Source organism: Melozone crissalis, unplaced genomic scaffold (assembly GCF_028551555.1).
Source record: "Melozone crissalis strain CALT ecotype California unplaced genomic scaffold, PUWL_Pcris_2 ptg000005l_1, whole genome shotgun sequence".
Taxonomy (NCBI): Eukaryota; Metazoa; Chordata; class Aves; order Passeriformes; family Passerellidae; genus Melozone; species Melozone crissalis.
This window is the reverse complement of record NW_026535783.1, coordinates 49,473,049-49,617,227: the sequence shown is the minus strand read 5'-3', so window position 1 is coordinate 49,617,227 and position 144,179 is coordinate 49,473,049. Positions and strand designations below refer to the sequence as shown.

Below are 144,179 nucleotides of genomic sequence, written 5' to 3'. Positions count from 1 at the left end.
TTCTGTTAGCTCCTGGATAAGGCCTTTATTTAAGCAGATATCAACATGGCTGTTAAATGACATTAGATTGGTGGTTTTCTGTTCTGAATTACAAACTGGACAAACAAGAACACTGTCTTCTTTGGCTTCAAAGAAACAGGATGAACTACTTCCTTCTGTATCTTCAGTCTTGTCAAAATGGTCTTCATTGTCTTGTGACATTTGTTTGGGGAAGACACACTGTTTCATACACACATTTCTAGCAATGTCACTGAGATTGCTAGGCTGTTGTTCTCTGGGAGATTTATCAGGTATTATCTGAGCAAATTTTTCTGTGCTATTGTCAGTAGAGCTGTCAGATACACTTGCAGACTGGTCTGTTCCTGATAATTGATATGTTTCATTTTTTTGACATTTATCAACCCACTCAGTTTTAAACTGTGGAAGAAAGTTAGATGTATTTTCTCTTGAACTGTCATTCTTGGATATTTTCACAGTATCTTTAACACACATCCCGTTGAGGCACTCATCAATGTGTCTATTAAGTTCTTCCAAATTATTGCTGCTTTGTTTCTCAAAGCACACAGGACAGGTGAAGATCTTACAAACATTAGAATTCTGTAAATCGGCGTCTTTCTTTGTTTCTTCCAAAATATTTGCTGATGATCTATCATCATGAAACAGCTGCTTACCTCTGCTTTCATTTGGAGAAATATTCTCACTGTTTAGTTGTCTTGCTGCTCGCTTTTGATCAAAAAAACTCCCTCTATGAGTTGCTTCTGAATTTTTTGTGAAATACTCTTGGTTGGACTTCTCTGGCTGAAGCCTAAGGTAACCAATTTCTTTTCCTGATTTTAAGAAACTTGTAATGCTTTTTTGTTGGTATTTCTTTTCTTCTTCAGTTAGAAATCCTGATACTCGTACACCTAATGATGAAAAAGAAACTTATAATAACAATACTATGAAAGCTTGATACTAACTCCTAATTAACATCTTTTGAGGCATACATTCACTCAATAAAGACAAAATTTATCTCTAAAAAGATGCTAGACTACCTCCAAACGCATCACAATGTCAATACAATTTTATCAGACCCAAGCACTAGTCCAACCATATTATTAATTTTAGTATTATTAATTATAATTAATTTTAGTACTCTGAAGTTTTAACTCATTTATAAATACAGTTACAAATAATTCAGTTTAAAGTTTTTTGCATGAACTTCACCCATCAAAACATATTTTTCTGCAGCACTTCCTAATATCTTAGACAAGTAAATTTTATATACCACTCAATGTTTCAAGCAGAATGCATAAGCACCTGAAACATATGTCTTAGGGTCAAAACACAGAGTTTACTGTTGTCAGAAATGTTTGCATCTCCTGCAGAACACTGCGCTGTAAGCACTTCTGCTGATGTAGTGCAAAGAAGACATAAAAGCTCTTTTAAAGCAGCAGAATTAATCCCTGCTATGACTCAAGTTTCTACTGTCAAGATGATCTGATTGTTGTTGCAATAAAAATATACAGCCTCAATTAGTAAAGCTTCCTAAGTCCCCGTTCAGCACTCAGTATTACAACTTCCTAAGTTACTTGCTCAGCACAGATCTGCTTCACTTTGCAAAAATTAGGGTAATAGAAAAAGGATAAATGCATTAATACCCGTTTTACTTTTAAAGCACGGTGTGTTATTTCAAAACACTATCAGATTTCCAAACTCTGAAAATGAAGAATGAATTTGAAATATCTTACCCATAAGTCTTATCCGTAGAGGGTGAGGAGCAACACTATCAATTTCTGTTCCTAACAAATCTTTAGCAACAGTAAATATTTCCTCCTCAGTAGAAACAGAAGACAGCACAGTTGAAGCTCTGGTTTTAACTTCGAAATTCACATTCTTAAGCTTCAATGTAACAGTTTTACCCTACGAAAAAATATGATTTTAAAAAAGGTTTAAAATGTATGTCATATATGGCACAGAAACAATTATTATGTAGCATCTATGTAAAGGTTCTTAAGCCAGAGTCAAGTATGCTTTTATGTCACTGTGTGCTTATCCGTGCACAGCAAGGGGTGCTCCCAAGTATCTGTCTGCAAAATTCTGTACTTGCCCCTAAATTCTGTACTTGCTCCTAAATTTCTGTCGAAGTTGAATTCTCTGAACTGGGTCATTTGACTGCAGTTCTCAGCAGACCACCTGCCACTAGTGCATGTTCAGTTGAGTTCATGTTTTGGCTACAGACGCAACATCTACCCCATCTAAAAAAAAATATTTCCTCATATGGAAATTTTCAGTGTCAGATATCCTAACAATGAAGAACACAAAAGTGATACCCCAGTACAGATTCACGGAAAACTTACTTCCTCCTGCACAGTGCTATCACAACCACACGCATCATTTGTGTTTGGCGCAGATATTTCCCTGGCAGCACCCCTCAAACAATTTGCGTGATTTATAATGTCTATCCAAACGTAAATAAGTAGCACTCTCTTTGGTGCTTTTGTAAGCTTATCCCTTCATCCTCCTTAGCTGATCATCTCCCTTTCAACCTGTCCTCTTTTGAGACAATCTTTTAAGGCTGAAGAAGATTAACAACAATTATTTTAGGTCTTAAATGTAATCCCGTGCTTTACCGTAAGACCTTCAAAGAAAATATTTACTTTTTCCAAGTAAAAAACAGGTATCTGGGGAGAAAGAATAAAGGGATTGTTTCTACTATTGATGCTATTGAATGGTGCGACTAACTTGTCAGCAAGTTCAGCACTAGTCAAGTTCTTAAACTAAAAAACTGGCTATTGATGGGATCCTGTATGTATACAGGAGAGAAACAGTGTTTTAAATACACAATTATTACACAATCAACCAAAGCATGGCTTATGGACAATCAGCTCTATTATTCACTTTGTCCCTTACAAACATTGCTTTTGGCATAAAATGTTTACATGCCAAACAACTTGATTAATTTTTCATATTTCAAAACTCGATTTAATTTTTATCCTACATGTATTGCTAGACAGCCACTTGCACAACAACAAAATGCTGCCTAAGTCATCCTAAACATCTGCAAATTAAAGAATGAAGACTTCTGAAGATAGACTGCATGGTATGATGCTGCTGAAAGCATTTATACTAAAGCTGCATAGAATTGTTGGAGTGCAAAGCATCTTTTTGCAAGTAACCTGAGTAAAATAAATACCTTAAGTCCCTCTTTTTGTAACTCTTGAGCAAGGTCTCTGCAGAGCTCTCGACACAAACTGTACTGGTCTTCTGCTGTGTTAATTTCACTGAATGTTCTAAGACAAAAAAATATGATCTTGTTCAGTATGAATCTTATAGTATGTTCAGTGTCTGCAATCTAGAAGTATTTTTTTCTACAGTTAAACAACACTAGAATCAGAAGAATGCTATATAGGTTAAAATTCTTACTTCAAGGCACAATGATTATTAATAGGAATATTTTGTTTGCAAAATGTTTGAAAGGCCCTTCAAATAATGAAACTATTTGGTTTCAATTTTTCATGCACTATTTGAAAATTATTCAAATTTAATGTCATTGATGCATTGATGTATTTGCAAGACAGAATATTAACAGCAAGTGAATTCATAGAGACAGCCAAGTTATTTGTATTTAATCTCATTTCTACACACAGTATAACATCAGAGGAAAGCCAGGAGCTGGAAGTCAACATCAGAGCCAAGTATCAGGAATAAATAATGCAGATGCTAAGAAAAAGATGTCAACTAGGATAATTATGTCTAGCCTCAAAGAAGGAAAAGCTATCTTTCTGCCAAAAATGTTGCCAGCTGTCTTTGCTAGATCTTCTTAGGACAGAAATTACAGTGTTATCTATTTGTTGTACATTTGCTTTTCAGTAATAACATCACTGGAAAAGGAACCTTCCATTGTTTCAAGAGAAATGGAAAGCAAAACTTATAGACAGTTCAGGCTTTGGAAAGGTCTCACAGATACGTTGTTCCATGTCAAACTTTATATTTACAAATGTAAGGTCAATAAAATTACAGTGGATTTTGCATCTCTAAGCTATAGTCAGTTTCACCTGACTGTACTGAAAAGATGTCCTCTATTATGATTCGCATTCCTCTAAGAAAGTTTGCACACTGTCAAACTCATAGGCCAAGTATTTCACTGTGGGTGCTATACCACTATCCAAGGAATAACTCATGCTATTCAGACAATACTGCAGTGATTGAGAAGTTGTAAAAGTCCAAGGCTTGAAAAGGACAGGATAGAGAGAATGCTGTTTCAGGGTTGTCTTTTCCCCCATATAAACTAGTTTCATGATCTCAGAAGCCTGTAGACATTTCTGGTCCAAAACCATTCCCTTTGAGGAAAAAAAGAAAGGAAAAAAGCAATACAGAAAGATACTGTGCAGATGTCCCAAGTATCTGTCTGATTGCAAGGCAGCACAACACTAAACCCATAAATTTTTCAGCTGTGGTGGTACCAAAATCATATTGGGCTTATTTAAGCTGCTCACAGCTATTAAGTCGCAAAATGACAGAACTAAGTATCTTTTCTTACCACCTTTTCTAAGAAAACACATGATGATAGGGATAATTATTACAGTGCTTTACAGATTCTCCTGGCAGAACTCATTTTTTAAAAATTAACTACCTTCTTAAGGAAATTTACTCTGGCAAAACTTTAGTTAGGAAATACATGTGACTGCAGACTACTACACTGATATTGACATTGAGCTTAAACAGATAAAAATTTTTCAAGCCCGTATATATTTCCACCTTATCTTATGGTTTAAAGATCACTTTGATGCATTAAAGGCACTAGCAGAATTGGATGATAAGAGAATACTCAAACTGACAAAAATACCTCCATGGAGTTCTGGAGCTAAGGACAAAAAATAATTCATGCTTGAATCTGATTTAGTGAGCTTGTTGTATATGTGCATTTTTAAATAAAAATAAAATTATATGACTAATAAAAGTATACATTACTTGGTATTTAGTGCTTCCAATGGTTAATGTTATTAAATTCAATATTAAAGAAGCGTACCTTTCAGTGCTCATACTTTTTCTTTCTCCGTCCCTTTAAAGAGAGAAAAGTTTATTATACTTTCTTGATATAGAAATCTTTTCAATAAACTCAGAGTCAACCAATAATGCTCAAATAACTAACAGCAGTCTTTTCTATAAAGTCTGGATGTTAAATTTTTCTACAAATCTTGTACATCAAGTTTAATCAAGTGCAAAAAGCAGAATTAAAAAAAATAATGTAGATTAAGTAAAAACATAGATCAAACATAGATGTCTTTTTAAAATAAAAAAGTCTAAAAACCAAACAAATAAAAAAGTCCCTCAGAACTCACCTATTATGTCAGAGAGAGTCTGATTCAAAAAGAAAACAAACTACAAATCCTATGCTGTCTTAGCTATAACTATGAAGCATGGCTATTAAAATCCCACACATACATGTATATTTGAATATTTCCTTTATCTGAGGATCTGAGGAAATATTCTGCCTTCAGTCTAAAAGACTGTTCAGCTTAAAACTGACGTATTAAAGCTTTTTCTGTTTGTTGCTTTCTTTCTTCTTAGTGCTAATTGAGTATCCTTTAACAACTTTCTGCACATAAGGAGATGCCTCAGAGCAATTTCAGGTCATTCTTCTGTTTTCAAGCATTGGAAATAACAAATTTGGTATTGCCATATTTTCTTAAAAGAAGGTAGTCAGACACAATAAGATGAACTATTTACTGAAGATCCAGGTTTTAATATTTTAAGTGGTTGTTTTCTCTACACTAAAATCACTGAAATCAAGTTGGTGCTGACAAAAAAAAAATCTTAGACATTAAAACCCTTAACCTTTGAAATGCTCCTTTTTTTCAAAATGCCCTGGGAGATATCCCAGGCTGTAAAACATCTAACTAGGGTGAATAAGAAGAAAGACTGCACCAATTATTAAAAGGCTATCCAAGGTCTGTTTATATATTAACAGAAAAAAATATTTTGAAAACTGTGTCTTATCTTTTATCAAGTCACCTTCACCAAGTCAGTCTTACCGCATATTTTCAAATTTTCAAAATATTTTCAGAGTTTTTATACTCTGAATAGAAAAAAAAACCAACACAAAAATTTGTGCTAGCACATTACTGGGCTTCAAACTGCTCACTACATATATTATTTTGTAGCCAAATGGAAAAAAGGGAAGATTATTGTCAGAGAATTTACAGATATAATAACGAATATGTGTTTCAGAAGTGCATAAGACACTTTGGAACTTTTATTAAAATCAAATCATTATCAAGCTACCTTAAAACAGAATTTCAGTACTGTGGAAAGGAATGTCTTTTAAAAAGAAATCAATACTTAATTAAGGGTCTTAGTTAAACAAAGAGTAAAATGCTATGCTTTGGGTCTTTTTAAAGAACATGCTTGTCTCCAAGACAGGCTTAGAAATGACAAATATTGTTGAAAAGATATACGCACTGCTAAGATTGATTTCTCCCATACTAAAAAGGAGGGTAAAAGCTATTTAAGTACAGACAACCTTAAAAGAACATATATTAAGAAGGATATAATAATCTTTGGTTCTATTCCACCAAATTCACATGTTGATATTACAAATAGATAATCCTAATAAAAGACATAGAAACTTCCCTGACAATTCACCACGAGAGAAGATCAAATACCTTTGTGATTTTCATTATAATCCAATAATTATAAACACCAATGAATGTGCATTGTTTTTGAAGAAAAGGGAATGTACAACTCTTCTTAGGACACCTCAGTTATGTTCAGCTATTTTGATAATTATAAGGTTATCCTACCTTGATTTCTCGACATACACTTACGTACAACTTCCCTGATGAGATTTTTTTAGATTTCATATTTAGATATGGCTGTACAAACCTTTGTTTTTTCATGTTTGGCTACTGCATCTTAGACATAAGTATAACAGTAACAGGCATCAGACATTTAAAAAATATATTAAACAAGCATATATCCATAATATTTGCCAGTTAAATAATATGTTTAGTATGTAACATACACAAGGAAACATTCAGAAAAATATTAACACAGAAGGAAGAAACCCCCATGGCTTACTTTTCCAAATGTGTTGAGCCCAAACCAAGTGAAATATCCAAGAAATTACGCCAAGACACTTCTGAAAAAAGAAGAGAAAGCAGCGCCCTGTGCTGGTAAAGTTCTGAGCAAGTCACAATTCCAAGTGCTTTTAACATCTTCTCTGTTACTTTTCCAATACCTGGCACCTAGAAAAGAGTATGTAACATTATGGTGAAAATGTTCCATTTGTAGATCCATTACTCAGAAAATCTGAATCAAATACAACATGGAAGATTACCTAGAAAATTCTATCATTTCAGTAAAAATCTTGCTTCTAGAACATAAAAACATTACATGACAGAACAGTAAATGTCATTGTGTCTCTTACCTTTCTAATGGGCAAATCTTTTAAGAAGTCTAACACTGCTTGTCTCTCAGGAGAAATTCTGTATTGGCCATTAGGCTTATTACGATCACTGCACATTTTTGCTAACATTGTATTTGGTGCTATTCCTTAAAAACAAACAAAAACAAATGGTAATTTAAAAAAACGTAAGATGAAGTTTAATTTCAACTATGCAATATTTATAAGCCAAAGAGTAGCCTTTATACTTGGCAAAAACTAAAATGAGGAAAAGAATTATGATTATTCATAAGTCAGGGTAACACAACAAGCACTAGTAAGTCAAGAGGGCTTAAATACCAAGTCCTTAAAAATAACATCAGTTACACGAGTCAACATTTTTATGATGGTGATTATGGTAAGAAAGAAAATGCTGGCTATGGTAGTTACAATGAACTCTTAAGTAAGGAGACCTTTCTTCCTTGTATTTCAGCAAAAAGACTTTTGTGAGAGAATTTAACCAATTATATCATTTTGTGGGCTACCACCGGAATGTAGTAATTTATAAATTTATATATATTTCACAGACATCAGAGGAATTAGGAGGGATGGCGCTTTTCTATCAAAGTAACTGTTTTTACGAATTAACTCTGGAATGTTTTTGACTAATTAACTCTGGAATCTTCAGCAAAAGAGAGAATAACTTTCTGCTACAGCCCTAGAAGTCTGCACACTGATATACTGTATTATTCAAGATGGCAAAAATAACTCTACTTATTATTGATTATCAGTATTTTTCCAGTTACCCTTCTATTTATTTTTAATTTTGGGGCTTAAGACCCCTATTTGCACTTGTAAAAGCTACACCTGTTTTCTACACACTAACTTATCCTTAAGAAGACAAAACTTCAGTAAAGAAAACTGTTATTCTGCTATTATTAATGAGATAACATACATGGGAGGGGGGTTTCATCCTGCTTCTTCTTACTAGCTGTTTCTCTGCCTCTGCTTACATTCCACACTTTCCTGACCCTCTGCAGCTGCTTCATAAAGCTCACCGTTGCCTGATGCCTCACCGACCTGGTTCATACAGCAATTTGGATGGCATCCAAATGTGGCTAGAGACATACACTGGTTTCAGTCAATCAAAATAGGTAAAATTTAAAAGTGAGTTGTCTGAAGTCAAGACACAGAACTTGATTGATAAATATTAAAAAGCTATTAAAGAGTTCATTAACTTCAGCATATATGTACTTTTCTAGAATTAACATTTTGATATTTTTTTATGAATTTTGATATTTTTTTAAGCAAGGAACAGTGTGAAGGTAGAAACACAAAACAGCACACATCTGCTATTCAAACTAAAAGCAGTATAGAAATCAGTGAGAGATTTAACTATAACACAGCGTCTGACAAAAACAATTTACATGATGCACTAGAAAAACCACCTGTGCTAAGATTAGCTCAAGTGTACTAGTCATTCTTCCTCACTGCTTATTCTTACTTCAAGTAGAAAGAAGAAAAAAGATGACATAACCATTTCAATGATTAAAAAGAGAGTAAAAAAGAAAACAAACAGTAATGGTTTGAATATTCATGACATCTCTTGAAATAACTTAAAGTCACATTCTTTGCAGACCTTCAAAGATCTTCATATATTTGTTGCAGGAGACTGTGGCAAGGGTAGATTCTTAATTAATGCCCTCTGAGATGAAAGTAGAAGACATTATGGAAATACAAAAATTAAGTTATTATTCCTATGTGTCTGAATACCTGCACTAGCAGTCAGTTGAGTTTTCTGCTCAATCCTAAAGCGAATTTCCTTCACAACTTCCTCTGCAGAAGTTCCAAAGACAACTGAGTTTTCCACTGATAGACCTCTTTGTTCATGTTCCTCATCCATCAGAGATGTGTTGTCTTCAAACAGCACTGGTGAAGAAGAGACTTCACCTTCGTTAAATTTGGCAGACATATTCACACAATTATCTAAGTTAGACAGAAATACAAACGATTAATACGTCCGTATAGACTGACTTCCTTCTTCACTGGCTTCAGTGTTCATAAGCAGTTTTACTTCTTTCTATCTTTATTTAGAGAAAGCAATTGCATTGGTTTTTGTTTAAAGATTGGAGAGATGTAACTGCTTCATTTTTGCTATGATTTGAGCTTGGCTGAGATTGAAGGAATTGGCTAGTAGACTGGAAATAAACTTCCAGAAAAGCAAAAGGTTTAATGGCCTGTTGCTGTAGCAAAACCACTGAGATTTTATAATTATTTTTGTTTTATATCAGGTTGGAGGCCATATGCTCTCTTCCACAGAATTTTTTTCAATATTCTCCAAATAAAATTAGGATTCTAGAATATCTAGTTCTAGAATGATCATCCTGGTGAGCCTCTCATTTTCAACTGCAATCATAGTAGAAAAGTAATGTCAACAGTCCTTGATCTGACTCTACAAACATTACAATTACAGTTTCACCCTCTGAGCACTTGTTTGCAAGGAACAAAGATATCAGGCAAGTGTGAAGAAGCACATACTACATATCAGTGACACTGATTTTGTAAAGACTATGACAGTTTGTTGCTTTCTATTTTATCAATGCTTTTCCGTAGTAGTGTACACTTGATTATCCTCTTAATGACTGTTAGAAATTTTGAATACAGGTAGTATAAATATTCCAGTTTGTGCATCATTCAACCATTCATATGACTACTTCTTTTCTATTATTCCCAAGCGGATATACATGGGAAATCCAGTAATACCTTGAACATTTCTAAAATCCTGCAGTGCTCCTGCTACTTATTTCCAAAATTATCAAGCTGAATTGTAATGCAGACCTAAATCGCACCATTTGGTTTAGAAAATCTAGCACCACTTTTCAAACATTTTATTCTCATTAAAAGAAAAAAAATTCTCCAAGTCCAAGTCATTAATAGCGTACATTTTATTCACAGGTGAGCAGTAGAGAAAGGTAATCTGTAAACTAACTAAATTGGATGTAGAGAATATATGGGAGGGCAAATTATGGAAGGACTGATGTATCTACATTTTCAGTGGGTGCAGCTCATCTGAAGTTTATGACTGGCAACTCCTGCTCCCAATCCCATGTGGACAGCATGTCTTATGCCATTGCACAAGGCAAACAGCCATCCTCTGCTGCCCTGTTCACACTGCTCCTTGCCCTCCTGCATATCCCAACACCCAGCCAGCCCAGTGCTGTTCATGACCCTGTTGCAGCACTGAGAAGCTGCAGCTCCCAGAGCAGTGTCTGCCTGCACCCCCCATAGCCCTGCCTGCAGCCCTGCCTGCCTGCAGCCCCCCAGCCCTGCCTGCAGCCCCCCCAGCCCTGCCTGCAGCCCAACAGCCCTGTCTGCCTGCAGCCCTCCCAACCCTGCCTGCAGCCCCCCAGCCCTGCCTGCAGCCCCCCCAGCCCTGCCTGCAGCCCCCCCAGCCCTGCCTGCAGCCCCCCCAGCCCTGCCTGCAGCCCCACAGCCCTTCCTGCCTGCAGCCCCAGCGCTGTCTCTCTGTCTCCTTTGGCAGGTCCTGAGGAAGAACAGGGACCAGAGCTGTCACTGGACAGTGAGACCTGGGACATCCCAATGGCCAGGGACACCTCTGCCTTCATCTGCTTCCTCTGAGGATTGAGGGAGTGACTCATGTTCTTTTATATGATTTTTGAGTCCAGATTATGATTGTTATATTGATACAGCAAACTGCGTGCTATTTACCTGGTTCAAGTCCTACTGTATTATAAATTTTTTATTTTGCTACTTATAGATTGCACTATACTGATTCTGCTTGTAGAAGTCCTGTGCCATTTGAATGATAAATTCTGTACTGTTGTAATAAAGTAATCCTACTAAGAAAAATAAAGCTTAAATTCTAACTACAATTTAATGCTTTCACAGTTCTGCCTAAGATCTCTAAAAGAAACACTCTGTCTCAGTGTCAGGTGACCTCATGAAAAGTAAGTAATTTGCTTACCTATTCCTGTAGTGCTTTCTGTATTAAAAAAGAACCTTCTTCTATCTTCAGGCCAGTTCAGCCTTTCCTCCAAGTGCTCTGTTATGTTCAGGTAGGCTTCATCTAGGCCCATAGGCATAAAATTGGGATCATATTCAGCCAGTATTTCTCTAACCTCGATAAACACATAGTAAAAGTTTAAAGCCGTGTTGCTCTAAGAGCAGATCTTGACACGAAATCAGGACATAAACAAATGTACTCTGAAACTTCCAGATGATCAATAAATACCAAAGATACTGACAATACAAATTATCTCTTGATATTGTAAAATTATGGCAATGCTTCTTCAAGTAGTGAGATATTAATAGTAAGTGAGAACAAAACAGATTTTGAGCAGTGTATTTAACAGCAAAGGGCACTAAGGTATAAGGACTGCACAGCCACTCGGTTCACTGACACTACAGTAACTGACACTGCAGTAACCATCTGAATAAAACTCTGAGGACATGGAAACTCAGCAACATGAATAAACTAATGCAGTTTTCTGTGCTCAGTGCGTCAGATATCACATATACAAAGGTTAAAGAAACCCATCAGTAACAGTAATTGAACTGAAGTTACAGAAAATATTTCAGAGCAGTGGTTAATGCCACAGGCAAAATGTGTTAAGAAAACCTTAGTTATAAGTCCATTTTTCTAGAAGGAAACGTAATAAACAGTCAAAATAAAAGCTCTACCTTCTCTCCTCCCTCTTTTTTTTTAAACCTGGGGAAAATCTGACTGTGTTATGGTTTTTTCTATGTTTTTCCTATCAGTTTGAGTCAAGTTCTTAGGTATTACAACATTCATCCACATGCACTTCATCCTTCAGAAACTGAATGAAGATAGGATTCTCTACGAACTTTGAAAGACAAAATGAAATAAATTTAAATATTTTCAATCCAAAACCCAAGGGAAAAACATAACTAAAAATCTGGACCAAGCCAAATCTCTAATACTTTAATACTTTACCCTGGCAAACAACAAATGAAATACGCATTGTGAAATAAACACCATGAAATCCAAGATCCTTAAGATCCAAAACTACTGTGAAATACGGCATATTTATATATGCCTTTTTTATTTCTCTTTTTTTTCAGAAGTGAAAAAAATAAACTAATATCTTACTTTATGTTTGTGTATTTTTTGCTTTATAAAAATAAAGAAGGCCTGACACAATTTTTTTAAAGTCAGGAGACTTGTGTCATGCACTAATTTGACTTAAAATGTATAAAAGACCTCTTATCCTTTTTTTAAACAGGCTTTTATCTATCACAACTATTTCCTCTGGCACTAAGTAAAACTACTTCCATTAAAGCAAAACATGATTTCTTTTCTCCATATTTCTTTTGCTCTATGTAGTCCCTTATTTAAAAAAAAAATTCTATCTGCATTTATAAGTCACTAATGCTCTTTGTTTTTCTCTCCAATAATTAGTATTCAAAAGTATGATTACACATTACATGAAATTATCATTTTCATGTCTCCTATGTACTTGTAACTTCCTAGTAACTAGATTACGTTCCATGATTTTAACTTTTAAGAATAATACAACAAGAGATTTTCAAAACTTCTATCAGCAATGCTACTAACTTCAGTAGAATTGACAGATTGGGTAAGTGCAATGCTTTTTCATCTCCTTGTCCAAAAGCCCCAATATTTTGTTAGACTTATGTTTAAAGCTGCATTACTGAAGAATTTAATATTTAAATTATCACTTTTCATGCTATCTAGAACTGATGTTATTGACACAGTCTAAAAACAAGTACACTCACTTTTGGTTAGAGACCACTTTCAGACTTACCTCTTTACTCACTTTGCCGTATTTTTCAAAGTTTAGTGGTACTATAGTTAGATGGGGACATAGCCTTTTAGCAATAAATCCAGGCATGGCTGCACGCACCCCAAATCTCCGAGCATGGTAATTTGAGGTGGACTTAAGAGAGATTAAGTAAGTTTAGTGTTCAGTAATCAAACTTTTCTTTAAGTTTAGAATTAAATAGTTCTAAATAAAAATAAAAGTTCTAATCACATATCTCCATACAGAAAAGACTGAAAAAGCCAAGAGTTTATACACATTTTCACTCCCCCTCCTCCTGCCTTTCAATCTGCTTACATACTTTAAATTTTAATAAGTACACATTTTACTGAAAAATCCAGCTTACATGGCCAAGTCTAAGAATTACTGTTTCCTATATTATTTTTAGGTTTTCCACACTTCATATAATACAGTGTAATTTTATTTCTGCTATTGTTTTATGGTTTATTAGGCTTAGGATTCATGCAATTGGTTTCTGTATTAGTTTAACATTCAGCCTTACCAACATACTCATTGATCCCACTGCTATAGGTTTTTCCTTCAGCTCTGGATTGTCTCTCATTTCCACAGCTGCATAGAAGGCGTCCATGTCAATATGTACAATTGTACTGCTAAGGTTACGGTTCTGTTCCAGTTCTATCACAAGTTTGTCCACCTGAACAGAATAAATCAGTAATTGAAATACTACTAACCTGGCAGAAGTGCAACAGTATAGATTATCTTAAAACTCAGATGAATCTTGCATATAGTTAGAGAAAAAAACCTCAACAAATCCAATCCCCACCAAACCAGTACCAACTAAAAACAAAAAAAACAATTAAGCTTTGCAGGAAACTTGCTCTCAGAGAGAATGCTGCTGCAGCAATTGGTCCAAAAAAAAGACCCTAAAACCCAGTGGAAAAAAACCCCAGCTGTTGTGGTTTAGCCCCAGCTGGCAACTGAGCTCCTGCAGCCACTCAATCCCCCATGGTGGAAAAGTCAGAAGAATAAAAATGAAAAAACCCAGGGGTTGAAATAAAGACAATTTATCACAGAAGGCAAAAGCTGTGCATGCAAGCAAACCAAAATAAGGAATTAATTCACTGCTTTCCATGGGCAGGCAGGTGTTCAGCCGTTTCCAGGAAAAACAGTTTAATCATATGTAGGAGTTACTTGGGCAGACAAATGCCACAGCTGCAAAGTCTTCAACTTTTGTCACAGGAACATATAACGCTCGATTGCTGAGAAAAGTGCAATCAGAATAGCCTATAAGCAAGTGTGTTTCATTCCAAATGTTAAAGATGTATGTCTATGTGAGCAGCATGGCTTCATCAGCTCCATGGTGTTATGACACAGATTTCTCTACAAAGTACTTTGATTGTGCTTAAATTGCTTATGTTTTTACCAAAAGTCATGCAAATCATTTGTTTGTTCCAGAAATACTGTTGACCTATGAATGAGGTATGAACCATGCTGTCATGAAAAATTGCTAAATATTTGACATGGGATTTTTATGATGATCATGGTGGCAGCAGAATCACACATCATTCTAGAAGTAAGAGAAAATACAGGAAAAAAGCCAAAAGAATGTGCTATCAAAATAAGATTACCTAACCATAGGTTAACTAGGCAACCTCAATCTACACAACAAAAGGCTGCTACTGCTAGTAAGAAGCCCCAATAGGCTTCACAACAAGGTAACACAGCAAGAAATGGAATTAGCAAAAAGGAACCAAAGTTTCACTTTGCTGGCAGGCACAAGGCCACACACACTCTCCTGACATCAGGGTACCAGTACAGAAATGTCTCTGGACTGACTAATTCATTTTTGGCCCTGGAGAGGAATGTTTACATGCAATTTGCATGGTTCTTCTCTCTTATACATCCCTCAACAGAACTGCTTAATAAAAAAACATAAAAACCTTATCCTCGAGAACCATCTTTGAGCTCAAAACACTTGAACCAAGGCAAGAGAGCTTGGAATGTTTTATTTAAATTGCTGATTAATGATTTACAAAGTCTTTTCTTTGTTTTTTTCCAAGTTGCTATGAGGGATGAAATGCTAGACCAGAGCCTTAAACTAGGCTACTCAATACAGAAGGGCACAGTATGTTCTCTGAGGCTGAGAAAACTAGTTCAGACAAATTAAAAGCATAAGGGGGAAGACATTCAAGGAAAAAAAAACCAAAAAAGAAACAAAAGTGGGGTATTTACATTATTTCCACTATATTACTAATTCAAAAGGATTAATGTCACAATTCATCAAAAGCATCCTTATTTTAAATTCTGCTTTACAGATAATTTTTAGGTTGCTCTCAAATTCAAATAGTTTAATTAGATAGTATCAAGTGCTGCTCTAGTAGCATAACTTCTGCATTTCAATTTATCACATTTATAACAAACCCCTGTTTTGCTTTTTCTGCCTAAATATATTGCTAACATCATACTTACTGGTTAGCTAACATATACATCTAAAGAATGAAGCAAAATCACATTAAACCAATAAGAAATACAAAAAGATTACTCTTCAGTGAAAGAAACGGATACAAGTAATATGCCAAAACCAAACACAACCAGATCTACTCAGAGAATTCTTGGCACATAAAAAATCTCTCTTTAAAATCTGTGGAGTAATTCCTCACAAGCAAGCTAGGCTGACAAGTTTTTAAAAGCTGCTTTCAAAAAACCTTTGTCAAGTAGAGATACTTTTTAATATATATTTCCAAGCTAGATTAAAAAAAACACAACAAACTAAACAACCAAAACCTACAAATTATAATTAGAAGTTTAATTTTCCTTATAAACACTTTTAGACAATTTGAAGAGTTTTTCTTTTTTTCTTATCCCACAGTAGAATATGTAAGTTTTCAAAGCAAGACAGAAAAAGGCAATAAAAGCAAGACAATGGTAACTATTTACAGAATAAACATCCGGGATAAATCCAACATGGATGAATAAAAACAGCAAACATCAGTAAAGCAGTTTCCAACTCTGGTAGCAGCTGCACACTTTTTAATTTATTACAAATTACTGCTGAACCTCAAGGAGTTCCACACATTCTAATGGCAAAAACAACATTAGAACTGTGTTGCAGAATCTACATTTTATTCATATTACTATTGCCATCATGTAAGCAGGATTTTGTCCAAAAGTCCAGTACGTGGAGACATTTTTGCTTGGTTTTACCTTACAGGACTTAAATCAACTGCCAGCTTAGGAAACCATACCTGAGCCTCTAACCGTCCTACAAACAAGACTTCATTTGAAGATGAGAACATGCAGTGTTCATAGAGGTAGATATACAGATACCTTTCTAATTCCAGAATAGTTCCCACTTAAAATTTTAGCAGAACGTAGTACTAAAAAGAAGAGTTAAAAACTCCTATCAGAACGTAGTACTAAAAGGAAAAGCTAAAAAGCTCAATAGATAAGAACAATAGAGAAAATAATAAGAACTGACTATATCCATAACTGAATGGAGATGATTAAACAACACACAACAATCATTAAGAAAACCAAACAAGACAAAGATTTGCAAAGCAAAAGGTGGAGGCCTGGGGAGATGTGGCTGGCAGGTAAGAAACAGAAAAAGGGAAAGGTATTTAGAATATCAAATAGACAGAGAGAAGACTGGCTTCAAGTCCACAAATTTCAAAGAGGACTCTGGGACAATTTCAATGAGGACTCTGGGACTGTTTTGTAAAGAGGACTGATGGTGATCTGACTGTGGATGTGGGACAAGAAAGAAAAATTCAGGATATGACAAATAAAAAGAAAGCACAGGAGAGAGCAAAATGGTCAGAATTTCTGCTTGGGAGAATGAGGGCAACAACAATCATATACCAGAGTTTATGTGCATACAGAGAACAGAACAAAAATCCAATGTTTCAAGATGTTTTTACAGCAGCAAAGATCTCAAATTAACCAGCAAAAAAGTGTGCCTACTATACTCCTCTAATGACATTTCTCATGCAGTATGACAGCTGACTTTGCAATTTATCTATTGGAAATAAAGATGTCTGCTATTTCAGCAAGCAGCATAAAGACTTCCAGCATGGAATTTGAAACTCAGGTCCCAGTAAAATGCATACAAGAGAATTTATCTTCTTAAGTTTCTTTTTTCCTCTACAGAAACCAGTTTTCATAAGAAACATTAAAAGAGCATAAAATTGTATTGTAATATCAATGGATCAATTTCCAAAAAAGACAACATGAAGGTAGACAAAGCAATTGAAATTTTTTTGTTTCCACAAAGTGCACTACACTACTATATTCTCTCATTACATAACTATATAATAACATTATTTATAAAATTTGTGTTATTAATGTATTCCATAAGATAGACTATTCTTGGTAAAATAAATAGTTCTCTGGTGAAGGTAGGATGGAAACAGAAGCATTTTTTCTGTAATTATATTATTTAAAAGCTACCTTAGTTAACTCAAAAAAACCTAGACAAGCAGAGTCATAATTAATCTATGTTGAAGATTCACTATAAAAAATAGTGACATACAGGCTTTCAACAAACTTTTCAGAGGCACTTAGAATGGCGAACTTTTCTTGGAACAAATTTGAAACACTGGCATCTAAAGTATGGAAGTGATTTGCAAACCTGAATTGAACCAAAATAGTTGTACACCAAAAAGACCTCAACCTCTAATCCTCAAAATGGCACTGAAAATTAAAGGATGTGTTTAATCTTCATGTGTTTCAGCCCTTCATCTACAAACAAAAAAAATATCAGTCTACTTTGCTGGAATATTGCAAGAATTAAGAATTGACAGTATGTGGTGTACAACATAAAAACTATATTAGAAAATCAGTAATTCTGCATTCAAAACTGGATTTAGACTAGAGTTCAAAAAATAAAGCCTGGGGCCACCCATCGAACATTAAGGACAACAGTAAATATTGAATAATTTGCCCCTCAGTGAACATTATCTGCTATGCGCAGTGAATAAAACAGGAATCCTGTCAAGGAAAACCAGCAAGCAGTCATTTAAAGACTGAATCACAGTACAAAAGAAAATGGAAAGGAATTCAGCTCCTACAAACAATTTGAACTCTGTTGTGCCTAGTAATGTATAGTGTACAACCTTTCTTTTAACATTACATACACTGTAATACTTTGGAGACTACTATCTACCATTAGCATTTTAAAAGAAAAATAGCCTCTTCATCTGTCTAGTTCAGGACGCTTGCATTTCTTGTGACTGCTTGTGACAAGCAGTCATGATGATTTTCATTAATTGGCTTTAAAAAGGCGCATTATTGACAACTCTGATCTTTCTCATTCCATCGCAGGCCACTGAACACAAATATATGTAAATTCTAAACACAACAGTGATATGATACTTATCAACAAAGTATTTAACAAGCCTTTACATAAATCATAATGACAGAACTTCAAACTCATCAGACTTGGAAACATAGGAATTAATTTGTTTCATTTCACTCATTTAGAGAACATTTCAAAGTAATTTTACAAACTATTCTTCTAGCAAGTTAATATTAAGATCACACCGGCAAAATATTGTGCACTTTTCCTTGCAGGTCTAACATCAAATGGTAGCTTAACATCGTGCCTGTTGGCAGAATTTAATGCAATAAATCAGAACACACCAAAATGTTTATGATTCAACACTGACCCCAGTAAGTAATTAGAAGATTAGTACCTGCATCTGTGCTTTCAAGAGCTGTTGGGCTGTAATTTTCTCTTTTAGCTGCATCATTTTTTCAATTCGTTGGTTAACTTGTTGATCTTTCTTAAGTTCATTTTCATAAAATTTAGAACCCTGAAAGAAAAAAAATCACAAAAACACTATGTTTTTCTTTTTTGTCTTTACCTTGTATTTAAGCAACCATATTTGATCTTTAAATAAAGAAAACATAAAACACAGAGATGCTTTCTAATGCCTGCTTTGAATTTTCATATAAAAATACACAAAAAAGCCCACTGGTTCTTTACATCTCTTCAAATGACACACATATATTTCTCCTGCTCAAAGGAGTTTAAGGAGTTATTAAGAGACCCTTGTATGTTTATTTAGTCTAACACCTGGCAATAAAAATGTTGAAAGAATAGATAAAAATCAAACTATTCTTTGCAATATCTCCAAGGTATGGAGTACAAAACTCTAATAAAAATTTATTTTAACATTTTTTCAGACTTCCACATAGCTTAATAAATATGGAAATATATAATGGTGTTGTATAAGTCAAATTCACTTGTAATGTTGAGTATTTTGTTGGCCATTCAATCTTGAAGGACACTGCAGAATTACAAGCTATTTGGAAGAGGATGATGAAAACCAAATGAGTATAAAATGTCCTGTTGCTCTCATATATGTAATTGTTCCTTCAAAAAAAAGGCATGAATACAAGCAGATGTAAAAAAAGAAAATAATCATGTACAGAATTTGTGACTTTCCCTCCTGACTCAGAACAAAGAAAGGAGGGCATATAATGAAGTAGAAAAGATAAAAATTCAAAAGTAGGAAATAAGATGTTTTTCTTGCAACATGTCTTAGCTTACAAGTGAAATAATATTTGCAAGAAAAGACTTATTTTGAACTTCTTGGTAAAACCTGCAAAAATGAACACATCTTTAGGTCAAAGTGTCTAACCACCAAAACTGTCACTGATACCAAGGATTCAGCCATAGACAAGTCAGATTCAAGCATTTATATAAAAAGCAAAAATATCCACTTTCATAATAACTATAAAAAATATTATGGCAGAGCTGTAATATATCACGTTTCATTAGTAGAAATATCTAATTTAAAAAAATTGGGGTGTGTTTTCTTTGAATGTCAGATATGCCCTTTTATCTTTTCTCACCTATGCCATCAAATATGACTTGCTGAGACTCACTGAGAGAAATAAGTACTAAAATGTAGGTGTGGAAAGCAACACAATTCTTGAGATCATAAGTAAGTTTTAATTTTTTTTTCCATTTATTGCAGTATTTCACAGTTGAAATGCCATAAACCTTGCAGTACAGCTGCGGGTAGTGTCTGTAGGTGTCATTTTAAAGATTATAGAAAAGCTTAAGGAAAATAATCAATGTTTCTTTTTGGATTTTTTGATGCGTATCTGGCAATTATAAACTCTTGCACTTTTTTGACAGAAATATATTCAATTAGTTAGATGCCTATATGTCAGCTTTGAAAGCTTATTTTACAGTTCATTCTCTTTCATACCAGGAAATGAAACAGTAATAGCTGTAACAAAATATTTTATGTAAATATCATTATCTGGGATATGTCTGACAAAGCACTGCTTTCAAGAGAGAGTGAACACAATATATAGAAGAAACAACTTATCAATAAAAAGTTTGATAGCCTATGAAGTATCATCAATGTGAAACTGCAAGCAAAAAAAGGAAAAAGCTTGCTACATAAGAACTGTTTGCAGCATGTTTTCACTCTCTCTCCTCCTTTCTCCCTCTGCCCCACCACTGCAGATCACTACAGAGCAATATTAGTCAACACGGAATGCATGAGGAAAACGTCAAAGCACATAATCTCGGGCCATGATGACACCAAATAAAATACACACTTGTGGAAGGAAAAGTAAGAAAACCCTGACCTTCTCAGATGAAGTGTTACCCCTATACTGTACTATTGCAACTCTCCAATAACAACCAGGATGACAAGTATTTCAATGGCTTGAAGACTTGTGAGGGCCTCTGTGATCTTTAGTATAAAGCTGTACACTTCTGGCCACTTCTCTTGAGTACTAAGAAGACAGTCACAAAGACAGGCAGTAAAAACTCGATTACATCAAATTCATCAGTTACAAGAAGGTGACCAAAAGAAGTAAATCTGCTTGGCTGATTGATTAATGATGGGGTGGACAAAAGGAATGGAAAGGCAGAGAAATAGAGGAAGCTGCAGCCTCCACCATTACCTCTGGCAAATGCTGTAGTATTTATGTACTGCTTTGGACAAAAAAGGAGCACTTAAGCATATACTCAGTTGTCATCCTTCATGTCCTTGTGGATGAATACAACAATACTCTAAAGTACACTAAACTATGGCCCTTCTCCTTCCTCCCCACATATAAATTTCTTCCAAGAAGATACTATCCATATATACACGTGAGGGATACAACTTAGGGAAGGGAGGGGGAGGGTTTTCAAATACTGGACCACAAAAAAAGAATTAGGAAAAAAGTAATCAAACCAACCTTGGTAGCTTCCATGATGATTTTATTGATTTTCTCCTTATCCAAACCCTGCATTCCAGCTTTGTTATCATTAAGGCCCATTCTAAGTAGAAGTCCATCATTGCAAGAGCTGTTAGTTGTCATGTTAGTAGTCATGTTGTCCATTGTATTTCTTGAAAACAAGTACCTGTTTTACAACTTAATATCTGAAAAAAAAAGTAATAAAATATTTATGTTTCAACTGAACAATGATTAGATTTTGTCATTAGTTTTATTTATCATAAATATGAAGACTTATATTCCTACAAAGTAGCTGCCCTGCCACACAGACCACATCAAACTACCTAAAACTCTATCAGTGTTTGGATACAGTAAGACTCTTTTCTTATTAAATTAAAACCATTTTCCATTAAAACCTCCCTTACAGAAATAACTGAGCATAGAGCAGCCTCAGGTAAAGGCTAGTACTTTAGAGGAAGTGGATTATATACCTTTATATGAATGGACATTCACTATACCTTACATATGAACATGACATTTGTACCTGTGCATTATCGTGTCAGATGAAACATTACCACCTTAAACACAAAATACTGCCCCCTATTACATTAAAAGAAAAAAAATTACAATATCTTTAAATTGAAGAAAACCACCCCTCATTTGGTCATCATCCCTGCTTGAGTCAACCTGTAGAATCCTTTCCAGTAATTTCTAGCTCAAATTCAGGACCTTGTTTGTGTCAAAACACATATTTTATAAACAGATGGCTTCAATTAAAAGTTTTGAATAAAACCCTAATTTAGGATAAAATTTGTGCATTTTTTTTTTGCCATTAATGTATTGTGTCACAGTATCTAACTAGTGGAACTTACCAAGCCCTTATTGCTCAACTACAGTCATCTGTAATTTCTTATACATGCAGATACTTCTGGTATGTCAACTTCTGACATCTTCCTTTGTTCTTTATGAAAGTAAATTGTTGAATCCTCAATAGGCTCTTATTATATGGTGAGCTGCTTAGTTATTAACTGATCTCAAAAAAATAAAGAAAGCAAATTTCATCTTCTGTACCATGAAGCAATGGTCTTATTTAGTCAGATTCAAACAGGCAGACTCACAGAATAGTTTAAGTTGGAAGGAACCTTTTAAAAGTCACTAAGTCCAACCAAGGGACATCTTCAACTACATCAGGTTGTTCAGAGCCCTGTCCAACCTGCTATCAGATGTTTCCAGCAATGGGGCATCCACCACTTCTCTGGCAACCTGTGCCAGTGTCTCACCACTCTCACTGTAAAAACACATCCGATCTATACCAATCTTCCTCAATAAAACCATTACCCCTTGTAATACTGCAAGAGGCCCTGTCAAAAAGTCCAAGTGTGATAAGGCTGTAAATTATTTAACAGGTATTCATTACTGAAAAAGCATACAGAAACCATTTCTTCCTATCCCAAGTCACTGACTCATAAACCACTCCAGTTTTACAGTCATGCAGAATGGACATTCAACCGTCAACTTTACACTGCTCCCTGTGACATGAACCCTCGCTATTTGGAGAAGTCCCACCCTTTTAGGCAAATACACCAGTTTTCTTAATCACAAAATACACAAATCTAAGAGTGTGTCATTTTTCCTTTAAATGCTCCTTTCCCATGCCAGGACTTAAGTGGGCCTCATTAGCAACCAAACAAAAGAAGGTGGTTTTTATGTGGTTTTGCATTTAGATGTGAATTTCTTTACTAAAGAACCACATTAATAACTTCTAAAAAATAATGATGGCAACATTCATATTTTCCTGAGGTCCTTCTGCTGAAACATACTAGCCAACTAAAGACAAGATATTAAAGAAACCCATGTTTACAAAAAATGTTCTGTCAAAAATATCTGAATTTCAATCATATGCTATTAATTCACATTACTGTTTATGGTGTCTGCTGAAAAATGCAAGATCAGTTACATAATGCTGTGTTTATATACAGTGCGTTGTATTACAAAGAACTTAAGTCAATGTAGAGATCAGGACCCTTCTCTTAATCCTTTAGTAGCAGTTGAGTTTCTGGGAATAGGAGTGGCTTCACAGCATGTATATTAATCAAATAAAAGACTACAATGCTGAACATTTTCAAAGATTTTTTCAGGTGCAGTAGGACAATCTCTTACAGTTAACATACACATTTATCAGAACAGGTTTGCTAGACTTCAATCAAAGCAAAAAGCACTGCATCCCAAACAACATTCCAAATTTCATCTCATGCTTATAAGCATCCCTGTATAAACTAGCTCCCAGTAATTCCTGTTACTGGGAGCTAGTTTATACTACTAAACTGTTACTGGCAATCTCTGGTAAGTAATGAGCAACATTTCCAAGGAATATTTTCATCAAAGTAAATATCCCTTCACTATTCTCCCTGCTTCTTTTATCATCATTGCCTTCAAGAAACAGGAATGAACACAAGATTGCTTCCATTTCTCAAAATGTTTTTAGCTGTCCCTTATTCCTGAAAGTGTCTTTCTCCCTAACATGTACAAATCTTTCCCTTTCCTCATTCAGACCACTCCTAAAGGTTCAGTTTATAGCAGAGGCTTTAAAAACTAATTTATGTTAGTCAAAAGAAAGTCTTCTCTATCTCATTGTTACATATCTAACAATAAAAAAAATTACCATGATAATCACAGTGATGGAAAAAATAATTGTCATTATAAAGTCTCATAAATGGTGATCACCTGGTGTATTTCATCTTTTCAGCTTATTGTGTGGAACAAAATATATTGCTAGACTCAGAAAAGAAAAAGTATAAATATCAAATAATATCTTAGCAGAAATTAAGAAGAAAATATGTATCTCAGGACATGACATTTGTTGTCCACCAGAGCTTACAGGTGTACAGAAAGGAAAACATGAATAACAGGTGATACAATTTCCACCTGCTTAATATGAAGAGAACCTGAACATTATCTTGGTTTCAAATTAACAGGTCTGAAAAAAATCCATAAAATATTTAACATACTGAAATTAATCACAATGGCTACAATAAGACAACTGATACAGAACTGTCAGATAAAATCAGTGCTCATTTGCCACAGGTGAAAATGAAAAAAATTAAATGTAACAGAGAAGCATCAGAGTTTTAAACTGCAAAATCTGAACAATATGTCAATGTAGAAATGTAGTAACTGTTTCAATTAGGATAGAGAAAACACTGAGCTCATGGTGACAATTTTTTCGCTAAAAAAATTTGGAAAAAGTGGGTAAGGGACTAGAATCTAATGAAACAGTCTACACAGAGTGACATTTTGGCATGCCGTTACCTCAAGAAGCTGTTGCAAGACAAAGCTGCTTCCTCTAATACAAAAGATGACATCGCCCTCAGTATCACAGTGAGCAAGTAGTGTGTGAAACCAGAGCAATCTGTGAAGGCAGTCTTTAGCAATGTACTACCCTATTATTCCTGTGACTGGGGAATTAGGGGAAGCAGGAAAATCATATGTAAGTGGAAGGAGATAACTTTCCAATTGCTAGGGAAGGATTTCAAAATGTAAAGACTTTGGCAGTGAGTGTCAACGGTTAATGTAAAGCAAACCAACAAACAAGAAAAAACATTGAGAAGAACCACAAAATACCATTACTGTGCAGAAAGTTCCATGAGTAAGCTGACATGCCTCCAAGTGGGAAAAGATCACTAATTAAACTGTAATCAAGCTCTTCTAGAATCAGGCACAGAAACGAAACTATTACGACAGGGTTATATAGTATTTGAAAGTGTCAAGAGAAACAGCAATAAAATTAGAGCAACAATTTAATTTCAAGTGCCTTTACCTTCATTCAAAGATAGCATTTTTTTAGCAGTTGATTGAACCAACCTAAAGGAAATTACTTGTATTTGATCCTGTGCAACTCTTCCAGCTTGTCTTCCTTAAAAATCTTCCAATTCCAGCAACATAAACTCTGTATACAGTATGAAAAGTTAAATGCCTTTAAATTACAGTTTCTATGTAATAAAATAATGCAAAACATACATTTTGCATATAAATATAAACAATGCAAAATATACATTTATAATATTCTTATATTTGTATACAAGAATATTCAGTTCAGTAGGCGTAGTGCTATTATGTACATTATTAACATTTTCAAAATATGTTAACAGTTCATCTTTTGTTGACCATGTTAACAACATGGGAAGAACTATTAAAGCTGGAAAATGACACCAGTATGAAAAAGCTTGAAAAATAATTTATTTGCATACTGAGTTATTGCTCAATGCATGTAAGTTGTGTACCTGTCCTTTTAAATAACATCAATTCTGATATCTTTGCTATTGCATATTCTCATGACAGTGTGAGCTGCAAAGTAGTTACTAGGAGACACAATTGTCAACTGAGCCCAGAGCTCAAAAACTGAACAAAGGAATCAAAACATATAGCACAGACATAAAGGACTGTCTTTTACACCCTAATTATCCTAAGTAAGTCTCCATGCTATGCAAAAAGAATTGAATAAATGTTGCAAATAGAAACACAAATATTAGAGACTCTTTCCCAAATTATCTTTTAATTATTATCCTCAGGATGCCTAAAACAAGCATCTAAATTAAATATTTTTCTTAATTTCATAAAAACTGCCAATAACATTGCATCAAAATCTGATACATCATTTACTGTAGCAAGAGCCCAATTAACTTCCTATTTTCTCTCAATTAATATATTTCAGAGATTCCTTTATTTAAAGGCATGTTCAGGAAAGCATAATCAGACTGTCCTTCTAACTATCTGCTCAACCCCTATTAGCCACAGGGGGCTTGATTTTTACTAGGCTTGGCTTCCTGAAAAGACTCCTGTCAGTTCTAATCCTGTTATGATTTACAAGAAAAGACCTGGCAGGAGGAAGTGCACAAGAATGTTGTCATTTAATACATATACATTGACATACATGGTGTTAACCACATAGATTCCCAGCTAGTCTGTTCAAAACTGCTGTTTCACTATTCTCTCGCTCTCAAAATATAAAACAAACAAGTTCTTTAGAAAAAAGAATCTTTCAATAAAGATGTAGTATCTTTACAAATGTAATAAGCCAGAGCACACGATAAATTAATACTGAAGAGAAAACTGGGCCAAATTTATGGAAGTGAAAATTCCAAGTGCTCAAGCTGACACATATGAAATGAGAGAACTTTTAAAGTAGCAGATGCCTCAGCATTTAACAAAAAGATAAATCCCATCCAAGCACCTGGAATTAGCCCTGAAAAAACAAGGTTCTGTACACTCACTGACTTTTAGATGTAACAAATTACAGGCAAATCCATCTTTTTAAACATTAAATAATTCATACTTAAAGTAAACAGTTAATAGACACTGCTTCTGACAATGTTCAAAAATAAATGTCAAAATATTTTATGCCATTCACCAAACTGTCTGAATATTTCCTTGCTTATGTGAAGAGTGACCCAAGTAAAACAAGTGGAATACTCACCCCCTATCAATTTTCTGTAGGCAAGATGCAAAGCAATTCTGTTCTAAATTCTGCTTTCAGTTTCTCTTTCAAAAAATACTCATGTCTTTAGAACATGTACGTTTATTTGAAGAGTAAAGAACCATGGTATCTTCTGCCTCTATCCAGTATTTTAAATGACCTTTTAAATTCAAAGATTTATCTCAAGTCTTAAACTAAGTTGTCCTTGCACTTCTAGATTACTGAAAACAAAGGCTTTAGTAGTTTAATCCATAAAGAAAATAATGAAGTAACTGAACACTCATCACTAGAAGTCACACCAGAGGTAGTGTAGTTATCTGCAACCTGGCTTCTACAGACATATTTAGTGCCAACAGATTCATATACCTTTTTTTTTTGTTTTTTTTTTAACTTAGAAATAAAAGCCTAATACAGTGATTCACAGAGAGCAAAGCTGTTTTAGAATAAAGTGTCTGAATCATTAATATTTCTGGGTCTATGCTATTAGGCAATACACTGTGGCATAACAAAGTTCCTTTAAGGATCCTCCTAAGAAAAACAGTCTTAAATTTCAGAACAAACAGAATGCTAAGCATGAACATGCAAGAAAGTGGTGAGGATTCTGTTTTAAAAACATAAAATTAACACCCTAAAATAGAAGGTATGAGAGTGGAAAAAAGATACATAAAAAGGGAGAAGAAAAAAATAGATATTCATGAAGTTACCCACTTGACAGCGCTCATTATGACTGACATTCCAAGCAGCAAAACACAGCACTCCCGATTTTGATACTACAAGTAGCACACTCAACATTGATTCACAACACTATCTGTTACACTGTTCTAATAAAGGTGAGGTTTTTATACTTAAAACAGTAATTTGCAAACTTCTTGCAATCCCTAAGACTCTGGAAGGGGTACAGACTGAGTACAGGGACACTTGCTATGAAAAAACAAACACAGCAATAAATCACAAAATAACGGTTCAGTGGAAAAGGTATAGAAGGAGCTAAAGAGGAGAAAGTGCATCTGGATACCAGTATGATTTTCTACATTTCCTATGGTTTGGTTTGTATCCTAGATTGGTCTTGGCACAGGCAAACCTGATTCTTTTAAAACAATACAGAACTGGAAGACTGCTTATCCAGAGCACACCTGCTAAACTACAATTGTTAATGTAATGCCCTCCAAGGGATCAAACTGCTGTAATCTGAAAAAAAAAAAGTCTCTCAAAACGTGTGTAAGAACTTCAAGTCCTCAGCACTACACCAGTCCTTTACAAATCTACTCCCACTGCACCCCATGGCTGCTGAAAAGGGTATGGCCTTATCTCATTAAGAGTGACAGACAATATGTTATGCTTCTAAAAAACGGTCAGAACATTGGAAAGAAAGGGTAATTTACATGAGGTATTCACAATTGCTATACAGCTTTTGGAAGAAGATAAACTGGTGACACTGTGTTGAAAAACAAGATACATTGGGAGCATGTGGCAGATGTTAACAAAAATCTATTACCTAGCATAGCCAATGCATTATATGAAAAGCTAAAAATGCAAACCTTTAAGCATTCAATATTTTTTCACTTAAAGTTTGTAAAATGCTAGCCACAATTAATCAACAAAACAAATACTCTCTCTAAAAAAGGATGGGTATGTTTGTCAAACGACCTGAAAAAATATCTACCTGATGCATTTTTAGTATGTAACACTTGATTGATTCAATGTTCTGGAGGGGGAACAGAAAAATCAAGCTTCATCTGTAACTAAGTGAATAGAAAAAGCATGACAGGAAATGTCTGTGTACATGCTACTGCCACTGCTAAAAGGACTTGCTCAGACATGTTTCTTCAGCTCCTACTCCTGAAAAGAAGTCCATTCAGAATTTAGCTGGGAAAACACAACTAGCTTTACAGGTAATGCCAACTAACTTCAACAACATATTGCTATTGTTCAACAACATATAAACTATTCTCATACATATCAATACTTACAAAGCCTGCTTGACAAATACAATACATTAAAACTAACGCTAAGGAGAAAAAAATGCACTTGGGTTCTTCCCAAACACGTAGTGAATCAAAAAACATTGGGTTTTGGCAAATTGTCTAAAGTAGCACTCACAGTAGACTTCTGTAAAAGTTTTTTTCCTGTACATTGCAATGATTATGCAAATATTAAGATGTCTATGACTATTTTTTTTTATTTCTAATAATTTAGGACAATTATGCTGCCTTTTGAATTATCCTCAGTTCTGCCTTCATTGTAATTATCTTTATATCTGAGACTTTGAGCAGTATGAATATCATTTAACTTTTAACTGCTATATATAGAGAATGCATATAAGTAGATGTGACAATGTTCTTTAAAAAAAAAAAAAAATCCTCAACGGAAACTTTCAAACAGCCTAACGGGAAAATTACACAATATGTCCCAAGGAAGAAGTCACAGAAAACAGAATTGTGCAGCACTGTTCTTACAACAGAAACAGAAGTGTATCTTCCCAACCCGAAATTTCCTCAACCAACATTCTTTAACACACTTTTCCCCGCCCAAGAAATCAGGAGAGAGAACATGAGTTAGTACAAACCTTAAGTCTTTCCCAAACCACTACATTCGCTGTTCATAAACCATGAAGTGACAGGTACAGCACATATGGGGTTTTTTTCCCCCATCCTGCAAATACATCTCCACCCATAACTATGGACGAAAACACATAGTTCAGACTAAGTTGGAGGGGGGGGGGGGGAAAATCACCGTTTCTCTCCCCAAACTACGAAAGCAGTTTAATAAACGGAAGACAGGACACGCGTAGAACCTGGCAGCCGAAGCGCTGACCCGTCACGGCCGCCCTGCTCTGCCCTGCCCACCCCACGCCTTGCGCGCCGCCGGGGAGGCAGAGCCCGGACGGCTCCGAACGGCTCGCCCTTCCCTCTCGTTCCCCTCAGAGCCGGCACCACCTCCCGCTCCTTCCCGCCGCCTCCACCATATTTGATTAGGGAAAAACTTGGCACTCAGCCGCCTCAACTGTCCTCCGAGTCCCGCCGGTTTGAGGCGAGCAAGAGAGGCTACATCTCCTCGCCCTCGAAAGCGGGCAGAGCCGGAGAGACCCTTCGCCTCGCTAAAGATAAAGCGAATACCTCTGCACAAACGACAAAGCAAACATCGCCCCGGGCAGCACCGTCGCCCTTGGTAGAGGAGCTCCCCTCCCCCGGGGGCACCGAGGCGACACTGCCGGCACCGGAACGACGAAACCAAGATGGCGGCCGCGCTCCGTCGGAGTGAGACTACATCTCCCAGCACGTCCTGCGGGCACGGGAGAGGGGCAATGGCGCTCGGACTCACGGCCGCGCGAGCCAGGACTACAACTCCCGCGGCGCGCCGCGGCGGGGCGGAGTGCTTGTCGATGACCGCCCGCCTCACATAAGATGGCGGCGACGGGAGCGCGCTGAGCGGGTGCCCAGCAGGCGGACGCGCGCTCGCCCCTCCTCCCCTCGCTGTCCCGGTGTTGTGGCTCTGGCCGCGGGCGGGGTCTGAGGGGCCGCGGCGAGGGGATCCCGGGGCTGCGAGCCTGGTTGCCGGCCGGTCGCTGGCAGGGGCGGGTGGCCCTCGGTGGCGGCACCCGCTCGAGTAGAGCCCGGCGCTCCGGTCCCTTCGGCAGAAGAAGGCTGCTGTGGGCGGGGGCCGCTCCGGCTCTTTCCCAGCTCGGCGGTGGCTGCGGCTCCGGTCTCCATGTCGGACAACCAGAGCTGGAATTCCTCCGGCTCCGAGGAGGACCCCGAGACCGAGCTCGGACTGCCTGTTGAGCTCTGCGGGGTGCTCAGCAAGGTAAGCCGCCTCTACCCCGTTCCTGCGCCTTGCCGCCCCCCCGTCTTCCTCGCTGTCAGGCCCGACCGCCCCAGGAGCTCGGGCCGAGGGGCCCGGTGGCGGGGGGGCCGGGCGGCTCCGCGGGCGGCGCTGGCACGGCCGGGGCACCGCCACCTGACGGCGGAGCTGCTGCCAGGCGGAACCGCGGTGGCGCCGGGCGCCCCCTCCCTCAGCCCCGCCGCCCCCTGCGGCCGGGGGGAGCCTTTCTTCGAGCAGAGTCGCGGTCCCCGCCGCCCCCCGAGCCCGCCGGCCGCACGGCGCGGGGCTCCGGCAGCCGCGCAGGGAGGGCGTCTCCCCCGCGCCTCGGGCTCCGGCCGGAGCGGCGCCGGGCCTGAGTGTCGCGGATACCCGGGAGCTCCCGGAGGCGCCCGCAGCCAGTCGTGTTTCCTCGGGAGCAGGCACGGCTTTGAGTGCAAGTATCAAAACAGGGCATTGAAATACTCCTGCGACAAGAGATAACGGGAGGAGAGGAAAAGGAAAATGGCTATACGGCTTATTTCCCCTTTTAAAAATAACCGTAGTTATTTTCTCTTTTATCGCTGGAAATAAGGTGGCTTCCGAGCATGTGTTGGTTTATACTGGAAAATTTTATTTTCAGAAGTACTTTAGAATATTGTATTACTTAGTTTCATGCGGATATTTTATTTTTTTATTACAGAAAGTATATTCAGAATAACTCTGAAATATCTAAGATTAAAGCACTATGTTTTGAATTTTTTTTCTTGTCCTACGCAATAAGGCTAGGCACAAGCCAACGTAGGAGGCGCGGGATACAGAGATCTTACACTGCCCTGAATGCGTAGAAAACAGCCATAACTGAGTTCACACTGTTGTGAGGGACTTTGTGAACTCCTTCCAGGCTGGAAATGTTTCTAACCCCAGAGATAAGAGGAATGGTTAGTAGAAGAGAAGGATCTCTGCTCTCGTTTGTAAGATCTTACCTCATAGTGGATGGTGAAAGGAGGGGATGAGATGGTTGTGAGATTGTGTTAGTTACAATAAGAGATTTTTGTTTGGTGTACTTTTGCTGTTTTGTTTGCTTTTTTTCACAGCAGAGTTTTCCTTGGGTAAGATGCTTCCATCGTTAGACAGGAAGTAATTTATGGGATGTAATTAATTTTTATGTTAGCAAATTAAATACGAAGTCCAGGTGCTTTTCTTAGTGGTGTAGCAGGTGAAGCCATACCTTCAGACATTCTAGCCGAGGTATGTGCAAACTTTTTACTTTTCTGGATGATTATGCTGAGTGTAGCAGAGAGTATCTTTCCCATGAGAACCTGGAATTTAATCTGAATAGTCAAGTATGACGAAACCTGTCTCAATGAATATGATTGAGGGGTAAGGTTACCTTTTGTTAGTGATACCTCAGTAATTATTAAGGTAAACTAATTTAAATGGAATGGTAGCATACTGAACTTTCTACTAAGGAAATACCTATTTTTAATATCTTACTGTGTATAATTAAATTCTAAGATCATAGAAGTGGGCTGCGGCTCACTGTGTGAGTAGTAGTTTTAGTAGTTCTTGCCTTCAGTAAAGAGAAAAACTGTGAAGGTAATGGAGGAATTTGGTAAGAGAAGCTACTTAGGAGTGTATCCTGCTGGTCTTTTGAAATGTTTTGCAACTCTTTTTTCCATTGTATTTCCTGCTAATGATTTTAAGGTGGATACAAAGAAAGAACTTCAGTGGAAGAGGCTTTCAGGAAGCATGAGAATCTAGATGCTTGGAAAAACACTGGTCTTTTCCCTGTCAAAACCTCTTGCCTACCCAAGTATACTTAAAGGATGGCACATGTGGATTGCAACAGCAATGCAAGATTGCAACAGCAGATTGCAAGATTCACTGCTACGTCTCTGTTAACTTTTCAGAGAACAAAAGGTCGTTTTCTTTGGGTTTTTTTCCCCCAAGATAACTTTGGACTCTGCCTTGCAGATCTTGGGAGGAGTTGGGAACATGAGAGATAGGAAAAGAGGAAGGCAGGAAATAACACACCTCTGACTGCTTGTGCTACCACTTCATGCACCAAGCACACTTGAGGCTTTCTTTAAGTAATACTGCATTAGCAGTTAGATGTATTAAGAGATGAAAAAATGCTTTATATTTTAAGAGGAAATCAAGATCTTGCCTACATTTGAAAATTGTTAAGAATTTCTTAGCTGTAATTGTTTTCTTTAGACCTCGTCATCTTATTACTGAAGTTAACATGTAATTATGGAGTATGTATTAACTAATGTATGTAGTACAAAGTGGCAACGAGACTGTTAGTTGACTTTTCCCCCTCATTTTTTAGATTACAAAATAATGGATGATGGATAGACTTAAATGTTAACCAGAGTTTTTCATGAAAGAACATTTGTCAAAATCAAAGAAATGCTTGTATGATAAGATTGATTCCAATGCTTTTGTTTCTGTTTTTATCAAATGTATGACAGTTGCCCCATGATTGATTAATAAGTATCAGTGTATTGTCAGAATTATTGGTTAGTCCTGATTTTCTATTAGTGTCAGATGATTCTGTGAAGTTCATACGATTCTACAAATTGTAGTCAGAAGAAATGTTGGTAACGTAAGAATAGTAATCAGAACTTTCGGTCACTTTTTACTAGATGTCTCTAGAACTAATCCAGAATTTGTTCCCAGAATATTGATTTTATTCAGTATGTGAATGTGGAGTCCCTAGAAAAATCTGAATAGCAAAAACATGATTGGATGTCTGCTATAACCAAGTATCCTCTTAGTGAAAGTAGTTAGAATTAAAGCCTAAAGCAGTATATATGGGCAATATTAAATTAATAAAGCACTGAGTCCCCTAGGTATTACAGTAGTTATTTACAGTGCTGTGGGATAATGGCATGTTTGTATCTATATGAAGATAACTTTGTATCATATTTTATATAAAAGAAATTATTCCGTGTTCCACTTGTCTTTTGGCCTAGCTCCAGATTTTAAATCAGGTGCCTAAACTCACCTTAGTCATTAATGGTTTTTTTCTCCCCTCCCCTGTCAGTATGTTTATTTCCTTTATTGTGACTGGCTGTGGCAGTGCAGTTGGAGTCCAGACATCTCTTGTCTTATTGACCCTTCAAAACAAATGGTTTTTGGTTGTTTTCGGAGTTTGTAAAATTATTCTAGGAGGTCTGAGGAGAAAAAAATTTCCCCTTTAAAAAGAGCTTGTAAAAATAAGTTACCTGTTTCTTCAGGTACTCAAAAGCCTAGAAAACATCCATTGTTCTTTTATTGTTGTCTTATTGTTGTCTGATCTCTGGAAAATTTTTTTACAGTGGACCAACTATATCCATGGGTGGCAGGATCGATGGGTAGTTCTGAAAAGCAACACACTCAGTTATTACAAGTCTGAAGATGAAACAGAGTACGGCTGCAGAGGCTCTATCTGTCTAAGCAAGGCTGAGATTACAGTAAGTACAATTTTATTATTGACATCATTCATGCTTTGAGGTGCTAAATATTTGTGTCTGGTGAAAGCAAACATGGGTATGGCAAATTCTTTAAGGTCATCTGCTTGTGACAGTGGCATCAGTGGAGCACTGTGGAGCAGGGCAAGGAATTCCTAATGCTAAAACAAGCTCTTTTAATTTGTGGCTTCAGCAAGCAACTTTGCACTTCTTACACTAGAGGGTTTTGTGGGTGGATAGATGGTCTAGCTCTGAAGGGTGCAAAGCTTTTTACATGGTCAATTTAAGACCCCCAACCAGCTTCCCAGAGGATGTATCATCCTTCACAGTCTTTGCTATAGAACGAGGGTAGTGGTTCTTCGAATGTGGTTCTTGACTTTCTGAACACAACTCTGTAGATTTCCAAAAGAAAATGTTCGTCTCTGTGAACAAATGTTCTTCTCTGTTCTTCTTCTTTCTCTGAACAAGTTAGTGTGTTGCTGTTTTTGTCAAATGCTAAAAGAAGGTTTGGAATAGACTAGTAAGAGTAAAGAACCTCTGTATAAATGAGCATAAGGGTTATGAGGAGTGGCTGAGGGGGCTGGGGTTGCTTAGGCTGGAGAAGAGGAGGCTGAGGGGGGGCCCTTATGTCCTCTTAAACTATCTGAAAGGAGGTTTTAGCAAGTTGTATTTCAGTCTCTTCTTCCAGGTGGAAGGTGCTCGGATGAGAGTAAATGTCCTCAGGTTGTCTCAGGGGAGGTTTAGATTACATAGTAAAAATGCTTTACAGAAGGGGCGGTAAAACATTGAAACAGGATGCCCAGGGTAGCAGTGGAGTTACCATCCCTACAAGTGTCAAAAAAGGTGAGGATATGGCACTTGATGGCGTGGTGAATGTGGTGGTGCTGAGTTGATGGTTGGACTTGATAACATTAGAGTTTTTCCCTAACATTTATGACTCCATGAAAAATCAAAAATATTAATTTGCCTTAGAAGATAAAGAAAAAAATCTGCTTTTTTGGCTTTTAGCATTACAATACAGTACATAATAACATTATAACTAATAGTTATCAAAAAGTATGCTGTAATTTTTCTGCAATACTGTTAAATAGTCTGTCCAGTTATGTGATTTAGAGTAAAAACAGCCCGACTTCCACATTGCACACAAATAACTAAAGTAGCAGTGTTAAATCTTAGCATGTATGTTCTTATTCCACCAAATATGTGGAATTTTTTCAAGTTGAATTAAGGATGATGAACAAGAAGTATTCTTCCTTACTGATAATCAGCTTACAAAGAGATTTTTATTTAACACCTTTTGGTTTAAAAAAAAAAAAAGACTGAATTGATTACATCAACCAAATATATTTTGGAGAAAAGCATGTGAAGAAAATGAGGTTTTTACATTTAGATGTCTGGCAAGTACTGTAGTTATCTAAAAATTTAAACAATTCATGTAACGTGTTTTATTTTTTTGAACTGTTTGTGCTTCTAGAACTTTGTCAGGATGGGTTCTCACTGAGGTGTATTTATGGCAGTCTGTTGAGCCTATGATCAGAACTTCCAAAAATCTATCAAGAGGCAAGAGCTTAGCATGCCAGCTAGGCAGGGAGAGGAAGGTGTTGGCAAGGATGTAGCCAAAGGGCATCTGCAGGCATGCTGTACAGCACATCTCCAGCTGTGGTGGTGGAGTGAGGGCTTATAGGGATACCACCATTTCTGCTGGAATGTTTTGGTACATGGCAGTTTACAAAAGGGAAGCAAGCTGGCAAGCATGTCTTCAGACTAGGATGTATGTAACAGTGGAACTTCTTACAGGTACCTTTTTTCTTTTTCTCTCTGGCACTTGTTAGATCTGGTAACTTGGAGTTGAATTGATGCGTCTGTTTTTAGATTCTTGAACTTCTTAAATACATGGAGAAAGAATTAAAAGCATCCACAGTTTTAAAGGTTAATCGTGTATTTTAGTTCCATTTTTGTTTGGGCTCGTGCTTTGTGAATGGTATTTGACATTTCAGTTGGTAGATGGTATTCCTGAAAGCTAGTAAGTTCCAGTTAGTTATATCTAGCTGCAATTAAAGTTATTGTTTAGAAGTTGAGGAATACCATTGGATCATTTCATGTCTCCAGTATATAGAAATATACTTCTGAAACTGTCTTGTAATTATTCTCTTTGTTTTTCAGAGGGTGTACTTTAATGCCAGAGGTTTAGCATTGATGTTTCTGTAGCATTGATAGTTGCTCAGTAGCAAATTGATTATTGTATTTTGTACTCATGTTAAAACTTAAGTTTTCAATCAAAAATTGATTATGCTCAAAGATAAATGTTTAAAGCATTCTTCCAGAGGCACATAGTTAATCTTTACTTCTGTATCCTCATAATGTCTTCAGTTAACTATAACTTTCCAGTATGTATTTAAATGCAGAGGAAAACCCCAACAGCTGATAAAATAAGTGTTGAAATGATAATGTGTGGAAGCTGCCTTTGCTCTCAGTGGAACTTACAATTTACTGAATGATTAGTAATTAATTTGGTAATGAGGGGATGTCAGATTTCGTATTGGCTTAATTCATTTGCACTGATTTGATGTAGTTGATATCTTAATCTTTAATATTTTTCAACAATCTTTCACTATACTGTAAGTTCAGTTTCCCTTGATGTTGCTGAGCCAGACGCATTAACTACTTCTGTCTTAACCTGTTGTATTTCAGTTAAGTTTTCTGTAGTATGAGATGGTGTTGATAACTGTAAGGTTCTCTTGTAGGAAAGGGTAGCTGGATTTTCAGGAATGTAATCATTTTTTGTGCATAGTTAACTCTACTGTTACTATAAAATGACCACATTTTGTTAACATATAAGCATAAATTTGGAAGTTTGCTGTCACTGAGCAGTATTACTGTACTTGCAGCAATGAAGATGAGTCTAATTATAAGTCATAGTATTAATTGAGACATGAATATTGTATGCAGAACCCCACAGTTGCTTCTGCTCTTGTATCATTTGTATTTTACTGGGTAGGGATTGATAGATAGTTTTACGGGAATATTTTGTAAGACACTCATCTCTTCCCTTTATTTGATGAAAGAATACTAGGTAAATTAATGCTTATTAGCATAGCTTTTTTGTGTGCCTCAAGAGCAAAATTATATTGTCATATATCCAGAACAGGTATGGCCATGTGACAGTAACCTGTCATTGAATGAAAAATACGGGATCTGGTTAGACTACTGTGACTGAAAACAGCTGATTTCTCTGGAATAGATGAACAAAGGATGATTATTTATTGTATACTCACTGGATTACATCAAGTAAAGAACTAGCCAAATGAATTAAGTTTGGGGAAGGATGATGAAAGTCAGTATATGATGCTAGGTGACTTGCTTTTATCCACATAAGACAAAAAAGACAAAACACCTCACAGGTGTTTAATTGGTTTACAACAGGCTGGAGGCTGAAACTGAAGATGAAAGTTCTGCTGTATGGTCAGTGGCTGACATGAAATTATGCATATTATAGAAAGTTCATATATGGACAAACTTAAGCTTTGTTATATTAATCTGTGCATACTAAATTAGTGCTGTTGATGGTAGTCAGTGCCAGTTGGTCTTTACTAAGAATATCCTTCTTTATCTTAAAGTTTTGTAGTTCTTTCATTCTTGAAGTCAGACTTCCAGTGGGGAATTCTGTGTACAAGGTTAGAATGGATGTTCATTCTAACCAGTTGTGTAAATGTGGGTCCTTGGGGCATGGTTGTGGAGTGGAAGGTTTGGGTCTGTTGTTAAAAGAACAAAAGAAAATGCCCTGTAGATCTGGAAGTCCAACTTTCAGGCAACCTGGTTCATAAGCTTGTGCTGTCTTTGCTTTGATTGCTGTGTCTGTTCTTACAGTGCTATTGCTGTGTCACTTCTTACAGAGTGACTTGCACTAATTCATGTAGTCACAGCATGATAAATCAAGAGTAAAATGGTATGCTCTGCCCCCACTTCAGGCAATCTAAGAGGAAGGCCGACATTGATTTAATCATGGTAGGAATTTGTATTAATAGATTCTCAAATCTCTATAGAATTCTTAATAACAAATTGTTTATCTGATTAATTCTAGGGGGTTTTGCCTGGTCAGAGTAGCTCTTCTGCATGAATGTATATGGAGGATATTAAAAAATGTTTAGAGAAATGTAATGCTTGGTAAAATTTTAAGAGTACTTAAACTCAGCTGTGTGTGAACTTTGTATTTTTTGTCCCTAGAGGTGACTAGCTACACAGGAAGAGTTCCAGAAGCTTATGTTCGAGCTTAAAACTTCAGCTTTTCTACTGATAGAATCTATATTTGCCATGTGGATTTAATCCAGTGATTGATACTTATCTTCTTTCCTGTGTATATTATTTATGTAGAAAAATCTTTTGGTTTTAGTTGCTCAAACCATATGCAGTAACTGTGATGCAATGGTTTTCCTTGGCTTTGGTTATATGCTATGGTATATATGCTTATCAAAACCTTTATGGAAACTTGCTGCTGGTTTGTAGTTTGGGGTTTTTGGAGTACTTTGTTTTTTTATTGTGTTGTAAAGAGACAAATAGACAGCTCTATGGAAATGCCTGAACTAGGACTGTGCGATAAATTCAGTTTGCATAGCGGAGATACTTTCAAGTAAACATGTTTGTTGGGGCTTTTTTTTTTCCAGAAATTGGAAAGCACAGTTGCTTAATGAAGGCAGTAATGACATTTTATATTAATATAAAATTGCAAGCCAGCCATTTAGATTTAGAATGAACATCTAAAAGGTGTGGGGGTTGAGTATCTGTTATGAATATCTGAAGCTCAGGAAAAGCAAGAAGGTAGAAAATGGAAGTCTGTCTGAGGGACAGCTTAGTGAATTGTCTTAGATTTTTTTCCTTCCTAAGTAGTAGTAAATTATTGTGTAAAGGACTTCATAAAAATTCATTTTATAAATTAGGACAGATGGAAACATGCGTTACTTTTAGTTTACAAAATGAACAAGAACACTGTACATGAAAGAGCTAAACTGGCAGATCTCAGTTTTAAATTTCTCATTTCCTTGTAGTCTGAAGAGAGACTGCCATGTTTGTATCCAGTAATCAACCACTAAAAATAAAAATCTTACTCCACTTTTTAAAGATACGGTTAGTTGAACAGCCTCCTTTCCTCACTCTAGTAGTATTTCTGTTTTATTTATAGCGTGATACTGACCACCATTAATGTGGTGCTTGTGAGACGAAGTACAAATTGACATTTTTAAAAATAGATTGACAAGTTAACAGAAACTGCTTCATGTGCTTATCAATTAAAACACATGCAGAACTTTCCTATGAATTTTTTCACAGAAACATCAAACCCTACAAATCTCTAAGTTTTATTATAAAAGATGTGTCTTTTTAGTTGAAGGAGATGTCAGTGCTAGAGAAGTGTACTTAGTAGCATGAAGAATCATATCTTGCAAAGCAGACTTTCAAAAAGTCATCTTGACATTAACAATATATTGATGTGTTTCTTTTACACTTTATATAATGTGAAATCTAACAGTATTTTGGACTCAGTTGATATGATATTATAGAGAAGTGGTATAGAGGAAATAAAGTTTGGATTTACTTTTTTTCTAACTACTGTGTCAAAATTTTATCCTGCTAAGATATCTGCTTATGGTAAAAGGATGCTGTAATTGCAGTTGGTATCTACTCTTAGGTTTGCTTGAGCTTGTTGCTGGTTAAGTTGAATGGGAACTGATGGGTGTTAGTTTTTGAAAGTTTTTATTAAAAAGGCTGAACCATAAGACCATGCCTTGGGCAGAAACACTAGCAGTAAATTTGTAGTAATTGCTGATTGCTTGGATAAATATTGTTTCCAACTGTCTGAGGCTGGAAAAGAATCTGGTGTAGCATGACATGATGGGCATTTAATTGAATAATTAATTTTTTGTAATTTGATAAAGTATCTTCTCAGCCTTAGTTGCTACTAAAAAAATGACCTGAGTAAACTAAGACTTATATTATAAGTGCTAACTAGGTCAGGGTTTATTTAGGTCATGTGGCAATTAGTACTGTTTGGCTTTGGTGTGTGTCTCAATCAAGTAGTTAAATCAAGACTGGTGGGAAATTTCGACTAAATGGGAAATGGACATTCTAAATAGAGGCAGATGTATTTAGGAATACTTACTCATATGTGAAAGGCCTGAGGTGATTTTGTTCTGGAGAGGAAAATGCCAAAGAGCAGCAGGATAGGGAGGAAGGGAAAGGAAGTAAATGCCTAGGAGATAATGACACTGAGCAGCTGCTGGTGTGGCATGTGGAAGTTCCTTGAAATACAGGATTTTCGTGGACAATTAGCTTTGGTATTCACATCCTTTGTGCAAATTTGTGTATGCCTCTGAGTTATCTGAACCAGCCATTGATGGGTTGATATGAAATGAAAATGTGTGTATATATTGAAGTTCTGTGAAGTGCTGATATCCTGGTCAAGCAAAAAAGAATTGTTTGGCATGGTGGAGAAATGGATAAGTTCTTCTGTAGTGTGTATTGAAGAAATTAGGTCAGAAATGGAAAAATACACATCCAGATCAGCTCAGTGAGCCCGTTCTTTGTACTATGATGCAGGTTTTAAAATGATTAAGATGTAAAAAAAACCTACAATGTACATTAACCAGATATCTTACCCTTACGTAATATTGCTGAAGAATTAGTTTTTAGTATTTGAATGTAATCATGTGTTACCACACTCTTGAAACTAAGGCTGTAATCCAGCAGTATTTGTCATTTTATTATCAGAGAGAATACAGTTACACAACATGACTTTTTAAATTAAGATAATTAAATTCTAACACTGTTCATTATTTGACATGCACTTCAGGGTCATAATACTTGCCTGTGGATCAGTATATTGGAGCAGTTTCATGCTGTGGAGTATTTCTTGCAGATGTATACTAAGTCTTGAATAAATTCAGTGTTTTAGGTATTAAAGCTATGATTTTATAGCTCAGCAAATTTTTCTGTGCTACTTGCAATCCTTATTTTTGCTCAATCTGAATTTCTGTGCATTTTTGTAAGATTGATTTATAGTTGATTTCTTCTTCAGGAATATGTTTGGTTCGTATGTCACCCCCTCCAGGGTTGTACTGTTGCTCAACAGTCCTCCTAGGCAGCTTACTGTTTATTATCTGTTGTGTCTTGTGATGGCTGTTAATGAAGTTTTCAACAGATCTGTTGAGGTTTTTTACAATATTAGACTCACTTTTGGATATGCATTCACAGAATACAAAGTCAAAAAGTTAGAATATTTTCTGTCTGCTAATATGCAGCCACAGCTGGCCATCTCTTTTTTAGATGCTTCCTGAAGGTTAACTGCGTTTTCTGTTCATACATTGAAAATAGTTTGTTGGAGATTGCTTGTTTGCTTGAGTGTTGTTTTCTTCTTCTCCCAGTTAATCTTCTTGCCTCCTTTAGGCATGTACTTTAGTTGCTGTTTTCCCATGTTCATGTTGAATTCTAGTTAGGGTGAAATCAGTGCAGCCAATTTCACCACTTTTTAAATCTGTTTGATGTGGTTTTCCTCTCAACTGAAGCCTATCATTCCTTAGTTAAGAGGACTAGTTGGAACAGAATTCAATACCCCAGGTGTCCATGTACTTAACTGAGGTAGTACTGTAACTGGTGTCTAATATATTCCTACAGCTTTTTAAGTTGCTGTCTTTTTGAGGATAAGTGTTGCTCTTTCTTAAGTTCTCTTTTACAGCTTTTTCAAAACTAATTATGTGTGCATATATACATCTATATGTATACGCATGCAAATATATATTAAAGAATTAGAGGTAGCTGTGATGGCAGAGTTTAGACTGACAATTCAGTTCAGTTTTGAACTTTAGAATGAAAGCTTTTAGACTGACATTCATTCGCAACATGCCTTGTCTTTTTAATTAGTTCTTACATATTTTTAATTATTGCTGTAAGTTATTACACACTAACCATTATTATTTTGTATTCAAAGCAGTCCCTAATATCTGACATCCTAAATTATCTGTAACTGTGCAGTACCGTCTAGCCACTACCATATTTCTAGCCTGACAGCTTTGTTCTTGATGGTCCTAGTTGCTGAGGTGAAGGTAACAAAATTGGAGAACTCTTCAGTGAGGGATGGGGAAGGTTGGATGGCAGAAGAGGTATAGAACTGTAGCATACATCTTTTGCCAAAACACACACACAGAGACCCAAATTAGAATCCTTTGTAAGCATCTTTTAATATATGACTGGGACACTGTGATGCTGGAGAGGTGGTCCTTTCCCAGGCTGCAGCCTTGTAGCTTCCTTGCCCTGTTGCTCAGGTGTTTGGTTTTTTTCTTTTAAGTAGCCACTGCTACCAAGAGCAAAACCAGCCTTCCCAGCTGTGGAGGTTGCATGTTTTCACTGACTGGTATTTGACCATTAAGGAATTGTTTATGGTTCTGGGGCTCTGGCTTTTCATCTGTGTCTGTAGTTTCAAGGTTTTTGATATCTCATGCTTAAATTTTGTATCATAGCTAGAGACACCTGGTTCCAAGGTCTAGTTGATAGAGCCAGTTTTCATAGCAAGTTAATGAGATCAGCTCAGGGCTGGGAATTGCATAGTTAGCATAAGTCCTGTTGCTAATAATGTTCATACTGCATTTATAGAAATGCTTATACAGTTGCACTGTGTTAAGTTGCTTATGTTTGGATTCAAACCAAGCTAATCTTAAGTCTTAGTGTGGTGCTTCAGCAGGTACCTCAGGCCTTTATTCTAGCTGGAATGCCACTGAAATTCCTAGAACAGGAATTTCCATTCCCATCACCATGAATCTAGGTCCAGAATGTTCTACACTGTCAGCTCAATACAGTGCTGTGAAGCATGGCTTTTCTGTTAGGGTGGAGTACCTTCTCTGGATATTCACTCATGGTTTACTTGTGAAATCCATATTGTTCTCTTGACACTGGTGTGAGAGTGCTGGGTCTCCTGTGCCACACTGCAGTATACTGTGAGAGGTACAACTAAATTAATATATAAATATTTACCTTAGGAGTGCAGCAGTGTGAGTGTGATTCCTATGGTTGACTTTCCAATAAAATTAACCTTTAAAAAAAGTGGCTCGGACTGCGTTTTCTGCATTCTCTACAGTTGATACAAAATTGCTTGGCTTTTTTCCTGATTAAGACCTCTAGTTTCTTGCTGCATATTATGTGCTTCCTAAGAAGTTTAACATAGTGATTTGTAATCACTTCTAGCTGGATGTTTTTCTATAGTTTTTTCTCCTGTGGCTGATGCATGTTGTTGGTAGGTAATGCAAATATTTTGTTCCAACTAGAAACCTGAGAGGTATCATATGAATTTGTTTGCAGGGGCTTCACTTAGACTTGGTTCTCACCAAAGCAGTAACATGTATGCTTCCATTTCCATAACTGATAGTTAGCTCTAAAGTAAGTCTTATGAGTTAGACCAAGTTTGAAGTTCTTCAGACTATGTTTAAACAGGACAGACCCATTAGTTATATCCTGATTTCTCTCTGTGTGTCTCTAAATCTGTTAATACCTATTTACTAATCCACGGAGCTTTTACATGTATCTGTAGTCACTAGTAAATCACTTAAGGTGACATTTGCAAGCGCATGCTGGTTTACAACTATTTCAGCCTTGCCCTCTTTCTTCTAGTAAAACAGTGCCATTCCATGTCTTTGACTAATTTTTAGCTGACACTTCAAGTACTCATTTGTTATACTCTGAGTCTTGCTAAGTGTTTTTTCAGTAGGCACTTGAGAATAGCAGTGTTGGGGTATGTTTACATATGAACCAACACAGCATGACTACCTACTAATTCCACTTCATTAACACAAAAATAATTTGATAAAATAATAATCTAAAAAATCATATAGTGTAAGATAGTACCCTGTAAGATAGATTATTTCCTCACAAATAATTATTAAATTTTTTTTTATCACTTAAATCTGTTTGATGTGGTTTTCCTCTCAACTGTATTATCACTTTCTGCATCTGAATCTATTTGGCAGGTGTGCAGAAAAACAGATTGACCAGGTTTACACCTGAGATCTGTAATTTCAAATTTTATGTGTGGTTTCAGTGCTAAAGTAACATACAATGTACACTTGATCCAGACTTAAAAGGACAGCTCTCCCATGAGAGAGCTTCTTTGCAATGGATTAAACCAAGCTAATTTTAAATTTGCATGCTGTGCTAACAGACTAATTTTAAATTCTGCTTACCTGCTTCTGCCTTCACTGGCCTCTACTTTGGCTAGGTTTTGAAAAGATAAGATCATTACTTAAAAGAAAATTTAGTGTTCAAAGACATTTTGAGAAGAAAATATCCTGACTCAATACCTGAAGTGGAATATTTGGGTAGTAGCAAATAATGTAAAAACATGGAATAGCTTTTATAGTTTTAAGCCCGTTTTCTTTGGTTTTTTCCTACATGTGCAAATATGCCATTATGCGAAATTTTTCTTTTTAATATGCTAATGAGCTGGAAGTTAGATATCCCATATTTTGCCCCTAAAGGTTTATCACTTCCAATAGGCACAGAACTGTCTTATTTACTTGCTTGTTTGTAGTAAGGTTTTCCTGTACTGTCATGAAAAAAAATACAGCACAAATAAATATAAAAAGAATACAACCAGTCAATGTAACTAAAAAGTGGGTTCTTACTGCTTAGGAATAATGACAAGGAAAGGCAAGGCATTGTAGTCAGTGTTTCTGTTAGGTTTTGACTGGATTTTAGAACAAAGAATGGGAAATTGGAATTTTGTGTTGTGACTCTTGTAGACCTTAATTTGCCAGATTTGTGGATCTACTTGGCATTTCTTGGGAGCAGCAGGGCGCAAATATTGCAAACATAGAAAATCAGAACTTGTAATGTCTTTTGGGACTTCACTACATTATTAATAAAATGTATTCTAAGTAATGAAGTATAATGCTTTCCTTAAATCCACAATAGATATTGATATTTAAAAAATCCTTGCAAAATTAATTACTTCAGTGTTTGTAGTTCTAAAGCCAAGTGTCTTCAAAAATAAGTCATAGTGACAGAAGGATGTTGATGAGCTTTTATGATTGCACTGAGTGTACGTCATGGGGTTGGGGTCTGCCATGCAGCCTCCATGAGGAGACCCCTGGTTGTCCTGCGCAGAACATGGTCAGCTTCAGTGGACACAGTGCAGGGTGCTCACAGCTGTGCCTCACAACCACTGTGTTACATTACTAGGCAAACAGAGTTAAATGGCAAAAATGCTGCTCAGCAGTGTGTAAGAAAGAGAGGAGTGAGGAAAAGGTGTGAGAAAAACTGGTTGGGCAGGAAGAGATGCTCCAGCCACAGAGTGAGATCCCCCGCAGCCTGTGGAGGAGCATGTTGTGCAGGCATTTTTGGTAACCTGTGCAGAGAGTCATACCAGACCAAACAACCACACTGCAACCTATTTAGAACCCAACAGTAGCTGCATATGTCTTAACAGAGGCTGCAGCCTCCAAAGAGCCTATGCCATTACAGGTTTAGCCTGAAGAATTGCAATGATGGATACAATCCTTGCTGGAGCATGTGAAAGCATGAGGAAGGAGTGGCAGAATTAAAGTGTTAGACCATAGCCCTCATTCCCAGTCCTGTGCTTCTCTTGTTTCTCACCATCCAACTCTGGTTTGCAATGACTTAAGCCAGTTTTCCCTAAATCAAACCTGTTTGAGCATGTTGACAGTAGGTAAGTGATCTTTCTGTCTTTAACTTGACCCATGAGCTTTTCAGTGACTCTGGAGAGAAATACACTAACTTGAAAAATACTGCTATTTAGTATTTAATAAGGCACTAATGACAATGTTTTGACTGGTCTTGTCTGATAAAATCCTAACTATGCTAGTGACATTTATATCTGAGATCTAAGGAATTGTAGTTTTCATTTTCTGTAGGCCTCTTTTTGTTTGTCTTGTGACCCAGTTCCCAGCTTGGGATTTTCTTAATAAGAAAAAACGTTCAAAATTTTAAAATAATCTCAGTTTAGGCAAGTTCTAGTTCTGCATTGAAAATAGTGGCAGAAGCACACTTTAATAATAGTAATATGTAGACTTGAGTTGTATCTGCTATGAACCACCCTGGCTTTCCTTGGTAAGGAAAGGACAAAATGCCGTTAACACTACTTGGAGTAATGAGAGAGATCAAGTAAAGTTTTTTCATTCAAGGTTGGGTTTTGGGTTTCTTTTCTGACATGAAGTACTCTTGAAGGTTATAAAGTATATAAAAACACTTAATCTTTCCTGTGTGATTTGCCTTAAACACCTGAACCAGTATTTTTCAAGGCGATAGTGCTCTGGAGCTTGTTTTATGAATACCTCAGGCTTGACAGCTGTATAGCAGGAAGGATTTTGTGGCAATGAAATAGCTATGACTCATGAGACCCGAGCTGGCTACTGACTTCCTCAGTAACTGTAGCCAAGTCAGTGTTTTTTCATGTAAACTGCTCTTGCTTAGAATGTTCAGAATTTATGAGCTAGTATCCATTGATTTTGGGAAGATCTAGGGTGCTTGAATACTTGGAATTGCCTTTGTTTCTGCAGGAGTGCCTTTGTTCTCTGCAGGTGCCTTGGAAAAAAGCTTAGGAATCCTACAGAAAGGGTGTTTGTGGATACTGGCGGCCTATTTCTTGCAGCATGTTCTTTAATGGAATTATGATTTAGCTGTGGTGGCTTTTTGTTGGTTTTGTTTATTTTTTAATGTGGGCTCTCGAAGGCGCCCTTGGCATACGCAGAGATGACCTCTGCCACAGACACTTAAACCTGTGCTTAAAACTCAGCTTTGAAAATGCTGTAAGTGTTTTCAGGTGCCCCCATTCAAAGTGTCTTGATCTGGCTTTTATTCCCCAGTGCTCTCTCAATTTATGTATGTTGCTTGAGACTGCTGCAGGTTGGGAAAAAGCAACTGAAGTTCTCCAAGGTGCTTTAAATCCTGAGGATAGATAGTGAACTCCTACTTGCTTCCTGTTCCCTGCATAACATTCCTCTTTCTTGCCTTATCTTTGTTGTGAAAGGTCACTAGGACATATCCTGGCCTCAGTACATGTCCTTAGCTTGTTACAGATGAAAATCCCTATTTATCCTCCAAGGTCGTCATGTGACTGGCTGAGAACTGTACCATTTTAAAACAGCTTCTGAGTGTAAGAAAGGGAAAAGCAATGCTAGGCTAGAAACAGTGAACCTCAGAAAGAAGTGAGATCTAAATGAAATGCCTTGTGGTCTACAGGAAAACTAAAGTACAGGAAAAAAAGTAAAGAGAAATGGAAGAACTTCCAGGAAGTGTAAAGGAATCAAACTAGTCTTATGAGAATGTTAGAAGAGTAAAGGACAGACCTGAGAAGTTGTGAATAACACTTTGTGATCTTTGCTAGATGCAGCTGTAGAAAACAATAAAAGTAGTTATAGCCAGAGGTGAACCAAGGAAGTTTGTCTTTAGCTTGGGGGGGGGGAGGGGTGGGGGGAGGAGAATGTATGTAATAGGCAGCACCTGTTACAGGGTACGTAGAGTATGTAACTGTAAAGTAACATACAGAAGTCTGCCAAGTTATCAGTGACAATGGAATGTGAACTCCGTACTCCATGGTGGAGAACGGGGTTAATCAACAGCAGCCCGATTTGTTCTGTGTTAAGAACACATCACATGATTCAGGTGATTTATTTGTCTTTTGTGTTCAGTTAATTCAGGGTTCTTCCAATGAAGTATGTTTTCCAAAAAAAAGCCAAAAATCAGAGGAGAAGGATGATAAACAATTATTTCACTTGCCAAAAATATGGAAAATAGGCAAATTATGCATACAACTAAAGTAGGTAAACAGTAAATCATGTATCACCTGCCTAATTTCCTTTTGAAGCATATTTAACCTTGTTAGTGGTTACTTCTTTTCTTTAAGCAACTTAATCTAACAGGATCAGCTGTACTTGCTTATAACATGGGACTGCATGGTGAGCTGAGTATAACCCTAAACCTGATTGACAGAATCACAGAATATGCTAAGTTGGAAGGGATGCACCAGGATCACTGAGTCCAACTGTTGCTCCTCTGCAGGAGAGCTTCAAGAGTCCTGCCATGTGCCCAAGGGCATTGTCCAAACACTTCTTGAACTCTGTCAGGTGTGGTGTTGTGATCACTTCCCTGGGGAGCCTCTTCCAGTGCTCAACGACTCTCTGCGTGAAAAACTTACTCTCCATTTATAAAATAAATCTCCTCTGACTCAGCTTCCTGCCACCTCCTCAAGTCCTGTTGCTGGTCATTAGTGAAGAGATCAGTGCCTGCCCAACTGCTTCTTGTAAGGATGTTGAAGACCCACAATGAATTCTCCCCTCAGTCTCCTCCAAGCTGAAATGGCCAAGTGACCTCAGCCTTTCATAAAGCTTCCCCTGCAGACCCTTCACCATCTTTGTGACCCTCCTTTGGATGCTCTCTAGGAGCTTTATGTCTTATATTTCCATACCTGAGCCTGTATGCAGTGCTCAAGGTGAGGGCACCTCAGTGCGGAGCAGAGTAGGACAATCCCCTCCTCTGACTGGCTGGTCAGTTATATATATGTGTGTGTGTATATTTATAGTATACAGACACGCACACTCATGTGTATGTATATATATATATATATATAGAGAGAGAGAGATGACTTAGTCTCTTAACTACATGTAATGTGTAAGTGTTTCTGCAGTAAATGCTGGAGAAAAGTGTTTGAAGTATTCTCTAGACCTCAGAGAATACATCTTTCTGTGTCTTAGCAACAAGGCATGAATTTTCAAATATATTAGAAGCTCTGTTGGAAAGAAAGGGATTACAGAAACTTGTCTTTGGAAAGTAGAGGTGATAGTCTTAAGTTGCATTACAAGATGTTTAGGTTAGATATGAGATTCAGGGGAAAGCAAGGACGATGGTGAACTGAAGTAAATGCACCATATGGAAGTGTGGAATCAGTAGTGCTGCAGGCTTTTAAAATGAATTTTGGTAAGTCTTTCTAATCACATACAATGCAATTGCTTGTAACTCTATCCAAGAGACTTCAAGAATGAGAGATCAAGCTGTGGAATGCTATTATGTCAGGAAAAACCTTGATAGCTAATTTTTCTAGACTTTCTGTTTGGGTGATTTTTTGGAGTATTTCTGGATGTTATAGATCATCATGTGACTAAATGAGGGACTGTCAGATGAGTAGCTGAGAACAGACGTACAAGCATGACAGTTTGCTTTGGCAAGTTGGCTATTCTAAAGCAGATAAACTTCTTTTACATATATAATAATAATAGTAATAGAAAATTCAGCTTGAAGAAGAGGGATCTAGACTAGAAGACTTGTATTTTCCTGTGTTGGGTCTGTATGGCAAGTTTTGGTGGTGGGGGGGGCTACAGATGCAGCTGATGTGTGCAGATGCAGAAGTTGCCTCCATATCTCACAGACCCAGCTCTGTGTGAGTCCAAGAAGGACCTGACAAAACTGAGTTCATCAGAGATGATGGTATATTGCCTCTGTGATAACATACTAAGAAAATGTAAAAACTGCTGTGCAGCATGGATTGGGAGAGAGGGCTGAGAATATTTGAGAGCGACAGCTCTGCAGACAGACATCTGTGAGGAAGGAGGGGGAACACGTGATCAGGTGCTAGAGCATAGATTGCCCTGCAGCCCGTAGGGGAGACCATGGTAAAGTAGATTGTCTCCCTGCAACCATGAGCATGGGTGTGGGAATCCCATGCTGGAGCCTTCTAGCAGGATCTGTGGCCCCATGGAGAGAGGAACCCGTGTTGTAGCAGTTTGCTAGCAGGACTTGTGGTCCCCTGGGAGACCCATGCTGGAGCAGGCTGTGTCTGAAGGTCTGTGCCACAGGAAAGGACCACACTAGAGCAGTTAAGGAAGAGCTGCAGCCCCTGGGAAGGACTTACGTTGGAGAAGATCACAGAGGTCTCTGACCCATGAGAAAGTTCTTATGCTGAACAAGGAAAAACAGCATGAGGAAGGAGTGACAGAAAGTGTTTGAACTAACTGCAACTCACATTCCTTGTTGCCCTGCAATACTTGGAGGGATGAAGTAGAGAAAAATAGGTAGTGAAGTTGGGCCTGGTAAGGAGGAATGGTGTTCCTTTAAATGTTTTGTTATCTTACTCTGATTTGACTGGTAATAAATTAAACTATTTTCCCTGAGTCAATGCTATTTTGCCTGTGGCAGTAATTGGTGGGTGATCTCCATCTCCTTATCTCAATTCATGACTCTTTCATCATATTCTCCTTCCCTAAGTGGCTGAGGAGGGTAGTGACTAAGACTTGGGTGGGCACCTGGCATCCAGCCAGGGTCAAACAACCTTTTTTGTCCCTTTTTACACCCTTTTGTCTGGTTCAGTGAAGGCAAAGGAGTGTGTAGAACCAGTTTTGAAAGTTGGTTGAATTTAATTAACTTGAGATGGTCAGGTATTAGGTAATTAGTAGCTATAGTTGTTTGACTTGATTTTCAAATCTTATGGTTACTAGAAGTTTTTCCTATGGGAAGTTTAAATTTCTTTAACAGTGAACACTCAGGTGCCTGACAAAGTATATGAAGTTTTAAGCTTGCACTTTGGTTTTTTATGTGCTTTTGTTAAACTCTTTCTAGTTCATTTTTTTAATTTGTAATTTGTATTCTGTTATACTTTTCTTATTCCTTAGTATATTAAAAACAGAAAAAGAGAATGGTGTTTGTTTGTTTATGTGTAATTAGCTTCTGGTTTCCAAATTCTTTGGAAAAAATTCTCACTAACACTGGAATGGTGTGCATGACAACATATTATACTTACTTCTAGGTTTTCTTTTGTGGAGTGTTTAGTCAGTGATTAACAGTTTTTTTGTTTGCAAGATGAATGTGTTGGCAGTGTGTTGTAGAGGATATTTATAACACTTGTCTTCTGCATCTAGTACCAATGTTTGTGGTCCTTCAGACTTTGTCACAAGCCTTTATCCTGGAGCCTGTTAGCCTCCTGCAGTTATTTTCATGTGTATATTTTCTTTGGATTCAATTTCAAAAAGGTGTTCAGCTACACCTGCATTACATGTCTTTAGAAATGGCTTTCAAACATGAAGGATGTGGGGAATATTTGGCTCAGTTGGATGTTTTCTAAGGAGTAACTTTGAATTGACCATATCAGGGTACAGGGCAGATTAGATCATTGTTTTCTTTCCCTGTACTTGCCTTAACAGCTTCACTGTTGCATTAGTGAAAGCTTACTAGTATGTAAGGCATGTGAACTGAAAGTTATATACAGTTGAGTGGAGATGTGTGAAAGGATTGCATGTGGCTTCCAATTATTTGTGAAATATTCATGGTGAAAATAGTTGAGGCAAAACATGTCACCGTTTGTAAGTTCCAGCTCTGACTTGTCATTTAGATATAGTCTGCTTTTATGGTTCTATCCTGGTATTTTTTTGCTATGATGCATGTGTTTCATCTAAAATTAATACTGGTAGCACTAGTGTTATGGAGCTCTTGTCGTGTTTTGAAATGAAAATGGATAGGTAGGAATATTTTCTGGTATGGTAGATACTTTGCTGAAGAATTTGTTTTGAAGTATTTGAAAATATGGAATGTATTATGTATGGAATTTATTTATGAAAATTTTACTCAATAAGAATGTATGACACAGGCTTTTCTATTTCAGAAGACCAGCAAGCATCTTTCCTTATGAAAGTATATGTTCAATATTTGAGACAGCTAGACAATACAGAATTTATAATCTAGGATGAATTTGAGACAATATAGACAAATTTTCTGATTAGTGTTTGAGTGTCAAAATAGTCTGTAAGGTAATGTTTATCATGTTGCTAATTTTAGCTACTCTTACACTCTCCTCTTTCACAGCCCCATGACTTTGATGAATGCAGATTTGATATCAGCGTGAATGATAGTGTTTGGTACCTCCGGGCTCAGGATCCAGACCACAGACAACAATGGGTAGATGCAATAGAACAACATAAGGTATGTAATTTTCTGTTTTCTAATTTCCCTTCTCATTCACTCATTAGATCAAGCATAGTGCTTGCAGAGAGTTTAACTTCCCTGTATATCATTAAAAGGCTCATGGTATTTATGACAGGTAAAAGCTGAAGATTGAAGCTCTGTGTTAAATATGTTTCAAAGGAATTGACTTTTTCTTGACAGATGAGACTTTACTGGGGGCTAACAACTGTGAGCCTTTCTTGAGCTCTCTAGCTTGAAACCAAAAAACCTTTTATTATGTTTGAGTGATCTTTTCAAGGTTTTGTCCATCTTCTCCCTGATGATTGTATTGCTTCTTATCTCTCTTGTTAGTCTTAGAGTCAATTCTCTAGGTTATCATTCTGGTTTTGGGCTCCTCTTTTTGATCATTTGACCACTTTTATTGTATCCGATCACTGACTTCTGTCTCTGTCTTTTACAACACTATTCTTCATCCACATTTTGGTTCAGCTTTCTTGATCTGTTCTGTATATCTTCCAATGAACTCAATTAATTTCATTTTAAAAACACCTGACCTTCAAGCCCTTTAGGTCAGGTAGAAGGTACACAAAACATCCATTATGTTATCAGGTACAAGATAGGCACTATCCCAAGGTGTAGCATAAAACTACAATACCTAGCCCAATGCAGCCTCTCAATCTGTTACACAAGTACAAAAGGAATACAAATTGAAATAGATATCCAGGTAGGTATGAATTTTTACCTTGAGCTTCTTGAAGTAATGTCTGTATAGGTACTGTGTATAATTAAGAGATTTCACCTTTTATTGGCAATTCCTTGCAATAAGCCAATAAAGAACATGTTCTTTAAGTTCAAAGTGCTCCCTTTTGATAATGGTTCTCTACAAAAAATCATCTCAATTGGACTATTCGTCCCTTTGTAGGGACGAATAGTCCCTTGGCATTTTTCCTTCATTTTGATACAGAGGTAATATTAAAGCATAAGAAATCAAATTGCAAAGCCAGGATTCTTTCCTGTAGTCTCATGAAAAAATATGAAGTTAACAGTGGCATGTTCATAAGACAAAAATACTGCAATTTATTCCTAGTGCAATAGCTGAGAGAAATTTCTCATGAGGATACACTGAAGAAGTTACTGGGTTGCACACCTGTAGAACTGACATTTCACAACCTGGTAGGTTTGGGGGTCTTCAGGTGTGGTTTAGTGTAGTCATGGAACTTGATAGCCCTAGACTAAAATTTAGTCTAGGTTTCATGAATGATTTAGCTGGGGAAATGCAGAACCCTAACCTGAAGCTGGATAAGCAGAAATGCAGTCTATGTCATTCATTTAATGCTGTAGGAATGAGTGATGAAAAATCTCAGATCATGTGTTAAACTCTGCCCATCACTACCTCAGACCTTTTTCATGCTATTTTTCTATTCCCTTTTGTAAGGCTCATCTTAACTGTTGCTGAGTTCTGAGCTGCAACTTTATGGAATCACCAGCTCATAGTACAAGATTGTTGAATGGTAGTGGTTTAGAGTTTGCCATTTTAAGTGTTCATTAGGCATTGTTTCTCTATACTACTTTAAAAAAAATCTTGTGTTTTCAACACTGTTTTTTTTAACCTGCATTAGTACTCAGCCCCTGTCATGAGATATCTGTTTATTTTCCTTTTCTGTCTGGTATTATTGATAAGCTTTTATTAGTAAGCTTAAATTGTCTTATTCAACCTCATTTTCAGATCATGAATGATTATTAAGGGGTACAAATTCTAGCATTCCAAAAGTGATCTCCCTTTATAATGAAGCCTCATTAATTGTACAGTTTTTCAGCTTTAAAAAATAATCTTTAAGCATAATTAGGTTTGGACAGTTTAGACTTCCATTCTTTGGAAGAATTTGGTAGTTATTTAAATAAATAAATTTTACCAGATCTCTGCCTTTATGCTTAAAGAAGAAGAATGAAAGGTTGATTATCTACACTACCCATTTTTTTTAGTACTTAGAATTAGTATAGAAATCGGGATAAGAAGGTGTTTTTCATTATTTTAATAAAGTTACTTTTCAGCTTATTTTTTAAAGAATGAGGGTGTTCTGGAATGTTGTAAAAACAGAAGAAAAGTATGTCTACAAGTAGGAAGTGGTAATAAGTCCTTCAGTGTATGCTGAACTGACAAGAAATGGTTCACTTTCCATCTTGCTATCCTAAGGTAATAACACTGGGCTTGACTGTTCTGAATCTTGCAGCTTTTCCAGTATGTGTAGTTTGCATGGCTATTTGACATTTTTTCAGTTTCTTTCATAATCCTTTTTACTCTCTAGTGTTAACAGTATTTAAGGCAAATAGCAGTTTTCATTCTTAAATGGAGTAGAAAATACTATGGCACATCACTTCTAAATAAGCTATCAAAACATTTAATATGTTAAAATTATACATTATTTTACATACGTACTTACATATTTTTATTTTGAAACATCCTTTTTGTATTAAACAGTTGCATATCAAGAATATCATGGTCAAAGCATACCAAGGAAAACAGCAGAAATTACTGCAGTCTTGTAATAGTAGCTTAAACTCAAGTTTATAGTATATAGTGAAATTACAGAGTTACTAAGGTCTTCTTTCCAGTGCAATATTCTGTTGTCTTCATAATACAGTAGGAGTTTTGCGTGATAAATGTAGGTGTAGAGGTATATCTGTTGCTTCTGATGATTTTAGAAAAATAAACAGTAACCAGAAGCCTTGGAAATCTTGACCAGCACTTGAAAAAGTGCTGTATTTACATAAATAGGTGTTGGTTAGAATTAAACACAGCACAGAAGTGTCCAAATCCAGTCTTCAGTCTGATAATTATTAGTGGTTCTTAAAGAAGATATCTCCAAATGTCTTGTTTCTGTACTTTCATTGAGGGGTTATTGCTATAACCCGTAATTTTTAATATAGGTTTGTATGGAAAATATTTAAGAAGCAGTACATTTTTCTGATAGAACTTTGGGATGTGAAAGAAAGTATTTTCATGTGATCTGGAAGTCAATCCCATTTTTCATTCAAATTTGTATGAATAGCATTTAAGTGAAGTTCACTTGGAACCTCCTCATTCATCCTTTAATTCATTTCAGCTCATGGAAGTTTTATATCTAAAAACGTGACTGAGAGAAGGGGAAGATGGGCAAAATATCTCATTGCACTGAAAAGTTCAAATCTGTCGTCTTACTCTGACATTTTCTGGAGGAGCTTTCTGATCAGGTTACCAAACATTTGCAAAAGCTCCTTCTGGGTAAAAATGTTTTTGTTTGAGAAACATGTTCTTCAAATGGCACATAATAATTTGAATAAAATCAAGAGAGGAAATTATTTCCTGTACCAGTCGTTTTTCTTAACATTAGTCTACTGCTGTATAAAGTACTTTTTTGTTTGTTTTTGAAGTTCTTTGTTGCTTACTGAGTGGGTAGGTAGTTCTGGTAGGCTGCTTAAGCTATTTGCTAACAAAAGTGTGTTTGTGAGACTTGATGGAGCATGTCACAAGGTTGTTGATCTTCAGAGTGAGAAAAATAGACAGAAATTTTGACTGTGTTTCATTGTGCTCCAAACAAAGAGAACTCTGATTTAAAATTAATTTTATAATAAATATGAGTATAACCAGACATAGAAAAGCTTAATGCTTAGCATTGAGTAGCTGATGGCTGAGAAATGTCAAACAGCTTATGTTCAGGCATAAAAACCATTGGAATTTTCAGAGGGGTTTATAATTGCACTTTTTTTCCTTGTATTGAGGTTCCTGAATCCTTACTACATTAAGTGTTTCAAGTATAGCTCAAAACATTTAGCCCTGAACTGGAGGAAGGATACGTGTAAAACTACTGTAAAGCCATCAGTGAGGCAAATGAGGAAGTTAATGTGTAACCACGAGTCCGTTCTTCTACTTAAATGTTTCATTAGATTTATTGATCAGGCATTTCTCTGGTGTCAAAACATTGATGGTACTTGAGCACCACAGTGCTGATCTGTTTGGAAAGTTACTATCTTTTTAATAATAATTTGAAAGGCTGCCCTCCTCCAGGTCTCTCCCATGGTTTCAAAATGGAATTTGGAATTTCTAACCTAATATTAGATAAATTGGCTTAAATGATGTTAGTTCAGGGCAGTGAGAAAATGAGAGTGAATTGCTGTTTGTTGTCAGAAACATCTGTATAAGTAAACTTATTTTGAGTAAATGAACTCCTGAGATCAAGATAGTGATTTCTTGTAATGTTAATCCACCACCTGACTTGAGAACTAGATGAGAATTTATTTAGAAATGAGTACTTTATGAAAAATTTTGTATCACTTTAGGTTTGTCCCATTTTGTTCCATCATAGTTTTTATTTTCTGCACCCAGACTCTTCATGTCTTCATTATTGACTTTGTGGCTCTTCAGCAATATAGATTGATAGTTTTTTTGGTCTTGTATTTGAAAAATCTTTTGTTTATCAAATCAAAATAAGTCTTCCTGAGCTTCTTAAAATATCTGATTTTGCTGTTTCAGACTGGAAAAGGTAATTTTTCAGAGGCGTACCTAGATATCCAGCAAATTGGCATGTAGGGTGTAGGTAGGTTTTATTTGTAATTTTGAAGTGATGATGTACAAGGTGTTTATATCTAGAGTAGAAGGCATGAATCTCAGAGTTTGACTGTGAAAGGCACCGGCTGGCTATTTTCTGAACCTAATTGACATATGTCCCTTTTTTGGGGATGAAGGGACCTGTCCCCCTTAAACGAAAGTGGCCTGTCTCCCTCAGTAGGAATTTTCCTTGAAGGAGTGGCTTATGCTTTATTGTTTTTACTCTTGATTACAGACACTGTGGAAGGAGTTAGATTGTTAGAGTAGGGTTATACAGAAACATCAAGAAGAGTAAAATTTTGTATCTCCTTTTTTTAGAATTTTCTCCCCAAAAGGGGGGAAGACATGGCAATCTGGGGGTTAAAGATAATTTAGATTTTAAGTAATTCTAATTTTGTGCAATTCTTTGTGTACTACAACTTGTTTCTTAAAATACCAGTTGTCAAACCAGGTAAGATGCTTTAGATACTACTTTGCATTGTTTAAGTGCAGATCTAGTTTAAATGGTGGGAAAAGCCAAAAACACTGGATTTGACAGTCAGATACATTCAAATTTAAGAAAAAGTTAAGTAATTATTAAAGCAATTGATTAATTTTGGTTTTTTAACACTGATACCTTTTCAAACAAGTAACCTGGAATTGAGATATTTAGTTGTGAGGTTGTTATTTTCTGACTGTTGATCTTAGTTCATAAGTCAATTTAGAAAACTGCAGAGCAAACTTTAAGCGGCATAATTTTGATTGCAGCCAGTAAGGGCACTTCATGATTTTGTTGTGAGAAAAATCAAAACGCAAAAACATCATCAGCCTGAAATTTTCAGAAAATTGTTATTAACCACATAAAATGGAGTTCCTTTTTTGCAAGTAACCTAAAAAAAAGCTAGTAATTACCTTATAAAGTGTTAAGAATCATTAATTTCACTCTTACGATAATCTGCCTGTTTGGTTTTAGCTTGTCAATGTACTGTTCTAAAAGAATTAATGAATGTGCTGTTACACATTGAAAAATATTGCTAGTAACATTGAAAAATATTGCTAGTAACAGTAATGGTGATGTCGAAGCAGGAAGCCAGGTGGAGAGGACGGGGGGTGGGCTTTTGCTAGTCTAACCTGACTGCAAAACCATTTGAAAGCAGAAGTCCCAATGGATGAAACCAGACCACCACTAGATTTTGCACTTGAGAAGCATCTTAATACAAAGTAACCCACAGTGTACCTGCCTGGAGCTAATAGATCCCCCCTCTACCTGCTGTAATTGTTCCTGTTCTGAATGGTTGAGCTAATTGCTTAAATTTGTTGGTTATACAAATCAGCTTCTGGACTGAGGTGAAGTGTAAGAATATTGTACCTGGCGGGTTGTTCGAGTCCAATCTGGCTAGCTGTGGACCCCCGCCCACACCATCTTACATGGACAGAAGGCAAAAGACAAGGAGCACTCTTCTCCACACGGGGACAAATGTCCTCAGTTTATTCCCAGGTGACCCCCTTAGATGGAAAAGTGTCTGTCACCTCATGGCAGGAGACTTTTAAACCGGGGGAATGGGGGGCTGAGGAAGAGGACCACAGCCAATGGGATACCAGTGAGGAGGGGACGAGGGGAGGAGTAAACCTGGAACAAACAAGCACCACCAGGCATTTTTAGGGGAGGGAAAGACCATGTGATATAAAAGGGGAATCCCATGAGGATACAAGCATACTATTCTGTGCAATAATACAAAACCCAGTGCAAAACAGCTAAATATCTATTTAGTGCAATACAACAATGAAGGACTTCAGGTAAAATATTGCAGTAAATATTGAGGTATTCGCAAATTAAAATTGCTTTCTATCCTTGTGTTATTTCTCTTGTAAACTTAAGTATAAGAGGTTATGCATGAGTAACTTTTATTAAACTCAGAGGGAGCCTTAAATTTCACTTCAGACTTGATTATAAGCAGCCAGAGTTTCTCAGTTCCTAGTTTTTGTTCTGTAATTGGAATATGTCACCTTGAGACTGAGATCTAAGTGCATCTACCTGTTCTTTTAACCTACAATGGCTTAAGAAATTTGACATTAACCATACTTGAAGTCAAGCTTTTGTTTGAATACTGTATATAAATATTGATCTATGAGATTATTTTTATTTAGCTGTTCTAAGAAAACATTGAAAAATGCAAATAGAGGTAACTTTCTCATAGTAATATTTTACTAGCAGTAGATGCCAGAGCAAAAAAATTTGACCCATTAATCAGGTCAGAAACCAGTATCAGAGTTTCAATTCATAAAATAATGAGCTCGGGTTATCAACAAGAAGGGGAGAGTACAGAAAGGTAGCATATGTTTAACTTGTCCACAGGCCTTCAGCAATTTTAAGTAGAGCTGTAACATTCTGTAAAGACAGGGTAGTTTTCTCCTTTTTTACACATCTCTAACCCTGCTGTTGAATGGATTTCATATATGATAATGGCAATAAAGATGCCAATAAATTTCTTCAAATCTGTTGCCAGTCTGGGCTGAAATTAGTAAGATAATTTAAAATAAATAGTATATGCAGAGAAATTATACAGAAATATTTTGACTCAGCATACTAATGTAACAAACTTTTAAAATAGATACTAAATGAGAAGTATAAATTTCTGCCATCAGTAACTAGTTTTGTACGTTAAATTTAGTGTTCCCATTTTCTGGCAGACCATTGAGGAGTTGCTGACCAAGTAATTTAGATGTTTGTGTAGACTGTATTTAAGTGCATATTGAAGTGCTGCAAATAGTCTTCAGAGGTCCATTTTGATGTTGCAACCTTTATAAATATATTTCTTTTATATACTTTTATACATATTCTTTTATAGCTTACTGTATTATTGACAACTAGTCACTGTCAATTTCTAGCAATGGTAAATAGTCTAATATTGATGAGTGAATGTTAATTATAATTACAGTCTTGTTAATTATTTTAAAATAAAAACTTTACAGTAGTGTAACTTCAGATACATCATATAGCAGGCAGCAACAGGAAGAGTGTTTGTTGCCATTTCTCCCTCTACTTCCTCTCCTGAAATTTGGCTGTTTCAATAATGTGTGGTGTTTAAAGTTTAAAGTATTTGCTTCCTCAGCAGTTATTGCTGAGGTCTGAAAAGAGCTGTGGCTCCCTAATGTTTTAATTTTTTGGCGTTTCATACTAATAAAAGTTCCTCTGGCCATTCACAAGTAAGACTGACATAAGTGGAAGAGCAGTGCAGATGAAGGAAAGCATGGAATATATGGGAGCAGATATATATATTGTTCAACTTCAGTTTTATTTATCAAGTTCATAAGGAGCATTGTAGGAGTGTGATGATGAGACCTCCTTTTCCCTGTGTTGGTATCCATGTCCTAAGTGTTGGAACAAGTTTCTTAAGTAATCTTTATGTCAACTATTATTTCCTATTAACTGGATTTGGATTTCCTTGTCTGGTGCTCTACAGCACACAACAAACTAAAAATATTTCTGTTTGATACGGATATGGATTGTATAGCATACACTCTTGTTTGTTTTGTGGTAATGCATTTTGCTTCAGAGGCTAGGGACCCACTCTCCCTCTGTGGCCTTGTGAGGCTCTGGCTTGAAGCTGTAGTGCAGCTTGCCTGAGGAGGCTGTAGGACAGTGTTCAGATACTTATATTAACCTGTAAAAAGCTGTTTTAAAAGCCTATTAACCTGTTTAAAAGACTGAAATGTATAGGCAAGTCATTGATGAATGGCAGAGTCACTCTATAAGGTGTTACAAAAATACCCTGTACTAGTTTGAAACTAAAAGGTTATGAACTGTTGCTCAAGCTTAAGCAGGAACATAGATGAGGGGTTTTGCTGTTTCTGTCATTGTTGTGTGTTGATGTTACATATTTAACATAAGTTCTTGTGTATTCACTTTTGACATCTCCCAGGAAAGGTGAATTTGAAGTGTTTGCAAAACTGCTCCTTGGTAACTAAATAACAAAATATGTTCAAGCAGAGGCTTCTGAACTTGGCAGTAATAAGCTTACTTATTTTGGATTTTGACCAGAACCTTTGGTAGAGTGGAAAATACATAGGAGAACGATGTAGCTGTCTCAAGTCTGAGCACCCTGTCTTAACTTTTAAAATTCATTCATCCTTCAGTTGGGAATACTCTCTTTTTCTTTTTAGTCTTCAGTGACATCTGAGTGGTATGGAGATGAGCAAAGAAATAAAGTGAAATACTGTCCTGAAGGAAGACTTACAAAGTTAATTGTAATTCTTCCCCTAATATGAACTAAACTCATCCTTACTAGATGCTATGTTTCACTGTAAGATAGATTGGGAAGTATTGTAACAGTAAGGGCTTGTGGAATCATTTTTGGCTGTGCTATCAAAGGGATTTCTTGCCATCCTCATAAAATGAGTTCTCCTTTATTAAGTAGTCTTACAGTAAATCTAGAGAGATTATTCCATTCATTTTTGAAACACTTAACATTTCTTGTCTTTTTCTATTAGAACAGTTCCCTATTCCTCAGTTGTTGTGCACGTGGATGTCTTTTACAGCTTTCTGATACCTAGCATGGCTGTCTTACAAATTCAGTCTTCATGTTTCAGTGAAGTATAGCACCAAAATAGAACTCAGTATCCCTGCTAGGATCTATATGTGTTGTATGGAATGTAGGATTATTTTGTGGGTCTTGTATGCTGCCATTTTACAACACCACGAGTTTTCTAACTTATTCAGCTTGCAAAACCCTAAATCTGATTCATCTCTAGAACTATCTGCAGATTGTTACCTGTCCTGTACGTGTACAGTATTTCCTATAACCAAGTAAATTTTGAACTCCGTTTCTCTCATGTGTGTATATAAGTGTTAAATTTGTGTTGCTCTTCTGTCAACTTCAGTCTTTCTGGCTCAGCTGCTTTAGGTAATCATTATTGTGCTGTGTGGGTTTGGTTCCGTTCCTTAAGTGATTGTGCTTCTTCTAGTACTTTGTAAAGTATGGGGACTGTCTACATGAAGAAATTGCTAAGTAATCTAACCTGTCTCAGTTCACAACTGAGCTTGCCTGTTACTCTGTTGGGAGCTGCCTATCTAAATCTGAAGCTGTACATATAATGCACTTAAGATAATTTTAAATCTTTGTATCCATGAAAGCTGTGATATGTTCCTAATTAAAAAACGTTCACTCCCATCTAGTCAGAACATTGACAGATAGTCTTCACAGTCTTAGTAGAGGTCTGGAGCTCTTCTCTCAAGCCCCTCCCCCCAAAAGATAGTGAATTTACTTGAAATGGCTTACTCCTGTCTTTCCCATAAATTAGCTAAATATACTAATTGATTCAAGATTCAAATGCACAGAAAGGTTAAAGTAAATTTTTGATCACTGCATAGCCAGGCTGGTGAACCAGGGTGTTCTGAAATAGCTAATGAATGCCTGAAAATTACAGTTCAAATTGCAAATTAGCAGAGTGTTGCCTTTTAGGTGCAATACTGTGTAAAGGAAAACACTTGAAAAAGTGCTAACTCAGTATCAAATAATGTGAAAGGCTTTTGACGCTACTGCTCTACTAAGCTGTTGAGTATGTCAGTTAACATTTTTGCAGTGCTGTTAAATGAACAACGATGTACCTGTCTAAAGTAAACTTGGTCTCAAGACTAATGCTCAGTCTTGAGGTGATGAGAGCTCTAGAAGAGTCAACTTGCAGCTGGCTGTGGAGTAAATAACTGGTCTCATTGCTATAAACAAGTGGGATTCCAGTATTAAACTCAGAAGTGTTATTAATTCACTTTGTAAATCGTTTGGGTAGTGTATACTTTCATTTAATAGAGGTAAGAGGAATGTCAAGGTTTGTCACCAGCAGAATGACATGCAGTTGTATCTAAGAGTCTGCGTTCTCCATGGCAGAGTGCTAGCGTGTTTTACAAGGTCTCCCTGGAAACAGTATTGTTCATTGAGGGAGACCTGTGTCAAGCTTGACTTCGGTGATAAATGCCCTTTCAGATTAGGGTAAGCTCTTGGTATCAAGAACTGAAAGTAGAAAGCTGCAGTGTAAAAGTAGTGAGTGGTTAAACACTTGAAAGTTGTCACTTGCCAATACTGTATGCTAGTTACTCAGAATTATTAGTGATCACCTCAAAAAATACTGTGCATCAGCAGCTTAATAGAGTAGTCTTGGGTACTCTGTATGTCTCAGCCTACCAAAGGTGGTCTTTTTTAGCTTTCTCAAAGACCTTTTTAGGAGGTGGCTTTTCTTCAGTGAGCTTTCATTACAGTGAAACTTAATGAGGTGATATTAATAGATGCCAGTTGATCCCCTTGCTGTAGGGAGGAGCGCTCAACCGCATGGGTGGGGTGCACAACTGCCAATAAGACGTAGTAACATTGAAGAGAGGTAACTTTCTGGCTCTTTTGTGAGACACACACACCACCACTATCCAGGGAAACTCCTGAAAAAGAGAGTAACTCCAGAACCTAATGTGAACTCAAAAGAGTTGAAGGAATTCTTTTGAAAAGACGTCATGGCTTGGGGCATCTGCTCTTTTAATTTAATGTCCTTGCCATTTATCAGAACTTCTTAAGGTAATTCTTCTTGTATAATTTTCAATGTAGGTCAGCAAAAAGATCCTTTTTTTTTCTCTGAAAACAGATCAAGCATGAAAATGTGCATTTGCTGTTATTTTAATGTTGTCTGTGTATCGACTGACTGCAGAGGAAAAGAAATTCATGCTCTCGAGCATACCTATTTTAAGTAGTAGGTGAGAAAGAAAGGGTTTAATATTTAACTGCTACTATTTAAATATCCCGTATTGCTTGGTATGAACATAGGCATCAGAAAACTGGGGGAGTGGAGGGTTAAATAGAGAAAGGTGTCCATCTTTCTATCGGATTTGTGTATTACTGTAAAATTGCTTGTTTAAGCAAACAGATACACTTGAGGATGCTCAGCTGATAAGAGTTACTTGCCCTGATATATGGTATGGTGGGGGTACTGAAATTTTGTAAGAAGCTATGCTTTTAGGGAAATATTAGATCGATTATTCAAGTTATTATTCCTTTGCTGTCAATAACAGAGAGTTCTTTCTTTAAAATTTAATTAAACACTAATTAAATTTCAGTGAGGGAGACTGAGCTTGGGTATGTCTTGTACATTCCATTATTTTAGCACTGGTATCAACAGTAACTCTGATATATATGATAGTGCATGTCATTTGATGTTGCTAAATTTGCCAAGTGCACTCATTGCTGAAAACTCTATTTCCTGAAAGAAGACTAGGGGAATGCCAGTGAATCAGCAGTTTCAGTTGACTATACAAGCGTGTTTGCTGCATCAAACCTGAATGTTTTCACTTCCAAATTGTTGAAACTTCCCTTTCGGGACTGAAAACAATAGTTCTTTGTCTGTCTTGGCACCCTTTTGCCATTCTTGGGCCCATGATGGAACAGCAGCTGTTAAATTGCAGCTTTATTAACAAATGGTTACAGTTAGTACTGTCTAAAGCTGGGCTAAAGCTTTGTCTATTCCAGCCCAACACACTTGATTAATTATAAACAAAGCAGATTGTTTCACTTTGACCAACTCAGTCTTTCTTTGCCTGTGTGTTCCAGTTAATGTTTCATAACAATTGTTTTGGCTTTGAAAATAGATACTATAATTCCCTAAAGAATGCATCCTTGTGGGATGTAGGCCTGAGAATGTAATTGGACATGCTCTGGTCAGGAGGTGGTACTAGAGATCTTGCCTCCTAGTTGTTTTATGGTAAAAAGGTTAACTGCTTCTTACATAGCAGTTAACTATTCCTTGCTTGTGTTATAGTATTGTCTGTTTCCAGCAAAATAATTTCTCTGTCTTGAAACAGTTCTTTTTTAACAAGGTAAAGATTTTTGCCTCAATTTGCTGGTTCTCAGACTTTCAGATGTAAATAAAAGGTGTGGTTAAATTCTGCCTCCAAGTTTTGCTTTATTCTTGTGCCGTTCAAAAAGTGCAGCATCTACTTATTTCCATTCTTGTTTCTACCTGTCTCCAAATATGCTCAGCAAGTTAAGCAGAAAATATATAATTCATGTGCTTAGTGCTGTTTAGTGGGTTTGCAGCACTCTGTTAGGTAAACCTGCCAATTTTGCAAAGTGCAAAGAAAGGGCAAAGATAACAGCTACTTAGACTATAGCTCCCATAATCTAATCAAACATTACACACAGAATTACACACAGAATCACTTGGTTGGAAGAGATTTCAAGGTCATTGAGTCTAACCCATGCCCTAACATCTCAACTGGACCATGGCACCAAGTGCCACATCCAATCATTTTTTAACACATCCGGGGATGGTGACTCCACCACCTCCCTGGGCAGACCATTCCAGTACTTGATCACTCTTTCTGTAAAGAATATCCAAACTGTATTTCCCTTGACACAGCTTGAGACTGTCACCTCTGGTTCTGTCAGTTGCTGCCCAACAACCCCACCTGACTACAGTCACCTTTCAGGGAGTTGCAGAGAGTGATAAGGGCACCCCTGAGTCTCCTTTTCTCCAGGCTAAACACCCCCAGCTCCCTCAGCCGTTCCTCACAGGGTTTGTGTTCCCAGCCCCTCTCCAGCCTCGTTGCCTCCTCTGGATGCGCTCAAGTGTCTCAAGGTCCTTCCCAAACTGAGGGCCCAGAACTGGACACAGCACTCGAGGTGTGGCCTCACCAGTGCTGAGTACAGGAGAGAATGACCTCCCTGCTCCTGCTGGCCACACTGTTCCTGACACAGGCCAGGATGCTCTTGGCCACCTGGGCACACTGCTGGCTCATGTCCAGTCGGCTGTCACCAGTGCCCCCAGGTCCCTTTCCAGCCACACCGTCCCCAGCCTATAATGCTGCAGGGGGTTATTGTGGCTAAAATGCAGAACTCGACAATTGGATTTATTAAACTCCATCCCACTGGACTCTGCCCATGCATCCAACCATTCCAGGTCTCTCTGCAGAGCCCTCCCACCTTCCAGCAGATGGACACACGCTCCCAGCTGAGGGTCACCTGCAAATTTACTAATGAAAGACTCAATCCCCTCGTCCATGTCAATGAAGATATTGAACAGAACTGGCCCAGCACAGACCCCTGAGGACACCACTGCTGACTGGCCCCAGCTGGATGTGACACCATTCACCAGCACCCTCTGGGCCCGGCCACCCAGCCAGTTCTGAACCCAGCACAGAGTGCTCCTGTCCAAGCCGTGGGCTGCCAGCTTTTCCAGGAGTGTGCTGTGGGAGACAGTGTCAAAGGCCCTGCTGAAATCCAGGTACACAACATCCACAGCCTTTCCTGCATCCACCAGGCAGGTCACCTGGTCAGAAAAAGAGGCCAGGTTGGTCAAACACGACCTGCCCCTCTTAAACCCATGGTGGCTGGGTCTGACACCCTGGCCATCCTGTAAGTGCTGTGTGATGAGATCCAGTATAAACTGTTCTATAAGGTAAGGACCTGGTACTGAGGTCAGGTTAACTGGCCTGTAGCTACCAGGATCCTCCTTCCTCATTCACCCTTTTTGGGAATGGGTGTCACACTGGCCAGCTTCCAGTCCTCTGGAACCTCACCAATGAGCCAGGACTGTTGGCAAACGATGGAGAGGGGCTTTGCAAGCTCACCTGCCAGCTCCCTCATCACCCTGGGATGGATCCCATCTGGTCCCATGGATTTATGAACATCCAAGTGGCTCAGCACTTCTCTGACTGCCTCTTCCTGGATAACAGGGATTCTGCTCCCTGACGCAATCTGCCGACCCAGGGGGACAGTTGTCCTGAGGACAAGCCATCTTCCCACTAAAAACTGAGGCAAAGAAGCATTAAGCACTTCTGCCTTCTCCTCAGCTGCAGTTACTGAGTTCCCTCCCTCATCCAATAGAGAGCAAAGGTTGGTCTTACCCTTCCTTTTGACATCAATATATTTATAAAAACGTTTTTTATTATCCTTTACAAAAGTTCCCAAATTAAGTTTGAACTGAGTTTTGGCCTGCCTAGTTTTTTTCCTACATGCCCTAGCAACTCCCTTGAATACTTCCTGAGACCTGACCCTCCTTCCAAAGATGATACATCCTCTTTTTATTCCTAAGTTCCTTCAAAACATCGTTTCCCATCCAGGCTGGATGTTTGCCTTGTCGACTCATCTTTTGGCACACAGGGATAGTCTGTTCCTGTGCCCTCAAGATCTCTGTTTTGAAGCATGGCCACCTTTCCTGGACTCCTTTGTTTTTAAAGGCTGCTTCCCAATGAACTCTGAATAAGTCTTCTAAATAGACCAAAGTCTGCCCTCCAGAAGTCCAGTGTAAAAGTCTTACTGATGTTCCTCCTGATTTCACCAAATATCAAGAACTCTGTAATTTCATAATCACTCTGCCCCAAGTGGCTTCCAACCACCACATCTCCCACCAGCCCATCTCTATTTGCGAACAAGTCTAACATAGCTCCCCCTGGAGGGTTCACTCACCAGCTGCAACAAAAAAGTTGTTCTCCACGCACTCTAAAAACTTCCAGGACTGCTTCTTTTTTGCTGTATTGTTCCCAGATATCTGGTAGGTTAAAGTCACCTACAAGAACAAGGGATGGTGATTGTGAAACATTCTCCAGCTGCTTATAAAATAAGTTGCCCGCCTCTTCTTCCTGGTTGGGTGGACAATAACAAACTCCCGGTAGGGTTTCAGCCTTGTTGGCCTTCCCCTTAATTCTTACCCATAAGCATTCAACTCCATCATCATTAGTTTCAATACCCATGGCATCAAAAGCCTCCCTAATATAATGGGCCACTCCTCCACCTCTTCTCCCTTTCCTGTCTCTCCTGAACAGCTTGTAGCCATCCCATGCAGCACTCCAGCTATGTGAGTTGTCCCACCACATTTCCATGATGGCAGTTACATCATAGCTTTGCTGTTGCACCTTGGCTTCCAGCTCTTCTTGTTTGTTACCCATGCTCCATGCATTAGTGCACGTGCACCTCAGCTGGGCTGCTGATTTCACCCCTAACTCAGCCTTATCACCCTTGGGCCTGCTTCCAGACAGCCCAGCTGCATCCCCTTCCCCCTTCAAACCTAGTTTAAAGCCTGCTTAATGAATTCTGAAATTGAGAGCTGAAAGTCTTTTACCCTTAACAGAGAGATGCAGCCCATCCAGCTCCAGTAGGCCCGGTACTGAAAATGTTGGCCCATGATCAAAGAGCCCAAAATTCTGCTGATGACACCAAACCTTGAGCCACTTCTTGGCTTCTTGACTCTCCTATTCCTTTCATCATTTTTCTCAGCCACCAAAGGCACTGAGCAGAACGCTACCTGTGCTCCTGCCCTGTTAACCAGTTGACCCCATGCCCTAAAGTCTCTTTTAATTGTCCTGACTCCTCTTTTCAATCTCATCACTGCCAGCCAGTGGGTAATAATCAGACAGTTAAATTAGCCCAGGAGGTCTCTCAGTAATATCCTGTACCCAGGCCCCAGGGAGGCAGCAAACCCCTTGTGGGATGGGTTCAATCTACATGTGGGGTCCTCTGTTCCCCTCAGAAGGGAGTCACCTGTTCCACTACAACTACCCTTCTTTTCTTTTTAATGTTAGAGGTGGTGATCCCTCTGACAGATGAAGTGTAATTGGGAGGCCCACTGGGCACATAATTTTCTTCCATATCATCTGGCTGACTCTCTGGATTCAGGGCTGCATACCTATTCTGAAGTGGCACCTGGCTAGGTGATGGGGTCAGGAGGAACTTCTATGACCTCCCCACGCAGGAACCCATTTCCAGTCCCCTTCATCCACCAGGTGTCTTCCTATTGCCTTACAGTGGTGGGCCTCCCTCAAGGATGGTAGGGCAGAACTCCACCAACCTATCTCCCTTTCACTTTCCCTAATACTCCTTAGTGTTCCAGCTTCCTCCCTAAGCTCGGCCACCAGCAAAAGGAGATCATTCACCTGTTCACACCACAGGCAGGCTTCCTCTGCAGCACCCCCTGAAACCACTGATAAGCTCAAACAGTCTGCACAGGAACGGGTCTGGACAGACACATCCTTTTGGAGGGTTCCATTTGGTTACATACACTTGTAGTAACTGCAGGTTTTGACTGTGTAAAAACCATTACTAACCAAAACACCAAAACCAACTTACCAACAGAAACACAACAAACAACAAACTAAAAACCCCACTAGAAGGAGGAAACCTGCAACCCTGCCTGTGTGAACTGCCAGGTGAGCTGCTGTACCACACCCCTGTTTGCCCACTCCTTTTCACCTTGCTCCCTAGAGCTCTCCTTTATTCACTCTCTTCTTGCCAGAGGAAAACCCTGCCCTGAGCCTGCGTGGCTAATGAGAATGAGGAACCAACCTGCTCAGTGCCCTTTTAATCACCCAATCTATAGGACTTGAGGTTTGTGTAGGTATATCTAATTGATCCTCAGAGGGTGACTGGAATGGTTTGTGTTTTAATTCTTGAAAAGAGGCCATCATGCTGGCTAGACATGTCTTCAACAGATGGAGAGTGTTCAGCTGATAGTACTAGTCATATGTAGTCTCTCTCAGATATCTACCTGAATAGACAGAACCTGGAGTAAAAAACATGCTCCATTTTGGGTTTGAACTTGGTCATATGGGAAGAAAGTCTGAAATGTGTGGATCTAGGGCTTCATTTAGGAGAAAGACTTGTGTTACACTTGACCAGAAAGGTTCTCTGCCCTCTTTGTTGATTGATACTGTCTTCATATAAGAGCCCTGTGTTAGACAGCAAATCTGCTGTTTTTCTTAACTGTTCTCAAGTGTGAGGCAGATTTGAGTCTGGAGTGCTTTTGGATGCAGATACAATAGCTTCACTTTCATAATTTTCATTGCTGCTTCCTTTTCAATGCCTGGAGTATGAGATCTGTCAGAATTTGAAAATCTAGTAAAAGAATTTGTATTTTGTCAATGCCATACAGAATGGTCAGGAAACACCTTATCTGCCATCAAGAGGGAGTTTCCCTTCCCTCATTTCACAAAGGGATAAAGGCAACTTTTAGTGTGTTACAGTTCAAAGCAGTCAACAGCAAGAATATCACCACTCTCCTGAAGTCTTAATGTCACCCATATGCACACCGGAATCTCTGCAGGCAATAGCATCAGTTTCAGTTTGCCAGCTCTTAACACATCTTTCTCATGATGAATTATTTAGGGGTACACTTGTGTGAGAGAACCAGCAATGGGGTTGGACTTCAGCAGTATGTAGAAAAGAATGAGTCTACAAATAATTGATTACGTAGATGCTGAATGTATTTATGCAGTTGCCTGAGTTTTTCATAGTACAGTGGGCAATTAAGGCAGAAGTTCTTACAGAAAGGGCTCTACAGCTTGTACAAAACAGACGTGCTGTCGTGAAATAAGATAATTTACTTACTATAGAAGACTTAAGTTAAAATAGGCACTAAACTGCTTGTTTATTATACTATTCTCTAGCTAATGCTTATCACAGGGAGGTTTTTGTTTTGGTACCAGCTCTGTTCTGGCACCCTTTGTCTTGTTTATACTTTTTACCCCTCTGGAAAGCAAAGAAAGACCAAAATGGTGCCCCAAAGCGTAGTGCATAGCCTATTAAGGACCAACGGTATTACAGTTCTGTGTAGGAACTCATGATAGCATTTATCTTCAAAGTCCTGAACATTTTAGGGCCTAGATCCTTTGATTTGCTTTCCTTTCCTCTAATGTACTAGAAGCAGCCTTTTGTGAGGTGTTTTCCAAACAGTTTCCAGATTTTTCCTTCAAGAGCAGGGTAGGTCAGCTTATTGTGGAGACCTGTGCTGTGCTTGAAGTTTGTTTTCCTATTACACAGAGGATGTTTGCTTTCAGCAAATAAGAGCAGTCTGTTTTGTTTTTTTTCATCACTAATAGTGTGGAGGTTGTTTTTGTATTGGCAAGTAAGTTTAATATCTTTATTGATATGTCTGTTAATATTGTAGGTAATATCAGTTAATATTTTAGTTTTCAAAGATGAGTTTTCTGAAAGTTGCTTTTCATAAAACAGTTTTACAAACTCCCAAATAAGCCTGTATAAACTTAAGTATTATGAATACAGTAAATAACTTATTTCAGAGGAAATATGTCTGTATAATTACTTCATGACTTTAAATGGGTTTGGTTGGCTTTAACTAAAACTTTGTTTCTTCTAATGTTTCTCAAAGTAAGCATACATACGGAGAAAACTAGTTTGGTGATAGCCTACTTAATGTATAACCTGTATATGAAGAAATCCTGTGCCTATTTACCTGGTTGGTATGTAAAAGTGATTTTTAATTAGTCTGTGTATTTGCAGACTGACAGCAGCTGAACGTAGAAAAAAATCTTCTACTTGAACATGGTGCTTGAGGCACATGTGCCCAGTTTTCCCTGAGACAAGTATTAGCTTTTTAGCTATTTAGCTTTTTTTAAAGCTAAATTATATTGAGCCTAACTACTTCTTGTCAGATGAAGTTCTAAAAATCTGAGCCAGAACATTCATCAGAATGATTTGGTACTATGTCTTTGGACAGTCTTAAGTGAAAATGAGTGTGTTCTTAGTTGGTTCACTCTTTTGAACTGTCTGAGAAGTCTGACTTCAGAATAATTTCTTTAATCTCTGTTACAATTTATAATTCACTGTCATCCATTCAGCACTAAATGTCATTGTTGCTACTTGCATGCTGTGTGGAAAACTTTATCCTCTCTAAGCAATGTGTCTCAAATGTAATTATAAAGGCTAAAGGTAAAACTGCTCTGGTTTTAACTGTCTCCCAAGAAAAGAAGGTTTCTATGCCCCGGGACTGGAGCAGAAACAGGGTAAGGGTTACTATTGGTCAAAGACCACTAGTAACCTCCAGCGGTGTCTGTTTCCTTTTCGCTATTTCCCTCTAGTGGTCACACACGATACTGACTTGAGGAGATAGATTAACTGCTACTAACCCGAAAGTGACACGATAAGTGATACCTTAATTTTCCCAGTCATGATCTATTAGACCACAGAGTACTGTGAAACCTTATGACAGAAGGACATACTCTTATGTTTTGAATTGGTGATTCAGCAAGGTTTTAGGAATTATTTGAACTTTTATCCTTTTAGATATCCAAATGTGTCTTTTACATGAAATATACAAAGCTTTTACGTTAGATAAACTCATAATCTAAGTTTTCTTATAAAGTTTTTTGATGTGACATCTGCTTTATATGTGTATCTTTGCCCTTCTCTGTCTGTGGCTAGGTCTTACATCTAAACATTAGAAGTATTACAATAATTTGTCCCTTTAGTATTATGTTGGACTTGTTCTTAACTCATAAACTAAAATGAGATTTATAGAATCATGTGGTTTTATTCTTTAAAACAATTCATCTTCTTTTATTCTTGGTAAAACAATGTTTTATGTAACTTTTTTAGATCTTGGTAAGCCATCAAGTGTATCATAGAATTGCTAAGATTGAAAAAGATCTTTAATATTTCCACATTCAGTTGTCAACCCAGCAACACCACCATGTTCACCACTAAACCATGTTATCAAATGTCATATCCACACATTTTTTTAACATTTTCAGGTATGGTGACTCCACCACTTCCCTGAGCAATATATTCCAGTGCTCCAACCCTTTCCATGAAAAAAATTTCATAATGTCTAAACTAAACCTCCCTTGCTGCAACTTGGGGCCATTTCTGCTTGTCCTGACACTTGCTACTTGGAACAAGAGACTGATACCCATCTCACTACAGCTTCCTTTCAGGTTACTGTAGAGAGTGATAAGGTCTTCTGTGAGCCTCCTTTATTCCAGGCTGAGCTACCCCAACTCCCTCAGCCACTCCTCATCAGGCTTGTGTTCCAGACCCTCCACCAGCTTCATTTGACTTAAGATCTTGTAAATGTTTCTTCCTATGTAGGCTGGGGCAGGCACCTCAGGAAGAGTACAAGGATGTTGTAAGTCATGTAGAGAAAAAATCAGAAAGGGGGAACCTTAGCTAGAACACAGTCTGGTCACTGCTGTATAAGGTGAGATATTTTTCCAAATGCATTAACAACAAAAGCAGGGCCAAGGAAAATCTCCATCCTTTAATGGGCATGTGGATGGGGAGCGCTGTCACCAAAGATGAGGAAAAGGCTGAGGTACTTAATAGTTTCTTTGCCTCAGTCTTTACAGAGAGATCAGATATCCTCAGGGCAAGGAGCCCCCTGAGCAACTAAATAGGAATGAGGATCAGAATAGACTTCCTGTAACTCAGGAGAAGGTGACTTCCCATGACACTTAGCTACTCACAAGTCTATGGGGCCAAATGAGATTCACCCAAGAAGATTGAGGGAACTTATGAAATACCTTTCCAAGCCTCTCTGCATCACTTATGATCAATCCTAGTTTAACCAGGGACACCCCAGATAGCTGGAGATTTGCAAGTGTGGTGCCCACCTACAAGAAGGCTCAGAATCAGGATCTCGGGAACTACAGCCTGACCTTGGTGACCTCAGTGCTGGGGAAGGTTATGGAACAGATTATCTATAGTGTGGTGACTGGCAACACGACAACAAGGTCATCAGGCCCAGCCAGCATGTATTTGTGAAAGGCAGGTCCTGCCTGACCAACCTAATCTCCTTTTATGACAGAGTGACCTGTTTAGTGGATGAGGGAAAGGCTGCAGATGTTTTCTGTCTAGACTTCACTGAAACCTTTGGCACAATTTCTGATAGCATTATCCTGGAGAAACTGGCAGCCCGTGGCTTGTACAGGTGTACTGTTCACTGGGTAAAAAAACAGCTGGATAGTCAAGACCAGAGAGTGGCCGTGGATGGAGTTACATCCAGCTGGTGGCCAGTCAGCAGTGCTGTTCCCCAGGGCTCAGCACTGGGTCCAACTCTCTGTCGTGTCCTTAGAGACAATCTGGATGAGGGGATCAAGGGTATCCTCACTCAGTTTGCAGGCAACAAGTTGGGTAGGAGTGTTGATCTGCTGGAGGGTGGGAGGGCTCTGCAGGTTGGACATTGGAAGAAGATTTTCACTGAATGGGTGATCAGGTATTGGAATGGGCTGCCCAGGAAACTAATGGAGCCTCTGGAGACATGCAGTAAAAGTTGTGGCACTTAGTCTTGTGGTCTATCTGGCATGGTGGTGTTGGGTCAAAGGTCAGACTCCATGATCTAGGAAGTCTTTTCCAGCCTTAATGATTCTGATTATTTTCTGCCTGTCTTGCAGAATGGTAGAGTTTGTCCTTTGATAATTCTGCCTTCAGAACTGTGATACTTTATATCCAATATGTTCATCTGTTGTTTGAAAGTAAAATTACCTTTGGACAGAATTATTGCCTAGGTAGGTTGAGCATAATATATGGAATCTGTATGTTGCCAAATAGATGTATGATTAGAAATGCATGTAAAGCTTCTACAGATGGCAGAGTGCTGTTGCATTTTTTTAAACTAGACTGGGCTTTGTTTTTAAACAAAGATGGTTTTGACTCAGTAGTAGTACTAGTTTTTATCTTCAACCCTGGACAACTTGAGCGATCTGAAGCTGTATCAGGAACACGACAAAAAGTTGCCTGTCTTGGAGTCCCTTATTTAATATCTTTTTTTGTTTCGAATGTGTAATAACTTTTTTGGTTCAGATGTTTCAGTGAGCCTCCGTTGTTTTTGAAGGAAGTAGGTGTTGAGAGCTAACAAGGGCTACAGCAAGAAGAAAATAAGAGAGTAGGTAATAGGTTTTGAAAGTGAAGAAATTTGTGTTAGTTTTAATAAGATGTGAGATACAAAACAAGAAATACAAAAAGTAAACTCTTTCCCCCCCCACTTTTCCCCAAATTACTGTTAGGACATGTCAATTTAAACTGTATGTGTTTGCATGTATTTCCTTAGGGTGTGAGATAGTTTTCCTTAAATTCTTTGTCAAATATATTACAGAATTCAACAATTCCAACTTTTTTACCTCCAGTTCTTCCTATATATTACATTACATTACACCAGCCATTTGATAGAGATCATTTGATAGCCATCTATTCTGATGACTAAATGTTCAAAGATTAGAGGAGAAAAAACAATCAGTTTCTGAATTTAGCAGTGTCAAGGTAACTGCTAATTGCACTAGATGAACAAGGGACTTCATGGGTTTTGCAGGAACATTTGCTTTGGCAGTTTTTCTTCTTATTGATAAGAAACATTGATAGCTAATACTATTTATCTGCTGATAGATATATTCTGTGTGGCTGTAAAGCTTTTTGTAGTCCATTTCTTTTAGTGCAAGTAACTACCTGTACTTTGAATCCTAGTGTTTCGTGTTAGGAAAATGTTTATTCTGATTAAGCAAAGTGTAGGCCTCTCAAGTCCATATCCAAAACAGGCTCAGACTTTCAACAAGTACCTTTTCACAGAGGTGAATAAACCCCCACTGCTGTTTAACTATGCTCTTTGGAAATATCATTGTGGTCTTTAGCCCAAGATTCTTCACCATAGTGCTGGTGGTAAATATGTTTTTCTGGTTCTACAGAGGTGATATTAATGTAAAGATACTTAACTATCTTCGGTTAAAAAATAAAACTAAGCCAGTGATTGGAGTAAGAGGCAGTCACTCCTTCCCTGCCATTTTGAAGAATAAATAAGATTGCTTAAATGCCTGTTAACTGTATGTGGCTTAGTCTCCTTGCTCTGTCCCCCTGTTGAGACAGGCTGGGATTTCCCCACATGCTCAATCCCTCCCTAGGTGGGAGGGTGGGCTTTCCCTCCCACCTAGTGGATGCTTCATGGGACCAGTTCTCAGACCCCTGCAGCAGTTTTTCCTGCTGCTCGTCTGCCTGGCTCATCTGCCTTAGTTAGCACTTAACCCTGGCAACACTCCCTTTTGAATTTTATGCATTGTGATGATGTAATAATATTTGATAGTAATATTTTATATAATATTAACTATTGTGCAATTGTGTATGACTGCTAAAAATACCAATGTGACTACTGCTTTCACTTGGGATCATAACTGTTCTTTTTTTTAAAGGCAGAGTTGCATAAGTGCTGGCGAGACAATATGTAATGGAATTAATTCATTCTTTAAAATCCACTAGCTTTCAGAGCATGGAAACAAGTAACAACACTTCCTTTAGTGCATTGGGAACTGATGTCAAAACATCAGTGCTTTTTCTGCTGATGTCTAATAGAATGGAATTTATTAATTCTTCTACTACAGTACAGACCTTACTTGTCCCTTTCCTGACAGCCCAGATTCACGGAAGGGATAAATGTATCCTCTTCCAGACTTGCTCATAGTCCCATGACCCAGGAGTACAAGCTGTTTTAGCTTTATTACTAAGACTAAATGTCGCAGTTATTGTCAGCTTGGATTTTGGTCATTTTGCTCAGTGAAGAGTTTTATCTTTTTATGTGTTTTTGAATTTGGAATTCCTGGGGATTCCTCCTGTGCACATAATCTGAGTGTTTACTATGGAATTGCAACATATGTCGCTGCTGGTGGAAAGTTAGGTCTACATGTCTTTCCTTGTTTTTGCAGTTGCAAAAAAAGGTCAGATTAGAAGCTTTTTCCTTTTAAATAGTCATCTGCACTCTGCTTGGGAGGGCTGTGGGTGGGGAATGACTATCCAGCTGCCCTGACCTGGATTCTGGAATTTTTATCTCTGCCTTCCTGCTAACTACCACCTTAGTTTTGCAACCTTAAATTTCCAGCAGCTTCAGAACAATTGAAAAATCAGACCTGTAGACCCATGATAATTTTATCTTTAATTTCAGTCTTCAGAAATGCATCCTGTACTGCCCAAAGTGAGGTGTCTGTTGTGTTCTTATTGTCTGCAATAATTTCCTAGCCCTGCCTTGGCTCATCCATGCACTAACCCATCTTTCTGAAGCATTTGCAGTAAGTCTAAAAATTGCCTTTGGAACACAGTTGTTTTACCGAGCTTATCTGCTTATTTTCCACCAAGCTTTTCATAGTACCTTCCAGCTCTTTTATGTTACTACCTTTTCTATCTTCTGGGTTTTTTCATTAGATATTGTGGCTTGATCTCTTGGATGTTTGAGTGCAATTGAGTGTATTCTCACAAATATGAAGAGAATGAGATTAGAGTCACTGTGTCCTAGTATGTGTTCCATCTCCTGAGTGAGCTGTATGCCTTAGAGGGAGGAGCTGCCTGCTGGTTGTGTTATGTAAAATAATAAATAATTTATAATGCTAACTGAATATATCTGCCTTGGTGAACAAACGTACATTGAAGTGCTTCACAGGTGCATATTGAGACAAAATCAAAAGAATTCCCTGAAGACATGTGAGAATAATTTGCTTTATTTGATTTTTTTAAGTGGGAGAACTTTGCTGTGAGTCTGTGCTTTATTCAAGAGTATTATTTTCTACTTAAGGATCCATGCGAGCAGTTACAGAGATCTGCAATATGATTCTGCAAATACTTAGCTTTTTTATTGAAAGCAGCTTTTCTGATGTACTGCCTTGTTGCTGATACTAGCATCTGCTCCAGTTAAAGGATTGCATGAAGCTTTGGATCATGTGGCTCTTTCCTCTTGTCTGTTGTAACAAAAGGATTAATGGATTTCGTGCATTGCCTTGGAAAGCTGAAGGTGTTGCAATTACTATCAAATGCCATTTTTAATGTAGCTTTGAAGCTGAGATGTATGCATGGAATTTCAAAGAACTGCATCTTTTTACAGAGCATGGCGATTTGGCATTAGTGCTTGATGGTATGAATTGATACGACTTCTACAAGTAATTTGGTTTTCAAGCAGAGACTATTGATTTCTATCATATGAACTCTACCAGCTTTTCCAGTTTTTATCTTGGGAAATTAAAATTTGTATAAACAGAAGAAACTTTGTCTACATTCCTCTTCTCAATGTAAATGATTATTTCTGCAGTGATTAGTTAACGATGATCTGCTTTGCAAGACATAAATGCGGCAGTGACCTGCTCTCGTTTAGATGTTGCGGTAGTAGAATGGTGGGGCTTTGCATGATTCATGCTTTCTTTGTTTGTGTTCATCTGCCTGCATGTGTCTGCTGTGAGCAGGATGGCTTGTCTGTGTAGAAGTTAGAAATGAGTACTTATTTTCTGGTTCTTGTGAAAAATAAGTATTCTCAATGTAATTTTATCTTTTTTCCTTTTGACTGCTCAAATATAATTGTCTGACACAATTTTGTGAATGTGATCTGTATATATGCATGCTTTTGATTGTACAAACTCACGATGTGTGCTGTTCAGTCTGCTTTTAATGCCTGCTGAATTTGCTTCTTGATAACAAATAGTTAATGATGTTGCACCTTTATATTGGTAGATTTTGCAAGCTGATAGCTGTATCCATATAATCGTGTATGCTGTTACATGTACAATTCTGTAGCATGGATAAATTATTTAGTGGAAAAAATAATCACAAGCATAAATGAGAAAAAAAATACTCTGCTGAAGAGCTACCTTTAAAAAAATCAAGCTTATATATTGAAAGAAGGGTTGGGTTTTTTTCTTTCACCCTCAGTTTTTATTATGTGAACTAAAGTAGCTGAGCATTGACTGTGTGCATAATATAAGAAGAAAAGAATTTAATTGATATAGAATATAAGGCATCAGATTTTCTACTTTAAAGTTTACAATATTCTTGAAAGTTCTGAAGTAGGACTATATAGGTGTGGCTTTGACTAAATCTCAAGTAAAGAAATCCAGAAATTTTGCTTCTTAAGCTTAAAGCAAGGTCTTGCATAGGTGTGTTTTTCTCACTTCAAGAACAAAATAAGAAAGCACTTCGTATCTTTAGTTGAAATACCCTAACCTCAGTGAAGTGGGTATTTTGGCTACATTTAAAAATTTATCTGTTTTTAAGCTATATCCTATTAAAATGAAGTTTTATCATCTTTCCTAGTGTGTACAAGTTACAGAGAAAATTAAATTAATTTGCACTGTTAAACTGACTATAATAAAAACATATTGGGTCATCTTAAGATTTGTGGCATATGCTTAAATAAGTATTGAAAATAGTGATTAAACAGTGAAGTCTTTTTATATTTGTGTTTAAAAGAAATTTTAAATGTTTCAAAGTGTTGGGTGACTCTTCTTTTCAGGTTTATGCTTATTAAATGCTTTTGAAACAAAGCAGTTGTATGCCCAAACTCTTACTTGTAACTCATACATACATACTTTGTCCCTCTTTGCCTAAATTCTTAATTCACACTTCAAAGAACTCTTTACTTTTCTCTGCTTTTTAACTTATCCACACTCTCCCACCTTCTCAGCTATACAGCTCCCAATTTTTCCATAAAATGTACAATAACTGGAGTTTCAGAATTGCTTTTTCTTTGTTCTGTACCATTTGTTTTGTCTCCTATCTCCCTGCCCCATTGGAGTTTTGGTGCTACTGCAGAATTTATTTCTGCCAAATGTCCTTCACTGTTGTCTGTCTATTTGATCAAACTCATCTGCTTACAGTATTTCATGTATTATTTTGAACCATCTGTTTATTGCTTACATCTCCTTTGCCATGCACATAATTTAGATTAACATTTAGAGGAGTTTATTTTCCTTCAGTTCCTCAGTATCTGCTTCTGTTTGACTTGTGAGGAAATTTGTCAAACTCTATTTTTGATCTTCTAAATGTTATTCTAATAAACAGATTTTTTTTTTCATTGTTTAGTTCGTTACTTTTATTGTATCCTCTCTCTTACTTTTAGTTGTACCTTGTTTTATGTAGACTTCTCATGAAATATTAATTTCAGTCTAGTATAAATAATTTTGCCAAAGAGGCCTGAAACAGGAAAAAAACTTGATAGAAAGTTTTCTTTGATATCTATTTTGTTGCTTTTAAAAACAAAATGGTACTATTTGTATTATTGGATGGAGTGACTGAAGTAGATTGTCTTGAGACTGAATCATGTTTAATCCCCCAATTAATTATAGAGTAATGTACATTTTTTTAATAGGCTCTGTGAAAGTTACTTCTTAGGAATTACATAAACCAAATTAATGAAACACTGTCCCTTTTTCATACCATTAAATATATATTGCTGTGTTCTTTTGGGGACACATAGTTCATTGTAGGTAACAAATTATTTTACAAATTGATTAATCGATAATAAAAAATAAGTTTATAATAACTTCACAGATACTACAATCAACATCTTAGATGCAGGCACAGTTGGAGTTGTTTAAACCTATACTGCAAAAAACAAGTGGGTGGGTTCCAGAGAAAATTGCATTAATCTTGTTTTCAATATTTCTGTTTTATCAAAAGCCTTAGCACTCTACTTTTTTGTGTGGTTTGATTTTTAGACTGAATCTGGATATGGATCAGAGTCAAGTTTGCGACGTCATGGCTCCATGGTGTCTCTTGTGTCTGGAGCAAGTGGATACTCTGCAACCTCCACCTCTTCATTCAAGGTTGGTGCAAAAAGTTTTCCTAATATTCATACATAAATAACATGCAACTGGAAAAGAAGTTACGTATGAAGACTTATTCACATAATTGTAGAAAAACCACTAAATGTCAGTAGTCCATCATACAGATGATATGGGAAGCTCTCTCGTGCCTCTCATGCAATCATCCTTTTTAAACTGAGGTGTCATCTTCTGTGGCAAGAAAATCAAACTTGTGAGTGTATTCATTAACTTTTTCTAGTTTACTCACCAAATATCCTGGGCTCCAAATAAAAACAAACACTAATTCTGTAGTTTAATGAGTGTGATATAGCCCTGCCTGACAAATTATGGCTTTCCTTGTGTCATGCATATGAATATTTAATATATGAACTGAGTGTGCTGTACTTCTGGGAGAGCAGAAAAGGGAATAAAGATTGGAGCAAAGATCTTAAACCAGAGCTGACTGCTTTCAGGCAAATATGTATAAAGCTGGTAGCATGTAAGTTCACTTTCTAATAAGGTTTTGTGGAGTGCTCTGAAGTAGCAGGTGCCGTCAAGAGAAAACATTGAGACCAGTGACAAAATGAGTAAGGAATACTCAGATATGGTTTCTTCTGACATTAACAGTATTTCTTAATTGCTGATATCTAAAATGTCCTTAGTGTGCTTCAGTTTCTTCTTCATAGCTGCAGACATATCTTGTTTAAAATTAAATTGTAGCTATACTGCATCAAGCTATTGTTGAGTATGTAGAAATATTTCACGCCTTTTTTGTTTGTGTTTTCAGAAGGGCCATAGCTTACGTGAGAAGCTTGCAGAAATGGAAACCTTTAGAGACATCTTGTGCAGACAAGTTGATACTTTACAGAAATACTTCGATGCTTGTGCAGATGCAGTTTCCAAAGACGAACTCCAGAGGGATAAAGGTAACACTTGTAGCTGAAAACTCTTCCCTCCACAGACTGTAGCTTTTTACCGAGGAAACCTCTTGATACTGTTCCAATACAATTTAATGTCTTATAAATAAAATAATGTATCATAAATTAAGGATAATAAGGTAATGTATCCTAATAGTAAAGGATCAATCAGTTGCATAAATGCATATGCATGTTAATTATTTTTACTTTGGAATTCAGATTTAAAATTTGCTTGATGTTAACCTGTAGCTGTCAGCTGTAAAAAAGCAATGCTCTTTTTAAGTGTTTTGTTATAGAACACCAATTGCTAACTCTCACAAATTAAATTTATTCCTGTCTCTTACCTGTTACTTTGAAAAATAAATGGGATATTAGTTTTGATAGAAACAATACACTTTAAAAAGTCAAAAGTGCTGCCTTAAGTAATGCTTCTGAGGTGTATTGGCTGGAAATAGAACACTGAATGCACACTTGAGACCATGCTAGACTACAACGTGGATGCCTACATATCTCTGAATTGCTTATACCAGAGCACAGCTCGTCACTGTATTTGTGCACTCTGCTGAGGCATTTATATTCATCCCTGTGTTTGTTCTGGCAGTGTGAAACTTTCTGTAGTAGTAAAACACCAGAGAAGTGCAATTCCACTTTTTTTGAAATTTTACAGTGTAGAAGATTAGATAGGTACTGAATCATGGCTCTTGCTTATCCACTTGTAACACCTAAGTATGTTGCTCTCACCAGATTTGAGTGCTAAATGTCAATGCTGAGCAATGTTAGATTCTGCTGTTAACTGACATTTACACTGGTAGTGGTCTTGGGTCAAAAAAAATGAACCAAACCCAAAAGGGAGGGAGGGGTCATGACTTGTTACAGGAAGAAGTGCTGGCTAAGCATGAAGACGGTCTTAATTCTTTCTTGCACTGTGAAGAACTAGAAAAGCTTTCTCACTCCCATAATACACTCTCTCTCAAATCTAGTGGTAGAAGACGATGAAGATGATTTCCCTACAGTACGTCCTGATGGAGATTTTGTACATAACAGTAACAGCAGTAAGGAAAAACGTAAGTGTCTCCCAATTTTTTCAGTGATGAAAATTAGAATGAATGGTATAGTGATACATCTGATACAAGACAGGTGTATTATGCTTGTTTCTAAGCAGAAAAGGGCGGGAATAGCTATTTAAGTGTATGTGAATGGAAGTTCTTAGTCACGTTATAATTCTTTAGCAACTTCTAGTGATTCTCTGAGTTATTCTTAATTCACACAAATACTAATGCAAGTTTGTCAAGGTGTAATTCCCTGTTCTGTGTCTAAAGTCCTTGTTGCTACAAAATTCTGTTGAAACAGCTGCATTATTCAGATATTGGGAACTGAGATTTTGTAACAGGTTGTTGCAAGTGTTACCTGCTTTAGGAGTTTGGTGGAGTTCAGTGCTTTTCCACTTAGCAATGTCCTCCTATGGTTTTCACAAGTACTGTGGCTATGGAATGGTTAAGACGTCACTGTTAGTGATTCTTATTTATTATAATTTTAGAGCTTTTTTGTCTTTTCATTGTTATAATGAGCAGAATTCTGATATTTATTTTTATCATAAATGAACTAGTTATTTTACTCACTGTACCCGTACAGCAAATGTGAAGAACTCATGCAAGTCTTGCTGTTCGAGAAATTTGATAGTTCTGGCCTGGAGGAAGTTGTGTATGCATTTAAACTGTATTTGCATTCTTCTTAGACCTTCTCATGTTTTCTGACTTAAATATTCTAGTGTTTACGCTCTCTACTTGTTGGCAATTCACTTAGTCCTAAGGTATTTCTTAGACTTGATTCACAAAGCTTAGAAGTTGCACCTCCAGTTTCAAGTGTGATGGAATCTCCCAAAGTACTCACTAGAAATGTTTTTTAAAATGTAAATACTTTCATGAAGAACCTAGAAAATATAGGGCAAAATAAGCCTTTTCTATGTCTTCTGTTTTCTTTTTAATTGGTTTTTGTTCCCATGTATTACGTATTTCCTTCTTGTATTTAAGTGCTTTTTCTAAAGCATATCCTAAAGTGTTGTGATGGAAGAGGAAAGGAAATTGAATGGAAGGAGGTTTTCAGGTTACTTCCAGAATTCATCACATAAGTAGATTTTTCTACTGAGTACTAATTGTAATGCTGATTTCAGAGACTAGGTAGCATAACATGGAAGTTTTGAAGCAAGTGTAAGCAGGTGTATGGTTCCATTAACCCTGTTGTCTGTATGAAACTGTACTCTTTTTTTTTTTAAGAACTGTTAAGTTAGATTTCAGAAAACTGAAAAAGACAAATGCTAAGTAAGAGTTTAATTTTACTGCATGATTCATTTTGGAAGAGATGTCTTTGTCAAACTCAATTTTTGTACAATCATGTAGGAGTTTCAGCTTAATTTACTGGTAGAAAATCTTTTCGTATCTACGTTTGTTCTGGTGCATCTGTAATATATATGCATATACTGTGGGGAATGTCATTAGGGAAGTCTGTATTTTTAATGGAGCTGGTCATCAAGCTTTTGGGAACTTACATGCCAGGAAATTGATACTTGGTGTTATGGATACCTGTATAAACTCACTCACTATAGCTCCCTACAGGAAATAATTCTGCAACTCCTTACATTTTGCAGAACTTCTAATTCCAAATGAGTCCTGTATTCCACTGAATTTACTTTCCATCAATTATTTCTATGAAAATATTTGTCTCCATTTCGGTTTTTCTGTGTCTCAGTCTGATTTCTAATGGCTAAATTAATTAAATATTTAGTAGCTGAGTGCTGCAAAGCTTGATTAGAAATGAATAATTAGACTCTGTCTTAGAGTGGAATTAAAAGTGATACAATGGGGGAAGTAGGTGTCTCAGGTTGAGACAGCCATGCTCATGTATTGGGCAGAAAAAAAAGGTCAAACTGAACTGGCAGTGAAAGACTTAACTTGAACTACACCCTTTTTAAAGCTTAGCCTCAGAGCAACTGTTAAAATTTGGTTTCTCAATTTTCTGGTTCTCTTGTTGAAATTTCTATCTCATCCTGGGACGACTCCAACAATCTTCTTAACCACAGCTTACAAGTGGTTGCCTGTTTATTCTGAGATGGTTCTCCTCTCAGTGGTTCAGGAAGTGAGGCATTGGTTCAACCTCTTAATTTAGCTTACTGTGATATGATGAAATGTTTAAACCTACTGTTCAAACTACTAGTGCACCAGTCTAAAGCTCAAATTAATAGATTTAAGACCGATTTAAGGGGCCATATTCAAATTGACTTTTGCAATTTGTTCTCTGTTTGAGGAGACAGTTAATGTAAGTATGGACATTTGTGTACTGCTCTGAAGGTGATTTGGATAGGGAGGCTTTCTCTTTTCTGCATTCTGCAGGATCTTTAGGTGAACAGGTAGGTAGAGTACTATGAAGTTGTTTAAATGTATTGGCCGCCTTCCAGTTGGCCAATATATTTATTGGCCAATATTATTTATTCCAATCTGGTAATTGGAACTGTAAAAGACCAAGGTATGGTGTCTGGCTGATGCCTATTTGCCCATTGGGATCTTATATTCAGGAATGTAGAGTCTTGATCTCTAAGTGTTCCCATTCATCCCCTCAGGAAAGAGAACATGTTTAGATTTAAATTTCCTAAGAGTAGGAAGAGGAGGAGTAACCTACTTAAGGAACCACCTTGAATATGGAAGATGTCTTTTGTACTGGAACTATGAAGATGGAAGTGGTACAAAGGCTGAAGAAGAGAAATTTGATGTAAATTACAGCAGAGATTTATGCTGGATTTTTGTGCTTTGAATGGAGGAAAAATATTTGCCAAAATATTGTGGAAAAACTGGGGGTGTTCTTAAAGGAAAACTAATAATATTGAGCCTATTGCATTCCACAGAGGATAACAACAGTAGGCATCAAGAAATGGACATGAACACAAATATTTGTTTTTCACTTAGAATTACTTAAGTGACATAATATGTTAAGGGAGCATAAAATGGAAAAAAATGGAAAAACATCTTTCTACTTACTCTCTTTAGAATACTTTTCTATTTCTCTGGAAAACAGATTTGATCAAACAGTGGGAAGGTATTACCAGCAGAATCTTGGGAACAAGAAGGGAAACACCTATCGTAACAGACACAAAGGTCTAGGAGAGAAAAGCTAAAGAGCTGTTGAAAGTTAAAGAATGATATGAAGAATTCCTTTTACGAAACAAAAGAGAAAGCAAATCAGAAATAGAGCATAGATGGATAATGAAAAATAAACTGCTTGGAAGATGTTGAAATTGAAGTTAAGGTGGGAGACAAAATTACCCTGCTTTTTTCAGTTGATGTCATGCAGTTTGATAACCGAAGAGCAGTTGCAGCAGTAAGAATCCTTTCCTATTGGTCTTTACCTTTAAACATAGATCTCCAGATGCCTGGTTTAATTTTGAAATAATCAATTTCTAGCTGACATGAAAAAAAGTGTAAAAAAGGAATCAGAAATATGTTTGGTCTCTCCAAATAGAAAATCTTCTCACAAGTATTTGTAAAATGTCTAAGCTCAGTTGTTCCTGAGGTGAGGGTTGAGGTCATCTCCCTACATGCTTCAGAAAGACAGATACCTCCTGTGACTAGGAATGAATCAAAATACTTGTATCCATCATAAGGAATCAGTTGAGTGATCATCTCTCTTTAAAAAAATTCAAAATCTTCTGCAAGATGTTAGTTTTTGCCCATAATTGTAATGACTGAAAAAATTTGGGCACTGATTTTAAGTCTGCAGCTCTTCATCTGACACTAGTCATTAAGGAGTGGCTTAGGACTGTACAGAAGTGTTAATAAGATGTGGCTGAGACCTCAAAAGGGACAAAAGTTGTATCTTTGCAGAAAATTAAGCTGTGTTGCTGTATTTCTCTTAAATTCTACTGCAGAGATTTCTGAAATTATTTATATAGTGTTGCAGCTAGTTGCAGTTCCTTCAGCATGTCTGCATATTTCCTAAGTGAGAGAGAAAAATCACATTTGCAAACATTATAGCTGTGCTGTTCAGCCTGCATGTGAACATAGCCTACACCAGCAGGAGGAATTATTAGCGTGAAACCATCTTTTTCAGTTGTGAAGTATTATGGGCAAAGTTCTTGTATACTTTTAATTATTTTCAGTGTAGACACTCCTTGCCGGCTTATGCCACTGTCAGTGCCAGTCCCCACTGTGTTCCCTCTGCAGCTGTTGGGAAGGGAGAGCTGGTCTGCTTATTATCATTTCTGAAACAACTTTTTTGTTCTCTTGCTTTTCCTTTTTTTTTTTTCAGCCCCCATGATTTTTACCTTTTAGGGAATGTTCCCAATTAACATTTAAAAAAAAAAAGGTTGTATTTTACCATAGTATGTCTGCTTCTTGAGGTATTAGGAGTTGGGTGTATACTCTAATTACTTGTTTGAAAAAGAGTTTGATTCCTTTTGAAAGGGGGGCATGTAAAACCTCTAGAGACTTAAACCACTGCTGAAGACCATGTGATGATTGCTTTCCATTCCCTAAGTGCAGACACTGTTCTGTCATTACAGAATGGAACTGCTTGAAAGTTCTGCTTTGCTCTTGCAGACAAATAAACTTACTCAAAAATTAATTGGTACTTTTTAAACTGTAAAAGTCATATGTTGACAAACTGACAGACTGGAGGAAAAAATTATGTCAGTCCAAGTGATAAGTCAGGAGCTTGCTCTTTGGCAATAGCAGGAGTTACTTTAACTTGCTGGCTTCAGTCAGCTTCAACTTGAGTGTTACTTCTGCTTTGTAATATTTTCTGACATTCATATGCAGTGCTTGATATGTTATTATGTCAACCTACGTACCAGTGTGACATATAATAGGTACTTTTTTTTTTGCACACATTTTAAATGACTTGTTTAAATAGCCTTAGCAACAGATGGCCTGGTTGACAGCATGAAGCAGTTCTTGGAACTGTAAAACTCACAGTACTTGGAAAATTCAGCACATTTGATGCTTTTATCTTATACCTTTTTACTTTTAGGTTTTAAAATTTGTAATTATATGCTTAAAAGAACCTTGAATTATACATTTTGGATTTGATGACATTTTGAAATTCTTCCTTTCTCAGTGCTGAGTCTGATACGTTTTAAGGTTGCTCTGTGTTAATTAGGCCCCATTTCAAGCTGTCAAACTGCTATTGTTACAAACTATTACCACTCCCTCCACCCACATGATTTGCAGAGTGCAGAGTAATACAGCATTACAAGCAGGCTTGAAATACAGTATAGCAAAATGAAGCTGCAAGGATCTGTTTCGCCTTTTGAATATTTTTCTTTATCCTGTGCATAACTGTGGACATTATTATCACTTCAGAATTTAATTTTTAAATTAACTTCATTGCCAGTCTGTTGTCTTCAAATATAACACATCCATGTGAAGTGCTTATTTGATTAAGACAGCTATCAGTGATCTCATATATGTGTTTTTAGTGTTTCCACATGTGACACCCAAAGGAATTAATGGCATAGACTTTAAAGGGGAAGCTATAACTTTCAAGGCAACTACTGCTGGAATCCTTGCTACACTGTCTCATTGTATTGAACTCATGGTAAAACGTGAAGAAAGCTGGCAAAAAAGACTAGATAAGGTAAGATCATTTCCCTTTTACTTTTGTTGAAAGAAAAAGTTTCTTTAGCTTGAAATTGAAATTTCAAATAAGTTATTACTAACTTCGATACTCAAACAACTGCTTTTATTTTTATATACAACATTTATTAATTTCAGGTGCTTAAATTATTACCCATATAAAATGTTAAGGAGCCTTGTTCTGAGTGGTGATGCAGTGGTGATATAGTAGCTCTTTTCATCGTAGTCTTTTTTTCACAGCACTTATTCAGATAGTAGTCTTATAGTCTTTATATCTGTAAAGAATCTGAAATTATCTCATAGTAGTAAGTGTATTGCTTACAGCCTTCTGACATAGACTTAGTTTTCCATGCATGCAAAATGATGTGCAAGTCTCTGAAATGTTTTAGTATAATAAGAGGTGGTGATAACATCGGGGAAAACAACCAATTCTAACTTTATATGTCTCCTCAAGATAAAATTATTTCACTGTCCTCTAACAGACTGGTGAGATTAAGTTATACTTTATACTAACCGGTTAAATCTTCTGTATTGTGTTAGAGTATATGTTATTCTAGGCAGTGATAGTCCATTCTGAACCTACTCAACCAGTGTAACAGCTCTAAAGGAGCAGTGTCTTCTTGTCTGAGATCTGTTGTTGGAGGCATGGCAGGTTGGAGTTCAGGCTTTAATTTTTAGAATCCTGCCATTGCTGGCTGGTGTGTGCTGCAGCTGTCCTTCTGTTCTCCTTCCATGTTTTGATGTCACATATACCATATATCAAATCTTACTCTATTTAGTGATACATTTTTCAAAGAATGAACATATTCAGACATATTTGAATCCTTGACCCTGCCTTCTGTATTGTTTGTGCATATGTCAAAGGCTTGGCCCTGTGTCACTGTATTGTGACTTCTGTCAGTAATTTTTTACTGGTTCAGCTGAGCATTGGAAGAATTACAGTAGGTCCACGACTGGAAGCCTGTTTATAAGATGATAGGGGAGTTCAGGTTGGATAGGGACCTCAAGAGCTCTCTCTTGCTCTAACCTTCGTCTTAAAGTAAGGACAGTTTGAATCAGACCGGGTTGCTCAGGGCTTTATCAAGGCTGTAGACAGCCTAGGTCTTCTAAGCAGGTCTGCTCCTCATCTGTTGTTAGAATGAAAAAGTTTTGCCTTATACCCTGCTGCAGTAAGTTTTCTTCCAGTATCTAAAGCTTATTTTTCAGCCTTCTCCTGTAAACTGTGAGGACATTGGCTCAATTTCTTTATTAGTTTCTTAAACATATCAGAAGGATACTGTTAGATACCACAGCAAAAGCCCTCCCTGTGCTGGACAAACACTCTTCATTTGTGTTGAGGAGACTTTCCTTAGAGCATGTTTTCCTTGCCTGTACTTCAGTATATTTTAATAAGGAATAATATGTTAAAATATAATTTAAATTATTTAGGTTTGGGTTTTGTCACTTTTTTTGTGTTGTCTTGTAAACTAGCTTTAAAGCACTTGTGGAAGAAGCAAGTGGTTAGCAAATTCAAGGCTCAATTTCACTTGAGTCTCAAGGGACTAATATCTCATACAGTATAAGTACATTTTAAAGGGGCTCACAAACTCCTTTCCACTTCTTTTCCCAGGAATTAAAAGGGCAAAAGCTCCTGAAACCTGAGAGTTTTCAACTTGCTCTGCTTTGGCAGACTTGCAACTTTCAAAAAGGCCCATTTGTCAATGACATTTTCTGGGGTTTAGAGGACAGTTAGGGTATTAAGTACCTTAATTAGTTTATGAAGTCATTACTTTGTATTCCTCTCTTTGCTCACCTTTTGGAAGAGGAGATTTTTTCTTGAATGAAATAACTAGACTTGTGGTGGGATACCTTGGCAGAGAGTGAAATGCTCGCCACCTATACAGCAGGATTCGGTAGAAGAGTAGAATTCGGTAGAAGAGTAGAAAGCTCATGGGTCAAGAGAAAGACAGGAAGATTGCTTCCTGGTTTTTGTCAGGGCAGAACATTCTTGACACGTGGAAAATCAATTTGTTGCTGACTTAAAATAATGGGAAGTTAATGGGAGACAGAAGGACAAACAGTAGAATAAGTTGTCTTGCCCTTTTTCCTGAGCTCAACTCCATTCCTTTTCCCTGTAGGCTCCTCTACCAGAATCATAAAATGATTAAGGTTGTAAAAGATTTCAAACCTTATCAAGTCCAATGGTGCACCAGTAAACCTTGTCCCTGATTGCCCCATCTACACCTCTTTTGACATTGCCAGGCTCAGTGATACCTCCAGTGAGACTGCCAGAGCAGGGCAGTCTGTTCCAATGCTTGTCTCCCCTTTCAGTGAAGAACTTCCTGCTGATATCCAGTCTAGCCCTCCCCTGCTGCAGCTTGGGACTGCTTCCTCTTCTGCTTGTGCTTGTTAGCTGGGAGGAAAGACCAGCCCCACCTGGCTACAGCCTCCTTCCAGGCACTTGTAGAGAGCAATGATGTCTTCCCTGAGCCTCCTTTTTTCCAGACTAGACACCCCAGCTCCCTCAGCCACTCCTCACAGGAGTTGTACTCCAGACACTCCATCAACTCCATTGCTCTTCTCTGGACAGCATCTCGATGTCCTTCCTGAACTGAGGGTTCCAGAACTGAACATGCAATTTTAGGAGTGGCTTCACCTTTTCTGAGTACAGGAGGTCAATCCCTGCCCTGGCCCTGCTGGCCACACCGTTGCTGGTACAGGCCAGGATGCCATTGCCCTTCTTGGCCACCTGGGCACAACCTGGCTCATGTTCAGCTGCTGTCACCAGCACCCCCAGGGCCTTTCCAGCCACTCTGCCCCAGCCTGTGGCACTGCCTGGGGTTGCTGTGACCCAAGGGCAGGACCCAGCACTGGGCCTTGTTGAGCCTCACACCACTGGGCTCAGCCCATGCTCCAGCCTGTCCAGATCCTTCTGCAGAGCCTTCCTGCCCTCCAGGAAGCAGCAGATCAGCACTCCCACCAAGCTTGGTGTCATTTGTGAACTGCCTGAGCGTGCACTTGATCCCCTTGTCCTCATCATCCATGAAGATATGAGCCACGACTTGCCCAAATATTGACCCCTGCCAACAGCAGTGGTGGCAGGCTACCAGCTGGATGTAACTCTATTCACCACCGCTATCTGGGCCCAGCCATCCAGACAGATGTTTCTTAAGTAGTGAAGGGTATACTCAGCCAAACCATGGGCTGCCATTTTCTCCAGGATAATGCTGTGGGAAATGGAGTCAAAGGCTTTAGTGAAGTCAAGACAGATGACATCCACAGGCTTTCCCTCATCCACTAAGCAGGTCACCCTGTCATAGAAGCTCAGGTCGGTAAGGCACAATCTGCCTTTCACAAACCCTGGCTGGCTGGGCTGATTGATCACTACATGCTGTGTGCTCTCACTTGACATAGTGTGTTCCATAACCTTACTGCCTGCTAGCAGCAGGCATTGCATGGTGAGGAATGTTGCATTTGCAATTAGTCCAAAACTTCATCTTTGCCATTCCTTTCTCCTCATACATTTTTCCCAGCTCTAGTGCCTCTGTTGGTGGCAGCCCTCTGGGAAAACAAATCTATTGCAGTGTAGATCCTTCATGGGATGTGATTCCTTCAGGAAATACCCCTGCAGTTTGGACATATATATTCTGCTGCGCCTCCTCACCTCCTCATGTTCTTGGTCTTGGCATCTCCGTCATTTCTCACTTTTTCTTCCAATTCTTCTTTCCACAGAGTGTTTTTTATTCCTTTTTTTTTTCCCTCAGAGATGTGTCACATGCATGGTGGTTGGGCTAAGCTGTGTGTTGCAGTGAGTCTGTTGTGGAGCTGGCAAGGGCCTCTGTCTGCCGCAAGGCAGCCTCAGTCTCCTCCCACAATTGCTACCCATGTGAGCAGCACCTTGATGCTTAATTACAGCAATTGACTGTATTCAGACCTGTGCTACCATTGTTCCAGAGCGGTAGAGCTGCTTTTGGTTTAGTTTATATCTTTTCATTTTAGTGGTTAAACATCACTTTTTAAGAGTAACTTTTATCACTATGGGGCTGATGAAGAGACGTTGCTTTCCATGTGATAGATAGGTGTGGGATGAGAATGGTGTAGATCTTTGTACTTTTGATTTTCTTGAATCTGTCTGTAAACTGCTCTAAGAAGGAAATAAATATTGTGCGATGATAGAAGTATAGATTATATGATTAGTTTTCTTTAACTACCAAAATAGTCAAATATCCAGAATGAAATTGATGTGTATTGTAGTATTATCTAAAGTTATTGTAGTTGCAACTTTTCTTTCCACCTTTTATACCTAGTTCTTAGGATCTTGAGCTTGACTTTTTGTCTCCAGTACAGTATATAATACATTGAATGTATTTTAAAACACTTTTCTTAAAATATATACACATTTTATACACAAAGGATTTTGTCATTAGTATTTGATCCACTGTTTTACTTGCAACGAAGTCTTTGTGATAATGCTTTTCATGTTGTCTTGACTGCTACAGCATTTTTCTGTTTTTGTTTCTGCCTTCTCTAATACTATTGCCAAGAGAAACTGGCAAATTTGGAGAGTCGTATTTTGACACATGTGAATTGTAACTAATTTGCAGATTGAATTATGAAAGTATTCCGTAGGGGATTTGGAGTGAGTGGGAGAAGAAGTTGTGTTTTAGAGGGGTCTGTTTTGTTTTTTATTCCAAGTCTGGTAACATTTCTGTACTTTTCTCAGTGACTTATACTCAAGTCATGCTTTATGTATCTTCAGGACTCTCCAGTTCCTTTCAAAAAAGATAATCATGCAAAATTTTGTGAAATCTGTTAGCAGGTACTGCCTCTTTGATTGCTTCAGAAAGGAAAAGCCTACAGTCACAATTAAGGACAATATTGTCTCCATCAAAATGTTGTGGGGTTTTTTGTGTATGTGTGTGTGGGATGTGTGTGTGTAAAACTATACTACTTTGTTCTACATCAAAAGTATTCCCTAACTGGAAACGGGAAAATGTGTTTGAGGGAATGCTACCACCAAATTCCCAGTTTGTAAACGCATCTTTTCAATATTGCTTTAGGGTTTTCCACTGAATCTTTAAATTTCAATTTGGATTGCTGAATAATTAAACCCATATCTACAAGAAGTGTGTGATGTCCACCTGTTAGACTTTCATCTGAAGTGATTTTGAAAGGGGACACAGAAACATCTTGCAAAAGAAGCTGATTTTTCAGAAGCTATTTCAGAAGTGTTTATAGCTTTTTCACAGAAAATATCTGGCAGCATGCAGAATTTGTAGAGGCAATATTAGACTTAGTCTGATTTTAGCATTACAATTGTTTTATTCAAAATAGTCAATGGTATAGTCACTGTCAGGTTTCTAAATAGACTGGCACCTAATACAGTCACAACCTGTTACTGGACAAGTGTATCAAGTTGCACTCTGCATGGAATCCACAAAATTATTCACATTGCCCTAATTATAGATACAAACTTGTTAGTGTATCACTACATTCAGCATGTTAGCTTTTTACCAGTTTTGCTTTTACACTTTGTTATCCCTGCCCAAGTATCCGTGTCAAGGAAGTTTATATGAAGTGTCAGATACAAAGTATGACTCCCAATGAAGCATGAACAACTATGCTTAAACTAGAAACCAGTTTTTGCTTGCTGATCTGGTTTCTTCCACATGACTTAGAAGGTATCCTCAAGGTAGCTAGTTCCCCAAACTTTCTATTATATATGCTTGTATATTGGCACATATAATGCGTGCATGCAAATAAACTCAGAAATTCATCAGCTTTGCAGTTGCTGCTTGGAGAAAACACTACCCTGGCCGTTCCATTTATTGGCCTGTTCACATTTTATTTTTGCTGCATTAAATGGTCATGTAATTTTACAGGAGACAGAGAAAAGGAGAAGAATTGAAGAAGCATACAAAAATGCTGTGACAGAACTGAAGAAAAAGTCCCACTTTGGAGGGCCAGACTATGAGGTATGAATTTTACTTTAGAAATTTTTTATAACACTATGACTTTTTCAGGTGCCCACTAAGCCACTCTACTACTCCCCTCAGGTGGACAGGGGAGAGAAAATACAATGTTAGTCTTCTGGGTTGAGATATGGACAGGGAAAGGTTACTCACCAATTGCTGACAGAGGCAAAACTCACTTGAGGAAATACCACTTAATTACTAATCAAATCTTAAAACTACCTTTTCACTACCCCTCTCTTCTTCCTGGGTTTAACTTCACTTCCAAATTTTCTGCCTTCTACCCCTCAGCTGTGCAGAGAGAAAAGGAATGGGGGTTGTGGTCAGTTCATCTCACATTGTCTCTGCCACTCTTTCCTTGTCACAGGGAGCATTCCTTACACTCTTACCCTTCTCCATTTTGGGATTCCTCCCACAGGAGACAGTTCTCCATGAACTCTTCCAACAAGAGTCTGTCCCATGGACTGCAGAGTTCTTCATGAACTGCTCTGTGTGCGTTTTCCCCACAGGATGCAGTCCTTCAGGAACAGGCTGTTCCAGCATGGCTTTACAGTCCTGCCAATAAACTTGTTTCAGCATGAGCTTCTCTCCATGGGGCCACAGGTCCTGCCAGAAGCCTGCTCCTGTGTGGGCTTCCCACAGGATCACAGCATTCTTTGGGCATCCACCTGCTCCAGTGTGGGCTCCTCATTGGGCTACAGGTGGATCTCTGCTCCTTCATGGACTTTCATGGGCTGCAGGGGAACAGCTGCTTCACTGTGGTCTGCACCAGAGGCTGCAGGGAAATCTTAGCATGTGGAGCACCTTCTGTCCCTCCTTCTTCACTGACCTGGTACCTACTGAGCTCTTTCTCTCACATATTCTCACTCCACTCTTCTCTAGCTGCAGATTTTTTTCCTCCTTTGTTAAATACAGTATCACAGAGATGATGGGTATGGCCTTGGGCAGTGACAACAGCAGGTCCATCCTAGAGCCAGCTTACACTGTCTCAGTTGGACATGGGGGAAGCTTCTGTCAGCTTCCCACAGAAGCCACCCCTGTTGCCACTTCAGCTACCAAAGCCTTCCTACAATAACACAATACACTTTTAAGATTGGATTGTTTCCTGAAGAGGGAAAGTGAAGTTCCACAAGCCAGTGCAAGCATGATTTACAATTGTGTTCATGCCAGACTTAGTTTTTCACCTTGGAAACTGAAACTGTATAAAGAATCTCAGTCCTTAATTCCTTGAGTGGAAGTATATCTTAACCTTTGATGTTTTGCTTTTGTCCGAAGCATGTTTCTTGCAGATATTTCTGTTGGTTTTTTCTTAATTTCTCATACATTTGATACTGCTTAAATGTAATTGTACTTTACCTTTTTATTTGTTCAGCTGTAGAGATAGGTAAAACAAAAATATGAAAACTCTGACAGCAGAGACCGTCCTAGAAGATCACATGTAACTTTAACTGGTTTTCAATTTGTCACTGCCTCTTGAAATACTATGTTTTCAAATTCTGATTTTAAGTTCCTTGCTTCTGTTAAATTGCATTTCATCAGCATTCTCCTCAGTGAGGTATTTAGTTCTATTCTAAGATGCATAAACCAGCTTTTGAAGAGTAATAGTAGAATGGTTTAGGTTGGAAGGGACATTAAAGGTCATATAGATCCAATATCCGTGCCAGAGGCAGGGACTTCTCCCAGTCAACCAAGTTGCTTAATGCCCCATCCAGCCTGGCCTTGAACACTTCCACAGATGAGGCATCCACACTAATGTAAGCTACCTGAAATACAGCGAGCTTGACCCTTTCATGTACATTAATGAAGCATATTTCTACTTTCAAGTCATAGCCTGAGAAATAGTAGTAGTACTGTACAGCTATCTAAGGTACTTGACATTAGATTAATTGTTGTCACTGAGACATGCACTGTAAAAGAATGAAATAAATAGGAAGTTAAACTTCATCTACTTGGTTTTGAACCCAGCTGCTTCTTCCAGGTGTCACTGCTGATACACAGTTTTGGGGGGTTTTTTTAACTTGCAGGAATAGGTTGTTTTACAATACAGTAAATGCAGTAAATATATTAGATTACCATTTTAATTAGTAGACTAGAGTTTTCAATCCTTGATTTAACTCTACCTGTTGTTTAGTGTTAAACTGCTGATTCTGAGAATTTTCAATAGAGATCCCCAAAATTATGTCTTCCCTTGTTGTATTTTTGATCACACAGTGCCTTAAGGCACTGAAATGCTTGTGAGGAGTCTAACTACACAGTTATGTTAATAGATGTACTTTATGATGACACTGTAAACATTTTCAAGAGAAGACATTTATTAATTAAGTCCTAAATTTGGAGTCAAAGCATACTGACACTATTACTCACTTTCCTGGGGTTTTTTTTTCTTTATGTAACTATCATTAAATTGTTGTTAGAGGATGACACTTCCTTTAACGAGTAAAGGTTTTCAGAGAACTTGTAATCTAAGAATATTGGTGAAAATATTTAAGATCTGCAGAAGAAATTTGCTTCCATCAGTTACATATAAAATGTAAATATGTATTTCTGATGTTAAGTTGAAGTGGAACTTTTATGTCTCCAGGATTTTTAACTAGTTTTTTCCTTATGCTCTAGGAGGGTCCTAATAGTCTGATTAATGAAGAAGAGTTCTTTGATGCTGTTGAAGCTGCTCTTGACAGACAGGATAAAATGGAAGAACAGGTACTAAAACTTGAAAAATGTCTTAATGATGAGCACTTCCTGAGAGACTTCTGTGTCTTACAGTCTGTCCTGAGGTGTATCTGAAGCTCCAGTTTATTTATTCCGGCACTGATCAGGGAATTCCCCTTACTATTTTTACAATAAAAAATAGTTGCTTAATGCTAATTTTAAGATAGTAACTTCATAGCTTGTCTAGAAAATAATAATACAAGTGCTAAGTTTATTAAATGTCTCTAGTTTCTAATTCCTAAATAAATGTCCTGTATGAAAATTATCTATATGTGACTGCTGCCCTGTTAAGATAAAAATATCAAATACTACTGTCTCTCAAAATCTCAGCTGTCTCTCCAAATCTAGTAATTGGTCTGAAGTTTCTTTTTTCTTCAGTGATATATGGAATAGGAAAGACATTGTTCTGCTGGGGTACTTCACTAACTAATTTTTTTAATACACTTCAGGGACAAGTATCAAAAAGGATAAGATGCATTCTAGAAAATAGAGTTTGAGAGCATATAAAATGAGAGGGAATAACAAAGTCGTGCATCCTTTGTCGTAAAAGACTTTATGCTTAGGAATGTAATGAATAACAGTGACTTGAGAATTAGAAGACTTTCTAGTGGACCTGTAATACCCAACAGAGTTCACCCTATGTTGGAATCTCTTAGCAAAGAGTAAAGGTTTTGAGTGACTGTGATAGTACTACATGGATCTTTAGTGCTGCCAGTGTGTTTTCCTTAACTCAGAAATACACCTTGAAGTTTAGATTAATTTAGTCTTCAGGCCCACTCACTGAGAATTCCAGTGGGATGACAGCTTCATGTCTGTCATGGACAGCATTAGTTGTTGTAGTCACTGGGTAGATTGAGCATGACTCACTTTGTTTCACAGTCCACCCCGTAGCAGCTGACTAATAATAATTAAACCTATGTTGTTGCAGTCCCAAAGCGAAAAGGTTAGATTACACTGGCCAACATCCTTACCTTCTGGAGATGCATATTCTGCTGTGGGGACTCATCGATTTGTGCAAACGGTAAGATATTTATCCTGGTCTTCTCAGAATAAGGGGCTGGTCTGTGCTGTTTCTATGTAATGTTTTGTATGGGTAGGTGAGATTTTTTCGGTGTTTCTAGTAACTTCCAGTGGCCTATTCATTTTTGAAAAACAGTAGCTGGAACTGAAGAAGGACTGCTTTTTGTCTTGGCTCAAAAATACTGATTTGAGAACCTATTTGGAATATTCTTTACTTGTATCAGGCTTGTCAGGCATAAAAAAAGGAAAAATCCCAATTGGCTAACTGCAGTATTTTCAAGATACCTTCACCCAGATTCATTGAACTGATTTATTTAAAAAAAAAAAAAAATCCAGTTGGTTGTATCAGGATTGGTTGACTTGTTTTTGGCTGTTACTGGAAACACTATGCTCCTGTCAGGGCTACACTGGGAGCATAATATATAATAGGTGCATGAAATCAGCATTTGCTGCTGTGCTTGCTGCTTATGGTGCTTTTGTTTTCCTTTTCTTCATTATCTTGTGCTTGCAAGTTGGTACTGAACGCTCTGTTGTGCCTTTGTTCTGATTACTTGGTTTTTTCTTTGTCTGTCTCTGGTAGCCCTATAGTCGCTCTTCCTCCATGTCTTCCATTGATCTAGTCAGTGCCTCTGATGATGTTCACAGATTCAGCGCCCAGGTACTGTATTGATGTGTCACGTGGGGGTTGCATATCTTTGCTTTATATCATCCTTTTCTCTAGAACCTGGGGTTGTTTTGGTTTTTGATTTTTTGTTATGTCAAACACTGCTTGCTTTAAACTAGTACATTGAGACAAACAAAGGAGTTCTCTATTCCTGTACTAAATGGTTGTCTTTCTTTACATCCAGCTTGCATGCATACCACTTGTGCAGAGGCCCAAATCTTGTGAAACTATTTGGTTTACTTCAGTAGCTTTAATAAAAATGTCTATCGTTTGTAAATTTTGTATCTCTAGTAATAATGAAAGTAAAATAACATGTTTTACAGAGGCTGGAGATGGTCTTTGCTTCAGATTGAATAGTTTTTCTTGCTTTTAAATCAAAGGTTTGATTTTTGTATGAAGTTTTGATTTGTAATGATATTAATACATTGAGTCTTATGGTTCACTATTACCATTTTTTACCTCTATGACTACTTTGATTACCAAAAGACCATTAAACATGTTGATCAACAAGACTGTGGGTATGACAGATCATATTGAAGTGTTCATGTTTCACTTGTCCTTCAGAAATTAAGTCTGATATGCTGAATATATCAATGTTGCCATAATGACATATTCCAGTAATGTACAAAATTACTTTAGGTACTTAATAGGAAGGTGGTTGTGTAGGGTAGAATTAGATAAGTGTTTGCTTTTTAATCTCCAAAACAGTAGTTCAGATATGTTATTCATGCTATTTCTTTCCTTCTGTGGTCCATATGTGATGGTGAATATGGAGCTTCCTTCTGGGATCTGCTCTTTTGCTCTTTTTCAAAAGCTCTGACCAATCTTTTTTTTTTTCCTAACAGGAATGGATTTTAACTTTTTTTTTTAACAGAGCCTGGAATTGTATTACCTGCGGACCTTACTACCAGCTCCATGAGCAGAACCAACACTTAAGGACTTGCCTAGTGGACTAAAATTCCAAGACCTTTTGCAATTAGTTTATTTCTGAAATCTGAACTTACTGCAAGGGAAAAAGTATGCAAGTCCTGTTGCACAACAGTGATAGGCTCATCTACTGGTACTCCAGTATCTGAGTTAGTTTTCTAAGTTGTTGTTTTTTGGGAGGAGGGGTAATAAAGTGAGGGGATAATAAAGAAAGGGAGTAATAAGTAACAGAGCACAAGTTTGATTGCCAAGACGGGAGCTAGTACTCTGTCATGTTGTGGTTGCAGAGATCATTCAGCATAAGGGGAACTCATATTTCCAAGATATGCAGGTGTCCTCGTTTTCACCTGTTTTATGCCTGTGATAACTTTTCTGTATTCATATGATAAACCTGAGTTGTAGAGCACCACTGTGACTGCAGAACTGATCACTTGCAAACACATCTGAGGTGGACCAGATCATTATCACAATAATGCAAATTGTGGTTAAGTATCAGGATCAAATGGACTGGAGTAAAGTTGCTTTTTTTGCCTGCTGCATGGATTGTACTACATGAAAGTTACTATGGAGTGGGTCCTAACCCAGTTTCAAGTTAATGGCCTCACTACAGAAAGTATGAATATCCCCACATGCAGTTCCACCCTCCCAAGTATTTTCCCTAAACCGAATTTTTTGTCAGACTAACAAGTCAGTCCACCTGTTCTGGAGTTTCAGTTCTACTGAACAAGACAACAAAGAGCATTATGAAAATAGCAGACCTTTTCATTCTACCTACTATAGATTTTATTACAAATTTATAAAAAATTGGCCTCTGTTCCCAGGCTGACAATTTGGCTTTAGGAAGGAAAACTAGTATCTTGGTTCTTAAAAAATGTGATTTTTTTCCTAGACTTGATGTGAATGAAGGGAATGTTGGTATCAGTAAAAGGTCAAGTAGCAACTAACAGCCCTGTTTTTAAGACTGAGAAGTATAAACAAGTATTCTGATGGGAGCTGTTTCTTCAGTGTGTCTCTAGAAAGGCATTGTTGTCTCTGCCAGTTGAGTGGGAGTTCAGATCACTTTCTTTTGAAGATCTGTCAGCTTTATAATAGGTTCTGAGTTGTTCTTGGGCCCTTTAAAGGGAAAAACTTGCCACTCAAAGTTCAGATCAAGGCTGTATGGCATACAGGTTGCAAGCATTTCTGCAGACCGTTCTTGTAGCCCACTAGGAACCCAGAGGTAAGAGTGAGCCTCTCAGGTGGGAGAGAATCTTTGGATCTTGACTGTGCCTCTGAAATTGGTGCAGGTTGACAGATGGTGACCAGTGCATAGACTAAGTACAGTTTGTACAGACAATGTGCACAAGCAGGTTGTGTAAATACTGCATTTCCTGGGGAAGCAGGAGTCTGTTCAGATTGCATTCCTGTGGGTGCCTTGTTCTCTTCTTCCCTTGGTATTTCCTTCATCTCTTCACGTCTAACACATGAAGCAAAAAGTATAAAACTACAAAAGTAAACGTATAAACACAGCATTTTCCTTAATAAATTAGGAGGTGGGATAGAAAATACATAAGGGCCTGAAAGTACGGCAAGTACGTGCTGAGAGCATAGCAAGGATTCCTTTCTCAAAGCAGTGTAACATAGAGTTAAATCATTAAATATTTAAATAGCCCACATTCTTACCCAGTTTATAATGTAAATATAAATGTGGGCTATTTAAATATATTTATATTATTATGAAACCATGGCAGTTTGTACTGTCATGGTTTCACTGGAAAAAAAAGGGAAGAAACTTTTGTAGGAAACCTGCTAGTAACTGGCAGCAAAAGTTGACTTGTCTAGAAGCTGAAACATAAATCTTGGTGGTGTTTTTTGTTCACTGAAGCTCAGAACCAGAGCACCCAAAACCTGGATTGATAACTTTGCCTTGTCTAGATAAGTCTGTGCTTAATTAAACTAACACAAACTAGGATTTCCATGCAATGGATTTTGTTTTTTCATGTTGTGATTCTAGAGTTTTTTGATTCTGGCCTTAAGTGTATTTCCTGTTGGGTACACAGCACAAACAAAATTACTGCCTTAAATTAAAAGTAAATAACGTCTTTCAGTTCTGTATCATATTAAAAAAAGATTAATTGATACTACTTTTGCTTTCTGCTTGTTTTCATTCTTGCTCATATATGTTTTACATATTTTACTGCAAACTATGGCTTCATATTTTTGTAAGATATGCAAAAGCACCCTGGGGTTCAGGGTACACTTCAAGTTGCACTTCAACTAATCTTTGTGTTGGCCATTTAACTAATTTTGTTTGTAGTGCTTTTTGTTTTGGGAAAAAAAAAAGATATTTCAAGTAGTTCAGGAAAATGCTGTGAATCATGGGGACTTGCTTTCTATTACAAGTTTTAGTAGTCATCTGTCTTTTGGGTGGAAAAAAGTTATTAAAGTGTTTCAAATACTTGAAGCATTACACAGCAATGGGTACCCTATGATTTTGCTTCTGTTTTTATTTGGGGCATTAGGAAAAGGGTGGGGAACGAAAGAAACAGAATAACGTATTAGATCTAAAATAAGCATCATCTTCCTGTCCCAGTACCCATTTTCATGCATATTGTATAGAATAAAAAATGAGATACTCACTTAGCTTGATAAAAATACAGCGAATATTTGGCTGTAAAAAAAAAAAGGCACAGCTGCTAGCAAAATAAGTTTTAAATGAGCATTTTGTAATTATAGAATCTCTGTACCATCATAATGTTTTGAGTGTAGGCATTTCTGGGTTTTTTTCTAGCTGTCAACTGTGCAAAGATGCCTCTGAAACAGGAGGCATGTTCTGCTTGTGACTGTTTTCGTCACTGCTCTTCCAATATGATTTTTCATGGGCATTTTCTTTTTAGAGCTTGTCAGTTTTCCTCCCTAATTCCCTGGCTTTGTTGAGCTTTTAAAATGCTCTTCCAGTGAATATCTTATAGTGCATTGTAATTCCACTTAGAGATACTTGCAGTTCCTATCTGCTGAAATAAAGAACTGTTTTAGCTAGAAGTGATGAGCTTTGATAGTTTAAAGGCACAAAGGCAGGCTAGGATGTACCCACAAAAGAGGAAGTTGGAATTTGAATCAAAATTTTGGGTTTTGTTTCCAAAGGTCAGCATTATTTGCTTGTTCCTAACCTAACAGAGAACTCTCTCATTTAAATTTAGCTCCTGCACAGGAATTGAAGCATTAACTTGTGACTTCCAATGCTGTATAGTATCTCCCCTAAAACATGGAAGGAATGAGTTAAAAACTCCTGGGTTTTTTCCTTTACAGGTGGAAGAGATGGTACGAAACCACATGACGTATTCCTTGCAAGATGTAGGTGGAGATGCCAATTGGCAGCTAGTGGTAGAAGAGGGAGAAATGAAGGTAAATGTTTCAGGTTTGATTAATTTGTGTAAGATGATACACTGTGAAGGCAGATACTTCCAGTGTACATTTGGCAGTGTTACCTTTACTGCCGGACTCAGTGATCTTAAGGGTCTTTTTCAACTTACATCATGTTATGATTTTTGAAAATATTATCAATCATCAAGTTATGCTGTTGTAACTTCTCTCTGGGAAAAGCACTGTTTAGGTTGGGACTGGGGTCCGTGAGAACTGTGGTTTCTATTCTACTTATTCATATAAAATTCTTTGTAACTCTTGCAATAGATTCATCTTGACAAATTCCTTTCTCACTCTGTCCTACTTAAAGCTTGGTATCAAAGTAATGGGTAAATTCTATGTACAAAAATAACAAGAGTAACAAGCTACACTGTTGGCTGCTCCACCATGATTATAAATATGTGTGGATAGTAATAAATAAGCTAGCTTAATCATTTTTTGAGTAGAAACCTTAAAGTACTGGTATTTTAATGTGAAATGCCACATAAGAATGTCTTCAATGGATGTTACCAGAGAACACTTTCATGGCAAATTATTCATGTGATAAGCTTCTAGATAAGTGCTTTGTTGGTTCAGATTTTTTTAAGACTGATTAAATTTCAATAATTAAAACATGAACAGTTTTGACAGCTTCTGTCCTACATATCTTTCTTTGTGTTTCGCTATAGGTATACAGACGAGAAGTGGAAGAAAACGGAATAGTTCTAGATCCTTTGAAAGCAACCCATGCTGTTAAAGGGGTAACAGGACATGAAGTTTGCCACTACTTCTGGAATGTTGATGTTCGTAATGACTGGGAAAGTAAGGCATTGGTTCTTCAGCTTTGAAGGTTTATCAGCAAGAATAGTATTTATAGCACTGTCCTATTGTGTGTGACTGTTCACTGATGGGTTTTTTTTTCTTCTCCCCACCCCCCCTCCCCTTTTAGCAACAATTGAAAATTTCCATGTTGTGGAAAATTTAGCTGATAACGCAATCATCATTTACCAGACACATAAGGTAATAAAACTTCATTTGCATACCTTACTGAGACATCTGAAGCGTGCATGTTCCAATATTCTGAATACTTTACTGGCCTAAGAACTTAAATACTGGTCTGGACAATATTCCAGAATAAGTTCTCTATTAAACTGCAACTTATATCAATTTTTGAGACTTTTCTTGAGAGCATAATTAGTTATGCATGTGTCTGATAGAGCTTGCAGTAGCAATTGAGGCCTGCTTTTTATGTCATGATTATATCACTGCCAGCAAGGCCAGATTCATGCAAAGCAAACAGAAGCAATAAATCACCACTGATTACAAGGAAGAAACCTACACCACTGTATCAGATGTTTTTTTGCAAAAATGCAGGTTAGCATTCACCACAATTAGTTGACATACCACCTCATAATGCAAGTGTTTTTAATTGTTGGTGCAGCATTTGTTCGTGTACCTTAATTGTTTTTTCCCCCAGAATGGTTCTGGTGTCAGTTTATAAAAATGTTCATTTTAATTACAACCCAACAACTGAAATGCAAAGATCTGAAAAATTTATAGGAATAAAATTTACATACTCATCCTTAGTCTTGCACGTTTCTAAGTATTAGTACATTCAAATGTTAGAAAAAAGGTTTTTCTTTGATAATTTTACCAGTAGTGCAGTTTATATTAAAACTTCTTTAATAGAAGACTCATAATTTTGAGTAAGACAGTTGTGTCATCTGTATTGGTTGTGGTAGAAGCCAGAACTTTTTTCTCCTACTGAATGTCAGGAAAATAAGTTCTGTGTATTTTATTTTGTCAGTTTCACTCTATAACTTTCACGTTGTCACATTTCACTTCTAAAGCTTTCTCTTGGATAATATCAGTTTGCTATATCTATCTTACTGAAGTAGTAGCTTTTTGAGGTAATATTTTTTTCAAATATATCTCTCCTTTCTCTTCTCTGGAGACATAAGTAAATGTAGATGCATCCCTGTACACCTAACCCTTAGTTCAATTTGTAGTTTACAAGTATTAATTAAAACACAAGCCTGAGGTTCAGAGTACAGAAGGGTGACTGCCTATTCATATTTTTTTAACTGAAAAATTCATTGCAGTTTAGTGTTCTGCATTTCAAAGACCTTAAAGTTTTGCCTTAATTTTTTTTGAAGTGTAGCGAACCTGAAATTCTTGTTCCCTATTTACAACAGTTATGTTCTCTTTCAGTTTTCAGAATGAAATTACTAACTTGAAAATACTTTAACTTAATAATATAACTGACCTGGTTTGCCTTGCTTGGTTTTTAATTTTAACTAAGGATAGTTGTTAAACCTGCAAAAGCTTATGTTCAGCTGTTTCTCTGCAGAGAGTGTGGCCAGCCTCTCAAAGGGATGTGCTGTATTTGTCTGCCATCAGAAAGATACCAGCATTCAGTGAAAATGATCCAGAAACGTGGATTGTGTGCAATTTCTCTGTAGAACATGACAGTGCTCCTGTAAGTATTATTTTGATTCTGTGAAGTTCTGCTTTTAAGGTAGTTTTTCTCTTCCCATGGTAATGCATTTGCAGTGATAGTGTGAGGGCGATGGAGGGTTTTTACAAAAGTACAGTTAATTTAAATCAGGTGGTAAAATGACTTGATGAAGGCATTCCTAGCCAAAAGCTTTCTTGCCTTATCTCTCAGTTGGATGATCTAAGGTGTTACAGCAGAATGGAAGCAAAATTTCTGGAGATGTGAAAACATTTTAAAGATTTGAGGCTATTTTGTATGGAATCAAATCAGTATCTCTTCAGCATTGTCAAATATAGGAGTAGGTTTGTATAATTACAGATGGGGTTAAGTCTCCATTTTACAGTTTTGCCTTGGTTCTGTGAGATAATAGCAATGGTTGTTTTCCTTCAATTGCTACTCCATAGCCTGCTTTTAAAGGAAAAGTTAACTGTTATTTGTAAATGCTGATACATTATTCTTTAAATAAATCAGTTTCTTTACTGATTTGTCACAACGCTTGAAGTAATTAACTTATAATTTGTTAAGCAAGCAGAAACCTGAGATTCACTGACATTTTAGATCCTTTCCCTATCCACCATGTATCATTTTACTCATTTTCACGTTACATCTGTGCAAGTGCTAGAAAGTAGACTCTCAGAAGCAGAGCTTCTAGAGTGTCTTAGACTTCATGATGAAAAGATGTTCATACTCAAGTATGCTGAAACAAATTTAGTTTAAAGCTTACAATGTTTCATTTTTTGGCAGCTGAACAATCGCTGTGTCCGTGCCAAAATAAATATTGCAATGATTTGTCAGACGCTAGTAAGCCCACCAGAGGGCAACAAGGAAATAAGCAGGGACAACATTCTGTGCAAGATTACATATGTAGCTAATGGTAAGTATAAAATTTTTCAGTATGACATTCACGATATATGTTAATTTTGGGAAGTTCAATACTGGCACAAAAATAAAAAAGAAAAAAAAAAGGCTTGATGCCTTTTCCCCTTTCTGTTGTATCTATATATAGCATCACCTTTGTGTTCATCATGTTCAAAAGGTCTCAAATTGAGGTGCTACATGAACTGGTGAATGGGATCATTCATTATGTGGTACTCTGGGAGGAATAAATGGAAGAGCTGTGTAGCTCAGTTCTAAGTATATAGCCTTGGGGTGGAGGAAGGTGAGCAGAAATGTGTGCAACTGGAATGAGTTGGCATAGCTTTTAGTTTCAGTAATGATGTTTGGTTTTTTCATGTACTACTAATTTTTTTCCTCCCATTTAATCTCATTAGGCTGAAAAGCTGCTGATTGTCAAAGCCAAATTGTATTGTTGCTGTACCCAGTGTTTAGAAATGTATTCTAGTGTTGGAGAGACATGCTTACTATCTTCTCTCCCAGAGCTACAAAACACTTCAAGGGTAGCTTACTCAGCTTTTTACTTTTTTTTTAACATTTCCAAATTTCTTAAAAAGTATGTTTTCACTGCTAAATTCTGAACTGTGACTATATGGGAAGTAATAGCTTTTTCAGCAACATACTTTCCTTGTGAATGAAAATGTAATTAAAAATCAATTCAGGTTTTGGTTAATTGCTTTATAATCATTTGCAGGGTGTTGCCTGTGTGGCAGTTCTGCAGGCAAATGCAGTAATTATTGAAAAGTTAAGACTGACTCTGCTTTCTTTGAAATAAGAAGTCACTCAAGTCTCTTTCTCCTAGTTTCTTGGAAGCCCATAGAGAATATCCTCTTCTATTCAGGAATTTTCCCAAGACTCACCATGCAGCATATTTAATGTTTTCTAAATAATGGCATCATAGATCTGGACTGAGCTTGAGTATTACAAACAGAAAGTACAACACAAGCCTAGGGGCATAAAAAAATCTGCTGTTGGTTAGTCCTTCTTGTTACTTCAGGAAGAGTTGCAGGAGTAATTAACTAAAAGTTACTTTTTCAGCATTTAGTGGAGTTGCTTTATTTCAATGTCCTTCTTCCTGTTTACTTGTAGTGAACCCGGGAGGATGGGCTCCTGCATCAGTGTTACGGGCAGTGGCCAAACGAGAATATCCAAAGTTCTTAAAGCGTTTTACATCGTACGTGCAAGAGAAGACAGCAGGAAAGCCTATTTTATTCTAGTACTAGCAGGTATAAATACTTCTAAAATTTTTTTCACCATTTTAAAGGCCAAATGAAAGTATGCAATATGGGAGTGTCTTCCATGATTAGCATGGCTTCAGTGCTTGCTTTAGCATGCAATATACTTGTAAAAAACATGTAATTTGTGTGTATGGCTGCACAACTTAGCCAGCATTAGTTTTCATAGACTTCTATTGGTTCATTTTGCAAGTTTTTGCATACATGTCCAATTTATATAGAAGTAAAATAGGATGAAGTACTGGTTTTTTTCAGCTATCACAGGCATTTTGCATTTGTTCTGAAAAAATACATATTGAAGTTACTCTCGAGCCTCATGAGTTTTTTATAACTTAAATTCTACTTACAATTGCATATTTCATAGACTATGAGTACATTTCAGTTTTCTTTTATATTGACAGAATAGTTTGACCTAGGATTTTTATTAATGGAACTTCACTGACAGACCAGCATGAACCACTAGAATATTTAGAAGACTGTGACTTAAGTTTTTCTTCCTTTCTGATGAATCTAGGAAAGAAAAGGGATTTCCAGATGCTTTCTGAAGTCAGTGGAAATATTGTTTATGGCATAGGTTATTGGCTAATCTAAAGTTTTTTGAACAGTTAGATGATGATATGACGTTAGAAGAGGATTTCTTGACCACTTTGAGGATATCTGAGCCCCTTAGTGTTAAATAAGGCCTAATTTATTTTTGCTAATTTTACTTCTTCTATGTATTTCATTTACTATAAGTGCCATGTCAAACCACAGAATTCTGTTTAGTTGTGCTAGTGTTACAGCATCATTCAGTCACATCTGAAGATGAGTCTCTATCACTTTTTCTATGTGTGACATAGGTTACTTCTATTTTTGGATCCTGTTTACTGTGTCAGACTCCAAAAGTCTTAGTTGTCATTCTTCTGTGGCAGGTATCCCTTTAATGATTCACAGTTTTAAATTTAAATTGTTAGAGAAGCAGTGTAAGTAAAGCATTAGAAACATGGCATCACAACGCAACAGTTAGCATGTGATCATAGCAGTCCTGATGATACATACCTAAGGTGTTTAACAAGTTAATTTTACTCACAGTATACAAATTTGTCAGTGCTGTATTCTTTTCTTTGCTTACCTGCAGCAATCAGAACAAGACTGGGTGAGCATTCCACATGGGAGAAGTGACTATGCACAGAGCACTCCATGCTGGAACGAAGGATCTACAGTCTTTTTATGGCCCAGGTTCTAGGCTTTGTGTACTGAAGTGAAGAAGTGTTGCAACACCATGGGCCTGAATATTTAACAATAGCTCTCTCCTGCTAACTTTCTTGCTGAATCAGTGTGTAATTATAAATACATGTATTGATAACATGTATATGGCTCTATTTTTATTTGCTTGCTTTAGAAGAAGAAAAGCGCATACAGCTTTGAATCACCAACATGGGCTACTGTGTTAATTTTAAACAAGTTGTAGAATTTCATTGTCAACCTTCCTAAGATACTTGCGCAGTTTTTGTGCATGTGTAAAAAGCACAAGAGACAAATGCACATATAGCATACTGTATGTGCTTTATATGCACAAAAATCTGTGTGATATTTTGGGGTTGTTGAAAGGAGTGGCTTCAGTAAAACCTTGGTAACTTGTTGGCAGGTTTTATTTTGCTTTGTATAATCACAGTTCATTGCTGCTGGTTTCTATAATGAATCATCTTGTTACATAAAATGCCAGTTAATATCTGAGGGCTGTCAATATCCTTATGACTTTGCCTTTTCTATTGTCTTACTCTTATGAAGATCTTTAGTTCTGAAGGAGTAAGAGTGTGAAAAGCTTTATTTTTTCCAGATATCTTTATATTTCTATTGTATTTTTTAGTTATGTAATATGTGCTGCATAATTTTTGTTATTAAACATGATCCAGAAATACCTAGAAAGATTCTGTATGAGAGGGCAAGAGACTGCCTAAAATCTGGGAGACATCTGTCCATGCTATCTGTGGACTGCTTTCTTGGATGATATCTGGGGCTTTCCCAAAGCTGTGAGAAGGTACAGTATAATATTTATTGAAGTAATTTGGATTACATAAAACAACATTCCCAGTCTAGATTGAGGATGAGTACATTATTTTCAGATCCTGCATGTGTTTTCCTCATCTCAATGAAGCTGTGCTATGAGGTTCATGTAGAAAATTATCTGCCTCTTGATCAAAAACCCATCAGAGCTATAAGAATGCATAGTTCTTGCTGGAAAGTTCCCTTTAGCTGCTGTGAAAATTTAAATGTCAGATGTTTGCCTGCCTTTGATTCTGGAGATACTTGTTAAGAGAGGACTGTGTTGGGCTAGTACTGACTGTGAGGTCTTTTATCCATGTCTTATAGTTGGAAACTCTTCAGAGACTGCTCGGTGTTTCACTAAACTGGGTATCTTGAGGAAAAAAGTTTCAGATATATTTTCTTTAAAAGAAAGCTGAAAGTCAGATTTATTTGATATAGTGTGCTAGGTGCCTGAAAAGAGATATAATACAGTAACTTAGTGAAGATTTGGTTAAATGAGTAAATATGATCTGCACAGTGTTGAAAAATGTCTCTGTTCATCTTCTCTGTAGAGATGAAACCATATCTAACACATGATTACACACGCATGCAGATTTCATGCTCCATAACTCCTCCCTTTTTATTTGCCTTTCTCTAATGGTGTGCATGGAATATGCCTTATTACAGAGTTATTCTGTTCATTTGAATATGTAGAAAAGTGCCTATATGGTAATGTTAGCAAGGCAAATAAGATGAAAATTTGTACATCTTTACTATATCACCAGTGAGCATTTTATATACCAATGTTAAAAAACAAAATCTTATACCTCAAAATGTACGTCATCTTTTTACAATCACCAAGCAGTGGTACATTCCACCATAGCCACTGATGGGAACTTTAAAAAAAAAAGTCCAAAATATAAAGAGTTTAACTCCTTATTTGCCATTTCTGGTAATTGTTGGAACACGGGCAAGTTTATTAATTTAATAGGATAGCTTTATTTTACAAAGGTATGGAAAGTTTACAAAGCAGTATATAAACTTATATCATTAGTTGCATTTGCACTAAATGTGATGTACTTTTGCGATTTATTCTGTAAATAAAATGACACTACAGATACTATTTGTAAAGAGTATGTTTTACTTTTAGATAAAGGCACTGGTACTTCACTGTAGCTAGCCCTGCCCAATCAGATTTGTAAGAGGCTTTTTAAAGACTATGGAAGGAGTTACGTGACTGAGAAATCATTATTAATGGACCTCTGGAAAAGTAATCTCAAAAGGCAGTAGGCCTCTCATATTGTCCTTTTGTGAGTAGCCATTAGATCCTTTCTTCTGGAAGGGATGTTGCTTTTATGGTTTTATACAATTTACCCTGTCTCTTGAGCCCATCTCTCTTGTCAGTCACTGCCATGTCTGTGCGCTCTGAGTTCATTTCCTCCTGTTAACAGATCAAGAGTGTTAACACAGCTGTGGTGGTCTTTGCAGAAGCAGCTTCTGACTCTAGAATGGTTGTTTTGTAAGCTAAACCAGTTCAAAAGGCTGAAAATGCAGCAATCATAGGATATTGTTCTCTGGATATCTGCATCTATTTGGAGAATTTGGATGTTGCCAAGCTAGATCTGAAGGACATGACTTGATAGAACTTGTACTGGGAATGAAGATGAGATGGTCATTGTTATTCTGTCTGAGAACCTGAAAATCTTTGACAAATTTATCTGTGAAAAATGTGATGCACTTTGTAAAAACCTTATCTTTTACTTAATTGGGCTGAGCTGGCTTATCTGAAGTTGTGCAGATTCTCTTTAATCAGATTGTCCACCTGTATTTTTGTCAAGTTGTACAGATAATGCTGTATTTGAATTGCCACTGTTCATTTACAGACTTAAAACATGAATCATATTTTTGAGTACCTTGAGTGTGTAGAGTTGTAACTGTTCTATAATAGCTTTATGATCCTAATGATAAGTTTTAAAAATTAAAAGAAGTTGGCTCTTACATGTTACAATCACAAATTTAAAACCAGTATTTAAAATTTAAAAAGTATTAAAAATTATGAAGAAAAATCTTGGCTTCTTGTTGTTTTTAACTTCCCAATATTTGGAGAAACCTTACCTTTTAAACAACTTTTAAATCATGAATGAAATTATATACAATATTCTAGTGCATGGAAAACATTTAACAGGAAAGCAGTTTACTTGTGTTACTGACATCACTGAGATGAAAACATGAATGCCACATTAGTTTACACATTGAGAAGTTCATTTTGTGCAAGCAATCAGAGGGGTGTTACAAGGTGCTCCTGGTAGAGTGTAGTTATAATGCAGAGCACTTCCAGAGTATGTCAGCTCTTCATTTGTAAGGAATAATACGATTCTGGGAGCTTGCATGGGAAGAGCAGCAACCCAGGACTAAGATGGGCTAAAGCATAAAGTTACGGCTTTTCCAAAGAAAGAGTAATTTTTAGTAACTGAGATAAGCTTCCATGAGCAATTTTTCTTAACAGTAGAAGTAAGTGGTCCCTAATAGATCAATAGCAATCCTACCTTTATTTGTTGCAGTGATTTCTACTTCTTTATATAGCAATCAGGAAAATTAGAAGAATTCTTACAGGTATGCAGGACTAGAGGAACAGTTTGAAGTAACAGAAGGCATTACCTGAACAGAATCAAAACTTAAGCGCAGCTGTATCAGGTTTCTTGTAATATATTGCAAAACACAGAGTCCTGAGGTAACCTCTCACCTTGGAGAATGCAGCTATTTTACCTGGCAAAAAGAAATCCTGCCCCTGCCCCCCCCCCCCCCCCCCCCAAAGGTCGCATTTCACATTCATGGTACCGTAACTTACGTGCATAATTTAAAAATTGGATACTTTTCAGTAAAGAGGTTGAGCATTTCTGTGTAACTGCAGTATCATTTGACTGTGGATGATGAATGATAATTAGGGCTATGACACACAATTTACTAGTGTGAATTACTAACACTAATCATCTTCTGTCTCCAGCTTTGACAAACTAAGTTTTATAGGAGGAGAAAAATACATTTTCTTAGAAGAAAGAGACACACTTTGAACATTGGCAACTTGAAAGTTTCCTCAGCTGTAGCCATTGATGCAGTAAGCTCTTCTCTCTGCACACCTGCCTCTTCTATGCATGGACTACCGTCAGATAAGGAAGCCTGATACTGAGGATTGCTGAAGTTTTCAGGGTTTAAACTCTCCTTAAAAATAAAAACTTTTTTAATATTTATTAATTTGAATCAATCAATAGTTAGAACTATTGTCATCCACAAGACTTCCTAAACTTTTGTGTGCCAGGAAATAAGCCACAGATTGTAAAGTTGTAGCCAGTGATTTTTAACTAGTGCAAAGAGTGGCAAAATATGACAACAGCCTTAACAATTCCCATTTGCTGGGATAAGACTGTCACTCAACTGTGGAACAGCCTAGGAAGCTCCTAGGAAGTTTTGCCCTGTATATGAGAGAATTCCAGCTTGGAGGCCCAGGATAGTGTGCTGTCTTGGTGAGGGTGAGCCATGCCCAAGTATGAGCAGAACCGCAGGTGTGTTTGTACCCTCCAGAAAATACCTGTAGTCAAGGTAATGAGCAGTGATGCTGGTGATGCCTCACTGCTGCCCTGTTGGAAATCACTGCTCTGTCTTCAGCCTGAGGGTGCTCAAGTACCACCCCAGTAATCAAGGCCTCCCCACGCCCCACATCGGAGCCTGCAGCACTGATCCAGTTGAAAATGTAGCTATTAAAAACCTTCCGAAGCTTCTTCTGAGAGTGGCCCCTGCCTTTAGTTGTTTCATAAAGCACTTGGGGTGCTGAAGGGTGGCAACGTTTCTGATGGAGCTTGGAACACTTTAACAATGGGTGAAATGGTTGACCTCTGCAAAGAACCTGAGAAATTTAAATTAGCTCCTTTATCTTTCCTGGCTTTTATTTGACTGAACTGTACCTGAAAACTCTCAAACTTAATTCAAAAAACACTGAATTATCATGACACTACTAGGGTAACTAACCATCCTGCTAAGAGAGGTGCTAAGCAAAATCATCAGTAATTCAAGTAACAGATGCTGATTTGTTTGTAATACATTTTTAATGAAAAACTGTGAATATTTTTTTTTTCTATAAAGCACTTAACATTTCAATATTTAATATAGCTGTCAGCTGTGAGAAATTCAGTAATAAAAAGTACCTGGTAATTTACTTTGTTATTAACTAAGACTGTCCTAACCAATTCCAGTGAAAATAATGGAACACTGTCGAAAGATGTGAAAACCACTTGCAAATGTTAATATTACTAGATTTTCTTCCAACTCTAACTTTGGTTACATCAGAAGAAAGAGTTTCCCTAACAAGTAGCTGTTCCTGTCATATAAAGTTTGGTGAAGAGGTGTACAGTTAGTTGCTCTTTTATATAGCAGTTTCTGTGTTAATGCCTGTGTGAAACAGCACCTCTTGCATTAAACTATATTAACTTCATCTATTACTGAAAAGAAAAAGTTTTGGATTACTAGGTAGGAGACACAAATTGTGCTCTAAAAATCTTAAGACAGTAGTTGGATCTGGGTACACAGAGGGATGAATTCCAGTAAGTCTTGACATTTTTAGTGTTAGGCAATAGGCTTTTTAAGTTATCTCCCATGCAAGAGAAGGAAACTGTCGGTATTAACATTTACTGATTTTTTTTGACAGTGCTAATTTAAAGTGTCCACTTTTGTTCAAATTCACAAGTGAAGGAAAAAAACACTCAGTAATTATAACTGCCAAAAGTGATATATAGTACTTTATTCCCTTCTCCCTGCTTTGATTTGCCCACAAAAAAACCTTTTAGAAAAACATCCTTTTCTGAAACACAAAAACAATGCCTTAATGGCCCAGATTTTCAATCACATTAGTCTTTTGGGGTCTATTTTCTCCAGGTGTACTAGAGGCTTCAGCTGCTCAGCAAAGTTCCTCATGTCATCAGAAACAATGTCCTGTCCTGCTGGCGCGACTACATTGAGCTCCACCAAGTAGGAGAGGGAGAGCGGCTCAATGCTCTCCGTGTTTCCTGGCATCAGTATGCGGAAGATCTTGTACACCACGATCTTCATGATGCCCTTGCGGAACACGTGCCCTTTGGCCACGAACTCGTGGTCCATGCGGAAACCCATCTCCACCAGGAAGTCCGTCAGGTTGTCGGACGTGGCGATGTCCACGCAGTTGCGCACCAGCGCGTGGCGGTTCTTGTCGCCGATTTCGGGCTGTCCCAGGTAGCGCAGGTGCCAGGGCATGCCGCTCTTGTCCATGGAGCGCCGGGCGCGCAGCACGAAGGGGCTGGCCTGCTGCCCCTTCAGCAGGAACACCATCTCGTGGTCCAGGAAGGTCTCGGGCTCCATGTTGTCGCACAGCCCGCGCAGGCGGTGCAGGAGGCTCTCCAGGCTCTGGTCCAGCACGCTCCCTGCGGAGACAGCGCCACCACCATCGCCTCCCCCACAGGCCGAGCTGCGCTCCTTCCGCAGCGCGCCCGTCCCAGCGCCCTCCGGCCCGCCCGCGCGCGGCGCCAGCACCGCACCCCCGCCTCCCCCGCTGCCCGCGCTGCTCGGTCCCGCAGTCGCCTACCTTGGAGCAGGTACTCCATCATGTTGATGGTGCCGCCCGTGACGGGCATCATGGTCACCGGCGGCGCCTCCATCATGCGCTCCGCACCGGCTCCGCGGCCTCGGCGGCAGCGGCGGGCAAGGCGGCAGCAGCGCCCCCTGGCGGCTCGGCGGGGCCGGCGGGGGCTGCGGGTGGGGCGGGGCCGGGGCTGGGGGCGGGGTCTGGAGCGCCCGGCCCCGCTCCCTCACACGGCCCGGGCGGGTTCCGGAAGCGAACACCGGCCAAGGACGGACCGGAACACGGCTTTTTCCGCCTCCCCTTGACCTGCCGGAGAACTTCCTTAGCCCCAGGGTGGCGGAGCGCTGGAACAGGCTACCGGGGAGGTTGTGGAGTGCCCCTCTCTGGAGCCATTCAAAACCCACCTGGATATGTTCCTGTATCACCTGCTCTGGGTGACCCTGCCTCAGCAGGGGTGTTGGACTGGATTATCTCCATAAGTCCCTTCCAACCCTAACGATTCTGTGATACTGTATTTCTGTCTTTTATTCTAGTTTGCTCAAAGCCAGGGGTCAGGAGGTAACTCACGAAAGGCTGGCTCTGTGATCATGAAACCTCTACACTATGTATACCTTTTAACAAACAAAGGCATAGGCATTTGTTGTCTGTAAGTTGTATGACTTTTCTCCTAATTAGTACTCAAACCCTATTTGCTAGTTGTATCTCTTGCTTCTCCAAGAGGAGCACCCTTTTAGGTTCTTCCAGGCATGGTTCTCCCTCCCCTTTGGATCGGGGTTTGGTGGTCAATGAGACAGGGGTCACGGTCATCCACTGCTGGAATTACCTTCCCTCACTTACTGCCCACTCCTGCTGACTTCACTCCTGGCAGCTCGCATCCAGAGAGTCCATTTATCTTGGCATTGTCTTCTCCTTTCCTCAAAACAAAAGACGCAATGTTCACAGTGCAATTGCTTAATTATAACTGTTAAGCTAGAGCTTCTGATTAACAACTGAAAAAAAAAAACAAACCATTGCAAATTTGGTTCAAATCTTGAGACCTCAAATCTTGAGGGGCCCAGTTCTCAAAGGGCTCACTGCCAGCCTCACCCTGATGCCTCTGGCTTTGGCTTTTATGTTTTTCAGATTCTGTGCTGCCTTAAGGCATCACGCCAGCACAGGGGGCACAGTGGAGGAGAATGGGAGGCCAGCAGTCAGGCCCAACCATCAGGGGTCATCCTGGCTGCACCCACACCTCTCCCCAGGGAGAGGTGGCACATGCAATAAATTCTGTGTAAATTCCCCACCAGAAATGTTCCAATCTGTCTCTTACAGCAACAGCAAAGGGGTTGATGCTCTTGGGAGTTGGGCACCAGGCATCAGCTCCTGCAGCAGTTTGGGTTAAAAACTGTTACCAGAGGTGCAACACATGATTCATTGGTTTGGAAAGGCAGAAATCTCATCTGGGCCTGGCAGGGTGTGCACCATTTCTAGGCAGAAAAGCTTCTGGTTTCAAAAAGTGATGAAAATGCCCAATATGTACCAGGTGAATTTGTACCTGTCAATACTCAAAATAGAGTTATAAATATGACTTTCTCTTAGCAGTTTTTTTTTTTTGTGTAGCAAACCTTTAGGCCACACAGAACGTGAACAGTATGTCTGTCTTACCTTTATCAGTATCTACACCGCTGTGGTATTCCCTGCCACCCCCCAGAAAAATTATATAAATTCTGGTACAAGCCAAAGACCTGCAAATGAGAAATGGCATAATTGTGCCCTCCCTGAGTAGTAATGGTTTGTGTCACCCCTGATGTACCAGAGGTAGTTTGGAGTACTGACCAGCAGGGGTGACCTGAGGGGTGCAGTGCAATCCATGAGGGGAATATTGACAAAGGAGGGAACCACAGCCCAGGGAGCTGCCATAGTGGATGCACATTGTACATACTCCCCAGATTGCAGATAAGAGGCTTGTGTTGAAATAAAGTAAGAAAATAGTCAACAAAAGGTTTGAGTAATTGTTTTAAAAGCATTCCTAAGCTTCAAGGACCAAAAAAACGTTTCCTCTTATATATGGATCAGCTTTACTTAGCTGATCATCATCATCATACAGTTAGCATGGAAAAAATATTGAGAAAGATAGCTAAGAAAAGTAAAGAGCAGTATAAAATATTTTAGCATTTCAAGAGGGGTAATTTCTGAGGTTCACTTCTCTCTGTAGTGATACCAATTTTCGCTTCTGTCTAGCTGAAGTGCATAATAGTGTTTCTACAGATGCCTCATAAAACTTAAAAGGATATCAAATTTCTGTCTCGAAGTAAAAATTCTTTCAAATTCCACAGCTGTCACTACTCTGAGTAGTTTTGCACCACAATCTGACAAGCTATGCAGTAGTGCAGTCCGGAAAAGAAATGTCCCAAAGAGGTCATCCCATTCCCCTGCAGTTCTAGAAAATGTAGGTGATAAAATGTGCCACAGCCACAGCATCTCCAAGTACCTTCACTGGCAGAGTAAAAGGCAGCATAGTCCTGCATCTGCTGAGCTGCTTGTCACTGTGGGCTTGGAAGATCTAGGGTACATCTACATAACTTTAAGGTATCCTAAAGAAACTTTTTCTGCAGCTGTTGAAGATGGGATGCAGCAGACACCAACAACAGGTGGTCAGACAGATGGAGGAGGTGGAGAGAAGCAAAGATAGTAATTAAGAGTAAACGTGTTATTCCCAGCCACCCACCAACATTCTGTTCAGCTCCCTTGAAAATCCATCTCACTCAGCTCTCTGTGTCAGGGAAATGGGCTGCCCATGTGGGACCAGGCCTTTATCTCAGCTCTGTGTCACATGTCAAGTGCTCAGAGCAGAGCTCTGCTGGGAAACCTCAGGTGAAATGAGTGATCCAGCCATGATCTCATTGAAATAATACCAGCAGAAGGGATGGTCAGCTAGATATAAACTGGATTCTAAAACTCAGAATTTTTTCTCACCCATGTTACAGACTTAAGGTCCGAATCCAATTTTGTTACATCTATCAATCAAAAATGCTTTCAGATTAAGCATACAGCACTCTACATTCACTCACAAATTAACAGCACAAAGTCTTCCACCCCACAAATCTATGTGTTAGCTTTTTGAAATTATTGCAATGAATCACACAATTATTTAGGCTGGAAAACATCTCAAAGTCATCAAGTCCAACCTATGACTGAACATCACCTTGTCAATTGGACCATGGCAGTGAGTGTTGCATCCATTTTTTCCTTAAACACTTCTGTTGATGATGACTCTACCACCTTCCTGGGCAGCCCATTCCAATGCTTGACAACTCTTTCAGTGAAGAAATTCTTGCCGATGTCCAGCCTGAATCTCTCCAGGTGCAGATTGAGGCCATTTCCTCTTGTCCTGTCACTTGTTGTCTGTGAGAGGAGACCAATCTGCACCTTTCTACAAACTCCTTTCAGGCAGTTGTAGAGAGTGATAAGGTCTCTCCTGAGCATGTGGTCTAGCTTTAAAGCTTGTTTAAGATGCAAGTGCTTAACAAAATCAAACCTAAATTTCACTTGAGTCTCAAGGGACTAATATCTCATACAGTATGAGTAAGTACATTTTAAAGGGGCTCACAAACTCCTTTCCACTTCTTTTCCCAGGAATTAAAAGGGCAAAAGCTCCTGAAACCTGAGAGTTTTCAACTTGCTCTGCTTTGGCAGACTTGCAACTTTCAAAAAGGCCCATTTGTCAATGACATTTTCTGGGGTTTAGAGGACAGTTAGGGTATTAAGTACCTTAATTAGTTTATGAAGTCATTACTTTGTATTCCTCTCTTTGCTCACCTTTTGGAAGAGGAGATTTTTTCTTGAATGAAATAACTAGACTTGTGGTGGGATACCTTGGCAGAGAGTGAAATGCTCGCCACCTATACAGCAGGATTCGGTAGAAGAGTAGAATTCGGTAGAAGAGTAGAAAGCTCATGGGTCAAGAGAAAGACAGGAAGATTGCTTCCTGGTTTTTGTCAGGGCAGAACATTCTTGACACGTGGAAAATCAATTTGTTGCTGATTTAAAATAATGGGAAGTTAATGGGAGACAGAAGGACAAACAGTAGAATAAGTTGTCTTGCCCTTTTTCCTGAGCTCAACTCCATTCCTTTTCCCTGTAGGCTCCTCTACCAGAATCATAAAATGATTAAGGTTGTAAAAGATTTCAAACCTTATCAAGTCCAATGGTGCACCAGTAAACCTTGTCCCTGATTGCCCCATCTACACCTCTTTTGACATTGCCAGGCTCAGTGATACCTCCAGTGAGACTGCCAGAGCAGGGCAGTCTGTTCCAATGCTTGTCTCCCCTTTCAGTGAAGAACTTCCTGCTGATATCCAGTCTAGCCCTCCCCTGCTGCAGCTTGGGACTGCTTCCTCTTCTGCTTGTGCTTGTTAGCTGGGAGGAAAGACCAGCCCCACCTGGCTACAGCCTCCTTCCAGGCACTTGTAGAGAGCAATGATGTCTTCCCTGAGCCTCCTTTTTTCCAGACTAGACACCCCAGCTCCCTCAGCCACTCCTCACAGGAGTTGTGCTCCAGACACTCCATCAACTCCATTGCTCTTCTCTGGACTCACTCCAGTATCTCAACATCTTTCTCATGCTGAGGGATAATTACTCTGCTCAGTTATGTAATAGGCAATTTAGATAATGATTTCATTACATAATTTGCATTAAGTCATTTTGTGTGTTAACAGATAATTCAGTGGCTGAGTTGTATGTCGGTAGTTGAGGGACCATCGTAACTAGCAGGACTACATCAAGTTATGGCACAAGCAGAGAAATTAATAATAAACATCAGGTAATTTGTGACTTACCATGAGCCTCAGTGTAATGCACATTATGATTTATTCCTCCCCACCTCACAAAGCAAGAACACTTTCCAAATGAGTTATTTCAGTGAACTGGCCAGCCTGGTGGCTTGAGACTTTGCCCCATTCCTAAGATTGTATCACCAAAGCAAAAACTAAAGTTGCATGTAATTTTCTATGCTATGTGCTTGCGTTCCCAGGATTTTAAATGTAGAGTGCATTGTTAGATATTAAAAGAAACTGCTACAAGGAATTAAATTAGAATTCTCTGCTCTTCAGACTTACTTACCCAGGAACAATTTTCATGAGGGGAAAAAACAAGATTATCCTACAAAAAGTATAATTCTGTTTATCAAGAAACTCTGTGAACAGTGGTGTCACTCCTTGCACCTTATAGACCTGCCCATTCTTTTTTCACTAAAGAGGCATCTTTTAGAGCCAGTATTCCCAAAGGTTGAACTAATTTAACCTCTGGTGTTGTAAAACTGTACCAGCTCACACAGAGCTATGCCAGCTCTCTCATAGAAAAGATGGGGAGTGACTCCTCTGTGTACCATTACATTTGTATCTGGCTTCTTTCAAGTACCTTTTTAAAGGAAGTTTTACCCTTAGCAGCATCGTTATACCTGAGCATAAACCTGTGCAGTGGGTGAGTGTGGCTTGTGGGTGAGAAACTGATGCAATGGGCTGGGCAAAAGAAGGTCGCAACATTGCCCATTTGTTTTGAGGATGAGGGAACGTTTTTAGTTGCCTAACTGTGGTCCTTCACTCAATGGTCCTGGGAGAGATTGGTAATTGACATCATTTTTATGGCATAGTTATTTTCATCCTGGTGTTCCAGCTTGTGAAAGTGTGGACTGACCTTGTAGAATTCTTCTCCAAAGGGATAAACTGGGTAAGGAAGAAATTATTTCTTGTGAGGGTGCTGAGATGCTGGAACTGGGAAATTATGGCTGGATCATGACTGGAAGTGTTCAGGGTCAGGTTGGATGGGGCTTTGAGCAACCTGACTTTATGTTTCTGGTGGTGGATAAAGAAAGAGGTGATTTTTTCCATTCTGCTACTGCTGCCTGGTATGAGCAAGGAGGGAGAAAGGAAATATGGCTGGCTTCTGTTGACACTCAGGTTCTGTCTTGTGCACTGTGTCCACAGGAGAGGCCTCCAGGAGGATCCAGGGAGAGTAAGAGAAATGCATCATGTCTGTTTCACTGTGTGCCATCAGGCCACACAACAGGAAGGAAGAATGTCAGGAAGGAACATGTCAGGTGCATCAGTCTGATGCCTTTCTAGCCTATGGACTCGACAGTGTTAAGTTTAGAGTTGGACTCAATGATTCTAAAATTCTGTTCTAAACAGTTCTGTGATTCTCTGGTCTAGTGAAGGTGTACGTGCCAACAGCAGGGGGGGTTGAAATTAATGCTCTTTTAAGTCCCTTCCAACCCACACCCTTCTGTGATTCTAAGAGCTGGTCTTTACTTGGCTGTTGTGGATCTCACTTGTTGTGGGTATTGGTGCCAAGATCCAGATTTTCTATTTTTATACAGGCTGTGGCTGGGATGAAATTGGTTGTCTCCATAGCAGCCTGTATGAGGCTATGTTCTGGATTAGTGACTAAGAACATTGGTTACACAGCAGTGTTTTGGCTGTTGCTGAGCAGGGGTTGCCAGCATCAAGGCCTTATTTTTGTCCTTCTTTTTCTCCTGCATTTGCTGCCAGTGAGTAGGCTAGAGGTGGATGAGAGGCTCTGAAGGAACACAGGGAGTCACATCTAATCCCAGCTGCCCACAGCAATATTCCATACCAGATGCCATTGTGCCCAGCACCAAAAGCTCTGGGAAAAAGATGAGAAAGTGGGGACATTCATGGTTGTGGGATTTGTTTTCTCAAGTAACTGTTAGTGCGCCAAACTGTTAGTGTTCCTCTGCTTGCTGCTAGGGAATTGTGATTAGATTCTTAGTTTTGCTTTCCATGTGTATCTTCACTGTATCTCCTAAGCAGTCTCTATCTCAATCTGTCTTCTCATTTTTGCCTTTACAATTTCTCTTTCCTGTCCTGTTTAAATGGAGGTGAACAAGGTCAAACCACCATATTCTTCTAGAAGGCCTAAGTCCTAGTGGGAATGGAATGGGAGCAACTTATGAAAGCTGGGGCTAAAGCTCTTGGAGTCCCCTAAGAGCAGACCGAAGTAAAGCTGGTGGTTAAGGCAGGATGCTAAGTAGTTTTGCATTGTGTAATAGACTGCAAAAGCCTTGGAGCACTGAGGTGAGATTAACTTCGGAAGCAGGCCTTCCCCCTTCCACAGGCTAGTAAGCAAGGTGAGCCTGGGGCCAGCAGACATCTCCAGGCAGGAGGACAAGGTATGGAATTGTCAGTTCTAGGGGTGTCACTGGATGCACACCAGTGTCACTTCTTACTCTGTGTGCACGACATGGTGGACCTGACAGGAATACAAACTTGCCCTGGGGCAAGACAGGATCCCAAACTATCATCTTGTTTCAGCAGGTATCATTGTGCAATATAAACCTTCCCTAACCCAAGCCAAAGGGAAAAAGAGGATATGATGTTGAAAATGGTAAGCCATGTCCTAAAGGAGATGGAGAGGATCACATATCTGAAAAACACTCTGAGTAATAGCCAGAGCTCGCAGTGCACCCCACAAGAGAGCTGGAAGGAGGACAGGCCCTCTACCACAGCTTTTCCCAGGGCCTGTATTCACCTTATGAGCAAAGTTCACATCAAGGATGCAAATTGTCCACTGTTTGTGCACTGACACACCCAGTGTGTACTTGTACACTCCTATGAGAAAGCAAGTGGTTTCCCAGCTGTGCTCTTTCCCAGGAATCAGTGTGCATGCCTAGGAATGCCTGTGCTGGAGCCTGGCAGAGCCACATCCCCCCAGGTCAGCACCGGCCATACCAGGCTTCCAGTATCACAGCTCTGCTCAGGGTGCATGTCACGGTGATGTGCATCCCTGTGCTGGAGCTTCCCTCCATCAGGAAGGTTCAGTAATGCACAGTTCACTGACAGAGCCTTGCAGCAGCTGGGCAACAGCTCTCTGGTTGGAGCTAGCTGGGGCTGCAGTGCTTGCAAGTCTCACAGTGCTGAAACTGCCACACCAGGCAGCAAAAGGGAACCGGTGTGTTATAGGGTAAATTAGATTCAGCACACAGAGGAGAAAACAGGTAAAGAAAGAAGCAAGGTGGTACCACAGTCAAACACACTATTTTAAATGGTTTTTTTCTTCTAGGGTTTTAAAATATTTGGGAAACCATTATCCATAGCAAAAGTATAGCACAATTCTAGAAATTCAGTTCTAGATCAGTGTTTTGATTTTGCCAAACAGGCCTCAGCAGAAGGTATGTCTAATGCTGCAGCGAGTTACTTCTCTCCCTTGGGCAAATTGCCTAATTAAACTTTGAGGACAATAAATGAGTGCCAACAGGCTTCTGCAAACAAGGGGAGAAGTACTAGTGTCAAAGCCCTGGCTGTGTTTAGCACTGCTTGCCAGTGTCTCTTCATTAACTCTCTTAATTTAGACTCTCTATAAATTTGTCACTAAGTCATAAAGTAAGCTTAAAATACCACAATTAAGCCAATGTGTTTTCCGTGGTTTTACTGAAACTGAAAAAGTAATTCTGTACCAAAATGTACACAGTTTAGTAATACAAAAAGTTAATTCTGCCAGACAGAATGTCAGTTAAATCCACCAAAATGAACACTGAATCACCATTTATTGCCAGACCAGTGTTAAATAAAATCATTGAATGAACATAGAAACAAAGTAATTCCAAATTTTCTTAAATAAAAATAGCAATTAGCAACAATACTGCAGGAAGATAAACATTCATGGTATTTACTATTTACATGCCATCATAACATATCTAGCATGTAGTATGTCTTCATGCTTGCACATTACATTTATGAGCTCATTACAATGGATATTAATGTGTAAATGTACTACAAAGCAACCCACCATGATGTATATCAAATCTGCACGTTAGAAGAGCACCTCTACTAGTCACCCCTTTAGGAATGATGCTGCAGGAAACCAGCCCAATCCACTGATTCCCCCCACAAAAAGTCAAACAAGAAAAGCCAACACCAACCAAACAAAAAAATCATCAAGCATATTAATAATTTTCCTCCTGTGATTAACTAGGCAGGGCTATGCATTTAGCAGTATTCCTGAAGGTGAATCAAACCAGAATAAACCTGGGTTTTCTTTATTACAGTAAGAACACCTGAGACTGCTTCACTGGTCCAAGTACAGTATTTTATTACAAAAACTGCTTCTTACATTAACGTGTCATTTCAATGAATCCCCTTAATTAGTACTTCTCATTGACAAAAAAGCTAAGATTTATTCTTAAAATAAATATTCCCCACCTCAAAAAGAAAGTTCAAAAGGAAATTAAAAGAAAAAAATCCCCTCCTTTTTTTTATAAGAACAGCGTGGTCTTCTGGCTTAGTTTTATTTCAGCTGAAATGGTGGATAAACACCTATTCTTGGAGAATAAGCGTTAAACACCTTATAAAAATCCCCAACATAAGGTACACAATGTGTATGTATGTTCCTAAAGAGAATTCTTGTTAAGTGTAAACATCTGTTCTTGAACATCTGTTCTTGACTCCTGTTTGAATGCACTCCTATCAAATAATGTTTCTCTGAGAAACTACATTTGCTTAAATATCTGACACATAACTGTTTTGAAGTTGCCATTTCATTTTTTCTACAAAGTACCAAAACAGTTGAAGACACTGTTCTTCCCTACTTCAGTACAGATTATATTTAACAGTTCAAAATATAAAAGATCACAAGTTTTACATAAAGGAATAACCTAGATTGTGGACTTAAACACTGAACACTGCTTAGCTGAAGCAGCAGCAAATTAAGTACTATATATAGACAGAGATTTCTATTAAACTAATATAATTCAATTAAACTGTCTGATAGCCTAAGACCTGTTTTACATGTGAACAAATTAAAACTGGGAGTTCATAGAAAGTGATTAGGCTTGCCATCACTTTAAAAAACATGCTTGCTTAACCAGAAAATAAAGATGGCAAGGACCAGTGCATTCAATCCAAGTTTACACCAACTTCTTTTGTTTTGTTACTTTAAATGTACAAAGTACATCACATTACTTTTCAGTTTAGTAGTTACCAGGACGTTATTAGGCAAAATAATCTCAACCTGTGAAAACATTAGACTGACTCTTCAGAAAATGATGTGTAGTAAGAGTTTGAAAGCATGAAAGAATTTTTGTAAGAGTAAGAATTTGAAAGAATATTCAAGATATCTGACAGGACTTCTTTTCACAGTTTCTAACCACTGAAGAAGATCAAGCATAGCTAGTCTCAAGTCTTGATCTCTTAGTTTGTCTTACACAGACATCATTGAGTTGAAGGCAATCTTTATTCTAAACTTCATAGATTTTGGTTTTTTTTCCTTGTGCACCTGGTCAGTTCCTAAAACAATTCTTCAGTTCAAACCCATTTTAGTATTCAAGCTGCCTTTTTAGTGCAGGTTCCTTGAAGATCCTGTAGATTTATCTTTGACCTAATAAAACAAGCAAGATAACTACATTAGATAGTTAAAATGCTACACTGCTTCTATGTGTTGCAATTAGTCACATAATCATTATTGACTCTCCTGTACTTGTAAGAGGATCAAAACAGCAGATAAATACACAGATTTTTCCATTTTTTACCTGTTGTGGATCATGTGGCTTTTGACCAGATGCCCTGCTGCAAGAGCAGCCATTAATGACAATTCCCCTGCCATCACTGTAGCACAAACAATTTTAGCAAGCTGACGGGCATTTTCACCAGGGTTATCTTGGCTTGCACCTTGAACCCCTAACATCTGGAAAAAAATACAGGGCAGTATTATGCTATGAAATCTAAGTCAATTTATTATATATTTGGTAGTATTTCTAAATTATACCAAATGAGTCTCTTTAATATTATTAAGACATTAGTAAATGTCTTAAACTTTAGAAACTGGATATATGAAAACAGTTCATTAGACATTTCTAACATTTTCATATAAATACACCAAGTTTCAAGTAGCCCCATTCCTGCAATATTGCTTGCACGCCACATGAAAGCAACCTTTGATTTAAGAAGATAAGTTGCTTTCAACTTTGAGAACTATACCTGCAAACAGGCCTGCTGTGGGAGCAGGTTGGTGCCTCCACCAACAGTCCCTATTTCTATAGAAGGCATTGTGCAGCTGATGTACAGGTCTTCATTGGTGGAACCAGTTCTCTCCATCAAAGTGATGCAGTTGGAGCTGCCCACATTCTGTGCAGCATCCTTCAGATCAAGGAGGAGAAACAACAATCAGACACATAAATCAGTGTTTGATTAAGAATTACTGAACTAAAGAAAATGTGAACTGGTGTATAACAAACCTACCTGACCACAGGCAATGTAGATCGCTGTCACAATGTTTGCTGCATGTGCGTTGTAGCCACCTATGCTACCAGCCATCGCAGAACCCACCAAATTTTTGTTTATATTAACTTCAACTAGATCTTCTGTAGTTGTTTTCAACACCTGGACAAAGTGATAGATACACTTTTACTACCCTTTTCCTCAGGCAGGAGTAGAAATACTCTATTTATGGTTATTCATGGCCCTCATCCCTTGTTTGCTTCTGTATGGAATTTGAATCAATCATTGTCCTGGATACCTTTTACTTTTGTTCCAAAGAAGACTTTTAAATATAGGATGTCCAAGTAACAATGGAAAAGTCCAAACAAAGGGTTTGGACTTTCACAGGCCTTTGAGAAAAGCTCACAGCTGGGTACTCCATTTCAAAGTCTCCCTTATATTCAGAATGGAACAAGTAAAATCATCTTGGCAGAAACATCCCATTAATTTACCTTTACATGACTCCAACATTCCTGTCAATTTGTTCCAGACACTAAACTCTTCCCAAATTTGTTTTGCACACAAATATGGAGCCAAACAAAAGTTCCAACACAAACAACTATTCTACATAGGTAAATAAATACTATGAACAGTAATATAAAATTAAGTGACATATTTATTTTTAGTGACTAGATTTTGAAACTTTCAAGTAAGAGATTTATACTGAATTTAATACAAAAATGATCAAAGATGGTCAAAAGAGATACTGTTGTTGAGCAAAATTTAAGATATTCCTGCACAGCAGGAACAGTATTTATCTGCACAAAGTCTGCAGCACTGACAAAAACATAACATTGATGTATTACAAGTTCAGTATAAGTAAATGTGGTGACATACAGGGCTGGGGTTTGAGGAAAACCTTCCCAAATTTACCTAAAAATTATCAATGCTCATTATGAAAGGACTACCTCCCCTTTACTACCCTGGAATGAAATCCTGAGGTTACAATAGATATTGCCAGTCAACAATTTGAAAAACAGTAAACTACCCCAGAAGACATGAATTATGTCAATGTATAAATCCATTTTGAACACACTGTTAGAATCCTGTGTCAAATTCTGTACCCAGAATTTTAGACATGGTAGAACTGTAAAAGATACAGAGGTAAGCATGTTCAAAGACATACTGGAAGTCTGTTTACTCACTGATGATAGAGAAACTAGTACATTTTAGTCTGAAAATGAAAATAGCTGGGAAGGTGGACCAGCTGTGTCAGAGCTGTAACATCTTGAACAGTTGAGAGAAGATGAAAAGTCTTAAACATCTCTCCCAGTACAAAACTGGGGCATCATCAAATGGAATCAATACAAAAGTAGTTCTCACACAAGGTGAAGCTGGACTGTGGAATACTGCCCAGAATAGTAGTTCTAGAAGTTTATATAGTGTCCCAGAAGAGACTGGACAAATCACTAAGGGAAAGCAAGCAAAAAAAAACAAACACCCTATCCAGTATGCAATCACCCACTTATAAGATCTTAAACAAGTGTTACAATGCAGTGAATTCTTCCTTGGATATTGTCTCCCATGGCCAGTGCTGACAACCAGGTAACAGGCAATGGATTTTATCTGACACAGAAGCCATCTTCTGAACTTGGGTGGAAGAGAATCTAAGACACTGTTGTAATGGAGGACAAGCCGGCCAGAGAATACAACTGGCATTGCTTATAAAGTAATACCCTTGGTCATGCCAGATGCCAAGACAGCTTTGGAGTAAGTAAACCACCTGATTATCCGTTTCCACTGTAGTAGGAAGCATATAAATACTGAAGAGAAAGCCGGGTGCGTGTGACACAAAATATGAGTGAAAGGGTTAAAAGACTGGGTTTAATGACACACAAAACACCACATGTAAACATCTGTCAAAATGTGGCATAATTTTTAAGAGGTTAACCATGAAAATCCCAATGCCTTCAACTAGATATTAAACACATCACTACGCATCATTAAACACATACACACTATTTCACACTAGCCACAATGAAAAAGGAAGAATCTACTGACTCAGAGAAATGGCTTATCCTACAGAAGTACCTGAAAAGACATTTAAGAACCATCCTTACCTGGAAAACAACTTTCAGTTCATATTTACAATGTAAAATAAGCATCAGTTTTGCAAAACGTATGTATTTTTATAAACAAGAGACCAGACACTTACTTCTCTAACAACCTTAGCTGGAATGACTGCTTCACAGACAACAGACTTTCCTCTTCCTTCTATCCAGTTTATAGCAGCAGGTTTTTTGTCTGTACAGTAGTTACCACTGATAGCTATAACCTGAAGGTCAGGAAACTCTTCATTCAGCCGCACCAGTGCTTTTTCAGTACCCTGTTAGAGCGAAACAGGTAATAGGCTAGGTTTATCTTTATGGGTGTAAAACAAGCTATTCAAGGACAGCGGAACGGTATCCTAATCAGATAATCAGTTACAGTGGAAGAAAAGAAAAATACAAAAATACAAAAAATATAATGAAGAAACAAGAAATAGAAGGGGAAAAACCACAAACAATTATGACTATCTTTTTTTCTAATCACTCTGGGAATTACATTGGGGAATGACTGATTTTTCCCAGTACATACAGACTCCCTGGATCCATTCTAGGTACGTAGACATATGGGTACCATACTGAAGATACAACAGGAACTAAGTGAAACTATTACAGGCATAGATTGAAAAAAATCTGGATGTAGAGGAAAGAGCTTCTTTACACCAGGAAATCAAGACTAGAAAATCTGCTATATTAGGACTTGCCTATGATCAGATCCACTTTCATAATGGTTCTGATTGCCTATTCTAAAAGAAGTTTAAGTCTAACATTATTCGTTTTGCAATCTAAGGATCTAGATAAGCAATCTAAGGATCTAGATATGCAACCTAGAGATGCAGTCTAAGGATCACATCTCAAATTCTTCCCCATGTTTGCATAAAAACAAGCAAAACTAGAGAACACCTCTCTGCTGCCACTCCTAATTCTTTATTAACTAGGAAATGATAAACACAGTAACAGAATAATTACTACTGGATAGAATCTTTGGCTTAAAGCAACAGTGCAACCATTTTAGCTTTCTATTACCAAAAATACTGTCTTTAAATAATTATAAAAATATAAAATAAAAAATTACTTCCTTCCTTCATAATTTTCTTCCTAGTTTTGTCTACACTTAACAAAACCAAAAATTTTTATTGTTTTATGCAAAGACCACTGTGTCTTGTCTTTGTCTTCCAGATGGCACAGGTTATTAGGCTATTTTCAAAAAGGAATACCCATTTTTTAAAAATACTTAAGGGGACTGATCCTTACTTTTGAAATCATATTCATTCCCATTGCATCCCCTGTTCCAGACTGAAACCGGATATAAAGGTTACGACCAGCCAAACTGATGAGAAGTTTTTGTAGGCGGGCAAACCTGCAAGAAAATGTAACTATTACTTACAATGCTCATGGGAATATTAGCTTTAAGTGGCAAAATGACAGTAAATATTTGCAAATTGCACTGCTAAATACAGAATAATAAATTCCTTTATGAATCATTTGGAAAAGAGCTGTAAAACCAACAAGTCCAGTCTTTGACAATCATCCTTTCAACAGGACCACAGCACCAAGTGCTATGTCCAGTCATTTCTTGAACCCTTCCAGAGATGGTGCTTTCTTGAATAAGTACAACAAAATATTCACTGTTAAAATGTTCACTGCCTTTTTATGTTTTCTATCCCTGAACTTCAAGAAATAAAATATCCTCAACTGCTAACATAAATTTATTCACTTGTATTCCTTAAACATCTCACTACCAGATCTAAAGTAATAATCAGGCCTTTGGAAATTCTGATGTAAGTTTTACAGCAAGGCAAAAAGCATGCTATCTTCAACACTGCAAGCTGCACAAGTCACTCAAAAGGCAGAAAGTACTGCATTTAAAAAGCAGCATGAGCTGATTCTGGCCAAAATACAGATGTATCTTTGGCTGATGCTTGTTAAGAAACACAACAGGTAAGAAAATCTCTCTCTGAATCTTCCTAAAGCAAGAAGATCATCATAAGCCCTAGAGAAAACTTTAGGGCTTGAAATAGACTTATTTTTACCACTGTTTTACATTTTTTTAGCATTTCAGTTCTAGCATTAGTTTACCTTGTATTTTCTCAGATTAATACTAATAATATCATCTGAAAGGCTTACGACCAAACTTTGAGGATTTTTTCTGCATAGTAATTACAGTTACTCTGCCTAGTAAAAATCAAAATAAGATTATAGGATCTTTTTTAAAAGCTTAGACAAATTAATATTCTATTAATTATTATGCAATGTCTATCTATTTGTTGTTAACATACAGCAGTTTACCATTATCAGTGAAAAATGTTTATTGCTAGCCTTGGCACACAGCCAGACTGATTTCTGTCCTCTTAGATACTCACAGCATTGGGACAGCCAATTGCAGTACTCCAAAAAAACCAACTGAGATCTTTCTACCATCCACAGAAGTCTTATGTCTGGACATGAAGCTGGAACAGCCATCATACTAACCTACTTGTGCTGTCAAAAGCTTCCTTCATTATTTTAAAACCTTCGGGGCTTTCAAGCCAGACTTTCACCTCTGCAGCCTGGCAAGCAGTGGGCAACCTTACAACAGGTCCTCGAGTCATCCCATCTGCCAGAATGCGGCTACTTGCTCCTCCACCAAGCTAAAAACCAAAGCAGAAGGGGGATGAAGTAAGATTACTGAAATTTTAGTTTTCAAGAAATCAAAAATATGCATTATATAAACCTGAATATGTTTAGGTTTATATAATGCATATTTTTATGCATTATATTTATGTATTTTCTAATACAGGAAGTTTTCTAAGCTTTTAAAGTCACACAGTACTTACACATATTGCTCTACATCCTCTGTTTGTGCTTGCTACAAGACATCCTTCTGTTGTTGCCATTGGCACCTGAAACTCTTTCTTATCCAAAACCAGTGGTCCTGCTACGCCTACAGGAATAGGCATATATCCAATCACGTTTTCACAGCAAGCTCCCATCACCTTACAGAAACCAAACAAAACAATCACTTAGGTTACATTCCAGTGGTACAGTACAGCATGCTACATACAATGCCTATGACTACACCAAGGCATCTTTGTAAAACACGCACAAATTTACCCATAAATCAACTCACTGCCACCTCAAAAAGTTAACAGCTATAACTACCAACAGCGAATGTTATTCAACACTAGGCAAGATATATTGAATCCTGTATAGTACTAAATGTTACTTAAATAACCCTGAAGTTTTAATTTAAAAAAATATTCAGTTTTAACTTGTGCTCAAGGTTATATTATCATTCAGTTGAATTGTGGCTCAGTTTTAGTAGAACTCCACATTTCTCAGATAAGTCAGCTGCATACTTTGATAGGAAATATTTTTTGGATAACTTACAAAACTCATGCACCACCCTAGGTTTAAAAACATTAAGAGCAATTAAAGTTGGTGCCTCATGTCTGCCTTTTATTTTTTTCCTTCTACATCAGTTTTGACCATGCTTATTGTTAACTCACATGCATGACTATGGATTTATTTCATAGAACCATAGACTTGTTTGGGTTGGAAAGGACCATAAAGACCACCTAGTTTCAATGCCCCTGCCAAAAACAGGGACACCTTTCACCTTTCACTGAACCAGGTTGCTCAGAGCCCCATCCAACCTGGCCTTGAACATTGCCACATTTGGACCATCCACACCTTCTCTGAGCAACCTGTTCCAGTGTCTCACCACACTCCCAGTGAAGAATTTCTTCCTAACATCTAAATCTGCCCTTCTTCAGCTTAAGGTTGTTCTGCCTTGTCCTTTCATTACAGATTCTTGTGCAAATTCCCTCTTCCACTCTCTTGTAAGCCCCCTTCAGATACTGGAAAGTGCTTTAAGGTCTTCCCAAAGCTTCCACTTCCAGGATGAAAAATCCCAACTCTATTAGCCTGTCCTCACAGGTGAGATATTCCAACCCCCAGTCAACTTAGTGGCCTCCTCCGGAATCGTTCCAACAGGCTCATGTTTTTCTTCTTCATGTGTTTGGAATATAGTTATACAGTGAGTTCTGCTTGTCTACTTCATACTTACCAAAGAATAATTATAATTCTTGTAAGGAAGATACTGCAAAGATGAAGGTTCAGGAAGTTTCTTAGATAACATCTGTCTGCGAATGGATACACCTCGCTCCTGGGTTTCCATCAGGGTTTCCAGTTTGTACGCAGGAATATGCTTAGCATTAACTAAGCTGATAACCTCAGCATCAGTAAGAAATTTTGCTCCTTCCTGGAAACAAAGGGTGGAGAGAGAAAACAGAGACTCTCCTGGTGAAAATAATTTTAAATGTTTCTAAAAGAAAAAGAATAACAACTTTACTTTGCTAAAGGGGTCAACTGCCAACATCAGGTTTTACAGCAGGCCAACATATGATCAAAAACTTTCATGATCAGACAACACTCGTACGTGTACATGATGAAGTTCCAAAGACTTGGAATGTTATCAATGATGAAGCTGATCCCTCTTCCTACCCTTCTCAACTGACTTGAGAACTCATTAAAGGGTTTTGTTTTAGCTGTGACCTCCACACTCCTCCATGTTATTAAAGCCATGTAATTTCCTGAAGAATGATATTACAACCAGTGGGATCATCTAAAAGCTGGGAAAAGAACTCTAACAATTCTTAAATCAGATGCTGCAGTAGGGGTTAGATAAAATAGTTATTTTTCCATACCTGTGCATTTCCAAGTATACGAACACATTCCTCAATAGAACGTGGCTCTTTAGGTAACTCAATCTCTTCCTCTTTTCCACTCAGATATGAAGAAGTTTCCACAGGGCTGGAATTGCCAACTACAAATGTAGCCTTGGTTGATGACTCTGCTAACACAGGTTTTATGACTTCAGCTGTACAAAGATAATAAAAATGAGCTCCAGTTAACAAAATACTGAAGTTTTGATACCAAATATAATATGCTACCAAAGATTGCACAATTTGTTCCAAATACTCATTAATGGGTCCAGACTTTAGAATTATAAAAATTACCTACCACTTTCATCTTTGGATATGAAAGTTTCTTCTCCTGTGTTAGATTTTTGATTGTTTTTCAGAACTCCAGTCTGCTTCCTGCAACAATTTTCAGGGACCTTTTTCTGTACCATCACAGGAGATGTTATGGGATTCTTCAGTGAGAGCGTAGATTCAGTCTCCGCTTGCTCAAAGAAAATATATTTGACAGCAAGGAGAAGGGCTAATCCAAGTGTGATTACTTGCTCAATATCCATACTGGCCATTCTAAAAATGATCAAAAAGTAAATATAGAGTATATACAATTTGTTGCTTATAACAGAATTCTGATATTTTTTTACTTCAGAAAGGGTAATAATTCCATCCTCACATAGTTACAGAAATTCCAGTCAGGAGATATTTTCTACCAGGATGTTGAAGTATTCTAGGCTAGGGTGGAAAAATCATTCTTCATACTACTATCAACAGGAAAATCTTCAGATGTCATTAAAGAGTTACATAAATCTGGCTAAAAAGCAGCCCCAGTAGAAAAAATGACTGTAAAAGATTCACTGATAGCTACATCAAATTGACTTGACACCTGTCCCCCAATGACAAGACAAAGTTTCATTTATCATTATCTACCAATTAGGACTACTATGATGCAAGATGAACTGCTAAGAAGGGACAAATACCCCATGCCTATACCCGAAAGTTCTGACTTCTCAGAAATAACATGAAGTGACAGGTGACACTAACTTGAATTGAGCTGAAGGAAAAGCCATAATATAAAATGAGTTTTGCACCTTTTGCACTTAGGTGTGAATGGTGAGAAACTCTATGTAAGTAAATTACTCTGGTACAGTTTTGAAATTATTTCCCAGTGCGCTGTGAAAGATGCTAGTGGGAAAAGACAATGTTTTGATGCACACAGGAGAACTAGCTCTTGATCATGTTCTTGACTACTGCAAGAGTTTGGACAAATGGCATAATATTGACATTTCTTCTGAAATGTCACCTCTGGTTCCAAGACGTCCTACAGTGGTCAGACCTGAAAGTCTGCACAGTCTTGTGATCTAGGATAACAAGCATCTAGCTTGGCAGCAGTAGAAATACAGCACAATCACACTTCTGTGAAGCCACCCACCGAGAAAGGTAGAACTGCCACAGTGAAACATTAGGTTCAATTCTCTTTGGTGCACTCTCATCCAATCCCACTGAATTTTCAACAGTACTGTTTTGAGCAGCTGGTTCCGCTATCCAACGACTGTGGGCGTGAACAAGAACCAAACCCAGTGACTGTATCAAAAACACAAAACAAGTATTAATTTTTCAAATGTAACTTGGTATCTAATCTAGTAAGAGTAAATATTGCCCTCTTTTTGTTTGGGTTTTTTGCTGGCTTTTTCCCCCCATGTTTCCCACGCTTCTAAAATCCAAAAGCTGCTTTTCTACACCTCTAATTAACACCCTTTTTGGCCTACTGCGACACTGTTGTATAGTAGCTTTGGATGTGTCCCACCCACACTTTCTCTCACTCAAGAAATAAGCAAAGGAAGCTGAGGGTACTGCAGGGGCAAGAGGGAGTACACATGAAAGAGCCCTGAGTGCTTGGCCCAGAAATGCCACACGCAGGAAAATGACAGGTGTAGATATAGGGTAAGTTAATTAAAAACTAATGACTAAGTTCAACTAATGGGCTTCAGAATACAAGTCTATAGGAAACAAAAGCTTAATTTTTGCACCAGGACACCTCACTGATTGCATAACCACAGGTGAAAAAGAGCCACAAACCATAATCATTTTGACCCTCTGTGTCACAGGATTTGGTTTATTCTCTTCTTCTTCCAGAACACGAGCAAAATGACTAAGCTGCCATATAGGGCGCCCTTCACGACTCTCTCTTGAAAGCTGCAATAAAATAAAAATAAGTCATATATAGTACCTATTAGACAAACCAACAAATAAGATGCCACATTACATTTTTATTTGATTATTGACAAATTACCAAGAGTCTATAGTTAGACTTTCAATTGTGAAAAACCCTGGACAGACAATAAGTTACAGTATCATCTGTTTAGTTTGCTTTAGATCACAACTACTACTGAGTGTGACTCATTTACAGTGATATTTACACATTGCTGTCTTTACCAGTTTACTTTGAAAGGAAGATGAACATGCTGGCATATAACTCCATGATGAAAAATACAGCTTACAGAAGCACAGGGCTGAATACTAAACTTGAGGTTGTCTTGAAGCTGGTCTTACCTCTAATACCAAGGACACACAAGCTGGAAAGAAGGTCATGAAGACAAAGTAGTTGGCAAGAACAGACATACAGCCAAAGCAGCACATAATTTCAAGCTGTCGTACACCTAAATAAAAAGACAGTTTTTACATTTGAATATGCAATTAGCTATAGCTGAGTAAGTGCTGCTGGACTAAGAAAGAAATCATTAAACTGACATTGCTGATTACAGAAGGAACTATCGAGATTAATTAAAAACAAGCATCTTAAGGCCTACTCATTGTGCATTGGCTTATTCTAAGCACAATATGTATTTAGGTAGTGACAGAAAAGTATTTCAAGGTGTAATTCTAAATGAATACAAATGAAGTTCACCAAGATTTTAAACTTCATCATGAAAGCTTGAAACTCCTTACTCATTTGAGCAAAAAAAAAATTAGCCAACACTATGTACTGAACTCCCTTTTCAAACATGGGATGTTCAGACAAGAAGTAACAGTATACACCCCACCTACTTCTTCAAAAGTATCCAGAAAAAGCCACGCTATGCATGGTGCACATGCAGTATTTGATCCTTAGTAAGGATCAAAGAGCTAACAGGATAAATTGGTTTTAAAAAACTATATACAGCACCAAAATGAGTTTTTATCCCTAAGATATAAAGAAGAAAACAGCTTATTAATACACGATACCCTGAAAGGAGTGAAATTATTTGAAGAGCAAGTGCTAGAAGATGCTGTTGAGGTATGCAGTGTAGTTGAAAAAAACCCAAACCAAATCTTATGAAAGCAGCTGCACAGATGTTCATTCCTACTTCACAATGCTCAAGGAAAGCCATTACTAGTATTTAAAACTTTGGTTCAGCATGTATATATTATTCATATTTGCAGTAACCAGTAAAATAAGCTAATTAGGAGATAGATAGATAAATAAATAGATTAAGTTGCTCCACTCTCATGGCTAACACCTATTATTTGAAACTTTCCATACTCTAATGTCTCTCAAAAGGTCTTTTTTAACTGGAAATATTTAGACCCTTACACTTTATGGCTCACCTGACATGGTACCAACACCAATTACAAGGCACTCCACAAGTGCATCCAGGGTAAACGTAGGGCCTAATATTGCCATCCCACGTGAAATATTTTCTCGTACTTCATCCTAGAAAGAAAGATTTCTGTCCATTAACATGAAGACAAAAACCAAACTAAGTTATACATAACATGACTAGTAAACAGAGTAGTATTATGGTGGGAAGGCCTTCTAAAACATTTATTGAAAATGAACTATTATGAGAAAGTGTACAGAGAATCTATTCTATTTCCTCTAAGTAATTATACTTTCACTATTGACACAAAATTATTTTATTTTTACTAATTTCTCTACCTTTGCCTCATCAGTATTCTAAGCTTCTACAACATTGATGGGCAGAGACATTAATTGCAGCAAATTCAAAAGGACACCACTTCTAAATCTGAAGACATGATAGAAGGCATTTGTGTCATGGATTTCAAAATTTCTTACAATCACACATCTGTACTTCAACTACTACTACTTTAGTATTTTATATTTAACTCTGTAGACTCAGCTGATAGAAAAGAGGTCACAAAAGGCACTAAAGCTTTCTGATGGGGAGAAAAGGATTTCCTCCAGAAAGCAGGCATGATAAACTCTAGAGAGCTTGCTGCTGTTTTCCTGGTGATGGTATTTTTAGGGCAGCAGGGGGGAAAAAACTGTAGAAGAAACCTATTTGTAAAATATTCTCTTAAAATTAATAAAAAATTCCGAACCTGCATTAATCATAAATAATACAGAACACATTATATTGCATATATAGAAACTGTACATTGTAATATACACCAAATTCAAATACAACACAATGTTTGCCACAATTAGTATGTGTAAATGCCATGTACAGTATTTTGTAAGCACAAAGTAATCCCAGTTAATATACTCTTAGTTCAGAATTTGGACTATTAGGAAACAAACATTACCAGGTACAACAAGCAAGATATCCTGTCAATCTCTCCTAATGTGTTGTGTTAAATGTATTGGAGTATGGATGTTCTTGTCTGCACATATGCTACGTTCGTTCGGCTAACATTTGGCCTAAAATTATGCTTCTTTTTGTAGTAACAGTGTAACATTGGATGTGTCTTTAGATACTGTTCCTGAGTCCTAGAAATTAACTATTTCACTATCAGTAACCATTTTAAGGAAGACTTTGTTTAGGAACTTGAGCCTCCTTGGAAGAGCTGTAAGCATTGCTGGTTTAAAGTTCCAATTTAATGAAGTCATGCTCATACATACAATTAACAATGCCCACGGCTGTGCACACTAGTTTTACCATATTACTATTCACTTGAACACTGATCTGGCTTGAAGACAAGAGAACAGAGAATCTGGATAGAATTTGATCCTTTTGTTATTTATGTATCCCCAAGACATTATTTGCCTGTGTGTCTCTCCACTTGGATTACTTATACAATTATAAAATGACTTGTCTTGAAAGGGGCCCTCAAGCTCACCTAGGTTCTAATCACCTGACATGGGACAATACTCTATTCTGAACATTAAATTAAAAATCACCATTGCAAGACAAACAAACAAAAATCCCAAAGCAAAGCACAAACAACCAAAAAATCCTTAAAAATACCTCCCCTGCCTGACCTGTGAGTTGGAACTGAGCGCAAATTTGGCTAATGCACTTGCTCTTGACAAATCAATCAGAAGCAGGAAGAATGGCAAAGCTTCACTGAAAAAAACAGAGGCATATGTTAAAATTCAAGGTTTATGGTACAGGAAAAAAAAATATAAGCATGAAATCCAGAATAACAATTCATTACTTACTTTAAACCTGTCAATTCTTTATCCAAGAAGTGAATTACCACTGTACTAAAAACAAAACTTGAGAAGATTGTGAAGAGGCCAGCAATACCTTAAAAAAACAAGAGAATAGGAATTTTTTTGCCTATATATAGGAAGAGGAAAAGGAAAAAAACCCAAAATTCTCCCACTTTTAGATGAATCATGACAATGAATGATAATTCCCGTATCAGTGCACTAACAGCATTTGAGACTCAAACTGAAGAAGCTATTTCTTATAGACAATAAAATCTAAAATTTGTAATGCATTCAAAGTAAGACTCAAATAAAAGCCATAAATCTTAAGTAAAATCTTAAACAGCTCTACAATTTTAAGTATTTCACATAATAAACAGTTATTTCAAGAATGACATTTTCAGTGTTTATATAATCCTACACAACCTTCCCCCCCCCCAAAAAACAGTACTTTGATACGTGCAAAAAACTTTTTCTGCTATCTAGAAAATAATTAAAATAATGCTGTTGTGAACATAAGGATTAAAAGGTTAGTATTTGTTACCAATTTAGGTAAACCACGTCCCTCACAATTAAAACACATACAGCAAATACAAAAATCAGATAAAATACCTAAAATGTATTTTGATCCAAGCTGCCTTAGGTTCTGAAACTGGAAATATATATAAAGAATTGCTATGCAGCGTGTGATTGTCAGGATGATGATGTCACTGCTCAGAACATCCTGTATGAAATACAAAGCAATTTAGTTAGCTTTTGCACTATGGGAAATGTTGTGAAATGTTGTGTTCATTGTAAAGCTGCATTAAAAGTTAAGTTCCAGAATAAAATAAATATCACTGTTAGTCTTGCCTTAAAAACTAAAAATGCTAAAATGCTTGGTCATTGCATCACTGTTTGCATACAGTTTTGCCAACCAAAATAAGAAAAGGCCATGAAGAAGCTTCTCCACAGCTACTTTACTCCTAATATATCACAGCTTGATCATATTCTATAGAAAACCCTGGATGGACTGATTAACAACAATGAAAATTATTTTAAATCCTTACACCAAATAAATTATTTTAAACCCTTACTTCTTCAACTTTGGGGCACTCATAATTCCAGCCACAGATCTTATCATTCCCAGTGAACATCTTCATAGACATCATGCAGATAGTGAGAGTCACTGTTCCCACAATGACTTCCCATGGATGAGAGGCTACAAAAAGGCCATGCATTCGGAAGAGTCTGGACAGCATTTTCAAGGCTGTTTCTCTATACTTTGCAAACCTGCAGCAAAGGAATACTTCATATGAGTACAAGATTCAGTGAAAAAAGATACACCTCTACACTTTCCTGCAAGACATCCTTCAGGAAATAAAAGCAAAACCACTTAAGACAGAGAAGTGTAAAGAAACTAATCTTTACCTTTCCTACAATCATCCATGTAAAACATATTTATTTCTAATATTCTAAAATATTGTGCGTGATCTCCTCCTGTCTTCTCAACCTTTTTTGTTGTACTACCCATCTTCCTAGTTTCTTCATGGCCTTTGCCACTGGGATTAGGTCATCCATTAGAGTAGGGTGCTAGTAAAGCCAAGGTTGAGGGTTCAATCTCAATAAAGGGCATTCATTCAACAGCTGAACTCAATGACTTTTGTGGGTCCCTCCACATCAGAAGATTCTGTGATTCTAACAGTAAGGCCTCACCAGTCTCACAAGATCTCTCAAAATCTTCCTATCACACAATTTTGATACTGCTTTGACTCAAAATCCTTGTTTTTACCTTTTATGTAAGCACTCAGTAAATTCTTCGTTTCTCTGTACTCATTCTTCCTGTCAAAAATACTGATGAGCTATAAAAATTATCAATTAACCACTACTGGTAATACTCAACAGCAGGAATTGCAATGTTATGCTTCTGACTGAGTCTTCTCTACTTTCCGTTCAATATCATCCTGTGATACAAACTAATTACAATTCAAAAGTATTCCTTCTTCATCTAAAGCATGCAAGTCCTCACATAACAGTATTGTGGCAGTTCTCTTCTACATTTACTATTCCCTGTTTAATGGTGCATTTCATCATCCCTCTGCTTCCAACAGATAACAAACGTTTACCAGGAATTTTCACAGCTGTCCTTCTCATAACTAACAATATGAATGTTCAACACGTCCTTCAGACCGCATCCTGGTCTATATGCTCTGCGTTGTTTCTTTATGCAAGTCTGCCAAAGATCTTTACTTATGTTTTATACCATAGAAATAAATTGTCATAACATTCTCACATACATTAGTAACTGGACCTTCCTTTCCTCACTGCACAAAAACAACAGCTTACAAAACTGACTGTAAAGTTTAAAAAATGCTTAATAGCCTGGCTAACAGAGACAGCCTGCAATTTACATGGACCAATCTAGTACTGCAAGATTTCCATGGAGGCCTGAGGGGTCTACATACCACCACCTCAAAGACGATGAAAAAATCCATTTGTGCTGTCCTAAATGCAACAATCCATCCATAGGACTTTTGATATTACTTACTTGCTTGGACATCAAAAATGAAGCCGACATTCAATGGAGAAAATAACAGACAGGCAAATCTATCTGCCCAAGTACTCCTGAAGATACCAGAATCATCTTGGTTTCCTACCAATACCAATCTGAATCACATGAGCACCAACAGCAATTATTTATTTTTCTTTATCCTTCCACAGTGATGGTGTGACAGGATATTTGTGGCTCGTAGAGCCAAACTTGGAAAATAATTGAGAAGATTGCCTTCCTTAAGAACAAATTATTTAATTTCCTAACTGAATGGCTTTCTTCAAATAAAATAAAAAACGAACCCCCTCCTTTTAAAGTTGACATTATTCCTTCTTTTTCTCTATATCGTATACACTTCATTCTGTTCTGTAAATTTATGCAATTCTTGCAAAACTGTTTCACACTGGTATTGTAATTTCTCCTCAGCACAATGGAAGGTACATTTTGATTAGGAAAACTAAAATAAAACCCAGCCAGAAGAATACCTGTGCTGAAGATTTTGAAACAACACAAAAAATAGAAAAGGCATCACAACATCCTCTGAAAACACAAGTAATTTTGAATACCACTCTATTTCAGGAAAATCATAACTAGCAGTTACTACATGACTTTACAGAGTTCTACCAGTCCTGAACCTAGTAATACTGCTAACACAACTACTTCACCTGTTTCATTTTGGAATGATTATCCGACAATCAAAAAACAAAAGATTTCAGAATCTTTTATTGAGAAATTGTTTTTCCTATTTCTAAACAAAAATGGCAAAAGTAAAATGGCTTCATATAATTAATTGTGTGTGGGGGAATGCATTAATTCATTTATTAAAATAATGATCCATAGTATCTTATTAGTATTATTAACTGCTGCTATCCTGAAATACAGGATGCCTCATCACTCATCTTGGGGTTAACTAAGTGATACTAAGTCCAAACGCAAAATGATTCTTTAAAGTTTTTGTGTTTATTTAACCTGCCCAAAGCACAGGATGCTTTCTACTATGCAGTTGACACTTCTAGAAAATATTGATGATTTCACATAGTGATTCTGCACTACAGTACTCTAAAAAAAATTCAATGCATAACATCAGCTGGTATTTCTGTTTAAAATATTTATACACACACACTGACTTGCCGCTTGGAATTAGCAAGACATAACATTAAATATAAACCTAAATTTAACGTCTTTGTAATTATATTGATTTTCAAAATGGTGGTTTAAAAGGGATGCTTTATAAATTCTGTTTGCCTTTGTTTTCAATTAAAAATTCCTAGGAGACTAGAAAATAAAGCAATCCATTTTGAGAGTAAAAGCTCAATCCATTTTGAGAATGCAAAATATGGACAAACCCCAAACGTGACTCCCTCAAAAATGAACCAGAGTGTAAAAAGCAAACTAGACCGGTTGTATGTAAACGTTTAGAGCAATTACCACCCACGTAACAGCACGACTTACCTCTTAAATTCTTAAGGTTTGTTACACAGCTCTCACTAACCTCAGAGCAATCCTCTGCAACACCATCTATTCGATCAGCACTAATTTCCCATCTCCTGCTATCTGACTCAGCAGTACCTACAGGAGCCAAGCGGCAATAGCAGCCCACAGAAAACCTGTGCGGAGCTCACCCGGAGCGCACACGACAGCACAGAGCCCTGCCAGAGAGGCAGTTTTTGTCGAACAGGCGAAACGCGGGCAGCCCGACGGCGCCAGGAGGGTAACGGGACAGCGACACGGGCATCCCCCGCACGCCACCCAGGGCGGCGGTGAAGCACAGCGGCCGCCACTCCCTACGTGCGACGATAGCGACGCCGCCTTTCCGAACAGGCACTCGGGCCCGGAGCCCGCCGCCGGGCACGGCGGACGCGTGTTGCCAGCCCCACGCGCCCCCCCCCCACCCGCAGCCCCGCGGGTCCCCGCTCACCGCCGCGCTGCAGCCGCGCTCCCCGCTCCGTCCCGCCGCGCCCCGGACTGCGCCGCCGGCCCCGCGCCGTCCCGCCGGCCCCGCGCCGCGCCGCGCCCCGCCCCGCCCCGCCCCGCCGCGCAAGGACACGCCGGCGCCGCCATCGCCCGATCGCGCGGCCAATGGCGAGCGCGCGGCACGCCCCGCCCGCGCGCGTCACCCGCCGAATCGCCGCGGCAACGGCCCGGCGAGCGCCGCGCGGCCCCACGCGCCATCAGGAGCGGCGAACACGCCATCGCGCCATCGGCCGCCCGCCAATGGGGCGCCGCGCTCCCCGCCCTGCGCCCTCTGATTGGGCGGCTTGGGAAGCGCTGCCGCCACCTCCCGGGCCCGCCCCGGGCCGCGCTCAGGGCGCGCCCCGCCGCCGCGCTCGGGCTGGGGGCGAGTCTGGGTCTGGGGACAAAGCCAGAGCCAGAGCGAGCTCCCCTGCACGCCTCCGATACCGCCCGGTTTTACCGCGCTTTGCTGAGGCATGGAAAGCGTGTACATTCCCAGCTCCTGTTTTTGGGAAACAACGGTGCCCCTGACTCCCTGGGGAAGTGGTGGGAGGAAGGCAAAGGCAAAGTAATATATTTATATTTGTGGCTTTCGGCAAGAGAGGAAGTGCAGGTTTTGGTTCACGAAGCATAGGAAGCTCTGAGAGACCCACCAGGAGGCGTTGGTGTGTAATCTGTGCTAGGTGGTCTTTAGATGGTCTCCCGAGGTCCATTCCATCTCTAGCGATTGTGTGGTTCTCCTGGGCACCGAGTCACGGGGCTGTAAAACAGCACTGCAGAGTGGCAGGGGCCGTTCCGTGTTCCTGGGGCTGAGCATGTTCAACTGCAATACAAATACCTGCAGCGGTTTGGCGGTGCATGATCTGCGCCCCGGCTTTCCCCAGACTCTGTCTTACATGTGCCACCTCACTTGGAAATATTTCTAGTAGCTCCACATGGCACTGGGCCCTGAAACATTAATGTGAACCTCAAAAAAGGAAGTGCTGATGAAAAGGTTTCCGAAGAACTCCACCCAAAGTATTTGTGAGTGATGAAATCGTGCCATCTCTTTTGACCTGTAAATACGCTTTTCATTCTCGTCTCCGGTATGATGTTCCTAAATCTTAATAATTTACTGCTGCATATCCATCTCCCCTGATAGCTTCTTTAGTGTTTTTTTCAGTATCTCACCTTCATTAGCTGAAAAGTGTAAAGTATTAGCAATGAGATTTCTGGACTCTTTAATATGTGCACCAATTGCTGTAACTGCATATGCATATGACTAAGCCAAAGCAAAACAGCAATTCATACAGTTTCAACAATTATATGCAATTCACATATCATTTAAGATGTCCTTTCGTATTTCTGCTCTGTTTCCCACTTTTTCCATACACGTGATTTAGCAAATAATAAAAATTCTATTTCACCAAGGTCACTGGGAGCAGGCATCACTACGGTGATTTGGGGTCTGTAGACTCTACGAGTACATGTTACCACCTGTGCTGACATTGAATTCTCACATCTGCAGCTCTGGCGGTGGCCTGCCTCCAGCCTGGCCATGTGCTGGAGTGGCCTTGGGGGCAGCGCTGCCCCCCTGCCCAGGAGATGGCAGGCAAAGCTGAGCGAGAGCAGCTCTGCCTGAGGAAAACCTTGTTGTAATTGGCAGACGACCACTGAAGAGTGCTACTGCAAATGCTGAAAATACTGTCAACTAATAATTTGGTTATCTCAAACTTGTTCCCGCTCATGAGGACACAAACCATTCCTTGGTAGCAATGAAGTAAGCTACTTAACCATGGCAGAGAAGTGTTGCCATCTCTAAACACAGATGCAGAGCGTAGTTTAGAAAGGAGACATTGCTTATTCTGTGCAGGGTACATGGTGAAGTTTTCCACAGATAAAGCAAGCCAATCCTTGAAAATTTGCAATAAATATATATATATATATATATAAAAGAAACATATAAATCACAGATAATTTGGGTACAAGTTACTTAGTTCTCTTTTTAATTAGTATTCTACCTTGAATAAATTGAATGATTCTCTTGTTTCTCATGCTAATGTTTCTGCATGCTC

The 144,179-nt window shown here is 38.0% G+C and overlaps 4 protein-coding genes across 8 annotated transcripts in view; 1 reads left to right on the top strand and 3 right to left on the bottom strand.

The window, feature by feature from the left end:
• POLK (DNA polymerase kappa) overlaps nt 1-21,490 on the bottom strand; it is a 24,500-nt gene extending 3,010 nt beyond the window's left edge. The window contains exons 1-12 of the mRNA XM_054282625.1: nt 21,358-21,490; nt 18,843-18,962; nt 13,691-13,843; nt 13,174-13,305; nt 11,352-11,505; nt 9,140-9,352; nt 7,412-7,536; nt 7,063-7,229; nt 5,012-5,044; nt 3,176-3,272; nt 1,731-1,902; nt 1-905 (exon numbers count right to left, since the gene is read on the bottom strand). The exon at nt 1-905 is cut by the window's left edge and continues 70 nt beyond it. Of these exons, the coding sequence (XP_054138600.1) occupies nt 1-905; nt 1,731-1,902; nt 3,176-3,272; nt 5,012-5,044; nt 7,063-7,229; nt 7,412-7,536; nt 9,140-9,352; nt 11,352-11,505; nt 13,174-13,305; nt 13,691-13,843; nt 18,843-18,962; nt 21,358-21,480 (2,394 nt within the window). The 5' untranslated portion in view covers nt 21,481-21,490. The remainder of the gene's footprint in view (nt 906-1,730; nt 1,903-3,175; nt 3,273-5,011; nt 5,045-7,062; nt 7,230-7,411; nt 7,537-9,139; nt 9,353-11,351; nt 11,506-13,173; nt 13,306-13,690; nt 13,844-18,842; nt 18,963-21,357) is intronic.
• An 8,762-nt stretch (nt 21,491-30,252) lies between these two features.
• Nucleotides 30,253-110,759, top strand: CERT1 (ceramide transporter 1). Of its 4 annotated transcripts, XM_054286272.1 has the most exons (18): nt 30,254-30,613; nt 33,934-34,068; nt 51,907-52,023; nt 79,785-79,892; nt 80,659-80,797; nt 81,769-81,852; nt 87,252-87,409; nt 93,270-93,362; nt 95,973-96,059; nt 96,997-97,089; nt 97,669-97,746; nt 101,968-102,063; nt 102,750-102,882; nt 103,010-103,080; nt 104,411-104,539; nt 105,302-105,431; nt 106,541-106,677; nt 107,804-110,759. In XM_054286272.1, the coding sequence occupies exons 1-17, from the start codon at nt 30,518-30,520 to the stop codon at nt 106,666-106,668; spliced, it is 1,875 nt and encodes a 624-aa protein (XP_054142247.1). In that variant the 5' UTR covers nt 30,254-30,517; the 3' UTR covers nt 106,669-106,677; nt 107,804-110,759. The 4 variants fall into 4 exon arrangements, with proteins under 4 accessions (XP_054142258.1, XP_054142247.1, XP_054142276.1 ...); XM_054286283.1 differs by lacking the exon at nt 97,669-97,746 and having other exon boundaries at nt 30,253-30,613; XM_054286301.1 differs by lacking the exons at nt 30,254-30,613; nt 33,934-34,068; nt 51,907-52,023 and adding an exon at nt 76,881-77,092.
• A 1,461-nt stretch (nt 110,760-112,220) lies between these two features.
• MED18 (mediator complex subunit 18) lies at nt 112,221-114,420 on the bottom strand. Its single transcript, XM_054286324.1, has 2 exons — nt 114,302-114,420; nt 112,221-114,140 (listed from the first exon to the last, which is right to left on the bottom strand). The coding sequence occupies exons 1-2, from the start codon at nt 114,375-114,377 to the stop codon at nt 113,587-113,589; spliced, it is 630 nt and encodes a 209-aa protein (XP_054142299.1). The 5' UTR covers nt 114,378-114,420; the 3' UTR covers nt 112,221-113,586.
• Nucleotides 114,421-123,728: 9,308 nt separating this feature from the next.
• Nucleotides 123,729-142,166, bottom strand: HMGCR (3-hydroxy-3-methylglutaryl-CoA reductase). 2 transcript variants are annotated; one of them, XM_054286252.1, is made up of 20 exons: nt 142,091-142,166; nt 138,719-138,914; nt 138,255-138,366; nt 137,652-137,739; nt 137,472-137,556; nt 135,857-135,962; nt 134,822-134,928; nt 134,348-134,464; nt 133,701-133,852; nt 132,597-132,841; nt 132,281-132,453; nt 131,641-131,835; nt 130,409-130,567; nt 130,065-130,222; nt 128,847-128,952; nt 127,703-127,873; nt 125,530-125,670; nt 125,269-125,427; nt 124,821-124,975; nt 123,729-124,669 (listed from the first exon to the last, which is right to left on the bottom strand). In XM_054286252.1, exons 2-20 carry the CDS (start codon nt 138,881-138,883, stop codon nt 124,615-124,617), a joined length of 2,649 nt encoding a protein of 882 aa, XP_054142227.1. In that variant the 5' UTR covers nt 138,884-138,914; nt 142,091-142,166; the 3' UTR covers nt 123,729-124,614. The 2 variants fall into 2 exon arrangements, with proteins under 2 accessions (XP_054142227.1, XP_054142235.1); XM_054286260.1 differs by lacking the exon at nt 142,091-142,166 and adding an exon at nt 141,625-141,888.
• Between the last annotated feature and the right edge of the window lie 2,013 nt (nt 142,167-144,179).

Bases quoted from the DNA above. Each gene is read 5' to 3' on its own strand.
- CERT1 (XM_054286272.1), top strand. From the start codon at position 30,518: ATGTCGGACAACCAGAGCTGGAATTCCTCCGGCTCCGAGGAGGACCCC. The intron at 80,798-81,768 runs GTAACACTTGTA...TCTCAAATCTAG, and splicing joins CGAACTCCAGAGGGATAAAG to TGGTAGAAGACGATGAAGAT. The intron at 105,432-106,540 runs GTAAGTATAAAA...GTTTACTTGTAG, and splicing joins GATTACATATGTAGCTAATG to TGAACCCGGGAGGATGGGCT.
- MED18 (XM_054286324.1), bottom strand. From the start codon at position 114,377: ATGATGGAGGCGCCGCCGGTGACCATGATGCCCGTCACGGGCGGCACC. The intron at 114,141-114,301 runs GTAGGCGACTGC...CTGTCTCCGCAG, and splicing joins GATGGAGTACCTGCTCCAAG to GGAGCGTGCTGGACCAGAGC.
- HMGCR (XM_054286252.1), bottom strand. From the start codon at position 138,883: ATGCTGTCCAGACTCTTCCGAATGCATGGCCTTTTTGTAGCCTCTCAT. The intron at 137,740-138,254 runs GTATTTTATCTG...TGTTTTTTTAAG, and splicing joins TGGATCAAAATACATTTTAG to GTATTGCTGGCCTCTTCACA. The intron at 127,874-128,846 runs GTAAGGATCAGT...TCGCTCTAACAG, and splicing joins GAATGAATATGATTTCAAAA to GGTACTGAAAAAGCACTGGT.